We start from the raw sequence: 138,401 nt of genomic DNA, 5'->3' as shown, positions 1-138,401 counted from the left end.
CGTCTTTTTTGAGAACCTCGATGCGCTTTTTCATTGTCAAATTGTTACAATCATACGGAATAAAATTTAGTTTTTGAGATCCTCCTAAAAAGTATGAGAAGATTTGAGATGGTTGTAGTCTTGCAGAATGCATTTGATTTATCAATTTTTGCTTGAGAAGACTCTATTAATCATGTGACCTCAATAAATGGAATTTGATGCCGGGACAAGAACATGAATATGTTCAGCAACAAAGTTTGTCACAACAAACCTCCTTTCTAAATTAAGTTTGATTTCTAGCATTGTCTTGCAGCCACAACTTGTTTCTTCTCTTGTTTTTTTTTTTTTTTTTTGGAGTTCTCTCTTTTTTTTTTAATCTTTTTTTAATTTTTAATTTTTATAAAAACCTTCACAAGAACAACAAAATTGTTTTTTCTTTAGTACACTGACCTGTCTTTATTCTCTATTTTCTCACCCTAAATCCAACACTTATACTGTGACAACCCGTCCCTAACTTTACGATTTTATTAATTTTAAATGAGTGAATTGAAGAAAATGCTGTTATTTCATTGACTGTTATTTCATGACGCGTACGAGCTATTATTTTACCGTATTTTCAAAGTACTCAATGTTAGGAACACGTGGGCGCAGATAAAATTGAATTGGGAGCTACGACGGAGATTTTACGAACTTACGAAGTACTAGGGCATTTTGGTAAATTCATTATTCTAGATAAACTACTCCCTTTGTTATTATAATGTTTTGTATTGGTTTTGAGACATTTGGGGCCCACACCCTATTCCTTCACCTCTCCCGAGTCCCCCTCCTCCTCGGGTCATTCTCCCATTTGTCAATCACTCACATAATCTCTATCTCTCTTTCATCTCTCCTGCACCCTCATCTCTCTCGTCCTCCTTCCCATGAACCACCGAGACACCACCCCCACACAAACATCTCGCCGCTCCGACAAGCTCCATCACCATTGCTAACTGGTTTGCTCCGACGAGATATGCGAGTTCTCAGCCCAAAAACTAAGACTTACACTATTAGTGGCCACTGCCACTGTTTATCTTCATTCTCCAATGAGTTTTTTGGATTTTTGACGACGGTAAGTTCCAAAAACCACCTCAAATTGTTGTGGATCGCGATGTGGTGTGTAATTCTAGTAATTTTATGGACTTTTGGTAATGTTTTGGCACAGAAACAACTCGGGTGTACTTTTCCAGATTTTTCGGCCACCTACGACCATGGTTGAGGAAACCAAAGGTACAATTCGGTTCCTTGTTCTTTGAGCTTCGATTTGATATATTGGAAGGCTATGTTTAGTGAAGAAATTAGGTGGGTGGAGCTGGACTTTACCTAAAGGTTGCAGCGGCAACCGGCCGAAGAAGAAGAAGGAGAAAAAAAAAGGGCCTTAAGCCCAAAATCCGGCCCAAACCTTTGGGCTATTGGCCCATGACCTAAGCCTATATTCGTGGGCCAAATCCGACACAGACCTATTTCTGAGTTGGGTTTGGAATATTCTCAAGAATATATTCTTGGAATATTCCTTATGTTGGCTTTTTTCAGAAACCATGCTAGGCTAATTTCGACGCTTTGAGTCTGTTTTTGGCATGCATTTAGTGAAATTTCAAAGTTTTAAAGTAGTTGACCACCGGGACGGCTCGTTGACTTTTTAGGGTTGACCGTTGACTTTTGGTAAAATTTGTCGAGGACCCTTCTTACCGTATTTCGACGCCCTGATTCAAAATCCGCACTCCGTTCCCCAAATTTAATTTTCTTAGTGGAGTTTTACTAATAGGTCCTAATATTATGCTTAGGTGCGATTATTATCGGTGACTCTAGCTTTCTTAGTTCGAACGGTTTCGACCCAATGACATGATTTGTGAGTGGGTATTTTCTTTATATATATATATATATATATATTGGTTAGTTTCAATATATACAATTATTAATAAATTCTCTACGTGATTGCAATGATTAAATTAACATTTATAAGAAATGACTTATTGTTGGAAAGTATGAAATAATCCTACGGGATGCTAAGGTAAGCTTACTATAAGGGGATGCCTTAATTATATTTATGTTCATGAATAATGTGATGTTGACTAGAGTTGTCGAGTCACTGTGGCATGACTACATTTATGCTATCTGCTAATCGTTTGCTGCACTGGTGTTAGTACTCGCTCAGACTAGGGCCATGCTTTCACATGTATGTGCACATCGCACTGTACGCTCACTTTGGATCCATTGTAGGTGCCAATCTTGTTGTACAGGTTGCAATAGGCAACTTCGACTCGTATGTGCTACGCATAGCGTCAGTCTTCATGTGAATGTAATACTAGAGTGTATATCATTGTTACCCCCAATCATGTTCAAGTCAGAATACCTTTGCATGAACTCGTGTGTTAGCAATATGTCGATGAGCACTCGTTATGATATATTTGCTATTGGGAGATTATATGATTTACGGACGTCATGCACTTATTTATGAAATGTTGTGTTGTATTGAATTCTTGAGATTTTGCAGGCTACGGTAGGTATTTTATTACTATACGTAGTATGTATATTTTGGAAACTATACTTGTTTTACGGTAAGGGGTTATAAAATTTTCAGAAAGGTTTTTATAAAACTTTATTTTCAGGCCCCACTCACCCTTGTTTTTCGCCCCTCCAGGTTTTAGCAGCTGTACTTTCGTATCGACGAAGATTCTTGGCAAATCTTGGTATAAGTGGTTACCTTCGTTGGTACGATTCTTATCCTACCTTACTGTACTTTACTTATGCTCTGACATCACGTGTGAAATGGGTTCATTCCCACTCACAAGTGCACTCTTGCATTTAGGTGCTTTTAGGTTTAAATTTATCCATATTTTCCACATCACTACACTTTATGGCTTCGTCACCCTCTGGGTGTTGGCCAACACAGCTCGATTCGGAGTCCAAGTGGACATTCCGGGTCGGGGTGTGTCATCTATCATATGCATTGTAGTAATATATGCATCATTCTCATTATCAAAAGTCATCTCCAACGAAAATATCACCAACATTGCTTGTAAATTCTTCTTTTTCTTCATTTTGACCCAAGACTTCAAAGGTTTCGGAATCTGAATCCTAGTGTATACAATCAACTGGTTCTTTGGCATCACTGGAAGATGGAGTATGAAACTCATCATCTTGGTATTCCATCTGTATAAGCATCAAATTAGTTAATATTGAATTAAATTGAATAATAATCCTAAAAAGCATATATATTGACACCCTATAATAATCCTAAAAAGCAAATAAAAGGGAGCTGCATACCTTTTTGCGGTCGAGGAAAAATAGCAAGTCTATCAATCTGTTGGCGTAAGTTTCGATAAGAAGAATGAAAAACTCAAAAGATGCGTGCACAGTTGTAGATAATATCTTTTATTCAAAAAAAAAAAAAAAAAAAAAGAAGATGCATGCACAATTGTCTGTTTGTATTAAAAAATAATAGTTTTAAGTTTGGCAAAATATAAGAAGAAGAAAGAATAAATATGGAAGTAAATGAGTAAAAGTAGGATTATCTCTCCTATTAATTAAGGCAAAAAAAAAAAAAAATTAGAAAAAATAGGCTTACATGTGGTAAGCATTGGATGGGTTGGTGAGCAAAACCTATAGTTAGTGTGGGTGAGCAATAATATACCCAATATTGAAGGCATGGAGCATTTTCGCTCACCACCATAAACCTTGATGTATGCTCACCATACACCTGATCATTTGCCACGTGTCCTTTCACTTGACCTTGGTTAATTTTTTTTTTCAAAATTGAAAATATAATATTTAATGTGAAAGTTAATTGGAGTTAAGTGAAGAGACACATAACAAATGATTAAGTGTATAGTGACAAACATACACTATAATTATGATGATGAGCAAAAATACTCTCTTGAAGGCAACATCCAATAGGTGAATAGGGGATTGAGTGGTGGTGGTTGCTGGGTGAAGTCGTGGAGGTGAAAGGGTGGAGAGGTGGTTATGTTTTTAAAATAGGGATATTTTAGGAATAAGAATGGGTGGGAAGAGAGGATAATAGACAAAGATAGTAGACATTTGTAAATATATCGTTGCCTTAAAAAAACCTTTAAACTTTCTTACCGTCACGGCAGGCAACCGTACTCTTAACAGTGACTCCCTTCTCTTCTATTACAAGCCATTTTTGTAAGGTCAAGTTCCACGAACGAGCTCGTATTAATTTGTTATATAATTCTCTTATTTGGTTGTAACTAATAGACAAGATCACACCACATGCACATATCCCTTTTTTCCACTTAAATATTTGAAATACATGTCTCTAATGTAAGATAAATTTCGGTAAGATAGCCTATTAGGTCGTTTCCAACCGAATGAACTATGTGTAGCTCCCGTTCAGATTCAGACCATATTTATACACCATCTCCAACCGAAGTTAACTCTCTTAATAATTTATTATTTTAAATTTGTTCTTTAATTTTATTAGTTAATTAAATTAAACTATCATATTAAAATAAAATTTTCGAACATATTTTGAGTGTCACTTGAAGATGTGAAAAATTTATGGACCTAGCTTCTTTGCCCTCCCACTTCGCATACACTCCTATCCCCTCCTATTTGTGCGCTCACAGTTAAGTCACGTCAACATTTTATATTACTATTGCTTTTTGTCTTATTATCTCTATAAAAAAATCAATTTAAAATGTTGACGTGGCTTAACCGTGATAGCACAAAATAGGAAGGAATAAGAGTGTATGGAAAGTGGGATGGCAGAGAAGCCGGGTCCAAAAATTATACAATAGTACTGTATCACCACGTCATCCGTGATACTTCCCTCAAAATCTGACATCTGCACAATTTATTAACAGTTGGACTAAACATATATTTTACTCTTACAAAATAAAAAATAAAAAAAAAGGAAAAAAGCAAATAATTTTGCAGCGATGGCTGGCGCCCGTCGGCCTTCCCTTTCTTTCTCCGACCTATTTTTTTTCTCTCTACAACTCTCAACTACTATTAAATTCGTAAAAAGTAAGGTTAAATCTCAATCGATGAGAACTGTTGTGTTTGGCTCATATACTTATGAGTTGGCAACAATTTTGATAGTGTAACTTTCTGAGTGCTATAGGGAAATGGTAGTAGCTACTTTGTGTTTGGCTTTCGGTTGTGGCATGGAAGTCTTGTTTAAAGAGAAGACATGGTGACTGCCACAAGCAAAGTTGGAAGCAAGCAAGACTTGACTTTGTGGTTGCTTGCACACAATTGTGCATGTTTTATTTTATATGCATTAAATGAAAAATGGAGAAAAGTTGTACTTTATAGACTAGGTATAGACTTTGGTGCATGCTAGGTAGGCTAGGTGATAATTATGTCATGTGAACTTAAGACTTTTTGGTCTTATTTGTTGGCATAGTTGCTAGTGTATGCCTATAACTAGTTGCAATATTTGTGCATTTAGTAATGCATTGAGAGAGCATCCGGAGGAGAACACAAAGGAGAGAAAATAGAGTGAGAGTGAGAAACTCTTGGGGTAGAGTGAGGTTCTTGGTAAAATTTTGTGAGTGTACAAGGGATTGGGGTTTGGGTTATGTCGATTTAACTCAAGTGTATCTTGTACTAGTTATTCTCATAGTGAAGAGCAATATCTCTCCGAAGACGTAGGCAGGTTTTTGCCAAACCTCGTAAATTTCTCAATGTCTTTATTTCTTGTAATTTAAACTGTTCAACTGTGGGTCTGTAGTTTGGTGAGATAATTTGAATCTCACTTCCGCACCGACGAACGGCCAAGGCACAACAAGAACTGTATTGATGATTTTGTGGATTTTGCAATCTGCGTAAACAAATTGATAGCCGTAAATAGAAGAGTTCCAGAGGGGGAAGAAGGAAGGCTAGGTTTTGGAGAAGAAGGAAATCTGGGTAACATGGGTTTTGGAGAAGAAGGAAGGCGGGGTCACATGGGGTTTGGGGATCATTCTTTTTCTTTAATTAATTCTCTAAATTAATTAGACAAAGACATCTATGTTTGGGGTTTGGGGAAGAAGGAAGGCTGGGTATGGGGAAGAAGGAAGGCTGGGTATGGGGAAGAAGGAAGGTTGGGTTTTGGGGAAGAAGAATGGCATCGGAGAGGGAGGGGCGGGCTGGCTGGCTAAGGGCTGGTTTGGTATTGCTGTGCTTTGAAAAAAAGCTGCTGTGAGAATAAGCGGCTGTGCTGTGAGAATAAGCGGCTGTGAAATAAAGCCAGTAGAGTGTTTGGTAAACTTTTTTGTGAAAGTGCTTTTGGAAAAAAAAGCAGGATGATAGTGTGTCTTTTCATTAAAGGAGCACTGTAGCTCCGTGTGCTTTGAAAAAACTGGCTTTTTTTCAAAGCAGCAAATAGCAGCTTCAACTTTTCCTTTGATTTTCAGCTTATTCTCACAGCAGCTTCCAAAATAAGCCTTTTTTTTTCAGTTTACCAAACACAAAAATGACCCTCAGCTTTTTTTCACAGTGACTTTTTTTAAAATCACCTCAATCCCAAACGGGGCCTAAGTATGGCTGGATTTTAACCCGGTAGGTCCTATGTATTTTGATCCAGATCTCTATTAGAGATGGATTTTATGTAAAAAAAAAGTCATCTTTTAGCCTATAACCCTATATGACCGGCCTGATTTGGAGATGACTTTAGTGCAACCCTTACATAAGTTGAGACCTAAGGTTGAGTTGGACCAACACAGATATTCGATTCTTTTGCTACAAACCAAGACAATTATTCGATTCGATTTTGTTGGACTTCATCACTAGTTTTTTATTTTTTATTTTTTTATTTTAATTTTTATAGAATAATTTCGACGGTACAAGGATAATTTTATTGATAAATAAAAAAGAGGTACACCTAAGTAAGGGAATATAAACCAAACCCCTCATAATACAAGAAAGAATGATAAAAAAATATATAAAGAAGAAAAAAAGACATAAACCTTACTATTCTAGAAACAAAAACAACAAAAATACAAGGAAAAGATGGGGAGAGAGGGGTTAGGTTTCCTCACTAGCTTTGGGTCTGCAATTTTGCAATAAACTCGTCGATGTTTTTGTCAGAGCTTCCGCCTTCATCCACAGCTTTACGGGCCAATTCTTTCCATTTCGCAGCGTTCTTCTGTATTTCTTTCCCTCTCTCCCCCTCCATTACTTCACTTATACATTGTTTTACTAGTACTTGTCTTACAACCCCTTTCTCATCAGTTGGAGCTCTAACCCCTACTTCCCACACATCCATAATGTACTTGGCATTCGTATGCTGGTCACTCCACTGTGGCAATGCCACCATCGGAACCCCCAAACTCAAAGCCTCCAAAGTTGAGTTCCAACCGCAATGTGTGACGAAGCATCCAACCGCCTCGTGAGCCAAAACCTCCATTTGGGGGCACCACGAAACCACTAAACCCTTCTCGGATGTCTCCTCGATAAACCCTTTTGGGACCTTGGTTGCTTCTGATTCTCTAACCACCCACAAGAAACTACTTTTGCTCCTCCTCAAGCCCCAAGCCAGCTCCTCCATTTGTTCATCTTCGAGTTCTGCTAGGCTGCCAAACGATACATAAGCTACGGAACCTTTTGGCCTCTCGTTTAGCCATTTTATGCAAGCATCATTGTCTGATTTGAAGAGGTTGACACTGTATTCTTTGTCATCTTTGAGTCGCTTATTCAAGTAGTTGGACGGTATAGTTGGTCCAACGGTCCTCAATCGCCAAAGCTTAGCCATCCAATCGACCACCTAAGCAGAGAAATTAATAGCAATTAGTTTAATTTATACTTGAACTAATTAAAAATTAATCAAATCTATGGAACTGTGAGTCAAAATGAGTGAGAGAACTTCACAATGTACTCACTTGTTCTTCCAAGTCATAAAAGGTGTTGCACAGGGCCCAATCAGCTTTGTCGACATTCGACAACTGACCCACAAGCATTCTGTAGACAGCTGGGCAAGATCCACAATCGGAAACAAACGATGGCAAGTCCAAAGGATCAAGCGCTGGCAACCCGGGAAGCAAAATTTGAGACTGACCATCAGCAAGAGGAAGCTTCAACAGCCCTCTGTGGACATGGTAGTAGACATTGTCAACGGCACAAGACTGAGTGAAGAAAACTGCCCCTGCTATTCCAAGCTTCTTGGCAACATCCAAAGGCCAAGGCATGAATGCATCATAGACAACACAATCCACGGGGGACCCTGAATTCGAAAGCTTCTCAAGAAGCTTGGCCAAGGTTTTTGACCCCACTTGCCAGAACCTCTCCAAATAGATGTCTATGTTTGTGTCCCCTTTCCCAGTATCATCGAAGCCATCGGAGATGGTCTCCCAAGCTGCGCAACTCGATCCTGAACTGTGCATTGTCTTGTAGAGAAAGCGAGTCGTCACGAGTGTGACTCTCACTTCTTTGTGATCTAGAAGCTTGGCAAATTGGAGCATCGGATTAATGTGGCCTTGGCTCGGATAGGGTAAGATCAAGCAGTGAGCTTTGTAGGCTCTCAGCTGTCCTTTCTCCATTTTCTGCTCCAAACTTTGAAGCTTTGCACGGAAATGTGTTTGAATATTTAGGCGAAAATGTAGAAGCCAATTGTATAGGAGGAGGAAGATGTAGTGCACAATCGGTCCACGAAACTGCAGATGTTGTTTCCTTGGCAGGCAAGTCATACTTTATACATAGGATAATTTGGAAGGTTCTTGGTTTTGAACCAAAGTAATTTGGATACGTCTCTTTGATGCATATTTAAAAGGTCCAAAAAGAGAAATATGGTTCTTGAAAACCTATTCAAATCATGAAAAAGAAAACTTTTGTACTCATTGCCGTAATTAAAAAATGAAAAAAATAAAATAAAATAAGTTATTGTGAATACTATTTGTCATCGACTAGGCGACTTTTCTAGTTTTGATTTTCGGTTTTCTTTTGTTTTATCTTAATCTTAATCTGTTTCTTAGTTTTGCTTTGGTTTGTTTAATCTAATGATTAAAGAAAAGGGTGGCGTGCAGAGAGAGAGAAAAAAAAGTGTATTTAAACCATTTTTCAATTATAATTGTTTTAGTCTTTGGGGGTTAACGTTTTATATAGTGCCAAAAACATAAACCAAAAACATAAAGAATCGTTTCAAATTAAGCAAGTGAAGATGTTGATTGATCAATAAAGAAACAGGAATTTCTCCTAGGACTATGTTCATTGAACAAAAAACGTAAGCACGTAGACTTAAAAGAGAATAGTGGAGTAGCATGTAAGAGCATCTACTATTCAAGATGCAAAAGAGACGCAGAGCCAGTTTAAAATTGCTTTTGGAATGACTAAAAACGCTTTCATTTGCATTTGGCCAAAAAACAAAGAAGTGCTTTTGGCTCATAGAAGTGCTATTTCTAAAGAAGTACATTATAAAAAATATAGCATCATAAATATAAACACACACAAAATATCAAATCCAAAATTTACATCTCTAGTTAAGTTCATCTCACAGGAGCAATAACAACATTCATATTTTTCACATCAGGAGTAGGGAGATTGTCTCGCTGACTAAGAATTAGACACAAAACAATGTTGGATACACTTACAGCCACTTGGTTCGGCGTTCTTTAATTTTCGTGCTAAGGCTTCCTCACGAGTTACGATTGTAAGGAGCGAATTATTGAGGACATGAGATGGGGGATTTTCGAATGTTAAAGATGCGGAGACTTGAAGTTGGTAAGAGAGTGAGATTATTCTTTAACAACAGCAGACTACAAAACTAAAGATTAATGACAGACTTTAAACATTTGGTTCGATTCAGTCTAACGAGAATATTACCTAGAAGTTTATAACCGATCCAAAATAATTGAGTCAAACAACCCTATGTGCATGGTACTAATTGAAACATCGTATATGAAAACCATATCATTTTAGCACCAGCAGAAACCAGTAAGAAACTAAAACAATGCAGCAGAACAGCTTATATGCACATGAAGACCAAAAGGTCATCAACGTAACAACTGTGGATGCAAATTTCCGCATTCTTCTTTTTGGACGAAAATGCACCTGCAAAACAATTAACACCTTAGGTTAAGGCCAAGAGTCTACGCGCCCATGATGAATTGGGGGGGGGGGCTTTGGCCGAAGAACCTCCGATGCCAAAGTTAGAATTTGAGGGAAAAATGTTCAGAGAAATTTGGAGAATTTTGCAAGAGAGTTGGAATTAGGTTTTTGGAGAAATGAGGTGGTATTTATATGGGTGTGGCTGACCCCCTTTGGAGATGAGAACCGGCCACATATGGTGGTTTTTGGGTGTAATTGCAAGATAGTATGTCAAAATAATATCTTGCAATCAATTAGGAAATTAATTAGAAAATTAATTTTAATTAGGAAATTAATCAATTAATTTAGGTAATTAATCATATTTTGAATGAATAATTGAAGGTTACCTTGTGGAGAGGATTTGATGAGGATGGATGAAATAGGTTTTGAATAAAAATCTATTTTGATCACCTTTGACCTTGATTGTGCCATGATTGTTCGCTGCTTACACGTAGAAGTTCAGGCGTGCCTCGAGGGTAATATTGTCTTTTTTTCACCCAAAAGCACACGTGTCACCTTTATAATTTTCTTGATTATTTTTGACTCCACAACAACGATATCCACATTAACAAAAAGAAAATCGAAGACAGATATAACTGATGATAATCTTGTCTTTAATACAAGCTGGAGATTAAACAAGATGCATATTAGACTATGCTTACGAAATATGAGCCACTTCAGTTCCAGCAACTTCCAATTAAGCCACCAGATTAGATATCGAACCGTCCCAGATTACCAATGGGTGAAAAATTATGCCGCAGTTCCAAGGTTGTTGTAGAAGAGAGTGTGCTTATCCAGTAGGATCAACAGCACCAAAGTGTGGAAAGCGGTCACTACTGCTTTCATTTGTTACTTCCCAGTCGCAGTTCCCTGATAGGAGCATATTTATGCGACTTAGTGAGCTTGTTCTTGTGCATTTACGTTGTGTTTTCTTAGTTAAATTAGTCTTTTAAGCTAGTTTCATGTGTTTTCAGGTTTTAAGGGCAAAGTATGCAAAACAATGCATTTTGGAGCCTTTTGGAGCAAGATTGAGCTTGGAATGGATATCATGTGCTTGGAACGAAAGGAATGAACGAGAACGAAGGAGTCCTAATTGTAGAAGGATTCCTAATCAACGAAGGATTCCTAGTTGAACATGGATTCCTAGAAGAATGAAGATTCCTACTCAAACAAGGTTTCCTACTTGAAGTAGGAAAGTTAAGCCTAAAGTTTCATATTTTGGGTTGATCTTTCCTAAACCTAGATGGCCTTAAGTTTCAGTAACATTGGTGGTTTCTTAAGTGTTTTTGGACACAAAGAAAGGTTCTAGAACACTTCCTTATCCTTGCCGTGGGTTATGTCCTATTTCTCTTTGGTTTTGGGCTTTTAGAAGTCCTATCCTTTCCCCCCCATACCTGCCGCACCTATTTCAGCAAGGAAACCTCTTTTCCTTGCCTTGCAAGGCATTCTAGAAGCTTTATCCTTCTCATCCATACCTGCCGCACCTATTGGACTTTTCCCCTTAGAATTCTGATTGTTTAAGCCATTTTCCTGATGGATTTGGGTTCTCCAAGTCCACATCTGATTACCCTAGGGTTTTAGGTGCCTATATATACTCATATTTCAACCTTGGTCGAATTACCACCTCCCATATACATCAATTCACGCCAAAAACATAATCCCCTTCTCTGCCGCAGCTTTGCACCACCATTCTCCATAATTCTTGCCCTTAAACACCCCTTGCCGCACCACCCATCAATCCTAACCACTACCATACGATCCCCCATCCATTCTACGCCATTCATAACCCCAAAACCTGTCCCCAAACTTTGTGCCGCAGCAAGGAAGAAGGAGAAGTTCGTGGATGCACCTGCTGTCCAAGTTGGAGTGTCTAGGCGTTTTCTTTCTTTGGATTTCAATGTCTAAACTTATTTATCTTTTCTTTGTGCGTATGAGGAACTAAACCCCCCTTGGCTAGGGGGGATTCGAAACCATGTTTATGCTTGCTATATGATTTGATTACTTCTAATTGTGTTTCATAAGTTGTGAATTCAATTTGCTTATCTATATGAATTAAAACTGATTTGTGTGTGTTGGTTGAGAGTGCACGCTTAATTTTCATGCATAAATCTCATGCTAGGATATAAGGGAGTTTCACCTAATCGTTATGAACTTAAATTCGCAAGTAGTAAAGGTTGTTGATCACAATCGTGTTAAGTAAATTCTTGGCATAAGTTTCATGCAATTCATAATAACAAGTGCCTCATCAATGCTTATGGTTTTCATAGAACTTAATGATTCGTGCTTGTATCTCTATTATGCAATTCATGTAGGGAACTTGTGGGGAATGCTTTGGGTTGTCGTATGCAATCATCCAATTCACTAACTTTAGGAAAATCTGAGGGTTAATTAGTGCAATTCACGGTTAATCTGGGGCATTGAGAATTCATGGTTTATTGAACGCAATTGGAAATCATTTTGTATGCAAGTGTGACATGTGTGGAGAAGAACCCCTTAGCTAGCTTTCCATCCATTCACTTTAATCAAATTCGTTTTAAAATCTGTTTTAGTTTACAAGTTTTTGTTTTGTTTTCAATTTCGTCAAAACCAATTCCCCCTTTATTTTGAAGTGTTATATTAGTTAGAAATCAATTTAGTTGTGTTTTTAAGTGTCTTGAGTCAAGTTATAACCTATTTTCGTCCAAATTTGTGTTGGTGTTCAAAACTTCCCAGATTGTGTTTTTAAGGCAGTTTTGAGTGTTTATGTGCTGTTTTGAGTTTTTTGGTTTGTTTTAGTGTTTTAGAGTTTAGTTTGCATTCTTTGAGTCTAGTTTAGTGTTTTGAACTTTGTTTTTACGTTTTTGAGTCAGTTTTCAAGTGATTTCGCAATCCCTCCTAATCCCCGGCCTAGAACGATCCCTACTTACATACTTTGGTACAATTGATAAAAAGAGGGTTTAATTTGTGTGCTTATATATTTCGCATCATTCCCTCTCCTTTGCTACTCATTCCCAAACTCTTCAACATTCTTTTTCTTCAACAACGCATCATTATTAGCATGATTGAGCAACTCCTTACAAACACAAGTATTCGATTCGATTTGATTTTGTTGGAATTTAGCACTAGCTTTAACCCTTCAGTTATGCAATGAACTCGTCAATGTTTTTGTCAAAGCTTTCACCTTCATCAACCGCCTTTATGGCAAATTCTTTCCATTTTGCATGGTCCTTCTGTATTTCTTCCCCTCTCTCTCCATCCATTACTTCATTTATACATTGTTCTATTACTTCTTGTCTCACAACCATTTTCTCATTAGTTAAAGCTTTAACCCCTATTTTCCACACATCCATTATGCACTTGGCATTCGTACGCTGGTCGTCCAATTGCAGGCCACCATCGGAATCCCCAAACTCAATGCCTCCAAAGTTGAGTTCCAACCGCAATGTGTGATGAAGCATCCAACCGCCTCATAAGCCAAAACCTCCATTTTGGGGCACTATGAAACCATTAATCCTTCTCGGATGTCTCCTCCAAGAACCCTTTTGGGACGTTTACCACTTCTGATTCTTTAACCACCCACAATATATTACTATTGCTCCTATTCAATCCCCAAGCAAGCTCCTCCATTTGCTCAACTTCGAGTGTCGCTATGCTACTGAACGATACATAAGTAACATAAAAAAGTAAATTCTTTGGAACTTACAAATACTAAGTAAGAATCAATCTAATCCAACCCAACACAAACTAGGCTTCCCCATTTACTAATTCTTCTAAAATTATACAAATTGGTTCTATTATAAAATATATAAAACTAGTTCAATTTCGTGCTCCATGATACTCTCGATTCTTTCGTAACCTTCACCTCCCTCGCATGAGTAAGAAAGTTGCACATATTTTTTCAAAAAGTATTAAAGTCAATTAAGTTGCATATTTTTTTTAAAGTAAAAAATATACAAAACTGTTGCATTCCTATTAGATTAGGAATGCGATTGTGTAAATCCTAGTATATCTTGGAATATCTCTTATATTCCTAATAGGAGTTGATTACCTATTAAATGTTGTAATCCTAAAGGAAAAAGTTTTACCTATCCTACTACTATAAATAAAGACACAATGGGGTGGAGTAGAACACATCCACAATTACACATCTCTCTCTTCTCTCTCTATGCCGCACCTTCCCTCTCTCTATGGCCTCCATAATTGCTCAGTAAATTATGCTTACAACACGTTATCATCATGCTTTTGACGCTGCGCTAAAGAGAGTTTGATTTTCAATTAGGGGAGTATTATGTTTTAATCATTCTTTTTATGATTAATTTATTATTTTGAATTGATCTACATGCTATTGATTCAATTTAATTTTTCTTTGTTGAACGTGATACAATGCATTGGAGATGCAATTCCGGCTTTCCGAGATGGATCTTCTACAAATTCAAAGGCTTTTGTTGTTTTCTGCCAATCAGGTATGCTTAAAATAAAGTAAGATATTTGAAATGACAAGCATGAAAACATTCCCCATGATGCATGAACCCCTACGATTATATTTTCCTTTCGATATATATATATATATATATATATATATATAGTGTGTGTGTGTGTGTGTATGTTCATATATTTGTCAATACATATATTTGTTTCATGCATTGCACAATTACATTGTTATGTGGAGTTTGTGAGTCAAATTATATCAAATAAATTAGAAGCATATTTAGGGTTTCCTAAACCCTAAGGGATTTTGAAAAAAAAAAGGGAAATTGGGTATGGTGCAGCACACCCACCGCACTATCACTATGGACACAACACCTAGGCCACGACCTGGATTTCACCTCGGCATGGCCTTAAGCCCCGAGCCTATGCACGCTGACCTTGGCTCGCATCCATCTCACTAGCCCAGTTGGTTGGGCTTTCCTTCCCTGACCTACATGCCGCAATCCTTATGGTTGCTGGGCTTGTGCAGTAGCCACGAACCTGCAGCCCTGGCCTTTGGTTTACTACCAGCAAGCCTAGCTTGCTAGGCCATGTGTCATGACACATTGCTTGCCATGCATGACGCCAGCTCAATGCGGCTGGGGTGTACCTCGCAACCCGTAAGCTTTTAGGCTTGCTTCCGTGCCATCCCCACAATCCAAATTGAAACCCAGCTGCGGTTGGGGTTTCACCTCACCCCCATGACCTGCAGTCACTCTCGGGCCCTTTTTGGGCCCTGCCTTTTCTACTTAAAGCACCCAACCCATGCCCCTTACCCACGACACCTAGCCCAAATTATTTTGGGGCTATACTTTCGATCCAATAATATTTTTGTGCTTCTACAATCTACCCTGTTTGGTCCTGATTTATTGAATTAATTAAAAGTGACCTGTAGTCCATTAATTTGATAATGTATCTAAAATTATTGACTTGAATATCACTTTTGGACATTAACGATTCAATAATTTATTTTTATACTTTGAACCGTTGACATACTTTCGTAGTCCTGAAGCATTCACACTTGAGTTCCTGAAGAAACCCAAATCCACTACACTTAGTTGTATATTGCATTCTGTGTTCTTGCAGGAACCTCTCTTTTATGAACTAAACGTTCATAAACTAAATTAAACCTGTAGTTTCAAATTTAGTACCTTTGAAACCCGAAGCTTTCATAAAACAATACACCCATGAAAAACCCGACGTTTTTCATGAAAACCATGTCTTAGAACTCGAATGTTCTAACTTTGATGTTTATGGATGATTCCTTCTCATAGCAACAATCACAATCTTGTTCCCTTCAATTCAGTTGATTGTCGAACCGTCACAAGTTTGATTTTCCTGATTTGGAAGTTTCTAATAGAAACCACTTTATGTGAGGTACAAGACATGAATCTCCACTTGACTATCAAGAAGCTGAGAAACCATTGAAGCCAACAATGGCATGGAATAGCTGAATAAGCCTCCGCCATGATCTTCATTCGAAGACTTATGCTCAAAGCATTACAAATGAAAATATCTCCCGATCGAGGATTCCATGGCTCTTTAGCTCGCTCCTATGAACTGTCTAATCATGAAGGACATTGCCTGAAGCACACCATGATTATGTATATGAATGAGTACAATTCTGAAGTTTATAAATCCGATCGAATTTTGACTGGAGAATATTTTTCTCATCCTTCCTTGTTTTTAACTTGCCCCTGTAGCAGTAATGTAGATAGTTGAAGTTTACCAAAATTTCGGATTTGATTACTACCACAAACATGAGAAAAAGGTATGAACCCAGTTTGGCTGGAGTCTACCGAATAGCTCGACCCAGTTCGGTCAAAGCCTACCGAATGGTGATGCACTGCTTCGGCAAGGATACACTGAATGGCATGTTCTCTCACAATCCAATTTCGAGTTTGTTTTTACAACATATGGTAGAATCATGGCCTGCCAAGGTGTGGCATCATGCCCGAAGCATGATCCTTGGTACCTAAGACCTAAAACTTCAAGAATAAAGGAAAATATTCCTGAACCTTAACCTTGCAAAATCTATTTCTGTCTCGATGGAATAGACCATTGGTTATGCACCTGTTCGTGCCCCTACCAATGTTGTTAAGGAGTACCATTCTAGTAGTCAATACATGAGACCAATTTTGCTCCACTAAACATCGTTGGAAGAGCATAATTTTGACATGGATGGCCTTGTTGGCCGAATCCCCTTAGTAAACCATTTACGTTGTGAACATTTTTCCATTTTCTTGGATTCACATTTGGTGTATGTTTTACTTATGGATAATCTTATTGATATTGTCCTCGAATATGAGTTAAATGAATCATGTTTCTTAATACATGTGACCGATTCAATTAAACACGTGATTAGGTAGGAATGTGGGAAAGTTAGTTGTCTGGATGAATGTGTACTACGCACACTAACTTTACACCTAAATCACATCTCTAACAACGACTTCAGGCTAATCCAACCTGATTAAGAGCATTGGCATGATCCTCGTCGTATGAATGGTACTGAATCACCATTTAAGGGACCTTAAATTCTCCCTGACGTTGAGTTTTTAAGGATATTCGAGATGACAATGATCATAAATGAACCACTGAAGAAAATAGAGTGAAATATCTTTGCACCACCTCCAAAAATGAGCCTGAAGCTTTGATTGGGGGCCAATGGGTTGTCTCCCAACTAGGACCACGCCATATGTGGTTGGTCTGGAGCCAGGTGATTTAAGTAGTTTACTTGTTTTGGCATGACCTTTTGGGACACTTAGGTCGAACAATGATGCTACACCGCATCTCCTTACCTGAAGTAAGGATCTTGTGCCTACAAGCACACTTTGCCAAAACCCGCTCATTTTGGGAAATTTGTTTTCTAAATCATCCCTAGCAAAGATACAAAGCGACTCTTTTTTCACAGTGGGTTCAAGGGAATATATGTGGACTAATCCAACCAAAATGCGGACCATATAAATACTTATGGTTTTGGTTGATGAATCCATAAACTGGTCACATGTTTGTCCACAAACATTATTGCTAAACCTCATGGCCGATTAAGGATTCACCATCCTACTTATCCCTTAAGGTTCGGGAGACTGGATAATGCCGGAGAATTTATATCGACAGTTTTCGATAAAGTATTGCATGTATTTTGGGTTTATAATTGAACATTGAATTCTCATGTTCACCTCTAAGAGCCTCGCCTAGTGATCATAAAGCGCAATTTAAATGATTGCCCGAATTTTGGTAAATGTACCAAGTTTTTTGGTTTCTATCTAGGGCTATGCAATCCTTGTACGCAGTTATGTTGGTCCGCCTTGAGGCCCATTGCCACCAAACTTATATGATGTTACAGTTGGTTACTGGGTACGAACCTGATGATTTTAGTATTTCCGCATTTGGGTGTGCATTCCATGTGCTAAGTTGCGCTGCCATAACGTACCACCATGGGTCCTTAGAGAATGATATGTATCTTTTGTCGATCATGATTCTCCTTACACTAGCTCTCTTCGAGCCATTGCATATGATCTCTTTACCGCTTATTTACGGGTTGTCACTTTTGTTGATGCACAAAATAAGTAAGGACTTTGGTACAACAGAAAGTGTCAAGTTTGTGACCTTCGCTGGATTGCTCCGGTCACTAGTGTGGATAAGTATGTAAATGGATAAAGATAGGGAAGCTAACACAAGATGTACGTGGTTCACCCAGATTGGCTACGTCCACAGAGTAGAGGAGTTCTCATTAATTGTGAAGGGTTTACACAAGTACATAGGTTCAAGCTCTCATTTCGTGAGTACTAGTGAATGATTTAGTACAAATGACATTCAGGATTATTGTGGGAGAATGATCTCCTTTTATAGAAGAGAGTTTCTAGCTTTGTTCTGGCCTTGACACGTGTCATGCTGTGATTGGCCTTTGATGTTGACACATGTCGTCCTGTGATTGGCCTTTTGGTGTTGACACGTGTTGCGCTGTGATTGTCCTCCTAGATTGAAGGAAACTGTTCTGGGTCATTGAGGGTATAACATTGACCGATGCTTGGTAGTTTCGGGATTGGTCAAGTATGGTACAAACAACTTTAATGAGACAGTCTTCCCGCCGTTAGGGGGAGATAATAGCATCAACATTTCTGGAAAACAGCACGAATATGCGTGGATGTTGCCCCACTATATCTCATCTTGATCCCCGTACCGCACAAGTGTGATAAGCAAGTGCGACGAATTCTAGCTTTTAGAATGTTGCTCTAGACGCATTCCTCTGATCTAGCTAAGTGATGAGATCATATACCAGTTGCAAACATGCCTGCAAGGATAGACGTACTTAACAGACGTCGAGTCAACATCCCTGGAGGGTGTGCTGCCTCTGTTGGACGGTTTGGATGCCTCTGTTGGATGGTCTGGTACACTGATGGATAGCCAATCAATCTATCTTGGCCTAGAGCACGACAAATGATTCGGTTTGTAGGATTCACTTCCCTAGAAGAGGAAGGCACGACACAAAATGAATATACATTTGATCGATGTCTCAAATCATTTCCATCTAATGAGATTAATCTGGATTACTCCCAAGATTTGAAGTTCTTGGTCCAGTATACTAGTTTGGATGAGCTAAATGGAATTGAAATGAGATTACTATCGATGATGTTTTCACTTATATGGTAGCTACCGACATAAATGAAAAGGGACGATATCGAATCGTGTTTCGTTGATTAAGTGACAACGTAGAACTGATTGGACAATTAAAGTTACAATCTAGGTCAAATTGCTTACCAAAGTGTGTTTTGGACCTGTCGTTCCTACACTGCCCAAGGTAACCCTGTTGTGTTACAAGTGGGAAATGAAGCATTATGAGATGAATGAAATAGTACGATATAATGCATGCCTTATGGCGCAAGGTTTCTCTCAAACGTCCTGTGATTGATATCAGCATTATGAAATGTGGTTAGTGTTTTCTCCATAGGGATATAGATACAGAGATTTACATGTAAGTTCCTGAAGAATTACATGAACTGGTTCAAATAGTTCCAAGCCACGAAACACCCTCTTAACTCATTTTGAGGCGTTCACTTATGGATTGAAAAATCCGACAGATATGGTATACCAATCTATGTGATTATTTGATCAGTCAGGGATGAGTTATGCCTTTGCTTATTAAACTATGAAGTTTTATTCCGAATTGCTAGAGTTACAGTTTATGTCGTTAAACATGAATCTCACTAAGACTCTGGAAGAGCTTGAGAAAACTGACTCTCACCTAAAGATGGAATTTGAGATGAAGGATCTTGGGAAACTCAAATTATGCCTTGACTTGAAGTTAAAGCATTGTTCTGACGGTATTTTGGTCTACCAGTCGAACTACACCCCGAATGTGTCACTTTTGAGTATACCTTTGATCGTCCATATGTTATATGCAAATGAGACCCTTGAAGAGGTTATGGAATCCGAAATTCCATATCTAAGTTCAACTTTGCACTTTGTTGTACTTAGCTCATTGTATTTAGACAGGACATCTCTTTCGCTGTTGATCTTGGTAAAGATGCAACACTGCGCCTACATGCAACCACTGAAATGGTATTAAAGACGTACCCTGAAGGTACTACATAGGCAAATCCTGATGCATTTCGAGCAGATCCAACCCCTTGATCCTCGGAATGATGCTTGCCATGTTTGTTATGCTGACGCTAGTTACTTATCAAACCCGCACAAGGCAAAATCCCCAAATGGTTATGTCTTTACCATTAGGGATATTGCAATATCTTGGAAGGTCCACGATATGACCTTAGTTGCGAAACCTTTGAATCGTTCCAAGACTCACCTCACTTCACTATGCCACAAGTGAGACGTGGTTAAGAGTTCTTGTTAAGCATTTTTTGAAGTACTTGCTGTTTTCATCCATCGTTAAGTCCCAACAACGGTCCATGAAGATTATGCCGCATGTATCAACCAGACCAAGCCATGATACATCAACAAGTCAACACCAAGACATATTACGTCTACATCAGCAAAGCATCAGGAGATTGAAGTCATGCAAGCCGATCCTGACAACTTTGCCAACCTCTACATGACGTCACTGCCGAAGTCAACCTTCCAGAAGCTTTTTCAAGGAATTGGTATGCCTAACTATCATATGCAATGCTTGTAGTTCTCATTTGGAAGTTATGTCAAACTCAGGGGGAGTATCCAGAAGTATACTCACTTGATCTTAATGTACTATTTTCCCTACGATTAGGTTCATTTTTCCCACTTGGTTTTTGCTACCTAACTAGGTTTTAACGAGGCACCCATCCTAGGCTGATCATACCCTTATGAGTTCTTCCACTTGTGTCCAAAAGACGTATAGTTTTGACTTAATGCAACTTCTCACTTTTCTCCTTAGACTATGGGTTTTTCTCTCACCTTGGGTTTTACCATAGCGAGGTTTTGTGAGTTTTACTTTTTATGCATTCTTTCGTTGATCTGAGACTCGCATTCACTCATTGTGATGACGACTTCATCAACTATACTTGCTTCATCACTGAAGACCTGATGCACCATTTACTTGAGTATTTACACACTCAATGGGGAGTGTTGCAGTCCTATTAGATTAGGAATGTGATTGTGTAAATCCTAGTATATCTTGGAATATATCTTATTTTCCTATTAGGAGTTGATTACCTATTAAATGTTGTAATCCTAAAGGGAAAGGTTTTTACCTATCCTACTACTATAAATAAAGGCATAATGGGGTGGAATAGAACACACCCACAATTACACATCTATCTCTTCTCTTTCTATGTCGTACCTTCCCTCTCTCTTTGGCCTCCATAATTGTTCAGTAAATTATGCCTACAACAAAAACAGATTTTATATGTATTTGAAATTGATTCTGCAAAAAATGTCAAAGATGGTTTGAACTGATTTTGCAAAAATGGTCGAAGGCGGGCTGAACTGATTCTGCAAATGGTCGAGGATGGGTTGAACTGATTTTGCAAAAATTGTTGAAGACGGGTTGAACTGATTTTGTAAAAACAGTTGAGGACATATTAAACTGATTCTGTAAAAATGGTCGAAGATAGATTGAACTGATTCTGCAAATGATCAAGGAAAGGTTGAATTGATTCTGCAAAAATGGTTAAGGAGAGGTTGAACTGATTCAGCAAAAATGATCAAGGACGGGTTGAACTAATTATGCAAAAATGGTCGAAGACGGGTTAAACTGATTTTGCAAATGGTTGAGGATGGGTTGAACTGATTCTGCAAAAATGGTTGAATACGAGTTGAACTAATTCTGCAAAAATGGTCAAGGACGAGTTTAATTAATATAGCAAAAATGATCTAGGACGGGTTGAACTAATTCTACAAAAATGGTCGAAGACGGGTTGTATTGATTTTGCAAATGGTCAAGGATATGTTGAATTGATTCTGCCAAAATGGTCGATGACGGGTTGAACTAATTTTGCAAAAATGGTTGAAGATGAGTTGAACTGATTCTGCAAAAATAGTCAAGGGCTGATTGAACTGATTATAGTAATAAATGATACAAACTTATTCCACATATAATTAAAAACTGATTTTGCAGAAATAGTCGATGATAAGTTTAGCTTATGACACATTAATTTTGTTGGAGTTGTGAGAGATGAGTTCTATTAAAAGCCTAAATCTTAGGGGTATGGTTGGTATTTTAAAATATTGTTTTCATGTTTTTGGGCTGGGCTTTAACTGCTTTTATGCTTTTATCTCTCCTTAATATGTTTAAAAACTAGTGGAGTTCCTTGAAATATGGTAAAAGTTTTTGTCTCTACATATAAAGTCTCATTTTCCAAGTGTAAATATAATTGTTTTAGCTTTTGTACAAGTCAACCTCAACTAATGATGGGAAGCTCCTTCTTGTGGAAAAAGGTGTAGATGCCCAACCTGCACATGTTACATCATCTCTTTGAATCCCGAGAAATAAGGTGCCTAGGTGGCACAAACAACTCCAATGATGGAGAGAGAAAAGTGAAAAGATACCAAAAATAAAGGGTATTTTTATTTTCGTAAGTTCAACTCTAGAGAAAAGAAAAAATGATGTCACCTTTCACATTTATTATTGTTTATCTCTTCTTGAAATGTTTAAAAATTGTTGTCTCAAAATAAAATTAAGTATTAAAAAAGTATACTCTATGTGTAATTTTTCCTTGTAATTAATAGACAAGATCACATCACATGCACATATGCATTTTTTTGAAATACGTCTCTAATGTAAGAGAAAATTTCGTAAGATAACCTATTAGTGCAACTCTTACATGAGGTGAGACCTATAAGGTCGAGTTGGACCAACACAGATATTCGATTCTTTCGCTACAATCCAAGACAGTTATTTGATTCAATTTTGTTGGACTTTAGAACTAGCTTGGATTCTGCAGTTTTGCAATGAACTCGTCAATGTTTTTCTCAGAGCTTCAGCCTTCATCCACTACTTTTCGGGCCAACTCTTTCCATTTCGCGGCTTTCTTCTGTATTTCTACCCTTATATGTCCCTCCATTACTTCACTTATACATTGTTCTACTACTTCTTGTATGACAACCCCTTTCTCATCAGTTGGAGCTCTAATCCCTACTTTCCACACATCCATAATGTACTTGGCATTCATACGCTGGTCACTCCATAGTGGCAATGCCCCATCGGAACCCCCAAACTCAATGCCTTCAAAGTCGAGTTCCAACCGCAATGTGTGATGAAGCATCCAACCGTGTTGTGAGCCAAAACCTCCATTTGGGGGCACCACGAGACCACTAAACCCTTCTCGGATGTCTCCTCGATAAACCTTTTTGGGACATTGGCTGCTTTTGATTCTCTAACCACCCACAAGAAACTACTTTTGCTCTTCCTTAAGCCCCAAGCCAGCTCCACCATTTACTCATCTTCGAGTTTCGCAAGGCTGCCAAACGATGCATAAGCAACAGAACCTTTTGGCCTCTCGTTTAGCCATTTTATGCAGACATCATTGTCTGATTTAAAGAGGTTGACATTGTATTCTTTGTCATCTTTGAGTCGCTTATTCAAGTAGTTGGAAGGTATAGTTGGTCCAACGGTTCTCAATCAACAAAGCTTAGCCATCCAATCTACCACCTAGGCAGAAAAATTAATAGCAATTAGTTTAATTTACTAGAACTAACTAAAAATTAATCAAATCAAAGCTAAGGCAATGTGACTAAAAATGAGTGAGAAAACTTCATAATGTACTCACTTGTTCTTCCAACTCATAAAATGTGTTGCACATGACCCAATTAGCTCTGTCGACATTCGAGAACTGACCCACAAGCATTTTGTAGAAAGTCGGGTTAGATCCACAATCGTAAACAAAAGATGGAAAGTCCAAAGGATCAAGCGTTGGCAACCAGGGAAGTGAAATTTGAGACTGACCATCAGCAGGAGAAAGCTTCAACAGCCCTATGTGGACATAGTAGTGTTAGACCAAGTCAAACTTCCCATTTACATTCAAACTCTCAAGTCTGTTGTGTGCGTGATTCTTGTTTATCTCAAAGAGAGTCTGATAAGTCTAGGAATATTTTGAATGTTTCTTAGATAAGTTTATTATGTGTTGTAAAGTTTGAATTTCAAACTAGAGTGTAAATAAGGTATTTCAAACCCACTAATGTAATCTCTATGACCTTATAAATACAAGCAACCCTCGATTGAAAGGGTGTGCAAACACAACTGAAAACCTAGCCTACCAAAGTTTTACATGGTATTGAGCCTAATTGCCTAACGACAAGATCCTGCAATTTTTTTCCATGGCTGACAACAACAACGTAGCTTCTTCCCAGCCAGCCAACTCCACCCCCAACCACCCCATTCCTCAAATGAATTATATGTACCCTTTTTCATCCGATATGACAACTGTTGTGAACATCAAGCTTGTCAGAACCAACTAACAACTGTGGTTGGCTCAAATCCTACCAATACTGAGAAGTCGTGATCTGATGGGTTATGTGGATGGGTCCATTGTTTGTCCTCCTAAATACCTTCTTGGCACCATTGCTATCAATGTAGCCTAACTATGTGGATGCAGCAAGACCAAATGATCCTAAGTTGGATTAATTGCTCATTTACGGCGTTTGTCTTGTTAGCTGTGGCAAGTAAACGTACCTCTGGTGCTACATGGGAGGCTTTGGAACAACAATACGCTTCGTCTTCTCAAAATCGCATTTTGTGTCTTCGAAATGAATTGCTTCAAACCAAAAAAGGTGAGATGTCTGTTGCTGATTACCTTGATAGAATGAATTCAATTGCTAACAACTTTGCCCTAGCTGGCAAACCTATTGATGATGATGAACTTGTCTAAATTATCTTGAATAACCTTGGTCCTACATATGAGATGACTGTGAATGCTGCTCAAGTACGTGATACCCCTATCATGTATCTAACTCTCGAAGCTCTCTTGTTGACAACAGAGAGACGAATGGCGGATCAAATTGTTCATGTGGTGGAGTCTACTCTAGTGAATGCATTTGTGACTACTAGAGGACGTGGTGCATGTCTTCGAGGTTCCGGACGAGGTGGTTTTCCGTCCAACCGTAGAGGTTTTGCTAATGTGAACCAACAAGGCTTTATTCCTCGAAAAAAATAACCAGCGTAATCCTGCCATCAATGGAGAACGGTACAACTCTAGAGGTGAAATAATTACTTGTCAAATTTGCTGGAAATTTAGACATCCTGCCCTAGATTGCTATCAGCGCATGAATGTTGCATATAAGGGACGTATTCCAACCAAATGTCTCACTGCCATGGCGTCCTCACCCATCACCTTGAACTGTTAACAAAATGGGACTTGGTTGCTCGACACCGAAGCAAACGCGCATGTGACTCCGAACATTCAAAACTTAGTGAACGCGAAGGAGTATAATGGTAATGAAAATGTTGGTGGAGTAGGTAATGACACTGGACTCTCTATTTCTCATTTTGGTTCAAATCACATTTACACTGGCTCTTGCTCATTTAAACTCAATGATATACTTCACTGCCCGTTTGCCTTTATCAATATCATTTCAGCCCATAGGTTTACTAGTGATAATGATTGTTATTTACTAATTTTTCCTGACCATTTTATTGTTAAGAACCTTAAGACCCAAATGATGCTTTTTCCGAGGGAGATGTAAGAATGGGTTATACCTATTTCCAGGTAGCGGTGGACATCCTCATTTTTTCAACGTACGTAGGAATTCATGTGTTGGCTCAGAAGTGGCACTCTCATTTAGGTCACCCAGCGTCGTCAATAATTAAGTTGTTGATTTCCAATAAACAAGTACCAATTAATGGTACTTCACATGTAATGTTTTGTCACTCCTGTCCCTTGGGAAGAGTACCAAACTCCTTTTTAAGTTGTCTGATTCAGTTTCCCAGTTTCCTTTGCAACTTTTACATTCTGATGTGTGGTGTTCACCAGTAATTTCAATTAAAGGGTTTCGTTATTATTTATTATTTGTGGATGATTATTCTCGATATACTTGGATCTTTTCCATGAAAAACAAGTCTTAAGTTTTCCAAATTTTTGTTGAGTTTAAGACTAAAGTGGAAAATATGTTTAACATGTCCATTAAAACTCTTCAATGTGATAAAGGTGGAGAATATAAAAGTAATGCTTTTCAACGATTTTTTGTTGCACAGGGAATATCTCAACGTTTTTCATGTCCAAAATACCCTGAGCAAAATGGACTTGCGGAAAGAAAACACCATCACATAGTTGAAACAAGTATTGTCATGCTTTCTCATTCTCAAATCCTAAATAAATATTGGTTTGATGCTTGTTTAACAGCTACTTATTTAATTAATAGATTACTAGCAAGAGTTTTATTGAATGTTTCTCCATATGAGAAATTATTTTCTAGAAAACCTAATTATGAGAGTCTTAAGGTTTTTAGGTGTGGGTGCTTTCCATGGTTGACACCTTATACACAACACAAGCTTCAACCAAAATCCAAGTCGTGTGTTTTCTTAGGTTACTCGTTGAATCATCAAGAATACAAGTGTTTGGATTTGTCCATGAGACAAGTTTATTTGTCTCGCCATGTCCTATTCGATGATGACTCATTTCCTTTTAAGGAACTTACATCTCACAAGGAAACGAACTCCACACAAGGTAATTTATGTAACACTGACCTCTTATTTACTTTTGACCTTCACCATTCTCATCCATCTACCCAATCAACAAATAATCCTAGTCTACCCAAGCCTAGCATTATTCCTATTCCCCACCCAGAATCCCAATCACACTTGGTCTCTCCACTGCCTATATCCACAAATATAATCCTAAATATCTCTCCCATGCCTATCCCTTCACTGTTTCATATTGAACGAATCTCTAGTCTTCCCAGCCTTAGTGCGCCAAGTCCTAATCAACTATGCCTTAGTGAACCATGTCTTAGTGACCCAATCCCAAATGAGCAAGAATCTGTGCCTGTGAACCAAGAAACACAGCCTGTTTCCTAGTCATCTACATCCCAACAAAGTGCATTGGTGTCTCTCCTAGAACATCCTATGATGATGAGGTCCAAAGCAGGGATTCAAAAGCCTAATCCTAAGTATGCAGTACATGTTATTACTGACAAAACAATGGTTGAACCCACTTTTTTTAGCCAGGCAGTCAAGCACCAAGAATGGTGGAATGCAATGGCTTTGGAATTTAATGCTCTACAACAGTTTGGTACTTGGAGTCTTGTGCCTTATCATCCGAACATGAATCTCCTTCCCAACAAGTTGGTATTCAAGAAAAAAAAGGGTAGATGTTCGATAGAGAGGCATAAGGCCAGGTTAGTGGCTAATGGGTTCCATAAAAAACCAGAGATTGATTACAACGAGACCTTCAGTCCAGTTGTAAAGCATAACACAATTCGTCTCGTACTTAGCTTGGTAGTTTCGAAGAAATGTCATGTAAGGCAGTTGGATGTACAAATGCTTTCTTGCATGGATACCTCACGGAGGAGGTTTATATGAAGCAACCTATGGGGTTTATTGACAAACAGTTTCCACATCATGTTTGTAATTACAGCGGAGTTTGTATGGTTTAAAATAAGCGCCGAGAGCTTGGTTTCGGCGGTTCTTTGATTTTTTGCTTGAATTGGGTTTTCAAGAATCCAAGTGTGATTATTCCCTATTCATGTTTAATAAGAAGGGAGTTTATCTCATCTTACTTATCTATGTTGATGATATATTGCTCACAAGGAACAATACGCATCAAATGGCTCTGTTAGTAAAGAAGTTGGGCACTTTGTTTTCTATGAAGGACTTGGGCACTCTAAATTATTTTCTTGGTGTGGAAGTAACTCACTGTAGTGATAGTATGCATCTTACACAATCCAAGTACGCCCTCGATCTCCTCGAACGTACCAAGTTTACTAATGCCAAGCCAATCTCGATACCAGTTGCTTCCGAACAGAAACTAAGTGTGTTTGGGAGTGAACCATTTGGCAATCCTAAATTATATCAAAATGTTGTAGGTGCCCTTCAATATTTGACGATTACACGACCTGATCTCTCGTATGCTGTGAACCAGGTGTGCCAGTTTATGCATTCACCTAACACCGCTCATTGGATGGCAGTCAAGAGAATCCTGCGTTACTTGAAGGCTACATATGATCAAGGCTTGGTTTATAGACCTGGAGGTGTTCTTCTGACCGCATTTTCTGATGCGGATTATGCAGGGAATCTAGACACACGTCATTCAACTGGAGGATTCTGCATCTATTTGGGTAAAAATTTAATATCGTGGAGTTCAAAGAAACAGAAAATTGTTTCCAGGTCGAGTACCAAAGCTGAATAAAGACAGCTTGCGTACACGGCTGCTGAATTGTCTTGGTTACGTTCTTTGTTCAGAGACTTGCATTTGAATCTTTTACAACCTCAAATATGGTGTGATAATATTTCATCCATTGCACTAGCATCCAATCCGGTTTTTCATTCTCGAACCAAGCATTTAGAAGTGGATTATCATTATGTCAGGGACAAGGTCATTAGAAGAGAACTTCTGGTTAATTTTATTTGTTCCCAAGATCAAACCGCTGATTTATTCACGAAGGGGTTGTCTTCATCACGATTTAAATTGCTGGTATCCAAGCTTCCAGTTGTGCAAAGGCCTGTCAGCTTGCGGGGGGATGTTAGACCAAGTCAGACTTCCTATTTACATTCAAACTCTAAAGTCTCTTGTGTGCGTGATTTTTCTTTATCTCAAAGGGAGTCTGATAAGTCTAGGAATATTTTGAATGTTTCTAAGATAAGTTTATTATGCTGTTGTAAAGTTTGAATTTCAAACTAAAGTGTAAATAGGGTATTTCAAACCCACTGATGTAATCTTTATGACCTTATAAATACAAGCAACCCTCGATTGAAAGGGTGTGCAAACACAATTGAAAACCTAGCATACTAAAGTTTTATAGGTAGTAGACATTGTCAACAGCACAAGACTGAGTGAACAAAACTGCCCCCACAATTCCAAGCTTCTTGGCAACGTCCAAGGGCTAGGGCATGCTTGCATCATAGACAACACAATCCACGGGGGACCCTGAATTCGAATGCTTCTCAAGAAGCTCGACCAAAGTTTTTGACCCTACTTGCCAGAACCTCTCCAAATAGATGTCTATGTTTGTGTCCCCTTTCCCAGTATCATCAAAGCCATCGGAGATGGTCTCCCAAGCTGCGCAGCTCGATCCTGAGCTGTGCATTGTCTTGTAGAGAAAGCGAGTCATCACGAGTGTGACTCTCACTCCTTTGTGATCTAGAAGCTTGGCAAATTGGAGCATTGGATTAATATGGCCTTGGCTCGGATAGGGTAAGATCAAGCAGTGAGCCTTGTAGGCTTTCAGCTGTCCTTTCTCCATTTTCTGCTACAAAATTTAAAGCTTTGTTCGGAAATGCGTTTGAATATTTAGGCACAAAATGTAGAACCCAATTATATAGGAGGAAGATGTAGTGCACAATTAGTCCACGAAACTGCAGATGTTGATTCCTTGGCAGGCAAGTCTGGGTGAACCAAGGAATCAACATCTACAGTTTCGTGGTTCACCCAAAGACTTACAGATTTTACACATAGGATAATTTGGAAGGTTCTTAGTTTTGAACCAAAGTAATTTGGATACGTCTCTTGGATGCATATTAAAAGGTCCAAAAAGAGAAATATGGTTCTTGAAAACCTATTCAAATCAAGAAAAAGAAAACTTTGTCCTCATTACCCTTCTGTAATTGAAAAATGAAAAATGAAAAAAATAAAAGAAAATAAGTTATTTGTGAACACTATTTTCTATCTTCTACGCGGCTTTTTTGGTTTTTGGTTTTCGACTTTCTTTTGATTTATCTTAATTTTATCTCTTAGTTTTGCTTTGGTTTGTTCAATTCAATGGCTAAAGAAAATAGCGGCGTGCAAAGAGAGAGATAAATGGTGTACTGAGACCATTTTCAAATATAGTTGTTTAAGTCTTTGGGTGTTAACTTTTTATATAGTTGGGTGTTAACGTTTTATATAGTGCCAAAAACATAAACAAAAAACATAAGGAATCGTTTCTGTTTGTACCATACTTGACCAATCCCGAAACTAATGAGCACAGGTCAACGTTATACCATCAAGGACAGAGAAGAGTTTCCCTGCAACCAGGAGGCCAATTACAGCGTGACACGTGTCGACATCAGAAGCCAATCATAGCGCGACACGTGTCAACATCAGAAGCCAATTACAACATGACACGTGTCAATGTCAGAATGAAACTAGAAACTCTCTTCTATAAATAGAGATCATTCTCTCACAATATTTCCTAATGTCATTTGTACTAAATCATTCACTATTACTCACTAAAGAAGAGCTTGAACCTATGTACTTGTGTAAACCCTTCACAATTAATGAGAACTCATATACTCCATGGACGTAGCCAATCTGGGTGAACCACGTACATCTTGTGTTGCTTCCCTGTCCCTATCCATTTACATATTTATTCACACTAGTGACCGGAGCAATCTAGTGAAGGTCACAAACTTAACATTTTCTGTTGTACCAAAGTTCTCACCGATTTTGTGCATCAACAGTTTCAAATTAAGCAAGTGAATAAGTTGATTGATCAATAAAGAAACAAGAATTTCTCCTAGGACCATGTTCATTGACCAAAAAAAGTAAGCACGTAGACTTAAAAGAGAATAGTGGAGTAGCATGTAAGAGCATATACTATTCAAGATGCAAAAGCGATGCAAAGCAGGTTTAAAATTGCTATTGGACTGGCTAAAAACGTTTGTCATTTGCATTAGGTAGAAAAAAAAAAAGTGCTTTTGGCTCATGGATGCTTTTTCTAAAGAAGTACATACCCAATGGTTCTTCAAGAAGCACTTCCAAGTAGTTTCAACTAAGATGTGTAAATTTTTTTGTTATGAAAAATATAGTGTTGATGCACAAAATCAGTGAGGACTTTGGTACAACAGAAAGTGTTAAGTTTGTGACATTCGCTAGATTGCTTTGGTCATTAGTGTGGATAAGTATGTAAATGGATAGGGACAGGAAAGCAAACACAAGATTTACGTGGTTCACCCAGATTGGCTACGTCCATGGAGTAGAGGAGTTTTCATTAATTGTGAAGGGTTTACACAAGTACATAGGTTCAAGCTCTCCTTTAGTGAGTACTAGTGAATGATTTAGTACAAATGACATTAGAAAATATTGTGAGAGAATGATCTCTATTTATAGAAGAGAGTTTCTAGTTTCATTCTGACATTGACACGTGTCTTGTGATTGGCTTCTGATGTTAACACGTGTCGCGCTATAATTGGCTTCTGATGTCGACACGTATCGCACTGTGATTGGCTTCCTGGTTGGAGGGAAACTCTTCTGGGTCCTTGACGGTATAACGTTGATCGGTGCTCAGTAGTTTCGGGATTGGTCAAGTATGGTACAAACAGTGCTCCCCTAAGTTCCCGAGTGAGGGAAGCTCCTCAGTTGGGGACTTGCAAGATCCAAGCCATTGAGTAATCACGAAACTTTTAAGTACCGAAGTGTGGTATCATTTTCACTTGCCTTATCTGTCTCATATGTAGATGTGGCATCTTCTCTGGAAGTACTTTTACTCCATCTAGGGGTGGTATCTTTAACCGATGAAGATGCACAAGGTAATGTATCAATTTCACTTGAAGCTTACTTGTAGTTTCAGGCTTGGTGAAGTGCGATACAAACCCTATAGTAGGAGTCCCCCAAGTCGCCGAGCTAGGAGATTTGCCGAAGGAGGTAACAGACAAGGTAAGCAATCAGACTTCCAAGCAAGTAACTTGGATCGGAGGTTCGACTTCGGCTTCCGGTTAATTGTTCTCATTCTCTTTGTGTCGTAAATAGCACCAAGGATAAGGAGAAGAAAATGGAGAAGAGATGATATGAGATACTTTTGCTTTTGAAGAAGTAACTTTCCACAGGCTTATTCTTAAACTGGGCTGGAGGGTTTTCTAGTTTCCTTCAGAGTATAAGGCCGACTTAAGAATTTGAGGGTCAAAATAAGTCCATCAAATCTAAAGTACGTTCGACCCTGATGATATGGGATACTTTTGTTGTTGAAAAAGTAGTGGATGTATCAGCACGTGTTCTGTTACGCTTGTCTCCACATGCTTCCTTGTATCCTTTTCACTTGCCCTATCTGTTCCTCAGGCAGATGTGGTATCTTCTCTGGAAGCATAAGATGTTGAAGATGAGTACTCGAGAGCAATGCCAGGTAAGGGGTTTCAGGCAGTCAGTTCCTGACTAGAAGCTTGATTCCAAGTGCTGACTGATTGCTCTCTTTCTCCTTGTCTTGCAGGTAAGAACAAGGCCAAAGGCAAAGATAGGGAAAAAACATGATATGGGATACTCTTGCTGTTAACCTTGATGATATGAGATACTCTTGCTCTGGTGTGGCTTGTTTGCAGAGGTATTATCGGGAGGAAAAAAAGCTGAGTATTTCGAGAGACTCTGCTGAGAGTGCCCTCTTGGATGTGAAGAAAGGTTGAGCATTTTTTTTATATGCAGGTTTGCCTGGCTGTGGAGGATGGAGGTCGACATATATACAAGTCTCCTTAACAACAAGTAGTAGTGCTATTCATTTACCCTTCTTAGTCATAGCAATGTAGTGGGAGCTGCAAGCTTCACGTGTTTTAACTTTGTCAGAGCACTTTGAAAAAGTGGTATGTGGTATCTGGAAAGATGATGTTGCGTGTGAAGATTGCAGACAAGCTTTATCCAAGGAAATCTGGCTCTCGAAGTTCGGAGAGCGATGCCTCTTCAGTTTTCGAACAAGCAATCCTGTTGGGGATCTGGCTCTCGAGATTTAGAGAATGGTGCCTCTTCGATTTTTGAGAAAGCAATCCTGTTGGGAGTCTAACTCTTGAGATTCGAAGAGCAGTGTCTCTTCAATTTTTGAGAAAGTAATCCTGTTGAGAGTCTGGCTTTCGAGATTGGAGGGCAGTGCTTCTTCGATTTTTGAGCACGTAATCCTGTTGGGAGTCTGGCTCTTGAGATTCAGAGAGCGGTGCCTCTTCGATTTTTGAGAAAGCAATCCTATTGGGAGTCTGACTCTTGAGATTCGTAGAGCAGTGTCTCTTCGATTTTTGAGAAAGTAATCCTGTTGGGAGTCTGGCTCTCGAGATTCAGAGAGCAGTGTCTTTTTGATTTTTGATAAAGTAATCCTGTAGGAAGTCTGACTCTTGAGATTCGGAGAGCAGTGTCTCTTCGATTTTTTAGAAAGTAATCCTATTGGGAGTCTGGCTCTCGAGATTCGGAGAGTAGTGTCTATTCGATTTTTGATAAAGTAATCCTGTAGGGAGTTTGTCTCTTGATATTCGGAGAGCAGTGTCTCTTCTATTTTTAAGAAAGTAATCCTGTTAGGAGTCTGGCTCTCGAGATTCAGAGAGCAGTGTCTCTTCGATTTTTGATAAAGTAATCCTGTTGGGAGTCTGGCTCTCGAGATTCGGAGGGCGGTGCCTCTTTGATTTTTGAGCACGTAATCTTGTTGGGAGTCTGGCTTTCGAGATTCGGAGAGCTGTGCCTCTTCAATTTTTGAGCAAGTAATCTTGTTGTGAGTGTTTTCTCGAATGTGAGTAAAGGTTGGGCATTTTTGCCAGTCTGCCTTGCCACGGAGCACGGAGGTTGATACACGTTGAGACTTTCTAGTTATCAAGCAGTGGTGCTGTTCCTTTACCCTTGTGGGTAATAGTAGGGTAGCTGGACCTTCAAAATTTATGTGTCTAAACGTTGTCAGAGATCTTTGGCAAAGTTATCTGTGGTACTCGAGGAGCTAATGTTGCACGTGGAAAGTGGTGCCTCTTCGGAATCCGGAGAGTGGTGCCTCTTCGATGTTTGAACCAACGACCCTGTTGCCCTTTCTTTTATAAGGGCACCAATTGTGTGGAAGAAGTACATTCAGAGAGTTATTGCTTGTAGGAATTTTCCCCTTACTTCTGAGATTTATTGCACCTCATTTCTCCTTCACCATTTCTGAGAATGTCTGGCCCATTCGACCATCGTTTTGACTTAAACTTTGGTGAAGAGGTAGCCATGCCTTCTCAAGACAACATATGGCGCCCATCCTTCTTATCCCCTACTGGTCCTCTTATCGTTTGGGACTCTGTGATGAAGAATGATATGACCGCTGCGATGATGGCCATGAACCTTCTTACTCCCAAAGATAACATACTACTTTCTAAACGGTCTGATGAGTTGGCTGTTAAGGATTCTCTGGCTCTCAGTGTTCAGTGTGCAGGTTCTGTGTCTAATATGGCCCAACGCCTATTTGCTCAAACCCGCCAAGTTGAATCATTGGTGGCTGAAGTGATAAGTCTCAAACCGGAGATTAGAGGGCTCAAGGATGAGAATAAACAGTTGCATAGGCTCGCACATGACTATGCTACAAACATGAAAAGGAAGCTCGACCAGCTGCAGGAATCTGATGGTCAGATTTTACTTGATCATCAGAGGTTTGTGGGTGGGTTCCAATGGCATTTATTGCCTTCATCTTCTGGGGCTGTACTGCGTAATGAAGCTCCAAATGATCAACCTTCGGTGCCTCCTCCTTCTAGGGTTCTGCCTAGTATTAAGGCTCCGAATAATCACCCCGTGGTGCCTCCTCTTTTTGAGGCTCTGCCGACTGCTGAGACTTCTTCTGAGCAACCTTTGTGAAGGCTCCATCTTGTTTGTTTATTTTGATTCATGTATATGTACATATTTGTAACTTATCGGAGATATCAATAAACAAGCCTTGCTTCATTTCAACGTATTGTGTTAAATACACTAAGGCCTTCTTCACTAAGTTCTTTGAATTCTTCCTTTTGTTGAAGCTTGTATATTGAAGCTTTGTGAGTAAAGCATGTAGGTTGAGGTAGCGCTTCCTTAATTTCCCGAGTGAGGAAAACTTCTCGTTTGGAGACTTGAAAAATCCAAGTCACTGAGTGGTCGTGAGACTTCCGAGTATCAAGGTACAGTAGCATATGGTAGGAGTCCCCCAAGTCTCCGGTCAAGGGAGTTAACGAATGAGGCACTTCCTTTCTAAGTGATAGCCTAAAACTCCTTTATATATATTTGTTATGAAAGTTGTTAGGCCCAAAGAAGATGAGGCCTAGGTAAATTTTTTTTTCCAAATTTTTTTTCGTTTTTTTTTTTCGAAATTTTGAAATTTTGAATTTTTGAATTTTTGAATTTTCGAATTTCAGAATTTTTGAAATTTCGAATTTCAGAATTTTTGAAATTTCGAATTTATGAATATATATATATATATATATATATATATATTTTTTTTAAAGCTTTGTAGGTGAAGCTTTGAGGTTGAAGCTTTGTTGGGCACCATGAATTGATTTTGCTTTACACTATCTTGATCAAGATAGTGTGAAGCTTTTGTTGGTGAAGCTTTTGTGTTGAAGCTTTGTAGCTGAAGTTTTTATGGGTGAAGCTTTTGTGGGTCAAGCTTTTGTAGGTGAAGCTTTTGTGGGTCAAGCTTTTGTGGGTCAAGCTTTTGTAGGTCAAACTTTTGTGGGCCAAGTTTTTATGGGTCAAGCTTTTGTGGGTCAAGATTTTGTGGGTCAAGCTTTTGTGGGTGAAGCTTTTGTAGGTGAAGCTTTTATGGGTCAAGCTTTTGTGGGTCAAGCTTTTGTGGGTCAAGCTTTTGTAGGTCAAGCTTTTGTGGGTGAAGCTTTTGTGTTGAAGCTTTTGTAGGTGAAGCTTTGGAGTTGAAGCTTTGTAGGTGAAGCTTTTGTGGGTGGAGCTTTTGTGGGTTAAGCTTTGGAGTTGAACCTTTTGTTGGGCACCATGAATTGATTTTGCTTCACACTATCTTGATCAAGATAGTGTGAAACTTTTGAGAATTTGTAGTTGTCCTCCATTGATGAAGCTTTTGTTGGTAAAGCTTTAGAGTTGAAGTTTTTGTTGGTGAAGCTTTTATAGGTGAAGCTTTTGTTGGGTACCATGAATTGATTTTGCTTCACACTATCTTGATCAAGATAGTGTGAAGCTTTTGTTGGTGAAGCTTTTATGGGTGAAGCTTTTGTTGGGTACCATGAATTGATTTTGCTTCACACTATCTTGATCAAGATAGTGTGTAGCTTTTGAGAATTTGTAGTTGTCCTCCATTGATGAAGCTTTGGAGTTGAAGCTTTTGTTGAATTTCCCTTTTTTTTCTGTTTTTTTGTTTTTTCGGAAACTAGAAATTTGAAAATGTGGGAGAGACAACATATACAAATTTTCTTCCACACTGTTGAGCAAGAGATTGTGATGCAAGCCACACCTTGTAGTAGTCGAAGGTTTGGATGAACCATATAAATTGAATTTGCTTCGAACAGTCTTGAATTTGCTTCGAAGGTTTGAGAATTGTAGTTGCCCTCCATTGATGAAGCTTTTGTTGGCACCATAAATTGGTTTTGCTTCACACTATCTTGATCAAGAGTGTGTGAAGCTTTTGAGAATTGTGGTTGAACTCCTTTGATAAAGCTTTTGTTGGTACGATAAATTGGTTTTGCTTCACACTGTCTTGATCAAGAGTGTGTGAAGCTTTTGAGAATTGTGTTTACCCACCATTGATTAAGCTCTTGTTGGCACCATAAATTGGTTTTGCTTCACACTGTCTTGATCAAGAGTGTGTGAAGCTTTTGAGAATTGTCGTTGCCCTCCATTGATGAAGCTCTTGTTGGCACCATAAATTGGTTTTGCTTCACACTCTCTTGATCAAGAGTGTGTGAAGCTTTTGAGAATCATGGTTGCCCTCCTTTGATGAAGCTCTTGTTGGGACCATAAATTGGTTTTGCTTCACACTGTCTTGATCAAGAGTGTGTGAAGCTTTTAAGAATTGTGGTTGCCCTCCATTGATGAAGCTCTTGTTGGCACCATAAATTGATTTTGCTTCACACTGCCTTGATCAAGATTGTGTGAAGCTTTTGAGAATTGTGGTTGCCCTCCATTGATGAAGCTTTTGTTGGCACCATAAATTGATTTTGCTTCACACTATCTTGATCAAGAGTGTGTGAAGCTTTTGAGAATTGTGGTTGCCCTCCTTTGATGAAGCTCTTGTTGGGACCATAAATTGGTTTTGCTTCACACTGTCTTGATCAAGAGTGTGTGAAGCTTTTAAGAATTGTGGTTGCCCTCCATTGATGAAGCTCTTGTTGGCACCATAAATTGATTTTGCTTCACACTGCCTTGATCAAGATTGTGTGAAGCTTTTGAGAATTGTGGTTGCCCTCCATTGATGAAGCTTTTGTTGGCACCATAAATTGATTTTGCTTCACACTATCTTGATCAAGAGTGTGTGAAGCTTTTGAGAATTGTGGTTGCCCTCCTTTGATGAAGCTCTTGTTGGCACCATAAATTGGTTTTGCTTCACACTGTCCTGATCAAGAGTGTGTGAAGCTTTCTACGAGTTGTAGTGTTTGCATTGTTACAGTGGGGAAATGTTTGAAGCAGATGCAAGAGGGTTGAATAGCTTGATCTTCGTATGCCATGCACTGAAGTTGTTGTTGGCTTGCAATAAGGCTTTGTTGGTGACTATAACTCTTGTTGGGCATAAGTGCTCCCCTAGTTGAGTTGTCAAGCTTGAGGGTTTTTGATTATTTGTGAATGCTAGGAGTTCACATGTACAAGTTGTACCACTCGTCTTCTGGTAGGTGGAATGAATGGTGAGTTGCTTTCATCACTTGGTTGGTGGTACGAAGGTGAGTTCTTTCATCACCTTTCATCACATTTCATCACTTGGTTGGTGGCACAAGGATGAGTTCCTTCTTCCCCTGGTTGGTGGCATGAATGGCAAGTTACCAAATGATATTAGAGTACGAGTGGTACATTTCATCACTTGGTTGGTGGCATGAGGGAGAGTATGGGTTGTACATTTCATCACCTGGTTGGTGGCATGAGTGCCAAGTTGTCAAATGATATTAGAGTACGGGTTGTACATTTCATCACCTGGTTGGTGGCATAAAGATGAGTTCCTTCTTCACCTGGTTGGTGCCATGAGTGGCAAGTTGCCAAATGATATTAGAGTTCGGGTTGTACATTTCATCACCTGATTGGTGGCATGAAGGAGAGTACGGGTTGTACATTTCATCACCTGGTTGGTGGCATGAAGATAAGTTCTTTCTTCACCTGGTTGGTGGCATGAGTGGCAAGTTGCCATATGATATTATAGTACGGGTTGTACATTTCATCACCTAGTTGGTGGCATGAAGGAGAATACGGGTTGTACATTTCATCACCTAGTTGGTGGCATGAAGGAGAGTACGGGTTGTACATTTCATCACCTGGTTGATGGCATGAAGATGAGTTCCTTCTTCACCTGGTTGGTGGCATGAAGGAGAGTACGGGTTATACATTTCATCACCTGGTTGGTGGCATGAAGATGAGTTCCTTCTTCACATTTCATCACTTGGTTGGTGAGAATAAGGGCAAGGTGTCTAGGCACATTGTAGCAAGTGTTGAATGACACAAAGTATGTTGAACCCTTTCAAAGCACAGTTGGCTTATGTACGAATGTGTTGGATGTATGATTGAACGAATATACTGTGAAGCTGTTCGTTTATTTGTATAGTCTTGTTGACATATAATTAGAATTTGTTTCATGTTGGAAGCATTCATGTTGAAGCTTTGAACCTAAGTGTTTCATTGCTAGGAATGTAAGAGGATTAGGACCGAGTTGTCTAAATCACCTCTTTATTGAATTCATGCCAAATAGTCTTCGTTACATAGGATGCCGAACGACTGAAGCTTAACACTTGTACAATGTGAGTTTACTTGTAATAGTACTTCAAGTGATCAGCGTTCCATGGATGGCCAATGGTCTTGCCATCGGAGCTTCTAAGCTTGTAGGAGCCAGGGCGACTGATGCCAACAACTTCAAATGGTCCATCCTAGTTTCGACTAAGTGTTCCTTCACTCGGGGCTCTGTCGCAGAGTAATCTTTTCTTCAATACCCAGTCCCCTACTTTGAAAGAACGAGGTTTGACCCTGGAGTCATAGTAGTTGGATATGTGCTGCTTGTAGGCGACATTCCTCAAGTGAGCCTGGTTTCTGTGTTCCTCAACTAGATCTAAGTTGAGGGTTTCTGTGTTCCTCAAGTTTTGGACTCGGAACGTTGCTGGCTCAAGCTCAACTAGGACAACTGTCTCTGTACCAAAGGCAAATGAGAATGGGGTTTCTCTTGTTGATGTCCGATACGAAGTGTGGTATGACCAAAGAACTTGGGGTACAAATTCTGGCCAACAACCTTTAGCCTTGTCCAAGTTGGTTTTCAAAGTTCGCTTGATTATTTTGTTGATGGCTTCAACTTGTCTATTAGACTGGAGATGAGCTGGGGGGATAAAACATAAGTTGATGTTGAACTTAGAGCAGAACATCCTGAACTTATTGTTGTCGAACTGTCACCCGTTGTCAGTGACTATCGCATTGGGAATGCCGAATCTGCAAAGGATGTTCTTCCATACGAAGTCTTCTATTTTTGCCTCAATAATGGTTGCCAAGGGTTCTACTTCGGCCACTTTGTGAAGTAGTCAACTGCAACGATTGCATAGCGAACCTTGCCCTTCCCTGCAGGCATTGGGCCGATTAAATCAAGTCCTCATTGGGCGAAGGGCCAAGGGCAGATCATAAGAGTGAGCGGCTCGGGAGGGGAGTGAGGAATAGTTGCGTGGCGTTGACACTTATCACATGAGCGGGATATTTTGATGGCATCTTGGTGGAGTGTTGGCCAGTAATATCCATTTGTTTAACCCCAAGGTGTTTGGCCAAACGTAAGCCTACTAGGATGGCTTCATATTCGGCCTCATTGTTCGACGCCTTGAATTTGAAACGAAGAGCATACTCTATCGCCACTTTGTCAGGGGTCGTAAGGACTAGTCCTGCTCCACAACCCTGTTGGTTGGACGAGCCATCAACATATAGACTCCATGTTCTATTTTCTGAGCTCCCGAGGGTAATGAAACCACTTCTTTAGGTGTAGAAACAATGTCAACAGGATATGTGAAGTCGACGATGAAGTCTGCCACTGCTTGGCCCTTCTCAGTTGGCTTTGGTTGGTAGGAGATGTCAAACTCACCCAATGCTATCGCCTATTTGATCATTCGCCCAGAAGTGTCAGGACTTTGAAGTATCTGTTGAAAATGATGATTGGTAAGCACGATGATGTAGTGTGCTTGGAAGTAAAGGCGAAGTTTTCGAGCAGACATGACTAATGCTAGAGCTAATTTCTCGATGTTAGAGTATCGTGTCTCCGCATCTTGTAAGGCCTTGCTAGCGTAGTAGACAGGCCGTTCGACATTACCATCATTTCGAATGAGAATGGAACTTACTGTTGAAGCTGATACCGACAAATAGATAATGAGAGTGCCACCAACCTCAGGTTTGGAGAGCAAATGGGCTTTACTCATGCAGTCTTTGAGGTTCTTAAATGCCTCAGCACATTCATCAGTCCATGTAATGTACTTCTTATTTCCTTTAAGTGCTTTGAAGAAAGGAGCACATCTGTCTGTGGCCTTAGAGATGACCCTAGTTAAGGCTGCCACCTTGCCAATAAGGCTCTGGATGTCTTTTGAAGTTACCGATTCCTTCATGTCGAGGATTGCTTTGATCTTCTCGGGATTAGCCTCAATGCCTCATTGGCTTATCATGAAGCCTAAGAATTTACCAGAGCCTACACCAAAGGCACATTTGTTGGGGTTCAACCTCATTCGATACCTCTTCAGAATGGTGAAAGTTTCAGATAGGTTGGTGATGTGTTGGTCATCATGTTTGCTCTTGACCCATGCTCTTCCCAGTCTGTTCGGCGAACATTGAATTGACCAGTCTCTGATAAGTTGCTCCTGCATTCTTTAGGCCGAAGGGCATGACTTTATCGCAATATAGTCCACTGTCAGTAGTGAATGCTTTGTGTTCTTGGTCCGGAGGGTTCATGAGGATTTGGTTGTATCCTGAGTAAGCATCCATGAAGCTCAGAAGTTCACACCCTGCTGTAGAGTTTATAAGTCTGTCTATAAGAAGAAGAGGAAAGCTATCCTTCGGGCATCCTTTGTTTAGGTCGGTGTAATCGACACACATTCTCCACAAGACCTTTTGAAGCAGGAGACTTTCCTTGGTCGGATTCTTCTTAACAAGGACAACATTTGCTACCCACGTTAGATAATTGACTTCACGGATGAAGCATATGCCTTTGAGTTTTTTAACTTCTACCTTCATTGCCTTGTACCGTTCAGCGTCATAGGATCTTCGCTTCTGTCTCATTGGCTTGGTCTTGGGGTCAATACTTCAGCGATGATAGATGATATCGGGAGAGATGCTTGGCATGTCCTCATATGACCAAGCGAAGACCTTAGTGTTCTCTTGCAAAAAAGATATCAATGCCAACCGAATAGGTGGTGACAAGGTGGTGCCAATCTTCACCATGCGATCCAGATAATCTTTTGAGATAGAGACCTTCTCCAACTCTTCAGCGGGTTGTGCTTGCTAGGTGAAAGAGTCATCTCGAGGATCGTTGGGTTGACTGTTGCCACCGTGAAGATCCAAGTTAGCTTCGTCTGGGCTGGTCTTTATGACTTGGTCATGTATAGAAAGGGTTTCCTTAGGCACATGCAGGTGTTGTTTGATCACTCATATATTTCATGCATTTATACCATTCATTTCTAAAGTCTTTGGATGTTTTTGTGTTAAAATTGTGGCATTTTACCTTACCTTGTGTTAATGTACAGTTAATTTTGTTGTAGGATTAATTTCAAACAAAATGGGCAGAAAAGAATAGAGAAAAGACAGAGTGCAACACGGCATTAAACAAAGGAAGGAAGTGGACTATCAAGAAATTGAATAATAAAAAAGGAAAGGGAGAGACTTGCGGACTGTGTGGAGAAAGAAGAATAAGAAAATAAATAAGAGGGGAGACATGGAATGATGGAGGAATAAAAGAAAGAAGAAAAGAATGGCGGAAAGAAAAACAGAAAATGATAAAAGCAAAGAATGGCAGACAACAATAAAAGAAAGCATAAAATCATGATGAATGATTAACATACAGCAGCAAATGCATGAAGGAGGACACAGAATGAGTGGCAAGCAGAAAAGAAAAATAAAAGAATAAGAGGTGGGGGAAAGACCGAGAGAAACGAGAGGAGCAGAAAATAAAAGAAGAAAACTGACAGAGAGCAGAAGTCAGTGGACAGCAGGCGCAGAGAGAAAAGAAGAGAAGTGGGACACGGACTGGAAAGCAGAAAATAAAAGGAAGCCAGAGAGGCAGGGGAGTGGAGGTGAGAGAGATAGAGACACGGGGAGAGAGATAGAGACATGGAGAGAGATAGAGACACGGGGAGAGACTAAGAGAAACGGGGGAAGGCAGAAAATAAGGAGAGCAGGGAAGAAACTGACAGAAAAAGCAGCGAAGCAGCGCTTGCGGGGAGAAAAACAGAAGGAGCAAGCTGCCTTCTTTCTCGGTTAAATCTTTCCAAACTTATATTTTATTTCTGTTTTAATAATGTGTAACTAAATTTATTTTGGCTAGAGGTTAATTCAAAGCCATGAATATATTTGTAATATGAATTGATTACCTTCAGTTGTGATTTCTGAGTTGTGATTTAATTTGCTTAACTGCTTGATTGATAGCTTATTTTTGTATGTCGATTAAGAATGCATACTTAATTTACATGCATGAATTTGACGCTAGAATATAAGGGAGTTTCACCTAATCTTTATGAACTTATATTCACAAGTAGTGAAGGTTGCTAGTCACAATCACGTTAAGTAAATTCTTGGCATAAGTTTCATGCAAATCATAGTAACGAATGCCTCGTCAATGCTTATGTTTTTCATAGAACTTAATGATTCTTGCTTGTATCTCTATTATGCAATTCATGTAGGGAACTTGTAGGGAATGTTTTGGGTTGTCGTATGCAATCATCCAACCCAATAACTTGTGGAAAAACTGAGGGTTAATTAGTGCAATTCACGGTTAATTTGGGGCGTTGAGATTTACAATTTATTGAAAGAACAACTGAAAATCAATTTAGGTTGCATATGTGTCATGTGTGGAGAAGAACCCTCTAGCTAGTCCGTCACCTATCCTTTCACCTTAATTTCATGCTTTTGTCAATTCTGTAATTTATTTAAGTTTAATTTACTTCTCGTCAAAACCAAACCCCCCCCCATTATTAAATTATATTATTTAGTTAGTTTTCATTGTTGTTAGTCTTTTAATTCAATTTCCGTCCATTTCAATTCCTAGTGTCTAATTTGATTGTTTTCATTATTTTGAGTCATTCTAAGTGTGTTTCGAGTTATTAGAGTTTTTAGCCTAGTTTTGTGTCCTTGAGTCTTGTTTAATATTTTTAAATTAATTTAGAATAGATTAGCAATCCCTCCTAATCCCCGGCCTAGAACGATACCCTACTTACATCTATACTACAATTGTCAAAAAGAGGGTTAAATTTTGTGTGCTTATATTATTCGCATCATTGTTGCTTGACCGAAATGTTGTAACATGATCGTGCACTAAGTTGATCTCCTCTGATGTAACCATTGACATAGGGGGTTGGAAATTTCTTCAACAACATATGTGTGGATACCATGGCCTTGAGATCATTAATGCCTGTGCGTCCGAAGATGACATTGTATGTCGTTAGGCAATCAACCACCAGGAAGTTAGTGGTAATGGTAGCTGTGTAAAGGCCTGTACCAATGGTGAAAGGTAAGTGTATGCTCCCCAAAGGTTGCACGATATCACCGGAGAAGCTTATCAGAGGGGAAATCGAGCGATCGAGCAAGTGTTCAGCTACATTAAGTGCCTTGAAAGCTTCAGCAAACATGATGTTAACTGAAGCCCCCGTGTCTACCAGGATTCGTCGTACTTCAAAGTTGGCTATGTGAGCTTCCACAATCAGTGGGTCGTTGTGAGGGTAGATGGTACCTCTTTCTTCCTTAGGGTAGAAACATATTGGATCCCAATTAGGCTTTTGTTACTTACCTCCCCTGATGTCTTCCACCTGAAACACTTGGTGGACAGACCTTAAAGCTCGTTCATTATTTTTCATGGCCCTGTTGGAAGATTTAGATATGGGTGTGCCACCACTTATGGAATATATCACATTCACCTGGCGTTGGTTACGGTTACCCCTTAGAGGGTGAAGGAGGAATTGATCAATTTTTCCTTCGCGTGCCAAAGCTTCAACATGATCCTGAAGGGTGATACACTTCTCGCCGTCATAGCCGTTATGCTTGTGGTAGCAGCAAAACGTGCCCGTGTTCTTCGTGGGCTTGTAATCTGGGTGCCTCAGCTTTGGTTTCGATATCAAGTGTGCTATGTTGGGGTAAATGGCCACGCATGTGGCGTTCAAGGGTGTGTATGCCTCATACCTCAGGGTAGAAGCTATCCTGACACATGCTTGACCCACTGTGTTGACTGCCTAGGGTTGGGGATTATCATGGCGATACCCTTGGTTATCGCGGTAGTGTCCCTTACTCCTTTTACTAAAATGAGACTGGTGAGGATGGAAATCTTTCCTTTTGCCTTGAGATTGATATGTCTGTTGACTTGGCAAAGTATTAAGTAAGGCAGGGGGAGGCACAATTGCAGTTTTGAAGGTCGAGGTCTTCTCATTTGGTTGGATCTAGCTTCCACTCCCTACTTGCTGATAAAGGGTGGCTGTGGGGGGTTTCCCTTGATATGTCCTTGCCTCGGCGGAGGCATGGTTGTAAGCTTGTGCCATCACCTCAGAGTAAGTCTTCCAAGTGTTGGCATTTATCATGTACTTGAAGAAATAGTCATGTAGGCCTGCTGTAAAGGCTTTGAGGGCAGTCTTGTCGTCTGCCTCGGCACAACGGGAATACTCATGGCTGAAGCGGCCAATATACATATGTAATGACTCGTCTGGCTTTTGGCGAATAGTGTACAAGTCATCTGCAGAATGCAAGCGATCAGTTTGAAAGATATGTTGAGAGACAAACAGTTTCCTCAGTTCCTCAAATGAGTCTACTGTCTCAGGTAGAAGACGACAATACTAGTTTAGAGCTCCGCCAGAGAGGGTGGAGGGGAAGAGAAGACATCGCGCTTCGTCAGTGTGCATCCGATATGCCATGGTGGACTCAAAGAGGTTAAGGTGTTCAATTGGGTCATCCCTTCCAGTATAGAGTTGTAAACCAAGCTTTTGTTTTGTCTTCGCTTGAAGGGGGTGTCGAGGATCCTCCTTGTGAAAGGGCCAGGCCTGGGTTGGTTCCAGTTAGGTATCTCAGCCTGATGTTCGGCCTTCAACTTGTTTACTTCCTCAAGAAGCTGTAGGACAAGGGGGTCCTGAGTGGAGTCATGTACCATTGGGATTTTCTTTTGTAAGTCTCCATCGCCTCTTGGAAGTAGGAAAGTTTGAACAAAGGTATGTGATTTTTCCTTGGACTCGCCGTACTGACTTCTAGGGCGAGTTTGTCGAAATACCTCAAAGTCCCATGTACCTTCATGTTTCTTTGGGACCTATCGTTCCTTCCCTAGATTAGCAGCTGGCCTGGGTCGTGGGAGGGGATCGAGTCTTTCAGAAACCCTTGGGTCATTGATCTTCAAGCATATGTGGAAGGGATTCTCTTGACGTTGCTTTAAGAAGTCTCGACAGTCACGATAAACGACTTTCGATCCTTCCAACCCTTCTGCAAAGAGGTGTCTTCCTCCACTTCTCCTGCTTTGGGTCGAAGCAGCTGGGTTTAGAGAAGTCTCATGTTGATCAATGTTTTGATGATTAGCTCATTCCTCATCAGGATACCCATGTTGAAGGAAGGTGACCCTCTGTGTTGGGGGGCACCTAAGTGATGATTGATGTCCACAGGAGTAACAAGCTCGCATGTTTGAGTACGCCTAGTTTCGTGGAGCGTTTCAAAGAGCTTCTCATACTGCTTCTGAGGGACCTCATTCTTCATTGGTATCTTGTTGTTCTGAGCTTTTAGCTAATCGACTTTAACTTGAAGAGCAACCCTATTTCCTTCCTTCTTTTGTTGCTTCGCACTAGGTGCAAGAAGGGTGTCATTCTGTGTGCTGTGGCTTCCTTCGCTACCCATGTTGGAGAAGGATGCCTGGTCAAAAGAGAGTGTACGAATGGTAGAAACCAGCTTGACAAAGCTGAAGATAGTGGGAATAAGTGTCGTTCCCACATACGGCGCCAAATGTTGATGCACAAAATCAGTAAGGACTTTGGTACAACAGAAAGTGTTAAGTTTGTGACCTTCGCTAGATTGCTCTGGTCACTAGTATGGATAAGTATGTAAATGGATAAGGACAGGGAAGCAAACACAAGATGTATGTGGTTCACCCAGATTGGCTACGTCCACTGAGTAAAGGAGTTCTCATTAATTATGAAGGGTTTACAAAAGTACATAGGTTCAAGCTCTCCTTTAGTGAGTACTAGTGCATGATTTAGTACAAATGACATTAGGAAATATTGTGAGAGAATGATCTTTATTTATAGAAGAGAGTTTCTAGTTTCATTCTGACATTGACACGTATCGTGTTGTGATTGGCTTCTGATGTTAACACGTGTCGTGCTATGATTGGCTTCTGATGTTGACACATGTCGCGTTGTGATTGGCCTCCTGGTTTGAGGGAAACTCTTTTGGGCCCTTGACGGTATAACGTTGATCGATGCTCAGTAGTTTCGGGATTGGTTAAGTATGGTACAAACGTATAGCATCATAAATATAAACACACAAAATATCAAATCCAAAATTTACATCTCCAAGTAAGTTCATCACACTGGAGCAACAACAGCATTCATATTTTTCACATAAGGAGTAGGGAGATTGTCTTGCTGAAGAAAATTTAGACACAAAACAATGTTGGATGTCCTTAGAGCCACTTACTTGGCTTTCACGTTCTTTAATTTTCGTGTTAAGGGCTTCCTTACGGGTTACGATTCTAAGGGGAGAATGCTTGACGACAGGAGAGTAGAAAAGTATACCGGAAAAACATAGCTTTATTGATAGATAATCAGAAACAAAACAAAGAGGTCTTTATGAGAAAGACCAAAGCAAACCCTAGACTAAAACCCTAACCCAAATCCTAAACAACCTCAAATACTTAATGGGCAAGTAACTAATCCTTGGCCCGCAAGATAACAACCTAAATTTCAAACTAAATTCCAACACCCCCCGTCAAACTCATGGCGGAACACAATCATGAGTTTGCCAAAGTAGATGTGGATACAAGACTCCGAATTCTAGTGCTAATGCCAATGCGAAAAAAAAAAACACAACCATGCTAATGCCAATGCCAACTTCAAAACACAACCATGTCAATGTCGATGCCAACTTTAAAAACTACCATATCAATGCCGATGCCAACTTCAAACTACCATGTCCAATCATCCTTCCTAGATTCAGATTTTGAATCAGTTCCAATATGTAAAACAACAGCTGCTCCTCCTTTCTGTGGAAGTTCATGTTGCTGAGACAACTTAGGACATTGGGATTTCCAATGCCCTTTTCCTTTACAATAAGAACACTCATCCATAGCAACCCTACGAGACCTTGCCACAGTAAATGCTGAAGTATTTGACAACGATGAAGAGAGCCTATGCGACTGCACACGAACTTCTTTTGCTTGTAACTCATTAAGAACAAAATCAATAGATGGAAGAGGAGTTCGATGAAGGATGGAGCTACGGAGTGTCTCGAACTCATCCCGAAGAGGCATTAGAAACTGAAGAAGACGTTGTTCTTCTCTATATTTACAATAGAGCTTGACAATGCCGAGTTCTTCAGGCTCAATTAATGTAAGTTGATCTCAAAGATTGGTCAGTTCATTGTAAAACACTTGAATACTCTTATCACCTTGCTGGATTGTATGAATCTCCATTTCCAATTGATACCTCTTAGCAAAATTGGCCTTGGAATACAACTTTGCCAAGTGATCCCAAACTTCCTTAGATGTTGAGAACTTAGCCAGTTGCATTCCAATAGCCAAATCAATAGAATTATTAATCCAAGTTGTTTATACCATACTTAGGGCCTCTGTATTTAGATCTTGTATAAATACTCGAGGGACTTAAATGTAATTATGCAATAAAGGAAGGGGCAAATATGTAAAAAGGGGAGGAGCCCTTAGTTTATAAAAGGGCCTCCTCACCCTCACAATTCTCAAGCCCCCTCACTTTCTCAAAGCCTCTCATGTTCAGAGCTCTCATCCTCACAGAGAAGCTCTCTACCCCTTATAATACTCTCAGAGAAATACAATCAATGTGGATGTAGTCCAAACATTGGGATGAACCACGATACATCTTGTGTTCTTTACATTCTTCCGGATTCACTATCGAATTTACGTTGTTCCAAGACCCCTCCGATTTTGTGCATCAACATTTGGCGCCGTCTGTGGGAGTCGACACAAAAACCTATGTCGTTTCTCTTTCATTTTTTTCATCAAATTTCACCACTGTCCACCGAAGATCTGCAAAACCAAGAGATAGCCCATCTCTTTCTCCCTCCAACCCCACATTCATTGGGAAATTCTCTCCCACTGTGCAAGTAAAGCAGCTTTTTTTATTTTTTATTGTTCTCTTTTCTTTGGGCCTTTCTTTCTTTCTCTCTTTCTTTCTCTCTCTCTCTCTCTCTCTCTCTCTCTCTCTCTCTCTCTCACATTTCTGGGGTTGTGTGCTTTTTAGTCATTGAGATCTGCATCAAGATGGGTTGTCCTATTTTCGTCATTGGCTTGTCCTGTTTTCTCCCACCTCGCTAGAAAAAGAGCAACCAGTAGTGAAAGCTCGATACAGACGACACGGACTTCTGCGACCACATACAGACGGAGGGCTACAGACTTCTGCAATCACATACGAGATACTGAAGACAACCGAGGTGAGATTTGCATGCGCTGGATTGCAACCTCACAGCCCTTTGAGACCATATATAGACGGAGGGCTTCAATTCCGATGTCTTCTCCGATATGGTCGTCCATGCCATGGGCTCCACCTACCATTTCCACCGCCTCATTCTCTCCCACAGCCCCTACTTCAGGAACATGCTTCATAGACCTTGCAAAGAAGCCATCATTCACAGATGCCTTTATCCTATAACCTCTTCGCCATTTCCTCTAAGTCCCCCAAATCGAAATTGCAATGCATGCCTCCACTGCTCTCGGTTCCATTCATGGAGTTCATCATCCTCGCTGGATCTCGGCTGCAAAACCCCAAGTCCCAAAGAGCGCTCGGATCCACAATAAGAGAAGACTCATCCATTCTACAGAGGAACTGACTCTGAGGGCTTAGATAAGGCCATAACACAAGAAAGAAAGGACACGGATCAAAAACCAAAGGTTGCTCACGGATCTGTTGCCTGAAAGTAGAAAAAAAATTTATCTCAAACCCCACAGATCCGAGCATGAAAAAGGCAGCACGGATCAAGTTGATATCCGAGAGAAATGAACACTCAAGTTGCAAACCCAGCGGGCCAAAAAAGGAAAGAGGGACCGTCAAGCTCCGGTAACTGCAACAAGAAATACCCTAGATCCACAAAGGCAACTCAACATCGCCTTAAGGGCCCACATTAAAGATTGAACACTGTTGTGGTTGGCTTCGTGTTTTTGCAAGTTCCTCGTTCTGGGTTTTCTTCCTCTTCCTCTTTGGAATTATTGGGATGCTGAAGCTGGGATTCAATCTCTCGATCTAATGGGGTCCCACCTGTCACTGTCAGCAACCACATGTCCACCATGATTTATAATCCATCCACCAGGCATGTTCATGCAGATGACAATCTTCGAGAATGCTCTCGAACGTGATAGCTGGAGCCATTCAGAAAGGCATTAACTTCTGAAAAGATAAAGACTCTCATCATGAAGGAGTGCATGTTCCCACTCTTCACAGATGACACCATCATGTTAAAGAAAAAGAAAAAGGAAAAGGAAAAGAAAAGAAAAAGAAAAAGGGAGGCTCTCCTGAAGAGCACATGAGGACAACACAAAAGCCAAAGAAGATGCCCACACTTTCATCATGCATGTTCCTATTTTCTGAGAAAGCTACGGGAAGACCTAGGAGGAAGATAAGGGTTCCTTACTTTAAAGTGATGTGATTTATTTTTCTTATCTTTCAAAGACATCTGTATAAACCCCATCAGAGGGTAATTAATTTAAAAAAAAAAAAAAGAGGGCAAGCCCAAAATAATGGGCTGGAATGTTATGTGGAGGGCAAAGGCCATATGCCCAAAAGAGCCAGGCCTATGGCCCCAAAATTATTCAGCAACCTGCCGCTATTACCACCAACCAGGTGATCAAAAGTACGTCTAGTGCTACAAAAATTATTCGGCAGCCTGCTACTATTACCACCAACCAGGTGATCAAAAGTACGTCCAGTGCTACAAAAATTATTCGGCAGCCTGCTGCTATTACCACCAACCAGGTGATCAAAATTACGCCCAGTGCTACAAAAATTATTTCAGCAGCCTGCTACTATTACCACCAACCAGGTGATCAAAAGTACGTCCAATGCTACAAAAATTATTCGGCAGCCTTCCGCTATTATCACCCACTAGGTGATCAAAAGTACGCCCAGTACTTCAAAATTATACATGAGCACTACTCATGTCAATCATACATAAACATTCATGAGCATCACTCATGTTAACATTCATGAGCATCACTCATGTTAACATCCATGAGCATCACTCATGTCAATCAACATAAACATTCATAAGCATCACTCATGTCAATTAGCTTCGAAAGCTTCATTTACAGAGCTCCAGCTTTCAAAGCGTCATTTACCAAAGCTCCAGCTTCAAAAGCTTCACTTGCAAAGCTTCACCTACAAAGCTTCAGTGCAGGGTATACAAATATTGCCTCTGAACAACCGCCACTTCGGCCCATACATGAATTCAATTTGAAGTCTTCAGCCAACAGACCCTATTGACTAAAGACTTAGGGGACTACATTATGTACCATATATTGGGCCTCATGAAAAATACTTGGGGGACTTAGCCCATTATTTATGTACTGAGGAGCGAAACCTTATTCTATACAAGGGACTCCCTCACTTTCATTAGAAAACACCCATCACTTATGTATTAAGGAGTGAGCCCTTATTCTATAAAAGGGACTCCCTCACCATCATTATAGAGCAACAACTCTAGCCCATCATTTATGTATTGAGGAGGGAGCCCTTATTTTATAAAATGGACTCTCTCACTTTCATTAGATAGCATCGCTGCCAGCTGAGCAACTGCCTCGCCGCGAGCATCACTCATAACCCGTCACTTATGTATTGAGGAGCGAGCCCTTATTCTATAAAAGGGACTCATTCACCTCCAACGCCACAAGCCGAGCCAACCAAAGCAACATAAGCCACAAACCGAGCAGCCTCGCAACATGTGCTACTTCTAGTTGAGCATTATTTCAGATTGAGCACTGTCTCATATCGAGCATCAGTTCAAGACGACATCTAGTTACTTCGGCCCACACATGGACTGAGTTTCAAGTCTCCAGCCAAAAAACTCTCTTGATTGAAGACTTGGGGGACTATTGTTTATACCATAATTAGGGCCTCCGTATTTAGATCTCATATAAATACTCAGGGGACTTAAATGTAATTATGTAATAAAGGAAGGGGCAAATATGTAAGAATGGGATGAGCCCTTAGTCTATAAAAGGGCCTCCTCACCTTCATAATTCTCAAGCCCCCTCACCCTCTCAAAGCCTCTCATGTTCAGAGCTCTCATCCTCATAGAGAAGCTCTCTCTCCCTCACAATACTCTCAGAGAAATACAATCAGTGTGGACGTAGCTCAAACATTGGGGTGAACCACGATACATCTTGTGTTCTTTACATTCTTGCAGATTCACGGTCGGATTTACGTTGTTCCAAGACCCCTTCGGTTTTATGCATCAACACAAGTAATAATCTTTGAATTATTCATCTCCCATGCAGCAACCAATTCAACATGTTTCTCATCTTTAGGGTTATTTGGAATATCATTCCACAAACATAGCCCCACAAGCCTTTTCCAATCAAAAAATTCTTCATCACATATGCCCAATACACATAATTATTTCCATTCAATTTCACACCAATAGCTTGTAAGGAATCATCCTTTGCAGATGCCATGACAATACTGAGGAATAAGGAACATGATACCTGGTGCAAATGCAGATTAAAGGTGCAGTGCAGATGCAGATGCAGCAAGCAAATGGTGGTCCGACAATGGTGCAGATGCAGACTGATGCAAAATCAAGATGCGATTGAGGCAAACTGATGCAAACTGATTCGAGCAGTGACAACTTAAACCAGTGTATATAGGTTGCAGTCATAGGAGTCCATATAGGTGCAGCGATGCAGAGTGATCTGGTGCGATGGTGGCTAATCAGGCAGACGACACGGTGGTTCTCGAGATAGCAACCTTGCTCTTGATACCAAGTAGAAAAGTGTACCGGAAAAACATAGCTTTATTGATAGATAATCAGAAACAAAACAAAGAGGTCTTTATATAGAGAAAGACCAAAGCAAGCCCTAGACTAAAACCTTAACCCAAATCCTAAACAAACTCAAATACTTAATGGGCAAGTAACTAATCCTTGGCCCGCAAGATAACAACCTAAATTCCAAACTAAATTCCAACAAGGAGGTGGGGTATTTTCGCATGTTAAAGATGCTGAGACTTGAAGTTATGAATTTGGTAAGAGTATGAGATTATTCTTTAACAACGGCAGACTGCAAAACTAAAGATTAATGACAAACTGTTCGAACATTGAGTTCGATTCAGTTTAATGAGAATATTATTTAGAAGTTTATAACCGATCAAATGAATTGAATAAAAAACCCTATGTGCATAGTACTAATTGAAACATCGTATATGAAAACCAGATCATATTAGCACCAGCAGAAACCAGTAAGAAACTTGGAAACAATGCAGCAGAACAGTGATTGACGACCAAATTTGAAGTCTCGCCCTCTGCTTGCTTCCACCTAAAGGTGGGAATTTTGTTTATTTCTGTCTTTCTACATCAGTTTACGGAGGCAGAAGCCAGGTTTATGGTGGAGATGAACTGATGACGTCTTCTTTCTCGGCACGAAACATGGACTCATCGATCACTCCCTCGAAATTCATGGAGCCGACGACGACATTGAAGGGCGTCTGGCTATGGAGCTGTTGATATTTAAAGTATACTAACTCAATACCTGTTGATGCACAAAATTAGCGAGACTTTGGAACAACATAAAGTGTAAAGTTTGTGACCTTCGCTCGGTTGCTCCGGTCACCTAATGAGGATAATATGTAAAGAGATAGAGATAGGGAAGCAAACAAAAGATGTACGTGGTTCACCCTAAGTTTGGCTACGTCCACGGAGATGAGGAGTTCTTATTAATAGTGAAGGGTTTACACAAATACATAGGTTCAAGCATAACCATCATTAGTGGGTTCTAATGGCTAGTTTAAGTACAATAATGACATTAGAGATTAATTGTAGGAGAATGGTCTTCTTTTATAGTTGAGGATAGTCTTCGGCTTTCGTCCACAGTTGTGAGACTCTATGAGCTTTATTTTGATGTTAACACGTGTCGTGCTGTGATTGGCCTCGTGGTTGGAGGGAAACTCTTGTGTTTTGGCAGGGATGCCTCAACATGAACCCCTCAGTGGGTCCTTGAAGGTATGATGTTGACCTGTGCTTAAGAGTTTCGGGATTAGTCAAGTATGGTACAAACAGTACCAAAACATATGGGTGATAAGTTTACAAACTATCACAACTCTCACTTCACTCATTTTGAAACTGGACTGACAAAAAGAAATTAAAAAGTAGCAAGTCTTTGAAAAAGAACAAAATACTCTGATATATTAAAAGAGTTTACAACTCTTATTACTGGAATAGGAATAGAAGTACACACACCTCTTATAGAGATTTTGCAAAACATACTACAACGTAGCATTAAATGCTATCCATGTAAAGTCAAATATAGCTGTCATTTAAAATCAAACAAGGCAGCTACACATTCAAAGAGAAAAAACATGTTGAAAAAAGGAAAGTTGTGCAAACAACTATTTCACCAATATGTAACTATTGGCATTTATTTTGCCTTGAACTTCCACATGCCCCCTCAAATCAAAATGCCTTCATGCCTAGCATTTCACGCAGCAACTTGAATGGCTCAACTGGCAATGATTTAGTGAATATGTCAGCCACTTGTTCCTTGGTATGGCAGTAGACAAATTCAGTTATCCTTTGTTTCACATGGTCACTTAGAAAATGGAACGTGGTATCAATGTGCTTTCTCCTTCCAAGTTGAACATGATTCTTTGCAAGCTTGATTGCTGATTTGTTATGCACATGAATCACAGTCGATTCCACTTGTGAATGACACAATGACTTTAACAAATTTCTTAACTAAATTGCCTCACACACAGTTGAGGCTACAACAACATACTCGGTTTCATAAGATGACAAAGCAACAATTGATTGCTTCTTTGAAGTCCATGAGAAAGTTGTTGATCCTAGAAAAAAGCCAGTTGTGGTTTTCCTTTCACCTTGGTCACATCCCCAATCACTATCTGAATAACCAAATAATTTTGCATCTTCACCAAATTATAAAACAAATCATAGTTTAGAATACCTATCATGTACCTCAAAATTCTCTTGGTAGCCAGCCAATGAGACTCTCTTGGTGTTTCCATGTACCGACTCACGAGTCCAACACCATAAACTATATCCGGTTTTGTGATTATAAGGCACCTTAGGCTTCCAACGAGGCTTTTGTACACGGTTGAGTTTACAAACTCGCCTTCTCCTTCCTTGGACAACTTCAATCCATTTGCAACTAGAGTGTTAACAACATTGCACTTGTCCATATTGAACTTCTCCAATATGTCTCTCATGTACTTTTGTTAAGAGATGTAGATACCATCACTTTCTTGCTTCATCTCTATGCCAGAAAGTATGACATTAATCCATTGTCAGTCATCTTGAATTCATTGAACATGGATTGCTTGAACTCCCGGAACATAACGTCATAGTTTCTTGTAAATAACAAGTCATCTACATAGAGACAAAGAATTAAGAACTCTATTTTTGCACCATTCTTCATGTAAACTGAATGCTTGTATGGACATTTCTAAAATCCATTTTGGTAAAGGTAGTTGTTAATCCTTGAGTTCCAAGCTCGTGGTGCTTGCTTGAGGCCATACAAAGCCTTCTTCAAATGATACACCTTTTCTTCTTCTCTTTGTACTCGAAAGCCTTCCGATTGTTCCACGTACACTTCTTCGTCAAGAAATCCATTAAGGAAGGCTGACTTGATATCTAGTTGATAATTTTTTTTTCCATTTATGATGACTAGCAAGCGAGATTAGCAATCTTACCATGTTAAGTCTTGCAACTTGACACGCCCCAACCTCGATATCCCCACATACCAGGGTAGGCACGTGCTAGCCAATACCCAAGGGTGACGAAGCCATTTAAAACCACTGCAGAATCCTATTTAGAGCATACAACTACTCGAGTATAACGAGAAAGAATTATTATAGAAAGGTACAAACCAAGGAATGAGACTCACACAGAAGAGGCTCGAAGATGCCTAAGCCGAAGTGCCCTGACGCCGAGATCATATGCCTTGATTCTAACTCTTGAGGGGATGCAAAAACAGAAAAGGTGAGTAGACCAAAGTATATAATGATAATACTAGTAATAGGAAAACCACTTTCTTAATGAACATAATAACCCCTGTTTGGAAAACATATATAATACTACATAATAGGTTTTCTGAAAAATCGTAGCATGCCATGAAAAACGTTCGTAAAACATTTGTAAATCGTATCTGTGATGTACTCAACTAGGGGTATCATAGTCACCCGAAGGTAGTACATGTCCATCACCTAAAGGTGAAGTTGAATAACCTGTCCATCATCTGAAGGTGAAGCTGTATAAAATAGCATACATCCACATTGACACTAGCCGTGGCTAGTGAAGCTGGGGTATATCATATATCATATCTCACTCATCCTCATCAACTGTGTCTCATGGCCATAGACATTTATACTCATGGTGTACAGATGTACCATATGATAACCCACTAGGTAAGTACCAAAAACATACCTCAAAAATCTCACATCAAATCTGGAGCTCACAAACTCAAAATCTCATCTCATAGTCTAAGATAAATTGTAATCATGAAATCCATAAAATAATTCATGTTCCTAAAACTATATTATAAATCGTATTCGAAAAACATAGAAATCCGTATATGAAAATCCCATAATTCAATACCTTTAATAAAATGTAATTTCGATAAATCAACTATTTCGTAAACCATAATTATAAAAGTCCATAAAGCATATTATAAATCATATTCAAATCATGAAATATGGAATTCGCGTTAGGCTAATATTTTATAAAAACATATAAGTTAAAAATGGGTCCACTCACGGGTGATCCATTGCCCGAGAGTCACTCGAACTAGTGAAGATGGAGTCGCTTCCTATTAACGCACCTAAACACGTATAGAGGTCATTTAGTAAAACTACCTAAATGATAGAATTTAAGAAAACGGATAAAGGTTTTGGATTTGGCACGTCGAAAGACCTAGGGAGGGACCTCGAGTTCCCCCTACGCGTCGCCATAGGGACTCATGTGGCAGTTTTTGATGAACGGAAACCCAATTTTCCGACTAACTCTAAAAACTCCCAAATTTTACAGGCAAGTAGATCTCAATGAGGGGAACATCATACCTGGACCGAAGTCCAATTTGGCCAGGAAGTGGCCTAAAAACGCCAAGAACCACAAGAATCCCTAGAAATAGGTGTTCTCGATTTGACCTTAAAACGACCTCCGACACCTCAACCACTGCCTGGCCTTTCTTCATGAGGTTAGGGGGAGTATATTAGTGGTGGTAATCAAATAAAAATGTTTTAAAAATGGTGGATCGAAGGCATGGTACTGTTGTACCCACCGGTGCAGGTTTCATAATTTCAAGGCCAATTTTCATCAATTTTGGGGGTGGAAAAGGAAGAGGGAATGATGGGAAATGTTTTCCAGGTGGTGGCGAGCCTTAGATAGCCGTAAAAATGCCATAATCAGCGTCGAAAAGCATGAAACTCGACAAGTCGGGTAGTGGGTCACAACGGGTCCAATTTTTCCCCTATTTCTTTCTTCCTTCATTTCCCTCATTTCTTTCCTCTCCTATTGGTTCATTCCCTCACCTCACCCTCTAATTGGTCCCCACCCCTCATTTTATTTCCTTCCTTTTCCATCACAACCACACACGTGGCTTCACAGATCTTCGCTCCAGAAATCTGGAACCTTCCGGATGATGATCAAATGACCATTATGCCCTCAATTTTGTTCGCTTATAACATCTTCGTTATAACTCCAAATTACGTTTCGTTTGCATCCACATGTTCATAGTGATGAATACTACGAGGATACGCCAAGAAACGGATCTTACATGACACAACAAGGCGGTCAACAAAAGTCAACGTATTTACCTTAAGGGCATTTTCATAATTTCACATTTTAAAATTATAAAAACAGTAATTTTTAGGGACGGGTCGTTACACAACTAGAGCATAGACTTCATCATAGTCCTTCCATACTTGTGTTTGTAACCCTTCGCTACAAGCCTCGATTTGTACAGATCCACACTTCTATCTGCAATGTTTTGATATTGTACACCCACTTGACACCAATAGCCTTCTGATTTGGTGGGAGTTTTATCAACTCTTAAGTGTCATTCTTCTCGATGGCATGGATTTCTTCCTCCTTGGATGTTCTCCAACGATCTTCTTCCACAGCTTTATTGAATGAGAGAGACTTATGGTTTGCATACAAGCAGAAAAGGTTGGTTTCTTCTTTTTCTTCTTCTTGTCTATATATCTCGGTGAGACTTTTTAGCCTTATTGGAGTTGAGTAGCTGTTTTATTCACTAGATGTAGGACCACTCCTTGTAGTTCTGTGCAATGGAGTTGTTGTGATTGATTGAGCAGGTTGTTGCTTAACATGTGGTAGAACTTCAAGTTCTTCAAAACCAGTGGAAACAATCTTCTTTTACTGACTTCTTTGTTGTTCCACATCCATGTCTCTTCCTCACTAAATATGACATCTCTACTAACTACTAGTTTGCCAGTTAGTGAGTTGTAAAGCTTGTATGCCTTAGACTCTTCACTATAGCCCACAATCACACACTAATCACTTCGATCATCGAGTCTCTTACTGACTTCTTTGTTGTTCCACTTCCATGTCTCTTCCTTGCTAGAGATGACATATATACTAACTACTAGTTTGCCAGTTAGTAAGTTGTAGAGCTTGTATGCCTTGGACTCTTCACTATAGCCACAAACACACACTTATCACCTCGATCATCGAGCTTCCTCCTATTGACTTCTGGAACTTGAGCATATGCAACACACCCAAAAAACTCTTAGGTGTGCAACATTCAGTTTGTATCTACTTTAAGCCTCTTATGTTGTCATCTTCTTGACACTTTTTGTTGGACATAGATTCAACAAAGAAATTGAACAAGCTACAACATATGCCCACAATTCTTTTGGCAAACCTTTATCCTTAAGCATGTACCTTGTCATGTCAAGAATGGTTTGATTCTTTCTCTTGGCTGTCCCATTTTGTTGTGGGGTATAGGCAGCAATTAGTTGATGCCTAATTCCTTACTCCTTGTAGTATGCATGGAAAGCATTGAAGGTGTATTCTCCACCTCAATTTGATCTCACAACCATAAGCTTGTGGTTGCTCTCAGCCTCTGTGAGTGCCTTGAACTCCTTGAAAACTCCTAAGGGAGCCAACTTCTCCTTGAGAAAATAAACCCAAGTCTTTCTATTAAAATCATCAATGAAAGTAATAAAATACCTATTACCACTATAGGACATGGGATCCAACAGACCACATATATCCATATTCACCAACTGTAGTGGTGCATTTGCTCTACATGCATCACCAATATGAAATGAGAGTCGTGCTTGCTTGCCAAGCACACAACCTTCACATACTTGGCTTGTGGCTTCAATCTGGGGTAAACCACCAACCATTCCTCCACTTGACAATAACTTTACGCCCTTAAAATGAAGATGGCCAAACCGATGTTGCAACTTCCAATCTTTGTGTTCAAATTCAACGGGAACATTCGGTTATTTGACATTCAAACATGTCCAATAAGCTTTCTTCTTGTATTCTTAAGATTGAGAAGTATATTCTCCCTATGTATAATGTATCATTTCTGGAGCAGTTGACCAACGCTCAGAATGTTGCTCTTCATACCTAGTATGTAGTAGGTATCGGAAATGTATCATTTTCTACCATCCTTCTGGATGATCTTGATTTTCCCGCCTTCAATTGGTAGCTTTGAGGAGTCACTGAGACTCATAGATGCATAGGCCTCATCTTTGAGTTCGGTAAAGAACTCCTTATTCTGACACATGTGGTTACTTGCACCAAAATCCAAATACCAAATGTCTTGTTGGCTGCTGGATCATGGTGTGCTAGTAAGACTGTAAATTCCTCATCAGAATGTCCACTTGACTTTGCCATGTTAACATGCTCACCATTTTTATATGAACATTTATTGGCATAACATCCATATTCCTTGCAGTTGTGGCACTGGATATGTGCCTTTCCTCGAGCAGATCTCCACTCTTGAAACTAACCTCGATTTTGTGCATAGCCTTGACCTTTTCCTCGGCCTCGTCCTTGGCTACGATTGGATGAACACCCATGACGTGAGTTCCATTGTCCATGACCTCCATTTGGTTTGTCAATATTCAACTTTGACTCCAAAGCTTGCTCTAACATTGTGGTGCTTGCATTCTTCTCAATGCGTTACTCATGAACTAGGAGGGATCCTAGCAGTTCCTCTGCGCTCATCGGCTCCAAATCCTTGGATTCTTCGATGCCAGTCACCACATTTGTGTAAGGTCAACCCGAAACCTAGCTCATTCTTCTTGCCTCTCTTTGGACTTCCCTCTCTTCGAAATCAGAAACCCAGAGCTCACAGATCTCTGTCGACATCCCTCTCTTCCAAACGAGAATAATGGTGCAATGGACTGATGATTTTTAGTATTTATATGTGGGTATTTTAGTAATTTCGATTTTGTGCTTGGTGCACATGGCTGGTTTGTCCTATTTCTGTCTTAAGATTAAGAAGTTGTCCCATTTTTTGCTGTTTCCCAAAAATTTATTGGTTAATTTAATTAAAGTACCGTTGAATGTTTTCAAATCTAGTCATTGAATTTGAATCAATTATTGCAACTAAGGAGCCAAGCTCCAAAAAAGGGTTGGGAGGAGCTACATTTGGCCAGCCTGATGCCCCTTTGGCCAAATAATAGTCTAGTGAGCTCCATACAAATATAGCCTAGCCATTGGAGATGACCTGAGATAGAGCGTTTTTAATTCTACATTGTGGATAGCGACTTTGATATTAAATTAACGTAAATACATCGCTAAATTAAAAAAATATTTTAAACTTTCTTATGATCACGGCAGGCAACTGTACTCTTAACAGTAACTCCCTTCTCTTCTATTACAAGCCATTTTTGTAAGGTCAAGTTCTACGAACGAGCTCGTATTAATTTGTTATATAATTCTCTTATTTGGTTGCAATTAATAGACAAGATCACATGCACATATGCATATTTTTTCCACTAACATATTTGAAATACATGTCTCTAATGTAAGAGAAAATTCGGTAAGATAGGCTATTAGTGCAACTCTTACATGAGGTGGGACCTATAAGGTCGAGTTGGATCAACACAGATATTCGATTCTTTTGCTACAAACCAAGACAGTTATTCGATTCGATTTTGTTGGACTTTGGCACTAGCTTTGATTCTGCAGTTTTGCAATGAACTCGTCAATGTTTTTATCAGAGCTTCCGCCCTCATCCACTGCTTTTCGGGCCAATTCTTTCCATTTCACGGCGTTCTTCTGTATTTCTTCCCCTATCTCCCCCTCCATTACTTCACTTATACATTGTTCTAATACGTCTTGTCTCACAACCCCTTTCTCATCAGTTGGAGCTCTAACCCCTACTTTCCACACATCCATAATGTATTTGGCATTTGTACGCTGGTCACTCCACTGTGGCAATGCCACCATCGGAACCCCCAAACTCAATGCCTCCAAAGTTGAGTTCCAACCGCAATGTGTGACGAAGCATCCAACCGCCTTGTGAGCCAAAACCTCCATTTGGGGGCACCACGAAACCACTAAACCCTTCTCGGATGTCTCCTCGATAAACCCTTTAGGGACCTTGGCCGCTTCTGATTCTCTAACCACCCACAAGAAACTACTTTTGCTCCTCCTCAAGCCCCAAGCCAGCTCCTCCATTTGTTCATCTTCGAGTTTCGCTATGCTGCCAAATGATACATAAGCAATGGAACCTTTTGGCCTCTCGTTTAGCCATTTTATGCAGGCATCATTGTCTGATTTGAAGAAGTTGACATTGTATTCTTTGTCATCTTTGAGTCTCTTATTCAAGTAGTTGGACGGTATAGTTGGTCCAACGGTCCTCAATCGCCAAAGCTTTGCCATCCAATCCACCACCTAAGCAGAAAAATCAATAGCAATTAGTTTAATTTACTTGAACTAATTAAAAATTAATCAAATCAAAGCTAAAACTGTGAATAAAAATGATTGAGAGAACTTCACAATGTACTCACTTGTTCTTCCAACTCATAAAAGGTGTTGCACAGGACCCAATCAGCTTTGTCGACATTCGAGAACTGACCCACAAGCATGCTGTAGAAAGCCGGGTAAGATCTACAATCGTAAACAAACGATGGCAAGTCCAAAGGATCCAGCGCTGGCAACCCGGGAAGTGAAATTTGAGAATGACCATCAGCAAGAGGAAGCTTCAACAGCCCTCTGTGGACATGGTAGTAGACATTGTCAACAGCACAAGACTGAGTGAAGTAAACTGCCCCCGCTATTCCAAGCTTCCTGGCGACATCCAAAGGCCAAGGCATGAATGCATCATAGACAACACAATCCACGGGGGACCCTGAGTTCGAAAGCTTCTCAAGAAGCTCGGCCAAAGTTTTTGACCCCACTTGCCAGAACCTTCCCAAATATATGTCTGTGTTTGTGTCCCCTCTCCCAGCATCATCGAAGCCATCGGAGATGGTCTCCCAAGCTGCGCTGCTCGATCCTGAGCTGTGCATTGTCTTGTAGAGAAAGCGAGTCGTCACGAGAGTGGCTCTCACTCCTTTGTGATCTAGAAGCTTGGCAAATTGGAGCATCGGATTCATGTGGCCTTGGCTCGGATAGGGTAAGATCAAGCAGTGAGCTTTGTAGGCTTTCAGCTGTCCTTTCTCCATTTTCTGCTCTAAATTAGAAGCTTTGCTCGGAAATGTGTTTGAATATTTAGGAGAAAGTGTAGAAGCCAATTATATAAGAGGAAGATGAAGTGCACAATCAGTCCACGAAACTGCAGATGTTGATTCCTTGTCAGGCAAGTCACATCTTTACACACAGGACAAATTGGATGGTTCTTAGTTTTGACCAAGGTAATTTGGATACGTCTCTTTGATGTATATTAAAAGGTCCAAAAAAGAGAGTTAATGGTAGAGAGAAAAAATTTGTGGACAAAATTTTGGAAATTAAAATACGTGAAAGTTGATGATTGGTATAAACATGCTTATTCCTATTGGTGACAGTACATCATTTAGTTTGCAATTTTTTTCTCTATATGTAGTCTTCCTAACATTATCCAAAAGAGAAATATGGTTCTTGAAAACGGAAAGGGATCCGGTTCCACCAAATCCACCAATTCGGGCACTTGAAATTTGATCTAATGGCTAAAAACAAAGGCCCTTTTTAAGAGAGATTTTTCAATGTGACCGGCACACGGGGTAGTACACCACGTGTCATTATATAAATAGTAGGATATGTGTGTTAAAAAATTAATAACTTCAAAAATAAAATTGACCACCACTCGCATAAAAACAGATGATGTATCACTCGTGTCCCCATCACAATGAAAAATTTCTCTCCCTTTAAGAAGGGATCCACTCACCGATAATGCAACCAAGATCCATAATAGGTGCCACAATCGAAGTTTGTAACCCTAACATCGCACCCAGAGGCGGAGCCACAGTGGGGGCAATGGGGTCGCACGACCCCTTGGAAGCCATGGAAATAACCTTAGAGGTCCCTTGGAGCTGCTGGTGCGACCCCTTAAAGCTGCTGGTGCGACCCCTTAAAGCTGCTGGTGCGACCTCTTGGAGCTGCTGCATTTTTTTGGGTTTCTTCTGGTTTTCGTTCGGTTTGACGGAAGAGGAAGACGAAGACGAAGACGTTCTCTCTCTTCCTTTCACACCACGTGACCACACACTCTTCTTATTTAATTTTTTTTCTTAGTTTCTCTCCAATCAAATTTGTACAGCTAGCATCAAATTGCTTGCTTTGTGTAAAAAGCCATAGGCTGTCAATTCGGTTCGTGTGTCAAGTTGAAGATGTCACCATTAAGTCCTGGTGCAGATTGCAAAGTTCCCATGCGTCCACATCCACATATTTGACATAAATTAATGGTAATGATGTGTGTGCCATTTCCACATCCACATATTTAACAACTTTATTTCTCTTTATATTCAACATAAATTAATATAATCTCTAAAAAATATTATTATGAACCACCATATTGACATCAGAATTTTATATTTATTATGAACCATCCAACCCAATTTTATGTTTATTTTTGGTTGTCAGGGAAAGTGAAGGCACCTTTTAGTATGGTAACTATCGGCGAGAGGCTGATCACGCTATCCTACCAAGACCCGATGAAATGACGATATGCATGCCGTTTCTATGAAAAAAAAAATTCGCGCTGCGCGCACTATCTTTGTTGACCCCCCAAACATTATTTCCTGAATCCGCCACTGATCGCACCTATAAAATAACACTTAGCTTTACTAAGCATACTCTAACATTGTACAAATTCCAACACCTAATATGAGTAACGGAATATATACCTTTTCCGTTAATTAACAGGAACTACACAGAAATTAAAATGAGCTCATTTCCTACATGGATTTACATCCCAAATTCGTTCACAACACCAAATAAGGGTTTAGGATTTACCCAGTCACAGATTAAAGATGAAAGAGGGTAGATTTGTCTCAGATTTCACCGGAGTTGCACAGAGGTGAAACACCTCGGTTTCGCATGGGTTTGCACTAGAATATCACCAGAAATTCAGATAATTTCCTCAGGGAGTCGTAACAGATGAAATCGAGTCAAATTCACTTCGATGCGACAAGACTTCTCTGGATTTCCTTGCTGGTTTTCTGGGAATAATAACACCAATACATGCAGAGGCTTAATCCTTCAAATCTCTCTCATTGTCAGTAATTTTCCCTACTAAAAGCTTAGAAGCTTACCCAGAACACCTGATTCCAAGTCGATTCGAACATGCAGGGCTTGAGGATGATACCTGAGACATTATAGGGGAAATCTCGAGCCAAAACACAGACCGGAAGGCTGAGTTGCTCCCTGAATTCGGCGAGAATTATGAAGCTCCTTGTTCAGCTCCATTCCGTCATCAAACTGGACATGCAGCACCACCATTCGATTTCCCAGTCCGCGTATAAGCTTAATTTGAGGGTTTAGAGGTACGATTTAAACGGAGGTTTAGGATGGTATCATGGGGGTGGTCTGTGGCCTTCGGTGCAGAGAAGAGAAAGGATACAAGGTTTCAGATAATTGAGGGAATTGTAGCGATAGGGTGTTTGAGAGTATTGAGGGGAGGAAGACACGGGGAAGAAGGGGGAAGTGGGGTGTGGGCCCCACGGTTACACAAATAATAAAATAATATAAATATCTAAAATATCTAAAATAGTAATTTTGTAAAATTCCTTTCAGGACGAAAATCGTAATATTTAGGAACAGGTCGTTGCAAAACCGGTTTAAAATTGTTTTTGGAATGGCTAAATACATTTTCCATTTGCATTAGGCAGAAAAACGAAGAAGTTCTTTTGGCTCATAGAAGTGCTTTCTAAAGAATCGTTTCAAATTAAGCAAGTGAAGTTGTTGAATGATCAATAAGAAAAAGGAATCTCTCCTAGGACCATTGACCAAAAAACGTGACTTAAAAGAGAATAGTTGAGTAGCAATGTGGCATGTAAGAGCATCTACTATTCAAGAAGCAAAAGAGATGCAGAGTCAGTTTAAAATTGCTTTTGGAATGGGGCTAAAAACGTTTTCCATTTGCATTTAGCAGAAAAAACAAAAAAGTGCTTTTAGCTTGCATAGGCGTTACTTTTAAAGAAGTACACTACAAAAAATATAGCATCATAAATATAAACACACACAAAATATCAAATCCAAAATTTACATATCCAAGTAAGTTCATCTCACTGGAGCAACAACAGCATTCATATTTTTCACATCAGGAGTAGGGAGATTGTCTTGCTGAAGAAGAATTAGACACAAAACAATGTTGGATGTCCTTGGAGCCACTTACTTGGCTTTCGCGTTCTTTAATTTTCGTGCTAAGGCTTCCTTACGAGTTACGCTTCTAAGGAGAGAATTATTGAGGACAGGAGATGGGGGATTTTCGAATGTTAAAGATGCCGATACTTGAAGTTATGAATTTGGTAAGAGTATGAGATATTCTTTAACAACAGCACACTACAAAACTAAAGATTAATGACAGACTGTTCGAACATTGGGTTCGATTCAGTCTAACGAGAATATTATTTAGAAGTTTATAACCGATCCAAATGAATTGAATCAAAACCCTATGTGCATGGTAGTAATTGAAACATCATATATGAAAACCATATCATGTTAGCACCAGCAGAAACCAGTAAGACTAGGAGAACAATGCAGCAGAACAGCTTGTATGCACATCAGGACCAAAAGTTCATCAACATATGTAACAACGATATCCACAATAACAACAAAGCCTTATCCCACTAAGTGGGGTCGGCTACATGAATCCTAGAACGCCATTGCGCTTAGTTTTGTACCATGTCTTTTGTTTGATCCAAATAGTTCAAATCTTTTCTTAGAGGCTCTTTCCAATTCCTTGCCGATGTCTCCTCTGCGACCTTTTGGGACCTTTGCTGCTTCTGATTCTCTAACCACCCACAAGAAATTACTATTGCTCCTATTCAATCCCCAAGCAAGCTCCTCCATTTGCTCAACTTCGAGTGTCACTACAGTGCCAAACGATACGTAAGCGACATACCCTTTTAACCTTCCGTTTAGCCATTTTATGCCGGCATCATTGTCTTGTAAGAGATTCACACCATATTCTTTGTCGTCTTCAAGTCGCTTGTGCAAGTACTGGGACAGTGTAGTTGGTCCTACGGTCCTCAATTGCCAAAACTTAGCCATCCAATCCACCACCTAAGCAGAATATGTGTTGCAGAGAGAGAAAGAATATGTGTTGCAGAGAGAGAGAGAGAGAGAGAGAGACTTGTTCTTCCAACTATAAATGTGTTGCAGAGGACCCATTCAAGTTTGTCAACATTGGAGAACTGTCCCACAGCCAGTTCATAGAAAGCCGGGTAAGACCCCAAGTTGTAAACAAACGATGGGAAGTCCAAAGGATCAAGGGGTGGCAACCCACGAAGGTAATTTGAGAATGATCATCACCAAGAGGAAGCTTCGAAAGCCTTTCGTGGACATGGTACTGAGTGAAGAAACCGCCCCCGGCTATTCCAAAAGTTCTTGCCGACATCCAAAGGCCAAGGCATGAATGAATCATTAATAACACAATCAGCCGGAGACCCTGAGCTCAAAAGTTCCCAAGACGCTCACTAAAAGTTATCGACCCAACTTTCCAGAATGAATAACAAAATCTAAGCTTTTAGTAGGGAGTTTTTGGCCGATAAATCCTTGGTCAAAGATCAATAACAAAATCTAATAGCTAAAAGGCTGGAGTATAAGATACATCGAAGTATAATAAAATATTTCAAGAAAGAAGATGAAGTCTACAATCCGTCCTCCAAACAGTAGATGTTGGAGTCTTCTTACGCAAGTCATGATGTGGAGTTTGCCAGTTTAGAACCAAGTAATTTCGATAGAATCCGGATTTTTTTTGTGAGGATCTTGAGATCTGTGAATCATGTATGTTCATCGTACATCGTACGGTCAGAAATCATTTTAAATATTTTTATTTAAAATTAAACACAAACAGTACCTGATAAAAACTAGCCATACAATGTACCATGTATCATGAACAGACACAATTTACGAATCCCTAAGATCCTCATCAAAAGGATCCGGAGAGGATCCTATTGGATTTCGATACATCTCATTATTGCATAAGCTTCGGAAAGAGAAATGGTTCTTGGAAATAAAATAAAATAAAAATCTCAAATTAAATGATAAATAAAAAAAATAAGAATAAAACTCTGTTTTAACCTGGACTTGGGTCTCGGTGTGCTGCTAGTCTCCATTTTACTTGATCTGAATTGGGTTGCCAGACCCCCGTTTCTTTGTGAAGATTTTTCGTTCTCTTATAATGGTTTTGGGCGCTAGCACTCATGAAATTTTTTAATCCACCCAGGAAACACATCATCTGTACGCCCATGAAACACAATTACACAAGAACCAGAATGACGCGGTCCTCTTACAGGACACAAAAATTTCTCTAAGAGGACCCAAAAATTTCACCTAATAGGCTAGCACCCACTTCGCCCAGAGAATTGTCTTGCTGAAGAAGAATTAGATACCAAACAAAATGTTAGTTCACAAGAACCGCAAAGTCGATCATATGAAATTGGGATTGTCCCTGATGACGTGTGTCAAGGAGACCGATACAGTTGAGATTTCAATAGGAAGACCCAATCAAACTGAAGATGAGTTGATCTCCGTGTAAAGGAGTTGGTTCTTGCATTGCATGAACCACATGGATTGCCTTGTACATTGAATGATGATAAGGGTTGCAAGCAAGAAATAAACAGTTGGAGCTCTTTCTTCCAGAAACAGCTGAAGTTGCTCCAATTGCGGTTTTGAAGTTAAGAGTGGAGGAGATGAGGAATTTTTGAATCTTTAAGTGTACCAAGACTCGATCACTTAAGAAGACTAAAGCAGCACTAGGGGAATGTTCAACTTGTCTTTTGAATTTTTGATTTGTGGGCATCGTTACAACAACTATTCACAAATGTGGTTCTGTTCAGTCTAGACAGAATGTTAGCTCGAAGTTTATATCTAAGCAAATTAAACTAAACAAGAAGTTGCCTGTTGGCATACACAGTACTATCGTCTCAGCACCGGCAGAAATAAGTAAATATTCAGCAGAGCAGCTTATATGCACATCAAAAACAGACAGACCAACACCAAAACTACAAAACTTGACTTTAAATTATATCCAAAATCCAACGGTAATCAACATAAGTAACAACAAATGTACACATCAACAAGAAGAAAAAAATAACTAAAGTTTACTATAATTTAGTCTTAATACTAGCTGCAGATTAAACAATATGCTTATTATATATCCTATGCATATGAAACATGAACCTGCAGCTTCAGTTCCAGCAACCTTCAAACCACCATATTAGATATTGAACCCTCCCAGACTGCCCAGATTGCAGTTGGGTGAAAAATTACGCCGCATATCAGATATTCGGGGTTGTTGTAGAGGATGTGCTTGTCGAGTAGGATCAACAGCACCTAGGAGTGGAAAGCGGTCATAATCCCCACCAATTATTCCACCAATCCTTGAAGGTACAAATTGACACGCCCCGACCCTGATATTCCTCAAATACCAGAACCGACACGTGCTGGCCGACACCCGGGGGTGACGAAAGCCATTAATTGATACAAAAGCTAAAAATAAGAAATAAATAAGGGTTAGAAATTTGAAATACAATGAGTTAATAATTTAGGAACGTGTTCAGAACATACAACTAAACCTAATCACTAAAAAGAATTGAGATAAAATTGAATGAATAAAGAAGTGGGTCCTACATCGAGAGGACTCAAATATGCTGCTGCGGAAGTGTCTTGACGCCGGGATTATGTGCCTTGATTCTAAGTCCTGAATGGGGGCGCAAAATAAAGGTGAGTGGACCAAGTTCATATATATAATAATAATAACACAGTTATCAATGTATTAACCCCCAAAGTTTAATAATGAAAACTACTAGCATAATAAGTGATGGATTTAATAAAAATCCTAGCATGCCAAAAATATCTCAAAAGCCATATTGTGGAATCTCATCGCAGAAATCAAAACAGTAAACGTCTCATAAATCGTCTCGTAAGCGCGGTGTGCTGCTAGTAAGATCACCGAATAAATATAACTCCCGGCCCAATGCCTCTTCATTGTCTCTGCGCCCGTAGCCAGAGATTACCAACTCCCGGCCCAATGCCTCTTCATGTCCCTCAGCCCGTAGCTAGGGATTATTTCTCCCGGCCTAAATGCCAACACCAGATCCTCGCCCCAGACGGCATAGTGTCTACTAGGTACGCACAAATATTTACGCCTCTCATAAATAACCACTTCATAGTATAAAGTCATCCATCGTCTATACTATAAAGAGGGGTTTCTAAAACATGTTCTAGCATCCTATCGTCATCCATCGGATAGTCTATCAGTTCATGGTTTTTATAGAAAATACGATATATTAAAATATAGCTCAATATAGGCCAACAATTAATTCCTCACCAAAAACACGAGACGAAAATCAATATATTAAATCAACAGGCTTCACATAAATCACTTCATAAATTCGTAGGCATGCTAATCATTTATGCAATTAAACTATAAAATCATGTAATTTTAGAAAGGATCCACTCACAGTACTTAGTTGCCAAAAGCTGCGCCACTAGCGAAGACGGAAACGTCATAATAATTTCCCCTAAGCACATAAAGAGTCCAATAAATAAAACTATATAATAGAAATTGAATTTGGGAAAACGGACATTGGAAACGGATTCAGAACGTCGAATTACCCTAAGAAGGGTCCCGGACAAAAACCCGAAAAGTCAACCCTAAAGGTCAACGTTGACCGGGGGCCAACGGTCACATTAGGTCTAATGGGTTTTAGGCTTGAATCCGAATTAGGGTTTAGGTTAAATCGGATTAGGATATATTGGATTTTGGGTTTTCTAAGGTTTTTGTGTTAAAAGGGTTTAGGGTGAAGAAATGGGGTTTGGGCTTAAACCCCAACCACACACACACACACACGGGCTGCACAAGCAGTGCACAGCCCACACAACACACACACACACAGGCCCTAAGGCCTTATTAAAAGGGCTGGGCTTTGAGCCCCTTGACCAAAAAACGGCCCAAGGCCATTCTAAATAAGGCCCGAGGCCTTTGGGTTTTAAAAACACATAATTAAAAATAAAAATCAAACGGGCTAGGGTTTTGGGCTAAGGCAAAACGGGCTTAAGGCCCGAGGGGGTTCTAATGGCCTGAAAGGCCTGGTTTTGCCGAAGAAGAAGGCCGGAAATTCGGCCGGAAAACCACCTAATTTTAAACGGCTATAACGTTGTCACTACTCAACGAAATCAAGCGAGACAAAAACTAAAGTTGTAGCCCTTGAAGAGACGAAAAGAATGATACCTCACATGACGTCTAACTCACCATGGTTTGACCGGAAAATGCCTCGAAAGCCTCGGAGGTCGTCGGAAACTGGGTAAGATTCAAATGAGTATAACTTCTTCAATACTCAACGAAATTGGGTGAAACAAAAAGGAAAGTTATAGTACTCAGGGAGACGAAGAGATTGATACTTTGCACGCCTACCAAATTGCCGTGGTTTGGCCGGAAATTGCCTCGAAAGGGATGGTGCTCGCCGGAGCTCGTGTACGGGGCTTCGTGGTTCGACTTCCAAGATGCCAAGACTATGGTTGAGTTCGTAGCGACGAGATAAAGACGATAGTGATGTTTGTTGGTAAGAAAAACTCTCCGAGGGGTGGAGATAGAGAGAGCCGAGAGAGTGAGGGAGAAAGAGTTGTGGGAATGGTGAGGGAGAAGAGAGAATTGAGAGAAGAGAGAGGGAGACCAGAAAACATAAAATAAAACAAGGTGGGCCCCATGGGCTCACCAATTAAGGTTTTAAAACAATTTTTAAATAAAATGGGGTTGGGGTGTTTCCCAAATGGGTTATGGTCCCTCTTGATACGGTTGAAATAACGCGTCTCAATTGATCTCCACATCACTACTGCTTTCATTTGTTGCTTCCTAGTCTCCTAATTTCCAACAAACCTAAACTTCCAGTTAGTCACTGTTCCTTCACCTCCAGTTCCTTCTCCTCTGCTGCCATTACCGAACTCCTCAGCATACTTCTGCTTCCACAATTCATCATTATTAGCATGATTTTGCAGCTCCTTACAAACACAACCCACCTTGGAAATGTCGACACCAGGCAGTGGCTCCAGAATCTTCATTTTGAGCTCCGGTGGAAGGCGTATAAGGCTCGGTGGGGCGGGCAAACCCGCCATTGCGCAAAGATCAATCAGCAATGGAAATGTGATCCCATTTTTCACAATCTTCCAAAACTCTAAAACTTCTCTCTCTGGGGCTAACCCATCTCTCTCATTCACATTTTGGTTTTCCCAAATGGATTCGATCATTGGGGCAAATCTGTTTTTGTCCAAACATATCTGATGGGGCGAAGAACCTCCAAAGGCCAAAGACCCATAAACATTCACAAAATGCCCCAAATTCTGAAACTTCAACACAACCCCTTCAACCCCATTACGATCACTGCCCAGATTTTGCAAAAGCTCAGGCAAAGTATATGAAAGCGAAATTGTTGAACCCGTCTTTTGATTGGCCAACATACTCGAAAGTGAATCGAACCCAACGAAACCAAACTCTAATAGCACAACATGTACAGCAATCAACAATAGCTTGTGATGATTGCTATGATCCTCTCCCAACTCTTCCCTCAGTACCCGCTTTAAGAAAAATGGAACCAAGTACCTTTCCAACCCTAGCCCATCAGACGGATCATCAATTTCCATACTTTCGGCACCAGAAACTACCAGGGTTTTCGAATTCGAACCTCCAGACTTCGGATCTTCACCAATCGAATCGTCCATAACACCCCCTTTGTCAATTAGGGTTTCGGAGTTACGGAAATTCGAACATTGGGGCTCAATTCGATTTGGGGATTCTGCGGATGAGTGCAAATTTGGATGGGAAGGCAAAGCTAGGGTTTGGAAGGAAGGTTCGAGGGTGCAGAAGACAAGATCGCCGGAGGTGATGCCGAGGGAGCGGAGGGAGTTGTTAGGGGATGGCTCTTGGAGCTCGTCGCGGTGGTTGAGTGTTATGATCTGTAATTGCATTAGGAGTTAATAAAGGATTAGTTACGAATTAGTTAATTACTTTTGTCTGTTGTGAGTCATTCGGCCATCTGGCATCGAAATGTAAGGCTACATAGTGCCATTAGTGACTTGTGGTTCTCATGAATCATTTTATAAGAAAATATTATTTCCAAAAAATATCTCTCTCTGGAGCACCGCTCCATTTTCTTTCTCGTGTCACCTCCATAGCCCACTCATACCTGCAAGTTGAGTAAGGAATCTGAGTTAGGTGTTAACAATTGGTATCATCTTCTCGGTTCTGGTCTCCTTCCTTGTATACCATGCCCTTCGAACGATGCCTGCACCGTTTCAATGGATGCTCGTTTTGATGCTCTCGAAGCCTCTTTCAATGCTTGCTTTTCCGCCCTTGAAGCTACTATGAAGGCGACTTTACGGGCCCAATCAGAGGCTTTACAGGAACATACGACGGTTGTGGATACTAAAATGCTTTTGGGCTTTGAGCAATTTCACCTTGAATTGGCAATTGGCGATGTAGGGGGCTCCATTTCAGATCCACAGTGGGGTTCGCCACATCATTTTCCAGATCTGCCTCCTCCTACCGATGAGCCCTTACGACCCCCACATCGGGAGATCTATGACGGCGATGGTCCACCACCACGCCACTAATGGCAACCAATGATTGAGTTCCCTAAGTTCACTCCCGGGGATGATCCTCTCGCTTGAATTTATAAGGCGGAATAGTTCTTCGCCTACTATCCCACGGCTGATCCTTAGAAGGTTTTAACCGTTTCCTTCCATCTGGAGGGAGAGGCATTGCATTGGTTTCGTTGGATGAATTGTCTTCAGACCACACCACACTGGGAGGAGTTCACTAAGGCATTTTGCACTGAATTTAGTCTCTCTAAATTTGAAGATTGTGCACAATCTCTTTTCAAACTTCGCCAAACAGGTCATCTTAAGGATTACATTTCTGAGTTCCGTCATTTGGAAAACCGAACTTATGATGTTGGACCCATATTGCTTAAGAGTTGCTTCTTAGGCGGTTTAAAAAAGGAATTGCAATTTGATGTGAAGATTTTAAGGCTTACAACTGTACATGAGGCAATTGTACTTGCCGTGCAACTCGACACTAAGCTCTCTTAGCTCCGCGTTGGTAATTCGCGCCCTCTTCCCCAAATTAAATCTCAGGGAGTGGTTCCTTTTGTTCCTGCTTCCCCTACCACCAAATTTGGTAATATCCATGTGAAGAAACTTAGCCCCGAAGAAATTGCTAAGAAACGAGAACGTGGGGAATACTGGTTTTGTGTAGAAAAATGGAGTAAAGGTCATAAGTGTGGTCAGAAACAACTATTGATGCTGGATTTTGTTGAACCTGAGGAGGAATTTGAGGATGCACCCTCTGAGTTGCAACCTGAATTCCAAAACATGGAACTCAGTGAGTGTGCGTTTTATGGCACCAATTTACCACAGAAAACTCAAACTATGAAGGTGGAAGGTTTAGTTGGCAAACATTCTATGCGAATGTTGTTGGATTCGGGAAGCACTCATAGTTTCATCGACTTTGGACTGACCAAACACATGGGTTGGACCTTGCAGCCGACTCAACCTTTCAATGTGATTATTGCTAATGGAGGAAATGTGTGCAGTCAGGGTTGCCTAAAGGCTACATCACTCGTTCTTGGTGGATATCATTGGAGTCATGATTCATATGATTTACCCTTGGGAGGCTGTGACTTAGTTTTGGGGGTTGATTGGTTATCCATTATTAGTCATGTCCTATGGGATTTCCACCTCTTAACCATGGAGTTCTAAAAGCACCATACCACTTATAAGCTTTATCATACGCCTGCCACTACTCCTCCTCTACACGAAGTCTCTCTGCAACAATTGGACAATGCATTTCACATTTCCAACTAGGGCCTATTTCTCTATTCTATAGACATGCACAGGTTGGAAGCCTCTGAGCTTGATCCAACTCAACTCTAAGAATTGCAGTTGTTATTATGGACTTTCAACGAGTTATTTATGATTCCCACTACATTGCCCCCAGAGAGATCTTATGACCATCGCATTCCATTGCTTCCTGGTTAAAAAAACCCCAAGCATTCGGCCTTACCACTATGGCCCGATGTAAAAGACGGAAATTGAAAATGCAGTTAATGAGTTGTTGTTATCGGGGTTCATTCACCCTAGTCATAGCCCCTTCTCTTTTCCAGTGCTTTTGGTTAAGAAAAAGGAAGGTACTTGGCGCCTTTGCATGGATAACAGAGAGCTCAATTCCATCATAATTAAGGATAAGTTTCCTATTCCCTTGATTGATGATTTATTGGATGAATTATGTGGTGCTAAATTTTTCTCCAAACTTAACTTACGGTCTGGTTACCATCAAATCAAGATGCACCCTGGTAATATTGCTAAAACGACATTTCGCACTCATGAAGGGCATTATGAGTTTTTGGTTATGCCATTCGGGCTAACCCATGCACCTGCCACATTTCAAAACCTCATGAATGACATCTTTAAACCTCATCTTTGACACTTTATCTTGGTGTTCTTTGACGATATTCTCGTCTATAGCAAATTGTGGGAGGAGCATCTAGCTCATCTGAGCATTACTTTTCAGATTTTGAAGACTAATCAATTGTTTCTCAAGAAACAAAAATGTTCCTTCGGTCAGAGTAAGGTCGAGTACCTTGGCCACATTGTTTCTCGAGACGGGGTAGCTGTGGACCCTTCTAAATTGCAAGCCATTATTGATTGGCCAACTCCCACTACTAGGAAAAGCTTAAGATGATTTTTGGGATTGACGGGTTATTATCGGAAATTCATTCTGGGCTACGGCAAGATATGCCAACCTCTTTATCAGTTAACCAAGAAAGACGATTTCATTTGGTCTTTAAGTGCTCAGGAGGCCTTCACTCACTCGAAACAGGTCATGACTTCCCCACATGTTCTCGCCTTGCCAGATTTCTCAATTCCTTTTGAGATTAAATATGATGCTTCGAGGCAGGGAATTGGTGCCATTTTGCAGCAACAAGGCCGACCAATTGCCTTCTCTAGCCAAGCATTAGGTCATCGAAATCAATCTTTATCCACATACGAGCGGGAGCTTATTGCAATTGTACACACCGTCAAGAAATGGCACAACTATTTGCAGGGACGATACTTTGTGATTCGAACCGATCATCATAGCCTTAAGTATCTTCTTAGTAATAGGGCTCACACTCATTGTCAGCAGAAATGGGTAACCAAACTTTTGGGTTATGATTATGAAATACATTACAAAAATAGGGTTACCAATGTAGCTACTGATGTTCTCTCTCGGATTACGGGAGCTAACTCCTTAACTGAGGATGTTTTGTCCCATGATGATCACACGGGACAGTGCAAGGCCATTTCATATCCTTACGGGGGCTGGATGGACGAGTTACGACGATCTGATGAACAGGATGAATGGATTGTGCAGAAAGTACAACAATTGCTGCAAGAATTAGCTACCATGGCTACTCAGGGTTCGACATTAGAGTCCAAATATCACATTGATAATGGGTTGTTAAAATATAAATATAGAGTGGTCTTAAGTCCTACTTCTTCCTAGAGGCATAAAGTCATTGCCGAGCACCATACAACTCCCACCGCTGGTCATGAAAGGGTCCAAAAAACTTATCATCGGATCAAGCGGGGATTCTATTGGGTAGGGATGAAATTTGATATTAGAAAGTTTGTTTCTAAGTGCCACATTTGTCAGCAAAACAAATACGAAACAATCTCTCCTCTTGGTCTTTTTGCAGCCTTTACCTATTCCCCAAAACATTTGGCAAGACATTAGCATGGACTTCATTAGTGGGATGGTGGTTGTTGACAGGTTATCAAAGTATGCTCACTTTATTGGTGTAGCTCATCCTTATACAGCTGCTAGCGTAGCACAACTGTTTGTGGATCATGTCTTTAAATTACATGGAATGCCTGCATCCATAATCAATGACAGAGACCCTATATTTCTGAGATCATTCTAGATGGAGTTTTTTAAACTGCATGGGTCTAAACTGTGTCTCAACTCAGGCTATCACCCTCAAACCGATGGCCAGACCGAGATTGTAAACAAGTGTTTGGAGATATACCTTCGTTGTTTAACCAGTGCATAGCCCAGAAAATGGCTTAAGTGGCTCAGTTGGGCGGAATGGAGTTACAACACCTCCTACCACATCTTTTCCAAGTTTACCCCTTTTGAAGTGGTCTACGGCTATCCTCCTCCTTACCCTACTCCCTATGAATATGGCACTGCGAAGGTTTGAACTTGTTGAGTAGCAATTTGTGGCAAGAGATAGGTTCTCTCTATGCTCAAAACCAATCTGGAAAGGGCATAGAATAGGATGAAAGCGCAGGTTAATAAGCACATGACAGAGATAGAATTCGCAGTAGGGGATTTGGTTTACCTTAAACTAATTCCATACCAACTTCAGTCCTTGTCTTCTCACTCTCACCACAAGCTGCAACCATGATTTTATGGTCTTTATGTTGTTGAAGCTAGGGTGGGAAAGGTTGATTGCATCCGGTGTTCCATGTAAGTTGTTTGAAGAAACACTTGGGAGACAAAGTATTAACCACAACCACACTACCTCTCGTGACAAATGATGGACTCTCTCAGCCAATTCTTGTTGCTGTGTTGTAGAGGCGTATGTATAAGAAGGGTAATGGTGCTGGAGTGCAGTTACTGAAGTGCAGGGAGGACTTTACCTGGGAAGATTTTGAGGACTTCACTGCTAAGTTTCCTACATTTTTTTAGTTTTGATTTAACCTTAAGGACAAGGTTCTTTTACAAGGGGAGGGAAATGTTATGATCTGTAATTGCATTAGGAGTTGATAAAGGATTAGTTATAAAGTAGTTAATTACTTTTGTCTGTTATGAGTCATTTGGCCATCTAGCATCGAAATGTAAGGTTATATAGTGCCTTTAGTGACTTGTGGTTCTCATGAATCATTTTATAAGAAAATATTATTTCCAAAAAATATCTCTCTAGAGCACCTCTCCATTTCCTTTCTCGTGTCACCTCCATAGCCACTCATACCTACAAGTTGAGTAAGGAATCTGAGTTAGGTGTTAACATTGAGGGAGAGGCAGAAGGAGGAAGGAGCGGCGGAGATTAGTTGGGAGACAGTTTGTTTGAGGTGGTGGAGAGAGCAGAGATCGGGGACCTCCACTCGAATGGTTTCTTTGGTTTCTATCGATCACACTCTCAGTTTCATTCACGTTTGGTTTTTCGTTTCTAATTTTCTGTGCTCCCAAGTCCCATTTTTCTTTTCACTCTAAAGCATAGGTATTATTTTTTGCCCATATTTTTATTGTTTTTTGAAAAATTTTATTTGAACACATGTAACCTCTTTTTACTTTCATATTATTTTTTTATTAAGGAATTAATGTCTCTTTAAATCTGAATTACCTAAAGTACGCTCTCAAACTCAATTCAAAATATAAAGTTATCTTTATACTCATTCCCTTTATAAAATAACATCTCTAATCAAATGTTTTTTTTTTCAAAGAGGCATCATTTGCCCCTCTATAATTGCATAAGCCGTATAGGACTAGCATGTCCATGGCTATTTTTTTTTTCTTTCTGCTACCAAACTCATCCATATACTTGGGATCCAAGAGATCCTTCCATAGACTTGAATTTGCCAGAGAATGCAATGCAAGCTCCAGTCCATCACCTTGCCGGAAACATTTGACCCTGATGCTTTGGATTTGGATGGAGGCATGTTCGGTGAGGGGTAATATTCTCATTAAACCCTTTTCATTCATCTTTCTGTTCCACTTCTAAATGAATGTATGATGCAAATAACCTTGTTTCCTCAGGGCTTATGATAATCAAAGGACATCACACTACTAGGTTGTAGAAGTTAAATGTTGTTTGGAATTCTCATCTTTATTATTTGTTCTTGTTATGTTCATTCAATGAAAGTCTCAAAATATTTTAACTTCGTGTCACATATCAAATTCTTATTGCAACATACCGTTATGTCACTATAACTTTTGACGAGGTTCGCATCTTTTCTTTTCCAATGATAGAGTTTATTGTTTCCACTCATCTTTAATGATAGTGTTTTGGGGGCGTAGATAGCATAGAAAAAAACAAATACAATTTAATATTTAAAGTATGAAATACAAAACATTCATAAATCGAGTTATACCTTACTTGGAGCTTTCAAAACTTCAAAATCACCATCTATCAATAAAAAAAGCTTGTTTTTCTCTATCAAAGATATTAAGATTTTAGTGGAATGAACGTAGGATAAACAAAGGATGATGCTAGGGTTTAATTATAATGTGTGGGTTTATTGATAAGTTTGAGTTTTATTATTAATTTCCTTTTGTACTTAATATTAATTATGCAATAGGGTAAAATAGACAATTAACATTTAAAATTTAAGTTGGGTGTAGAAAGAGGTTACATGGGTTTAAATAATTTTTTTTTTCTCTTTTAAAAAAATTGGGAATTGCCGCTTAGTACTATGATTTAGTGATATTCCTCTTTAAGTGAGAGGTCTTAGGTTCAATTCTTGCCAAAAGCGAAGTTGAACAACATTATTATAGCAAATCCATTGTAAGACTTAATTCACTCCCTCTATCCCCTTAGTATAGATACTATCGTTTGTTAAAAAAAACAAAAAAAAGGAATCAACTGATCAAAATTGTAAATATCAAAAGTTTGAGTTCAAATTTTCACTCTTTTTATAAATAAAATAGAGAATTTAAATTTAAAATTAAACAACACAATAAAAAAATGTCATTTAAACTAACAAGTTTGGATTGGGTTTACTTGACCACAACGTGTTTCTTTAACGGGTCTTGTTAAGAAAATGGATCATCCGTCATGATATGGTAAACCTTCATCCAGTAACAAAAGATAAGTTTCCTTGATGCTCACTAAACTTTTATTATTTTGGCGGCACACGATAGTTGGGTTTTTATTTACACAAAGCCAAATTCATGATGTCATGGTCATGGGCAGATCTACTAAGGGACTTGGTTGGTCCTAGTTCCACCTGGAAGCTCGAATAAGCGGTTGTGAGGACCTCCAATGACCACCCAGCTTGAGAATGTGGTGGAGGAGAAGAGTAGCAATAGCTACATTGCAGGTTCTGCAAGCCAAAAGGAAAAGAAAAAAAAAGTCCTTTTTTAATTTTTTTTATTTTATAAATGACTTGGTCAAATGAATGTCGTCGTTTTGGTTTTATTTTATGTTTTTAAATGGTTTGGCTCAAAATGACATTTAAATCACATGAGGGCCTCATCGTTTTGGGTCAAGCCATTTAAAAACATAAAATAAAACTCAACCTTCTTATTAAGCCACGTAAGAGCCTCACCCTTTTTAATTAAAAAAAAGAACAAGAAAAAGAAAGAGAGGTTCGAACGATTGTTTCCTCTAACCCAGACCTCCTGACTTTACTTCACCCATCCCAGTTCATTCACTTTCCTAATTCTAGTTCCTAATTGGCTAATTGGCGACACTAGTACAAAAACATGTTTGCGCGACGGAAACTTGCGCGACGCAGAAAATTTCGTCGCGCAAAGTATGTTTGCGCGACGCTAAACACAAAACGTCGCGCAAACATACTTTGCGCGACAACACTTTGCACGACGAAGACTTGCGTCGTGCAAAGCTGTTTTGCGCGACGAAGGTGCACCTGCGTCGCGCAAAATATCTTTGCACGACGCAAGTCTTCGTCGTGCAAAGTGTCGTCGCGCAAAGTATGTTTGCGCGACGTTTTGTGGGTCACGCAAGAGTTTGGCGCCAAACCAATCATAATTTACCCTTTTTCCCAACTTTGCGCGACGTAGGCGCACCTACGTTGCGCAAAACAACTTTGCGCGACATCACCTACGTCGCGCAAAGTCGACAACTTTTTTTTCTAAAATAAGCACACACAAGAGCCTTTTTTCTTCACACTCAACCTCTCTCTAACTCTTTCTCTTTCACTCTCTTTCAGACTCTCCATCTCTCTCAACCCTCACCATTTTCACCTTCTCCTTTAAAACCCACTCACTTTGTTCTGCTCACGTTATGAGTTAGCAGGTTCTTGCGTCAGGTTGTTCAAACGGGGCCTTCAAGTAATGTATTTATTTGATTAATTAATTAACTATTTATTGATTACATTTATGTTTGGTTTCTTTTTTTTTGGTATATTTATGTTTTTCTTTAATTATTTTCTGGGCAATCTGAACATAACTTTTTTGGTTACATGTGAGACTAGCAAAGGAAAAATGGATGTAATATATGTAAACGACTCAAACCATAGGAAGCCTTTGTCCAATTCCATGGGAAACTCGTATGTTACTTTTATAATCGCTTAGTTACACTAATATACGTGTGTGTGTGTGTGTAAGTGGTTATGATTTGGAGACACAAATTTTGACACTCATACTATAAGGTCCATTTCATAACATATTTGTTTACTATGAATTGTAATAAATGAGTGTTTTATTTGTTTATTCCAAATATGGCAGTTTGTCTTTTAGGACACGGATAAGTACTATACCTACGTCGCACAAAGTTTTTTTTTTCTTTTCCCCTTTTGCTTTTCTTTTGGGGTTCTTGCATTGCCTTTTTTTTGTAGTATCCACTTGTGTAAATATTTTAAATTGACGATCGAATTAGTTCATTGTATTCATATAAAGTTAAAGAGTGTATCTATAAAAAATCATCAAAATCGGAGTTAAAATAACCGTTAAATCGTGATTTTTTGTTTATAGCCGTCGAAAAGGTTTGTCCCGTTATTTGATATCTGAATGTTTGTTTTTTGTGATTTTTGGCGTATGCAATCTCGAAGCATATGCAAACAAGTTTGACGGTTGGATCGTTGAAACTAGTTTCGTACAATACGTTTCCCATCAAAATGATACATTTACTAACACTTCGAGTTTTATTTATACTTTCATTAAGTATAACATAAGATTTTGTGGTATCCACTAGTGTAAATATTTTAAATTGATGATCGAATTAGTTTATTATGGTATATATATATTTACTAAGTAGATTTTAATTTATTTATTTTGTACTTATAAGCAAAAGGGAAGAAGGAAAAGGGGCAAAAAAACAAAAAAACACTTTGCGCAACGTAGGTACACCTGCGTCGCGCAAAACAGCTTTGCGCGACGAAGACCTACGTCGCGCAAAATGTTTTTTTTTTTTTTTTTTTTTTGCCCTTTTCCTTTTCTTTTGAGGTTCTTGCATTGCCTTTTCTTTTCTGGTATTCACTTGTGTAAATATTTTAAATTGACGATTGAATTAGTTCATTGTATTCATATAGGGTTAAAGAGTGTATCTATAAAAAATCATCAAAATCGGAGTTAAAATAACAGTTAAATCGTGATTTTTCGTTTATAGCCGTCGAAAAGGTTTGTCCCGTTACTTGATATCTGAATGTTTGTTTTTTGCAATTTTTGGCGTATGCAATCTCGAAGCATATGCAAACAAGTTTGACGGTTTGATTGTTGAAACTAGTTTCGTACAATACGTTTCCCATTAAAACGATACATTCACTCGAGTTTTATTTATACTTTCATTAAGTATAACATAAGATTTTGTGGTATCCACTAATATAAATATTTTAAATTGACGATTGAATTAGTTTATTATGGTATATATATATATATATATATATATATATATATATATATATATATATATATATATATATATATATTTACTAAGTAGATTTTAATTTATTTATTTTGTACTCATAAGCAAAAGGGAAGAAGAAGGAAAAGGGGCAAAAAAAAAAAAACACTTTGCGCAACGTAGGTACACTTGCGTCGCGCAAAACAGCTTTGCGCAACGAAGACCTACGTCGCGCAAAGTTTTTTTTTTTTGGCCCTTTTCCTTTTCTTTTGGGGTTCTTGCATTGCCTTTTCTTTTCTGGTATCCACTTGTGTAAATATTTTAAATTGACAATCGAATTAGTTCATTGAAAAGGTTTGTCCCGTTAAATCGTGATTTTTCGTTTATAGCCATCGAAAAGGTTTGTCCCGTTACTTGATATCTGAATGTTTGTTTTTTTTTTTTGGCATATGCAATCTCGAAGAATATACAAACAAGTTTGACGGTTGGATCGTTGAAACTAGTTTCGTACAATGTGTTTCTCATCAAAACCATAGATTCACTAACACTTGGAGTTTGTTTATACTTTTATTAAGTATAACATATGATTTTGTGATATCCACTTGTGTAAATGTTTTTAATTGACGATCGAATTAGTTCATTATATTCATATAGGGTCAAGGAGTGTAGCTATTAAAAATCATCAAAATCGGAGTTAAAACTACCGTTAAATCGTGATTTTTCGTTGATAACCGTCAAAAATATTTGTCCTGTTACTTGATATCTGAATGTTTGTTTTTTGCGGTTTTTGGCGTATGTGATCTCGAAACATATACAAACAAGTTTGACGGTTGGATCGTTGAAACTAGTTTCGTACAATGCATTTCCCATCAAAACAATAGATTCACTAATACTTGGAGTTTATTTATACTTTCATTAAGTATAACATAAGATTTTGTGGTATCAACTTGTGTGAACGTTTTAAATTGACGATCGAATTAGTTCATTATATTCATATAGGGTCAAGGAGTGTAGCTATTAAAAATCATCAAAATCGGAGTTAAAACTACCGTTAAATCATGATTTTTCGTTGATAACCGTCAACAATGTTTGTCCTGTTACTTGATATCTGAATGTTTGTTTTTTGCGATTTTTGGCGTATGTGATCTCGAAACATATACAAACAAGTTTGACGGTTGGATCGTTGAAACTAGTTTCGTACAATGCGTTTCCCATCAAAACAATAGATTCACTAATACTTGGAGTTTATTTATACTTTCATTAAGTATAACATAAGATTTTGTGGTATCAACTTGTGTGAACGTTTTAAATTGACGATCGAATTAGTTCATTATATTCATATAGGGTCAAGGAGTGTAGCTATTAAAAATCATCAAAATCGGAGTTAAAACTACCGTTAAATCGTGATTTTTCGTTGATAACCGTCAACAATGTTTGTCCTGTTACTTGATATCTGAATGTTTGTTTTTTGCGATTTTTGGCGTATGTGATCTCGAAACATATACAAACAAGTTTGACGGTTGGATCGTTGAAACTAGTTTCGTACAATGCGTTTCCCATCAAAACAATAGATTCACTAATACTTGGAGTTTATTTATACTTTCATTAAGTATAACATAAGATTTTGTGGTATCAACTTGTGTGAACGTTTTAAATTGACGATCGAATTAGTTCATTATATTCATATAGGGTCAAGGAGTGTAGCTATTAAAAATCATCAAAATCGGAGTTAAAACTACCGTTAAATCGTGATTTTTCGTTGATAACCGTCAACAATGTTTGTTCTGTTACTTGATATCTGAATGTTTGTTTTTTGCGATTTTTGGCGTATGTGATCTCGAAACATATACAAACAAGTTTGACGGTTGGATCGTTGAAACTAGTTTCGTACAATGCGTTTCCCATCAAAACAATAGATTCACTAATACTTGGAGTTTATTTATACTTTCATTAAGTATAACATAAGATTTTGTGGTATCAACTTGTGTGAACGTTTTAAATTGACAATCGAATTAGTTCATTATATTCATATAGGGTCAATGAGTGTAGCTGTGAAAAAATCATCAAAATCGGAGTTAAAATAGTCGTTAAATCGAGATTTTTTATGTATAATCATTGAAAGGGTTTGCCCGTTATTTTGTACGTATAACACTTAAGAAATTGAATGGTAAGTATATTTGTTAAGTAGCTTTAAATTTATTATTATAATTCGGATCGGATTTTTGTTAGAAAAATATATTATTGTGGGCTTTATGTTAAAAAAATTGAATTTAAAAGGAATAAAGTCACATTTTCAGTATTTAAAAAAAAATATATATATAACTTGCGCGACGCCACAATTAGGTCGTCGGGCAAAAACACTTTGCGCGACGTCATGATGTATACCTACGTCGCGCAATCTATCAAAATTTTGGCGGCATTATTTTCGTTAATAGGCGCTTTTTTTTTAAAATTATTCCAATTTTTCCGGTCTCTCTTCCCTCTCTTACTCGATCTCTCTCGTGCCTCTCTCTCACTCTGTCTCTCTCTTCCTTCCTCCGACTGCACCCAGCCTCCTCCTCATCCTTCCTTCCTCCCGTCTGCACCCACCCAGCCAGCATCCTCATCATCCTTCCTTCCTTCCGACTGCACCCAGCCAGTACTTATCTTTGCTTAATTCTGTATTTTGCCTGTCTCTCTTCCCTCTCTTACTCGGTCTCACTCGTCTCTCTCTCTCTCACTCCGTCTCTCTCTCTTCCTTCCTCCGACTGCACCCACCCACCCAGCCTCCTCCTCATCCTTCCTTCCTCCCGTCTGCACCCACCCAGCCAACATCCTCTTCATCCTTCCTTCCTTCCTTTCGATTGCACCGAGCCAATACCTATCTTTGCTTAATTCTGTATTTTTCTTCTTTCTAATGTCTTAATTTGAAGATTTTGGTATTGTAATTAGATTCAATTAGGAAAATTAAAATAGAAATTGTGGGTTTTAGTGTTAAATCGAATTTTAGGGTTAAATTGGGGGTTTTAGTGTTGAATCGAATTTGAGTTATTTTTGTATGTTTTTGTTGGAATTATTTTAGTTTAGCTCACATGTACTGCTTTCTTTCGTTCTTGCAGCTGATTAGTATTGTGTTAAAGCTTGTATAATTACTAGCTCTGGGAAATTAATGGTTATTAGGTGATGGATTTTTCTCATATGATCACAACTAACTAGTTGCATTGCATAGAACAACTTTCCATGAAATTAATGATTATTAGGTGTGGACTATACTATAGTCCACAGGCATCCTTCTGTTTCAATCCACAGTTGCTTCTGTTTGTAGCTAGGACCCTGTCCTGAAACCAAAATAGAAATTGTTCAGAATTTACATGTTCTTTAAGTTGTTTAGATGACTTTATTTGCAGATAATTTGATGCAAACAAGGTTTTTGTATTCTTTGCAGAACATATCATTCAGTGATCAGAACATATAATTCAAAATTTGAAACCCCTGATTTTGCACTTAATGGCAATGCTATCATTATCACAAGCTAACTTCATATCAGTTACATGTCATATATAATTTTGGCTACATTCTTAGGTTTTCCTTTTGTCTTCCCTTGTATTAGATTACGTGCATGCAGATTTTGATACCTATGTTCTAGGTTCTGATACGCTATTGTCTTTTCTGAACGAGTAACTGCCAAATGAAAGTATATTGAACTATTCATGAAGAACCATGTAGTTTAGTTCAATCTTTCGAGTTGATCTAGCTGATAGGGAGGGGTCTTACGCTGCTAATGTTGAATATTTGATTTTAATTACGAATTACGATTGAAGTTTGTGTTCTGAACAGCTAACCAAAGTTCTTCCAATTTTGACCTTCCCAATTTACCAGGCTGCTGCATATTACTATCATGGTTTGATCCTTGATGAGGGTAACACTGAAAAATTTCATGGGATGGCTGTAGCTGCTTTGCAAGCAGCAGATGAGTATTTCAAAGAAAGTAAGAAGGCATGCGAAGCATTTAACGCTGCTCCCCCTTTGTCAAGGTAGGTAGAGGCTGTATTTGCGTATTCATTTTGCTGATTTCATTGGCTGACATCTAGCAGATTATCTGCCTGTTTTTTCTAGGGGCAATAAAGTATATGTTGTAGCCGTAATATCTTTATCCTCTCTCCCTATCTCCAAGAACGTCAAACACAAACACGTACAAGGAACGAACATAAAATTGTCTTTAGTATGAGATTTGCAACCTTAGGCCATTAAGATGGAGTTCAGTTTCTACGAGAACTCTTCCTAAGAAAACTGTCTCCTAAATTATCTACTCTAGAGTCTAGTCCAATCTCTAGATATTAGCAAAGATTATTCTACAGGCCCTTCTTGAAATTTGTGTCGTGTTGTGAAGATCTACCGTCTCGTATGTAGCATTGGATGTTTCATGATTGAAATGTCCATTAGCTGATCAGTTTTCTTCTTCTTGTCAATCTTTCTTCTTTTAATGGTTAAGTGCTTTTTTATACACATTATGCAGAAATCCACCGCTCTGGGGAACCATGAAGTATCTATCTGAGAAAATTCCAAAAGATGCTTCAAGCAAAGTGCGGATAAAACGTGATCTGTACTCACACGAAAAGTATGTCCTACCTGAGAGAACTATTACCAATAGTATTTTGTTTATGCCTAAATGCAATCTCCTTTTCACTCTTGGCACCCCTAATTGCAATCTCAATGTTCTTGGTTGATGATACATAGAACAAATCCTCGGGAATGATTAACGTGTGTTTTTGGATATTTCAACTGCAGAATCATGGAGATAGCACCAACATTGCCCAATTTCGCATTGGCCTTGAAACCAGAGAAATTCCAACGTCCTCCAGTAGACCCCTCTTGGAACATGGAGCACATGAATAAGGGCACCAACCAGCTTAGGAATGACAAAATATAAGCAATACATGAGTGTAGTTTTCTGCATTCGATTAGGCCCCATGTTGTAGTTTTTTCTTTTTTGTTTGGACATCTTGTATGTACATTTTCATATATTTCATAATTAAATACTTTTTTTTGGTTTATTAATTATTGTTTAGAATTTAATTACAATATTTATTAAAAAAAAAACAAATATTTTTACAAAAAAAAAAAAAGGGTTTGCGCGACGAAGAAGTTACCTGCGTCGTGCAAAGTGGGTTTGCGTGACGCAGAACCTGCGTCGTGCAAACCCACTTTGCGCGACGAAAGACCTGCGTTGCGCAAACCCACTTTGCGTGACTCAGGTAACTTCTTCGTCGCGCAAAGTGGGTTTGCGCGACGTAGGTAACTTCTTTGTCGCGCAAACCCTTCTGTCGCTGCCTTGGCGCGACGGTTGGTGCGCGACGAAGGTTCGTTGCGCTAATTTTTGCGCAACGTTTTTTTGACTTTGCGCGACGAAGCACCTGCGTCGCGCAAAGTGTTTTTTTTACTAGTGCGATCCCCATCCACCACCAGTCTCCTCTCCACGATCAACACATGTCCCCTCTCCAGGACCACCACCTGGTTTACTTCTCTCCACCACCACTTAATCCCCTAAGTTCTAAATTTATGTAAGTTTTCTATTTTCGTCTAAATTAATCATATAGGATATTAAATTCCTAATAAATTATAGTTATTGTTAATTTGTAATGATTTTTTTATGGAAAAATTAGTATCCGGTCCCTAGTTTTTATTGTTCATTGACTAAGACCTTATTAGTTCTCAAATTTTGATTCAAGTCCCTAGCATTAATGTGATAATGAATTTACTTGTTTATTATATAATTTTTTAATATAAAAATTAGTAATTAATTTAGGGTTTAATACTCACACCTCTATTAAACTTTTAATTAATTTTCAATTCAAACATTTCCAAAATAATAAAAAATTAAATTAAATTAAGTTTGTACCTATTAGTTTTTTTTTTATATATAAAAAGATTCTCAATTTTTTAATCTTAAATGTACCCATTCTCAAATATATCAATTTGTTATATGTAAAATGTACCCTTTTTTTAATATAAAATCCATTCAAATTTTTTAATCCATGTTTAAACTTATATGGGTACATTCTTTTTCGTTGATTTGAGAATGTATCCATGTTTTGGTACAATAACTTTTTTTGTTAATTTTGGTTAATGTACCCATACATATATGTATATATACACACACACAATGTAATAAAGAGTATAATTTATATTTTATTATTTTTAATCCCATAAATTATGGGTTTTATTTAAAATCTCATTAATATAAACAATTACAAATTTCAATTTTTAATTTTTAATTAAAAAAATATAGTAACTTACATTATTACATTAATGTTAGGGACCTCAATCAAAAACTAAAAACTAATAAGGTTTCAATAAAAGAATATTGATAGCTAGGGACCGCATCCATATATGTATATATGTATATATATATATATATATATATATATATATATATATATATATATATATATGTACCCATACATATATGTATATATATATACACACACACACAATATAATAGAGAGTATAATTTATATTTTATTATTTTTAATCCCTTAAATTATGGGTTTTATTTAAAATCTCATTAATATAAACAATTACAAATTTCAATTTTTAATTTTTAATTAAAAAAATATAGTAACTTACACTATTACATTAATATCAGAGACCTCAATCAAAAACTAAAAACTAACAAGGTTTCAATCAAAAAATATTGATAGCTAGGGACCGCATCCAAAGTGTCCCCTTTTTTATATTGTTTAGGTCATATGTTGGTTAGTTCATATATATATATATATATATATATATATATATATATATAATCAATTGATATGGTTTTTTGTTTTGATTAATTGATATGTGTAGAAATTAGAAATATGGAACGACATTACAAGAGAAAATTATTATCAATTAGTTTAGGCAATCCTATTCCAAACACTTCAACTCCAATTTCGAATAGTTATTCTTCGTTTGTTCCTGATAAGTCTACTCTAATTCCAAATAGCTCCAATAGGATTCCACATAGTTCCACTCGACGACAAAATGAGTTAGAAATTGATTTGGATAATCTTGAAAGAAACCTTAGAAAGAGAATTCCAATGAAGGATTATCCTCCAAATATTCGAGATGTGGTTCGAAGAACATATATATATTGATGAGCCTTGTAGACCTAAAAATCATGATTTTCCCATTCACTTTGCATTGGTTGGAATATAATATATCTAAATATGCCACATTTTTCTTTTATTGCTATATATTCAAAATCAAATTTTGAACAATCAGGTTGTGATGTCTTTACTAAGGTAGGCTTTGAAAATTGGAAGCACACAAGAGCATGTTTTGAAAAAATGTTGAACCGGTTGGTAGTTTTCACAATAAAGCTATATAAGTCGCTGATAATCTAATAAATCAAAAGATACGTATAGAAACAATTGTGGTCAAACAATTAAACGAATCTCGTATGACTTATCGGATTTGCTTGAATGTGTCAATCAATTTCACTAAGTTTTTGTTGCAAGGAGGTCTTTCCTTTTGGGGTCATGATGAAAGTGACACTTCAAGTAATAGAGGAAACTATTTGGAGCTCTTACAATTCATTGCGGCTCATGATGATAAAGTAAAGGTCATTGTGCCAAAAAAAGTTTCGGGAATTCTCAAGGTAATAGCTTCTTCAATTCAAATATTTAGGTCTTATTGAAACTATATCAAGGTTATCATAAGTGATACAAAGAATGCTAGGTTCTTTTCTTTATTGGTGGATGAGGCACGTGATGTATCTACAAAGGAGCAAATGGCTGGTAATTTTGCGTTATGTGGACAAAAAATGGCCATGTCATTGAAGGGTTTGTAGGAGTTACTTACACCACTTCAAATACACTAAACGAATCTATTGATGCATTCTTTAATTTCAATGAGTTGAGCTTCTCTAGTAATATGAAAAGCGAGTTCAATTGCCTTAAGACAGAGATTTTGAATGAACAACCTGGAGCTCTTTTTGGTTGTCACTTATTCCCAACTTATTGAGTTAAATGATCGTTTCAATGAGACAAGCACCAAATTGTTCATTTATTTGGCTAGTTTGAGTCCAAATGATTTTTTTTGTAGATATTGACAAAGAAAAACTACTTCGTCTTGCTCAATTGTATCCACAAATGTTTACGGAACAAGACCTAACAGCACTTGAAGGTCAACTTGACATTTATATTCATTTTATGCGTTCAAGAAGTGACTTTTCTCGATCTTGCTAAAAAATGGTGGGAAAAAGGGTTGCATCGAGTACTTTAATATGTTTATTTACTTGTTGCATTAGCTTTGGTTTTACCAGTTACAATTGCTTCAATAGAGAGAGCATTTTTTGCCATGAATAACATTAAATGTCCACCTTTGCAACAAAATGATGAATCAATGGTTAAATGATAGCTTAATTGTTTATATTGAGAAAAAAAAAATCTCTTATATTGACAATGAAACTATCATGACACGTTTTAAGAGTATGAAACCTTGTCGTAGACAACTTTAGTCTTTGTAGCTTGTAATGTTGTTTGTACAAAGATTATGGATGAAAAGTTGGTAGTTTATCAGTTAATTTTTTTAATGTTATTTTCTTCTATTTTTTATTTTTGAAACTTTTATATTAGAATCATCTGATGTTTAAATCCTGGATTTGTCACTAGGTCTTCCCCAATTCTGACCACTTATTTCAATTCTCTCTCTTACTTTTCAACCACATGACCCCTTGTGTATCTGAACTCTAGATGTCGGTTTGGAACCAGGATCCTCTCCTGAGCATTTCCCTAGGGATCCTGCAATCATGTCCGTTCATCGTATATCGTACGGTCAGAAATAATTTAAAATTTAAATTTTAAAATTCAAATATGAATAGTATCTAACGAAAACTGACCGCACGATATAAAATGAACGGACAAGATTGTGGGATCCCTAGGGAACTGCTCAAGAGAGGATCCTGGTTCGTCGGTTTGGCCTTTAAAATATCTTTCTAGACCCCTAGCTTCAATCACCAAAACCATATAGCAAAAGATAATACTAAGGAGATCAAATTTGTAAATAAAATTTGCAAACCAAATGATGTGCCATCAATAATAAATAATCACGGTAGTCGACACTTAAGTAATAATTCAATTATCAACAATCGCATCATTTGATTTACAAAATTTAGTTTAAAAATTAGGTTTCTCTAGCATTATCCTATAACAAGATCTACTTTGGTTTCACACCACATATTTGCTTTGTATGGGTTTTGGGAGCTCACTTTAAGCTCATTTCTTGGAAATATCCGCTTAGAAAGAAAGAAACAAAGAGAAAGCCTTCAAGAGAGTTGGACTAAGATATCTGCTTTAGAGCGCATGCTAGCTTATTTCATCTAGTTTCGGATCCATGACATCTCTCCACCACAAATATTCATTTCATAAGGTTGGGTTGTTATGAACGTAATAACTTGTAAAAATTGAGTCCCATTGTAATATTGCTTCTTGCTAGGGGTGCATGTATTCCGAAGGTTTCCAAATCCAAATATTTATGAAAAGTTTGGATAAAAATTGGAATGCAACTAAATACTTCGAAAATTCTGAATTTCGAAAACTTTCTATATACATTTAGTTGTTACTAATTATATGAACCTTATAACCAGTTTTTATATTTTTATAGTGTTAATTGTTAGTTCATATGTTTTATTTCTTGTTTTATATAGTCAGTCATACTATTATATACTAAAAATAATGAGTGCAAATCATACATGGTATTTTATTTTGTCTAAATGATTTTATTTAGAGTAAATTGTCTTATGGTCCTTGAAATTTACTCAGTTATAGCTTTGTCCCCGAATTAAAATTTTATTAGATTTGGCATTTTATTGAATTCAATTGTAGATTTTATACAGTGGTAAACTTATTTATATACTATTGAGTAATTAGATGTAATGTATACACAAATAAATAGTAAAAATCCAAAAAATAAAAATAAAAATCATTCCCCTGTAGGTACAAAAAGCTTCAAAATTTCTAAAATCTTATAAATGTAGGAAATCTAAATTATATTCCAAACATTCCGAGATAAACTGATTCCAAAAATTTCGATATATCTGATATTCTGAATGTTCCCAAATTGTATATTTCGTGATACGAACTCTTTGGGTTGGAATTGGAATTCTTTTACGAGTAACAAAATTCTTGTTTTAAGTTGCTTGATCTTTTTTTAATTTTATTTTTTATTTTAGTCAAAAGTTGCTTGAACTTTGGTATTACTATAACTTGATTACTTGAAATGTATTCACATAGTTGTTGCTAGAACCACCAAGTCCTCGATTGATAGATTGGCTTGTGTTCGTAGGTCGCCTTATGCAGAAACTGTACTGCACTTACTTGCAGTTTGTGTGAACGTTTTAGTGATCAAAGTGGTTATCTTAGATTTTTTTTTTTAAGTGAATCTATTCATCCTTTAGGCATTACTAGATAACGAAATTTGAAAGACCTAACCATCAAGACAATCTACTACGTACGATATCATCTTTAATGTTCCTATATATATTCTTTAATTTTCTAAGTGGTGTTTCCTAGCTATGTTTTCTTTCAATTTTCTTTCGTATGAATGGGAACAAGCTTTGGAATGACTTCAGAGAGAAATAAATTGTTTTTTCTTTTATTTGTTATATGATATTGAAACTGTGAAATAACATAATTTAGAACATGAATGAATCACAACTTTGAAATATTGAGGTGTGTGTAGAAAATTCTTTCCAATTTTATTTTAATATATAATTCACATACCAACCCATATAGTTATTCCAGTTCAATAATTCACATATAGAGGTTGATCATGTGTTTAATGTTAGCACTACGAGGAAGAAAATAAATACAATTATGCATATAATTGGTATCTAACTTGTGGATGCGAATTTCGATCAAGATTGAATTGACGAAACTTCACTTTACAAAACAAGAAACATTGTTAGCCTAATTAACGAACCTCGAGAAAAAGGGGATAGTGTCTACCAAAGGGCTTCTGATGTCTAAGAGAATAATTTGAGAGAAACTAGAACATAGAGTTTTCAGAGTAATAAGTGGTGATTACCAATTTTCCTGTTAGACTTGCCTATTTACAGGAGATATCACTCACAAATAGCTGGGAAGGGAGGTCGCAGGCAGACCAGTCTATGTGTGAGAAGTCCCTAGGAGGCCTCTAGCAAGTTACGATATACCCTAGACCTAATAACACAAATTACGAGGCCGTGATGTGCTAGTCAACACTAAATTGACTATATGACCCCATATTGAGATGATGTCACAAGCTAACTTAATGACAAAGTCATCGTAAGATATTTATGATGTGCAAGAATTTGAATAAAAATGTTCATTTATAATAAACCAAAGCTGTTGCAAAGTTCAGTTATCAACCTCCCGACTTGGGGACACAAATTTTGAGATTAAATCCCGTTATTATTACATCACATCAGAGCAGCTAGAAGTTTCACACAAAAGTAAACACATAAAAGTGCAGTCCTGTGCATAATCCAAAAGTGCTTTCATGCAATTATTACAGTAGAGATAAATCTGCAATAAATGAACCATCACCCTAAAGCCAAAGGATGAAAGCCTCACTGCCAAACCCCACTCGTCACCACCAGTGTTCTCTTTATTCTCGTTATGTCCTGAAGGGGTCAACAAAACAAAATGTGAATTGACTAGTATTATCACGTCAAAATCATTCAAACATAATAACCCCTGTCTTGAAAACATATATAGTGAAAACTACACACATTGTAATACTACAATAATAGTAGTCAAGATCAACTCAATCTTGCTCGTCATATCAAAGAAAGTGAATGAATCACAAATAAAGTAATGCATAGCAAGCAGGTAAAGCGGCGTCTACCTGATCAATATCTAGTGTCTACTAGCAAATTCTAGCCTCTACTAGAATAGAATGTACCTACAATTAATTCTACGGTTGTAACTAGCTATACGAAATGTATGATAACCACGTGGTGAAAATAAATCACCAATTATCTTAAGATATCATCTAATATAAGTTAAATATAAGTCTCGTCAAAGACTATCGTAAATAATATGCATCCGCATATAAAAGCATATATATGGGATTCAGGATACCCATATTTGGGATCGATCTTTCGCTTCCATCGGAAGCTAGACATGCTTTTATTTTTTATTGTATCGGACTTGGTTGTACTCGGGTTCGTCCCTTTAATTAAGTGTTTTTTTTTTCCAATAAAAAAAATTTATGCCCTCACCAAAATTACACACACTGATTTCCAATTGTTACACTTTCATTGTCTTTTTGCCAAAAGTATGCATGCATGTCAACTCAAGCAGACTGTAAAACTCTCAACACAAGCATTTAACATCAAGCTAAGACAATGAATTACTCACTGTAAACAAGATAATTTGCTATGTGAACTTTACCATCTTTAATTGCAGTATTTCCTCCTTTTAATTATGTCTTCAGCTCTGCTTCCGTCTCCCGCAGCAGGAGCCGGCAGCGCCGCAATACCTACAAAACAGATAAATCAAATAATTAAATAGTCTCAAGTAACCGATTATAATTACGCGAAAATTAAAACAAATGATGGATTGATTCAAACTAAAATTCACATGTAAAGAGTAAGCAACAGAAAGCCCCTGCAAATTACGTTTATGGTGGTGGTTTTGGTTACCTAGAGGTGGTTCGCCAATTTCGTCTGCATTCGTTCATCAACATAGGTCCTTTTATCATTGTTTATTTATTTATATTTAGGGTTTCTAGATGTATGGGACTTCGGATGTCTTATCTGACCTCCATTGTTTTCTAGCTTTTTGTTACTTTGTGGCTGGTCCATTTTGTAAGTCTGGACTTACAGTTATCTTCTTTCCATCAACGAAAGTTTCATCATTGACCAAAAAAACAGACAAAAACTCATGGTAAAAAGGGTTTGGAAATCACTATGTAAAGGCACTACGACACCAAATCCATCACTAGAATAACAAAAACCTACTCCTACAAAGTATGGAAAAATCTCCTAAAACGAAACAAAGACCTTAACAATTAAGAACACAAACTAGGTAAGAATCCTTGATGACTTGGGAAAGTAGCCATCTGATTAGGCATTGCTTTAAACTACCAACGAGAGTTAAACAAGTAACATCCAATCTGTACAGTGAAGAACTCTTCAAAAATGAAAACCATATTATCCAAGCGCCAACAGTTACCAGTAATAATTTTGACCAAAAAAAATGCAGACCATCTTATATGCGCATCACACACTAACACCAAACAAAACTTTTTTTTTTTTTTTCTTTTTGTGGATCCAAGCGATGGATGGTCAATAAATACCCATTTAGTTAAATGGAGGTCCATTTAAGTGTAGATATGTGTTAATTGTGGTGATGAGTGGTGGTATTTGTACTTGTGATGGATGATGATGATGGTAATATATGGAGTATCCATGGGCACCATTGACCATCCCTTGGTAGCAATCTATGTGAAGTGCAAAGCCATTAAATTATATCCAAAAGTTATAAGGCAACTCATATACCTGTTGGAATTTATATATTATAATATTAATATTTATAATATTTAATTCAATATTTGAATGAAAAATACTTTAACCATTTGTATCAAACCGTATTTGTCATTAAGTGGGTGCCATCTTATACAAAGTGGCGCCACATTGAGTATGGACCTTTTAAATGGTGCCATCTAAAAGATGTATGTATGCATCTCTTCGTCAATCAATGCCTTCGGTTTTATTTAACCTCATGAAACCATGGCATTAAGTGATAGAAAATTAGAGTTAATTTTTACTCTTGAGAAATAGGGTTTCCCCACTTTGTTTCTCTCATGCTTCGTGTGTCAAATTCCGAGTCGTGTCTTGAGAGTACGGAATATATGAAGTTCAGTCCGAAGATTGAAGTGCTTTGACTTCGGATTATAGATTGTTGAATCCTGGGAGATGGACACCTACCGAACTACAAGCACAAGAGTAGGGGCGAAATTCTATCTTTAGGACATTGCATTTATGCAAGTCTCAATCTCCAAGTTTGTTAGTATTTCTAACTTTCTCCCTAGTTGTTTATATTAATCTCATATATAATTGATGTTGTGAATTTCTTTATGATTATTATCATTGGAATTCTTTTATATTTTTCATATTTTCTAATATTGCTCCAACAATACCCACCTCTTGGAAGATCTTAGTTGATTGTTAGGCCTGTTTTCTAATTTTCACGCTAGTAGCAAATCTGCACTTCCAGCTAATCATTGTTCCTTCTCCTCCCTTACAGTCCCCAAACTCCTCAGCATACTTCTTCTTCCACAACTCATCATTACTAGCAAGATTTCGCAGCTCCTTACAAACACGACCCACTTTGGCAATAGCAACACCACGCAGTGATTCTAGAATCTTCATTGGAAGGCACATGAGGCTCGATGGGGCGCTCAAACCCACCTTCGTGCAAAGATCAATCAGCAATGGCATTGCGATCCCATCTTTCACAATCCTCCAAAACTCCAAAACTTCCTTTTCTAAAACTAACTCATCTCTCTCATTCATATTTCTGTTTTCCCAAACAGATTCAATCACCGGAGCAAATCTTTTGTTGTCCATACGTAGCCGATAACACGTAGAACCACCACTGGCGAATGACCCATAAACATTCATGAATTGACGCCATTTACGAAACTCCAATACAACTGCTTCAACCCTATTACCGTTATTGCCCTGATGTTGCAGAATCTGAGGCACCGTGTACGAAACCTGATTGGCCCGCATACCCTGAACTAAATCCAACCGAACGAAACCGGAGTCTAAGAGCACAGCGTGTACAGAAATCTCCAAGAGCTTGTGATTGCTACGGTCTTCTCCCAACTCCTCCCTTAGTACCCTCTTCAAGAAAAACGGCACTGAGTACTTCTCCCAAGTTCTCCCACCACTACCAGCAGCAGGCTCATTATTATTTTCCATGCTTTCTGCACCCGAAACCACTAGGGTATGCCTTGGAGATCCGAACCACTGGTGGTGGTTGCCACGATTTGATTGGGGAACTGTGCGGATAAACGTGTAATTGGATGTGAAGGTGAAGCTAGGGTTTGGGAAGATGAACCAAATTCTTATTCGTTATTTGGAACCAAGCCTCTGTTTATAGGATAAGATCATAAACCGCGTCGGCTAAACCCTTGCAGAAGTAGAATTCTATATAATGATTGAAACCCTAACCGACTTTTTTGTTGTTGTTGGCATAAACCCTACCTCCAACCCTAGGGCCTTATTAATCCCTAGGTGGGCCGTGCCTATTGCGAAGTGAATGGCTTTCTCAATCAAGTCTTGGCTCAATTCACACTAGCATATGGCACACACTTTCAATGTGAAATTTTTTATTTTTATTTTTTTTAACAAATAATATTATCGACACTAAGGGATAGAGTGATGGGCTTAGTCTCACAATAGGCTAGTAATAATGTGGTTTAAATTCGCATTTGATAAGAATTGAACCTAAGATCTCTCACTCACAATGAAAAGGAAAGAGAATGGAAAAGAGAGAGAGAATGTGGGAGTGGGGAGACAGGGGAGAGGGCTTCAATATTTTTTTTATTTTAAAATTAGAGATATGTTAGAATCACATGTATGTGAGGTTTTGAAAAAAGCAACAAAATTTAGTTGTGTGAAATTATATGTCTGCCCATATTTCCTATTCATAGTTAGTTTTAATTAGAGGATTAAAATAGTAGTTTCATAAAGTTTTGGTTGACAATGAGGGTTCTATTAATAATGTAGCTTAGATATCGTCATTCCATCTTCACGTAAGAACCAAAATAATTCATGATGGACAAAATTAGAAACCACTTTTATTCATTTTCATTGTCAGAGACCAAAGTAAGTGATTATATCAATCTCAATGATCATTTTGGCTAAAATCGAAGGGTTGGTTTGACAAAAATACCTTAAAAATGTGACCATGTGGTCCTCAAGTGATAATTTAACAATTATGTTGACACGTTTTTCACAAAATGACCAAAAATAATTTACGGTGAACAAACTTAAGAATGACTTCTATCGATTTTCAATCTCAAAAACCAAATTGATGAGTTATGTAAATTTCACAGATCATTGACTATAATATTCTACCTAGTTCATGTCAAATTTGAATAAAAAATTCGAACTACATGTGTGATGGCCCTTCATTGGCATCAAATCGTGCGAGCCGGCAAAGCGAGCAATATCTTGTTGGGGGTGGGTTGTGACAAGATGTTAATTCGCAACATATGATGACGAACATTGATGCAAAAATTAAGAGACCATTGAAAATGTTATGTACTAGATGCATGATAATGTAGTCATTAGTACAAAAACATGTTTGCGCGACGGAAACTTGTGCGACGCAGACAATTTCGTCGTGCAAAGTATGTTTGCGCGACGCGACGCACAAGACGTTGCGCAAGTAGTCTTTGCACGACGGAACTTTGCGCGACGCACTCCTTCGTCGCTCAAAGTTCCGTCGTGCAAAGACTACTTGCGCAACGTCTTGTACGTCGCGCAAGAGTTTGGCGCCAGACCACGCTTGTTTTACCGCTTTTTTCCAACTTTGCGCGACGCTTGGCTTCGTCGGGCAAAGTCAACACGAAAATCTACATTTTTATCTTTCTTTCCAGTGTTCTAATACAAGTCAAAAGCTCCATAGATGCCTTCCCCTCTTCCTCACCTGCAAACCTCCATAGTCGCCTGATCACACATTCCTTGGAATTATCTTATTCAGTTTTGTAAGGTAAAGGTCCTATCCAGCTGTCCTCACATTCCTTGGAATTATCTTATTCAGTTTTGTGTGTGCTAATTGTGTTCAATTGTAATATTTTTACAGTTTTTATATTCACAATTCTATTTTTAAGGAAGGTGACCACTCGGCATGGAGGCTAGATGTTTCCCCTGTCATTGATACTTCATTGTATCCTCTCCTCACTTTGTTCAAATTGCTGAAAATTCGGCCATATCAAAAGGTAGTACCTACTTATCTTGTGGTAATGTTAGCATTCGACATATACAAGTCCACGCATTAGAAACTCTGTTCTTTGTTTGTATGTGATGTACTGATATGTGCTTTTGTATTTTGCTTCATTCAGGCTGAATTCACCCCAGAAGATCTTGATTCCCGAAAACGTCTATTGAACATTGAAGTATGTTTAACCATTCTTTTGTTCATTTCCATTGTTCTCACGTGTTTGAAAATTGGATTTGCTGAATCTCCACTTGTCCATATAATCTTTTCATGTGTGTTTATTACTAAATGTTTTTGGGAGTTGTGACCAAGAAACTATTGTACCAACTACCAGATGAAAGTTTAGATTGTGCTTTGATTATACTTGAACTCATTAACTGAGTGAGGTGATTTAAAAACCTCTATGTTATTCATCCATTTTTATATATGATTGTATTGAAATTTTGGTTGATATTACCCAATATATTGAAAAATTTGATCTTTTTTGTTCTTATCATGCATATATGATTGAGGGTAAATACTCAGTTTGGTAAATACCCAATATATTGAAAAATTTGGTCTCCTATTGATGATGGCAGTGTAGCACAAAGGGACTCTTTCTCTAACGTGAGGGTAAATACACGAAAATCTACATTTCACTATCACTTGAACAAAAAAAATGAACTAAAAAGAGATAAAAAATGATAATTTAGAAAAAATAACCTTGATTAAGTGAATATATAGTCCAAACTAAAAGGGATTATAAAAGATATTTAGAAAGAAAAGAAAAAATTGATAAGTTTCTATCTATAAATATCAAAAAGTTCAGCCACATATTTGCTATAAATATTGGAATGGCACACTATTACAACCAGTCTTGTAACTAGTTTAGTTCGATATATGAAACAAGAAGGGTAGACAAACAGGACACTCTTTGGAAATTTATGAACAATCCTTTCATCTTTACAGTTTATAACATATCATATCATGCCCTCTATGAAGATTTACTGAATCTATTAATGGTGCAAAGGAGCTTTTAATCCTCATGGATAGGAAATTTTTAAAATTAGCATAAAAAAATAAAAGCAAAATTTTAAGGAAGATTGTAAAGATCTAAAATTTCGGTCAAGAGTTTGGTTTTCATTTTAACCTATTTTCTATAGCTATATTATTTCCCCTGATCACATATGAACACCAATTTTTGAGCAACTTCAAATTCCTTATACTTGTTATTGTGTACCTTTGTCTGCGTGCTATGCCCTTTTTTGGTCATGTTGGAGTTTTTTGGGATTGAATTTGTAATTGATCTTTATTAATTTTATCTATTTTATTTAGCTTTAGTAATTATTGTGATTTAATACTACTTAACTTTGTACACTTTTTTCAAGAAAAAGCTTAGTTTCCCGTTTGAGAATTAGTTGGATTTCGTGTATGGATGCGAAAGCATGACTGCGGTCCAATTAAATCTTGAATTGTCCCATTTTATGGACAGTTTGGGAATGCATAGTTATGTGTTGTAGTTTGTGGTTCACGATTAGGTTTCAATAGTGGAAATTTTGGTAACATTTCCTGTTGTTCTTCGAGTACACGGTGGATATTATGTATCTACGGCGTGCACTTGAAGAACTGTAAGGAGATGCTGCCGAAATTAGCCCACGTCGAAATTTAATCCATTGAAATCGTAAATTACGACACATAAATGTGCATTCCTGAATGGGATAGGGCCCTTACTGGAGGAATAAGGTGACAATACAGTAGTTGAAGTTGTTGTAACTCTTGTACTTTTATTGGGATTGCAGACAAAATGGACAGACAGTGGATACATAATCATAATAGATGTGATGTTCAGTACTTGGATGGAATAGATAAGTTCACTGAATTCGCAACTAGACATAACCCAGGTTCAACTCATATCTGATGTCTATGTAGAAGGTGTAACAACTCAATGTGGGAGACATTCGAAAATGTTCGATTTCATTTAGTAAGAAATGGGATGATGGAGACCTATACTACTTGATATCATCATGGAGAACGATTAGACCAAGCTTCGTCTTCATACGTGACACAAGTGGAGACTGTTGAATCTAATGTGGATCCTAGTGAACAAGTTACGAATATTGTAAATGACGTTTATCCATACACCTCAAGCAACACCAATGAGGAAGGGGGAGATGATGGTCGTCCAACCATGGACAGTGAGGAATTTAAAAACTATGAAAAACTATTGAAAAATGCCAAGCAAGAATTATATCCGGGTTGCGAGAACTTTTCGGCGCTCTCAGCAATTGTGGAGTTGATGCATGGCAAGATCAAGTTTCGTTTGTCAAACAAGTGTTTTGATTACTTTTTGGGAGTTATCAAGAGGATGCTTCCAAAGGAGAATTGTTTACCTGAAGATCAAAAAAATGCCCAAAAAGTGTTGAAGGGTCTCGGATTGGGGTATGAAAAAATTCACGCATGTGTAAATAATTGTATATTGTTTTATAAGGAGAACAAACAGTTGGATAAATGCCCTATCTGCAATGAGCCGAGGTTTAAAATGACATCACAGAATAGAAAGACCAAGATTCCACAAAAAGTAATGCGTTATCTTCCATTGAAGCCTAGGTTGCAACGATTGTACATGTCGATGCATACGGCAACCGACATGAGATGGCATAAAGAAGGATGGGTAAATGACGATATTATGAGGCATCCTGCAGATGGAGAGGCATGTAAAGAATTCGATCGGATGTACCCTGATTTTGCAGCTGATCTGCGCAACGTCAGATTGGGACTTGCTACCGACGGATTTAATCCGTTTGGGGTTTTAAACCAAAACCACAGCACATGGCCGGTCGTCCTGTTTCCTTATAATCTGCCGCCTTGGAAGTACATGAAAAAAGAATACATGATGTTGACTCTATTAATAAGCGAAGATCTAGGAAAGTCCATTGATGTTTATTTGCGGCCGTTGGTTGATGAGCTAAAAGATTTATGGGAAAACGGTGTTCGTACATACGATAAGTATATTGGGCAGATGTTCACCATGCGAGCGGCAGTGATGTGGATAGTAAATGATTTTCCCGCGTATGCAATGGTTTCTGCGTGGATGACTAAGGGTTATTTGGCATGTCCAATATGCAAGGAGAACGTAAAATCGTCTTGGCATGCGAGAAAAGTTTGTTATCTTGGTCATCGTAGATGGCTCCCTTGGGACAACGAGTGGCGTCAAAATGATAAAGCCTTCCACGGCACAAAAGAGACTCGGCTAAGACCAAGAGAATGGTCTGGAGATGAGATTTTGGATCAGTTAAATCGTTTGGAATTTGGTCATTTCGGCAAAGGGGTCAGTAAGCCCAGACCAACTACACATCTGAACTGGACGCACAAGAGTATGTTATTTGAGCTCCCATATTGGTCAAAGTTTAAAGTGAGACACAACTTAGATGTTATGCATATTGAGAAAAATGTGTTTGATACTTTGGTCGGGAAAATTCTAGACATTAAAGGAAAAACGAAGGACACAATCGAAGCTCGCCTCAATTTGGAACGAATGGGCATTAGGTCATCCTTGTGGATGCAGAGTGTCGGTGGTACATTGAAGAAAGGCCATCCTTTTTTTATAGTTAAGCTGAATGGGAAGAAAGAGTTTTTCAACTTTATTTCTTCTGTAAAGTTTCCAGATGGGTACGCTTCCAATATCTCGCATTGCGTGAATGTGAAGGGGTGTAAATTTTCAAACATCAAGAGTCATGATTGTCATGTGATACTCCAACGCCTTCTTCCGGTTGGTATTCGACACTTATTGCCTCTTGATGTGGTGAAACCAATTGTGTTGTTGTCGAGATTTTTTTCGCAGTTAACTGCAAGGTGTTTGCGAAAGTCGGATGTTAAATAATTGCAAGACGACATTGTGAACGTCTTATGCAAATTCGAACAGATATTTCCCCCAGCTTTCTTTACAAGTATGATTCACGTGATGATTCACTTGCCAGATGAGGCATTGCTTGCCGGACCAGTGAACTGTCGATGGATGTATCCAATAGAAAGGTACTTAATTAAGCGTGTATATATATATATATATATATAATAGATTCATGATCAACAAACACTTTGAATAATTTGTAGCATACCTTTTATTTGTGTAGATATATTTGTGAGTTGAAAAAATGTGTTCGAAACAGGGCAAAGCTCGAAGGATCACTGGTGGAGGCATGGGTCGCATATGAGTCACTAACTTTTTGTGCAATGTATCTTAAAGATGTTGAGACAACTTTCAATCGTCCTCAACGCAATGTATCTTAATGATGGTGGTGTCAGAAAAGAGAAACTGTCTGTTTTTGCCCAAATTGCGGGACCATTTGGCGATCCTGTAAAAGGCGAATCGTTTACCAAAAATGACATGGAGGTAGCGTATTGATTCATACTCAACAATTGTGAGGAGGCTTTGCCATACCTTGAAGAGCATGAACAGTTCATGAAGCGGGAACATCCTTCACATTTATATGCCAAGAAGCACCGTGACTTGTTTCCTTCGTGGTTTCATGCACATGTAAGTTGTATGTGGTTTGAATTGAGCATATTTTCCAACTTGTTCATGCCTTTCTTTAAATTCGGTTGCACTAACATGTTAACTTTTTGTATATGTCATATTAGATGAACAAATTGAAGGAATTGAATTCACCCTCTTACGATGAAGAATTATATAACTTGGCGAGAGGACCGCTTCACGTTGAATTGTTCTCGGGTTGTCATGTAAACGGGATCAAGTTCTTGGGGGCAACACGTGATGACAAGTTGTCTACTCCAAATAGTGGTGTTCATGTCCCGGGTGCAGGCGACAGTGAAGACATTAATTTTTATGGCAAACTAACTAGTGTAGTACAATTGCTTTACAAAGATAGGTGTCAAGTGATACTGTTTAAGTGCCTTTGGTTTGATACAAACCCACATAACCGAACAAGTGTTAAGCGAGATCATGGTTTACTATCAGTAAACAGTACGAGACATTGGTACGATGAAGACCCATACATTTTGGCAACTATGGCGAAACAAATATTCTATCTAGACGACCCTAAAGCCGGCAATGGTTGGAAAGTTGTTCAGAAGATTGAGCGAAGAGGGCTATATGATATTCCAGAACTAGATCATGATGACAACGACAACGTCGCTGACCAACAGTTATCATCTTCGATAGAAATTGGTGAAGACACACTCCGAGATACTAATATTGTCCAAGAACCGTTTGACATACCTGGAGTACCCGAATTCGAAATATCAATTGACCTTGGTGATTTGCCTCAATACAATGCACCAAAAGAGGCAAACGAAGATGAGGACGAATGAGAATCCGGAAATGATAGTAGTGAGGATAGCGAGAGTTATTATTGTAGTTCGGATGAGGATTAATATAAACTTGTAAAGGCAAAAGCAGGAGGCTGAGGGTTTAACACCGCTTCTCATCTACCCACACTAATATTCCCAACAAATCGTCTGATCGTCTCCATTCTATAAAGATAAAGATATCATGTAAGTTTTATGTTTTATGTTAGTCTCACGGAAGGTTGTGATCTCTTTTCATTTGAGTTGTTTTTATTACATCTTTGATTACCTACTACCAAAGGTCCGTTTACCTCTCTGTTGGAATTATTGAAATTTATGGATGACCTCTTTGCAGGTTGTGGCCCAAACCATCTGATCATGCTTTGAAGGTATGTGTTTTCTGTTATCACGCTTAAGTGTTAACATAATTTGTTATTTTCTTTTTTTTTTGTCCGACTACCAACATTTGTGCTGAGATCCTGTGAGTTTTATGTGCATTCATCTTTGACTCAGCCTCAAATGATGGTGGTCTCAGATCTGGATGATGTATTTGTTCCATTGCCAGATGATCTTCTTGTTAATCTATCTGAATCAAGAAGCGTAGTGTAGTCTATGTTTCAAGACAACGTGAATGTGGAGTCTGCTTTTGGTCGAGCTCTTAAAGCCTCGCTTATGCTTATGGAGTGTGAGCTTCTTCACAAATAGCAATTTTAATTTTACCTTTGGATAAAATTTATCACCAATTATAAAAGCAGTGTGTTAAGTTATGTATTCCTTGAGTAATTGACTATTTAGTACTTCATTATGCAGTTCCAAGAGTCTGGTTGTGCATTTACTTTGCATTAACTTATGTCCACGTGTGTGCTTTTGCAGACCAACCTTGGGGGAAAATTGTTAACATTTCCGGAACCCGCAGAGGTGTGAGATGTTGTCTTCTGTCGGATAATTAGTTGCTGAGAGAAGCCATGACCGGAGGTTGCAGCATCAGAGCCATCTGGATCCTCAACAGTCTCGACGCCGTCGTTTTCTCCAGGTCATCTCCGAACACATTCTCACGCTACCCTCTCTCCATATCTATAATGGTCTGATGGAAAAATTGGGGGAAAATGTTACAGAATTTGTGTTGTTTTTGAGATGCTGTTTTTTAGAAAATGTTTGTTCATCGTTGATAGAATTGCTATTGCCCTCATTCTTTGAGATGTCTTTCCCCTCTAATGTAGGGTTGCTTTTCTTTACATGGTCTTGCTGGTTCAGTCTTCTTCTTCACATTTTTTGTTTTTTTTTTATTTAAATTTGGTTAACCGCTTTGTAACAAAAGTATTATCGTGAAGCAACAGACGTTTTTAGATTTTTAATGTTAGATGTCGTGCCTTTTTGTGCCCGTGTCGATTATTTTGTGCATTTTACCATATATGTGGTGAATTGCGTATATTTCATAATTAGTTAAACAATGTCATATTCTATGGAGAAAATTAACCATCGTGTTTGGACAGGGAGTGCAACCGTGTACATTCTACCTGCAAAATGGTCAATGCAAGTTTGGATTTTCATGCAAATTTGACCATCGAGTGCAGACCATGAGGTACAACCTCTCAACTTCATCTCTCGTTGATATGCCTGTTGTTCAATATCCGGTTGGGTTTCTGCTGGCCACCCTGGCTCCATCATCCTCATCATTGGATCTCCGGCCTCGAAGGTATTCCTTTACTTGCTCGGTGTTTTAATTTCGCTTCGTTTGAGCTCGATTTGTGCTAATTTCGTAATCTGGGGTTTCTAGGGTTTTGTGTTTGGTTTGGTAATGTGGGGTTATGATTGGGGTTTTGTTCTGGTTTGCGGGGGAATTGTAGAGCAAATGTGGCAATTGGGGCTGACGAGCAGCGAATCGTACCCGGAGAGACCCGGCATGCCCAACTGTGTCTACTACATGCGAACCGGGTTCTGTGGATATGATGGTCGATGCCAGTACAACCATCCTCATGATCGTGGTGCGGTAAGTCCTTGTTCGTTGTAAACTTGCATTGCAATCAGTTAATTAGCTTTTTTCAATACTGCTTAATTGTGGGTTTTGATATGTAAACTAGGATTCAAGCTTTCAGTGATAGGTGACTGCAACAGGATATATGGGTTGTTTTGAATTTTCGTAAGTTTGAGTGTTTTGTTGCAGGTAGTTTTTTTGTCCCTTTACCTGAAACTAGATGATTGTTTGTTTGCTGAGAAGGCTGGGGAAAAGAATGGGACTTTTTTGGAATTTATTCGACATAGTTAAACTAGTCTATATTTAATGAAAATATTAGGCCTAATATTTGTGTTTTGGGCTCGGTGCAGTGGGAAATGTTGCCTTAGTTACAACTGCTTGGATTTTATTGGTAACTGAAATCGTCTTTGCATGTGAATTTTGTTATCTTTTGTTTATGATTTCGGTTTGATGCTGCACGTAGGTCGTGGCAGCTGTAAGAGCTACAGGGGATTACCCAGGGAGAGTGGGGGGAACCTGTATGCCAGGTATGCAATAGTTTTCTGATCTGTAGTAGAATACCCAGTATTATAGTAAAAACTAGAAAGTCCTTTGGTTTTTAGTTACGACTCTGTCAATGGCGGTAGTTGCAACGAGGACCAAAATTTAATGCTGTTTAGTGCAAACACTCATGGTGCTAAATGAGACACATCATTCCTCTTTTTTCTCTTGTATAGTTCTTGTTCAATTATCATGCTAGTTGCGTAATGCGATAGTTGATGTGTACTTGTTACATTCCAAAGATGATTACGATCGTGTGTTAATTGGCTTGTAATGTGATTAGAAATGTTGGTTACCCGGCACTGCTCCAGCTATTCGTAGTCTCTCTCATTTGTCATAGACCCCATAGCTTTCCCTCCATTTTTTGAGAGGGTTCACAGAGAATCTACCCTAGGGTTTTTACAAATTATACTCCCTTGTGAGTTGTGACCGCCAACTTGGCTATTCCCCCATTTGGAGTTGCTCAACTCTTTCCCTCGCGCTAGCAGTCTTCCACATTTGATCTTTAGCATCTTTTGATCCCCTTATCAACACATAATTGACCGCATATTTTGACCTAGAAGCAATTACAAATCAAGATTTTTCTTTGAGCAATTGGTGTATGTTGAGAAATAAGTCTGAGATGGGAATGAGAAATCACATTATACAAGACTTCATCGGGCGGTTATCTTTCCATATTGTAATTGTTTATCTTTGTTTATCTATTTGCTTAACCATATGTTTGATGATGCATTACAACAGGTTGACATTAAAGTATCTCCAGGATCTCATGCAGATGAAGAATCAGGTAATCTCGTTTCCCCTGTTCGAATCAAATAATGACTAAGAAATCTTATCACGATATCGTCTTCTGGAAACGGCTGTTGTGAAGTACCTAAGGAATTGTTGGAATGATTGTAACTTTGTTATGTAGATCTGGAAACTTTTCGGCAACTTTGTTATGTTGTCCATTTATTTGTTTGAGCTTTGAACTTCATATGTGATTGTGGCATTTGTTTGTCTTTTCAAGATGGGAAAATGTTTTTGAGATTTTTGGATGACTGATATCTCTAAATCAGGGATGGGAGGCTTTTGAAGATAGATAGCTTATTGCCTTTGTGCTGTTTGCTGGAGTAATGTCAAAATTTAAACTTTTATGTTGATTATGTGTTTGTGAAATTTCTGCTCCAATTAAAGTTGCCTACTTTTGTCATTGCTTTCACTATACGAGAACATTTCGGTGTGAATTTCATCTGTACTTGCAAACTTATTGATAAGATGTTTGTTATGAAGTATGTGCAATGAAGAGTGCGGTGCCTTGCTTTTCCAAATCTTGTGGGGTTTAAGTAATTCGTTATGTGCACTTGAAGAATAAAAAACTAGTAGCTAGAGTAGAGAGCCGGAGTAGAAAGAATTGCTTTTCTATCCAAGATATTTATAATGTGAGATATTTATAATGGTCTGATGTAAAATTGCAGTTACGAATTGCTTTTCTATCCAAGATATCATCTTGATCAGAGCTCGCTACTTTGTCAAAAACCATTGCTGGCTAAACCAATGGTGATGGATGTCTATCAAGAATATATACTTGTCACATATCGCCCATTTGATGTACACATATTCCATGTCAAGTTATTTGGTGAATTCACTACTCCAAATTTACAGGTAATGGAATGTTTGCTAGCTTTTTTGTAATGATTCTAATTTTATAGAATATGGTACTATTTACAGATAGTTGAGCACTTGTGATTTCATTTGCACGCTAAATGAGAATAATTTAGTGAAAAATATTCTTCATACGTTTTAAGTGATAAAATGACAAATAGCTTTCTACAGTACGAGAACTCTCAATTGTGACTGCAAAGAGCCATGTTGCAGCAATGAGTTTTGTACCTGATCAGCTTCCAAGAGAGGGCATTTCAAACAATCACATTTCTTATTTATCAGGGTGTAATGAATTTACATATTTTTGAATTGCTTTTTAATTATATGAGTCGAGCTTGAAAGAGCTTAAAATGTACAAGCTTGGTAGATAACTTGAGTCGTTTTGAGTATACAATAAATAGCTTAAGTTAACTTGGTAGATAACTTGAGCTATTTTGCGTGACGCACGTGTACCTACGTCGCGCAAGTATTTTTTTTTCTGTTCTTTCATTACCTTTTTCTTTTTTAAGTAAGATGTGTTAAGCTCGACTATTGTAGATGACCAATTGGAACTTTTTCACGTCATTGAAATGTTAATCTTTCAAGTAGCGTCATCTCAAATCTTAGCATCTCCTCCCTGAAGAGGTTCTTATTCCATACCTTTGTTTGATCGGCCTTCACAAACCTCCTGACATTCCACTCCAATCACCAAACAGTATTACTGTAATAACGAAAACTTTAATCGGATACACTACTAATTAAGGCAATCTCCAACTATGGAGGGCTGCATAGGCCTCAAAAAAATATAATTTTTTAAGGAATAATAACAAACTAAATTTATATATTTTCAAACACAAAATATATTCAACATAAAGTATATAACACAAAATCTTCAAAAAAAAAAAATAAAGTATTTATTTTGTACTCATAAGCCCAAAAAAATAAAATAAAATAAAACTTTGCGCGACGTAGGTACATGCGTCGCGCGAAGCTATTTTGCGCAACGCAGGTGCATCTACGTCGCGCAAAGATATTTTGGATCGTTGAAACTAGTTTCGTACAATGCGTATCACATCAAAACATTAGATTCACTAAATTTGAAGTTTATTTATATTGTCATTAAGTATAACATAAGATATTGTGGTATCCACTTGTGTCAATATTTTAAATTGACGATCGAATTAGTTTATTGTATTCATATAGGATTAAGGAGTGTATCTGTAAAAAATCATCAAAATCGGAGTTAAATTAACCGTTAAATTGTGCTTTTTCGTTTATAATCGTCGAAAAATTTTGTCCCGTTACTTGATCTCTATATGTTTGTTTTTTGCGATTTTTGGCTGATGCGATCTCAAAGCATATACAAACAAGTTTGACGGTTGGATCTTTGAAACTAGTTAATTTCATATGATGCTTTTCCCATGAAGTTCAACGGTATATATATTTACTAAGTATATTTTAATTTATTTATTTCGATCTTATAATACTTAAGAAATTGACTGATATATATGAAAAAAAAAATTTATTGTGGGTTTTTGTTAGAAAAATATATTATTGTGGGGGATGTTAAAAAAAATTGAATTTGAAAGGAGGAAAGTCACATTTTCGGTAATTTTTATAATAATTGTTTTTTCCAAATAAATACTTTGCGTGACGCCTTAGTATGATCGTCGTGCAAAACCACTTTGCGCGACGTCTAATTATACACCTACGTCGCGCAAGGTCTGATAATTTTGGCAGTACAATAATGAAAAATAGACGCTTTTTTTTCAATTTTTCCAAATTTTTTCACTTTGCCCTTCTTTATCTCCCTCTTGAACACAGAAACCTCCTACTTCTATTCGAACCTAACCCAACCGTCCCTCTTTATCTCCCTATCTCCTCTTCACAAATCTTGAACCCCAAATCTTTCCTCTTCACAATCTCGAACCCAAACGACATACCTTCACGCAAATCTCGAAGCCGACGCGAATCAAGTCCCAAAATCAAGGTAAGGGTTTCTAATTTTCGATGGGTTTTTGTTATTTAGGGTTTAGGCTCAAATTGCATGTTGATTTCTGAGTATTTTGTTGATGTATGTGTGTTTTGTGATTCTCTTCCTCCGCTGAGAAGTTTGTGAAATCGCACGGGTTGGAACGCCGCTATTGGTTTGGGTATGCTCTCTGTGACTCCACTTTTGCTTGATTCTATTTTCCTTTCTTATTTGGATCAATGGAATTTTGGGTTTTCTTTTTTATGTTTAATTTTCTGTAATTTTATTTGGCTCTGTTTGCGGTTGACGGTAGTTGGAAGAAAAGCATGTAGTTTGTAATCCATTGCAAACCCAGATGGACCGAGGATGTAGAGGAGATTCGGTTCCCTTTTTTTTTATTCTAAAAGCATATTTACTTTTGGTTGTATTGGACTCTCTGAGATTCTTAGGAGAAGAATGTTTGCTTTCAGAATTAGAATTCTGTGATTTATTACAACACTGCCTAGAGCAAGGATGTAAAGCAGATTCACTTTCGTTCTTTTCATAGGCAACACCAAGCTAACTTTTGGTTCTATTGGACTCCCTGGGACCCCTAGGAGAAAAACATTTAGTTTCTGATTGAGTGTTGCTCAATCCATTAGAACACCACCTATAGCGAGGTGTGTCAAATTCAAGCACTTTTGGTCATTTGTTTACAAGAAAATTGTTAGAAAATAAATCTAAATTCAATCTTTTAGACAAGCTTTTGAGTTTGGAGTGCAGGCTAGGTAGCTCAGTGTTTTGCTTTTTGAATTGTTTCGTCCAATGTAGTCCATTTATAAAGTGCAAAATCTCAAGCACAGTTTCTATTTTTTTAAAGAATTATTCTCTGTGGTGTTTCGTTTGTGAGGACACATGCTTATTCTCAGTGGTATTCTAATTTGTTTAGTTGGCTATAGAATAAGTTCTTTTTTAATCAACTATCCTGAAATTAACTGTCCAACAAGTGATGTATGAAATGAATTGGTGTATTATTTTATATGGAATGACATGAAGACTGAATTGGAGTTATGTAATTTGTGATTTTTGTTGTTCGTCTTGCTGAGATTTTTGTTAATTTTGTACCACTCTGTGTCGCAGCGGTATCACCATTGCCACCCAACAGACCTAATTGGCTGTAGTTCAATTATTGTTCTTGGAAGGAGGTAAAGCTATTATCTTTTTGTACAAAGTGTTGGTTTTTTTTATTTGACTGATATATTTTGTGTTTTTTTATCTGTTGGTTTAGCCTATGTCGAATTCCGCTATGTCTTAATGTTCACTTATGCCTTATAAGTGGTGATTTTTTCAGTGTGACTGTCTATAACATTACATGGTGTTCACACGCCATCGTTTTGTTATTGGTATTGTGTATTCGTTGTTGGGTTTCATTCCGCTTTGATAGTGTTTAATAGATAACACTAAAATTCTGCCAATTATGTTGGTTCACCATAAGTTCTATGCTTTACAATAAACTGAACACTTGCAGTAAAAATGTTGATTATCTTAATTGCAGTGGATTCATGGGTATGCATCGTGTGTGTTCAATACAGAGAGTTTGTTTCTTTTTTGTTTTTCTTTGAGGCACAAAAAAGGCAATCTGCTTTGCCTTTTTTTTTCTTTTTTCTTTTTTCTTTCACTTTTTATTGGTTCAAATAATAAAGTTACGATTGAAAATACCTTATTTTGATTATTCTTCATCAAACTTAACCATGTCAACCCCTCTATTGCTTTTACAATATAAGGTACGTTAGTAGAAGGAATTTTGCCCTCTTTTCTCATTTTTAAACACGTAAAAAGATAATGTCTTTGTGTTTTTTCTTTTTTTTCATTAGCTTTGCACTGAATGGTGTTTTTTCTTTTTTTTTTCCCTTGTTTTGCACTCAAAGGAAAAGAGTGGCTCAGTGATTTGGTTAGCGTTTGAACGCTTATAGGGATCAAATATAGAGTCAAGGGATTTCAATGCAGTGTTTTGGTTTGCTATTAGGTTTAGTTGAAATAGTATTTCTCTTTATCACTGCTGTTTTCTCATTTAGCTACCAGTCTGTTTCTGTGTATCCCAATTTTAATATGTATTTAGAATTGTTGGATTAAAAGGGGTTTCTGATTTGTTAAAAAACATGAATCAAATGACTCCAATTTGTTAAAGTTTTTTGGTTTTGGTTTCTATTGAAAACATGAAAAACTGAGAGGGAAATTTCGATATAAAGTATTAAGTTTAATTGTGATTTAAATTTTTTTTATGCTGTTGGTGGATGAACCCATGTGTTGGTCGAATTGATGGATGTAAAAAATAAATATGGCAAGGTGTAAATAGTTGAGGTTTATGGTATTTTGCAACTTTTCAGTTGGTTTGTTAATGTATGTGCTGTTGTAATCTGTTTCTTCATTTCTTTTAGATTATTAATCTGTTTCTACATTTCTTTGTTGATGATTTCTATTATTACCAATTGTCCATCTTTGCCAAGTAGGTTTTTGTGAAGAGTTATTATGATTAACTTCCTTTCTACAATTTTTGTCTTCTATTATTTTCTATTATGTAATTAAAATATCATGTCCTGCTGAAAAAATGATGTCACTGTTGATGACCCGCAACATCGTGCGGGCATTACTGCTAGTGTGTTTCTGTACATTTGGTTTTCCTGTGTCTTTACTTCATGGCACAAGAATATATTCACTTTTATTAGTCCAAGTGGTGATTCGTTTCAAATGCAAGAAAGGATTAGTTTCTAATGTTATATTTTTATGGTTCAAAAAGTGTATAGATGTCGCAGTTGATCACTCGTCGTCGGAGTGTGACCAATGCGTCTCCTGCATTATCAGCATCTACTGCTTCACCCGTGAGTGCTCCATTGATTCAAGAGCCTACACCCCTTGCTGAGGCTACTTCTACGGCGTCTCAGGTGCCCGTCTCATCGACATCATCAGTGTCAGTTCAGCCGCTCAGTGCACGGCGGCCTCACCGGCGCCGCCGTGAGCCGGAGCCTTCTGATCACACTTCCTCGGCATCCAGAGTCGAGGGTGAGGCCTCCCAACCAGGTACATTTTTTTCTAATTCTCACTACGTTGTATTTTTTTTTCATTTTAAAACTATTATTTTTAAGGAAAACTAATGAAAAGGGTTTGAAAACTTTGAGTTTTAATGATAAGGACAAAATAAAAGGTAAAGTGAATAGTACCAGGTTTGACTTTTTAGTGTAAAAATGTGGTTTTTCGTTAAAATGAACAGTACTATGAGCTTTTCGTTAAAACTCCCTTTTTTTTATGATGGTAAAAATATGCTGGATTGTGAAAATGTGTTGTAAGTTGTGAATTACTGTTATTTTATTGTTTTAAGGTTTTGGGAAATGCTATACTATTATGGGAGGTTGTGTCGAATTTTTTGTACAAATATAAGCTTAGGGTTTTCACCATTTAAGTATTTTTGGCCAGCTAAAAAAAACACCAGGGGGCCTAGTCGAATGTTGAAGCAGAAACAGAACGTACATCAGACCGGCTCCAAGATCAAGATTGTGTATGACCCGCGACATCGTGGAGCGTCTACCTCACAGCAGCATAGCTTCATCATTAGTAGCTGTGGTGTTGTTATTCGAGACAATTGTCCTTTTCAGTGGCAGTCTTAGGCAGAAATTCCCGAGGACAAGAAGGAACTGGTGCGACACGAGTTGTCAGTTAGTATATTAATTTTTAGCCTTTATCATTTTTTTTAATTTTGTTTACATATATTAAAAACCAAAATATATTATCTTTAATATTATTAAATTTCTTACTATTATTTTATTATTTTTCATATTCGTAGTTCATTTTTGATCTTGATGACGCATCCCCCGAGGTCATGGCCTACTTAGAGGGGACCTTAGCAAGCCGGTACAAAAGTTGGAAGAACAATTTTCACAATCATTTTAAGAAATGGGATAATCTAGAGATTGCTCGCTTACATGTTCCAAGCGAATTGAATGACCGGCCAGAGGATTGGGAGTGGCTCTGCAAGCATTTTACGGACCCAAACTTTGTGGTATGTGCATAATATTTTAATAATAATTTATTATTGTTTTAGTTATTTTTTAAAGCTTTTTTTATTAATTTATTTCAAATAGTCGCACTAACATGTATATTGTGTGTTTAACAGAAGAAATCTGTTGCTGGCCAGATAGCTCGGGAGTCAAAGACACTTCTCCACCATTCTGGTTCGAAGCCCTTTTCGTATAGGCTTGATGAACGACGTCAGGTAATACTATATTAACTTTGAAATTTTATACAATTTATTTATTATTATTAATAAAATTTTCTTAATGTTTTTTTTCTTCAGGAGGGTTCTAAGTTCCCATAGATCGACATGTTCAAGGATGTTTACGTTCGACCTGGTAATGAAATCGCTGAGCAGTTTTATGTAAGTATATGTAATTATTATTATTCTTATATGTATGAATCGTTCAAATATTATTTATATTTCAAAGTTAAACATTATATGTTTTTTCTTTATTATTACACGATACTATGGTGGAAAAGAGCACTGTTGTTCTCTAAGAAGCAGCATCGCAGCTTCCCCCGGAGACTTCGATCGAGGACGTCTGGTACCAGAGGATGTAGGTTTTTAGATCATGACTGAAGTCCTAGATCAGAACCTTGGTCGTCGTCATGGTCAGGTTGTTCGGGGTATGGGGAAATCATGGGTTCATGAGACGGGTGCCTCTTCGTCCAGATTGAACACATCATTGATGGATGAAGTGACAACCTTAAGGGGTAAGCTTGCGATGGATGAAGTGACAACCTTAAGGGGTAAGCTTGCGATCCAGGAAGAGCAGATGAGGGCCCAGGCCGAGCAGATGAAGGAGCAGATGAGGGCCCAGGACGAGCAGATGAAAGCGCAGCTAAGGGTCCAGAGCGAGAAGGTGAGAACCTATGCTGAGACGGTGAGAGACCTTGTACGAGCCATACAGACGGTCGGCCTACAAGTCTCGCTACCAGGATCTCATCTTGATCCACCTTCGACCTCAGAGCCACCTCACCCTCCCGATACTCAATAGTTTGATGTTTTAAACCTAGTTCACTTGTAGTTTTTTCTTTTTTTGTTTGGACATCTTGTATGTATACATTTTTATATATTTTATAATTAAATACTTTTGCTTGGTTAATTAATTATTCTTTACAATTTAATTACAATATTTATCAAAAATTAAAAAAAAAATTAGTTTTGACCAAAACATTTAGAAAAAAAAAAAACAGGGTTTGCGCAACGTAGGTCGCGTCACGCAACACAACTTTGCACGACGTAGGCCCTGAGTTGCGCAAGGCCACTTTGCTCGACGTAGGTGCTACGTCGCGCAAAGCCACCTTTGCACGACGCAGGTCCTACGTCGAGCAAAGTTGCCTTGCGCAACCCAGGGCCTACGTCGTGCAAAGTTGCCTTGCGCGACGCAGGACCTACGTCGAGCAAAGTGGCCTTGCGCGACGCAGGACCTACGTCGAGCAAAGTGGCCTTGCGCAACTCAAGGCCTACGTCGTGCAAAGTTGCCTTACGTGACGCAGGACCTACTTCGAGCAAAGTGGCCTTGCACAACGCAGGTTATACCTTCGTCAAGCAAACTCTAGTGTCACTGACTTGGCGCGACGGGTTTTGCGCGACGAAGGTACGTCGCGCAAACCCTTGGGCAACGATTGTGGACTTTGCACGACGAAGGTACCTACGTCGCACAAAGTGTTTTTTCTACTAGTGAGTGGTGGCGGAGTCAATATTTCGTGTTTGGAAGGGTATTTGCAAACTTGGTCTCAAATATTAGGATGATAATTCAAAATTAATCTACGCAATCCAAGATTGTTGGAGAGTTTCCAAGTTAACTTCCATAGAATCCACACAAGTTTGTTTTGAACTACTCTTATTGTTTTGAAATCTTTTGAGATTACAACTCTAGTATTTTAGGCTGTAATTTTATTTTGAAATATCTTTACATGATTGGAAATTGAAAAACATAGATCGATTAATTTTAAATTATAAGAAATACGAACATATAAACTGAATTTCACAAACTAAAACAATTTAGACAGTCAATTAAAAGAAATTGCTAAAACGAATCGAAATTTAGAAATAGAAATTGCAAGAGAAATTGAGAGTAAAATGCATATTTTGGGTTGTATGCCAATTAACTAAACTTAAATGTCTTTCGATTGTGCCGTGAAAAGAGACCAAAGAAAAAGGCTTTTTTTTTTTTTTTTAATTAGGAGGCTAAACGGTGGGTGGGTTTAATCTCATATAAAAGAAATGTTAAGGAAGTAGAGGTTAAACTGTGAGGCGGGAGAGAGTGTATGAAAAGTCTCATATTGAGGGAGAGCATCTACAAACTAGATTTCAAATATCCAAATTAGCAATAATGGTAAAAAAAAAAAAAAACAACAGTAATGTTTTCCAATCGAGAAGCCAAATATGATATAGCATGACATGGAATGACATATCTTCCATCTGTTGCCAAATTTGACAATACCTTCAAATTTTTTTAGTTAATTATAATACTTTTTATTAATTTATTTATTGGTTTAAAATATGGGAGTTTTAACAAAAGGGCCTAGCACTATTCATTTTTAACCAAAAGGACATTTTGTGTATGAAAAGTCCATAATAGGCCAATCTCTTTTCTTTATTTACTCTTATGCCATTATGTCATTATTGTAGCAGGGTCCACAATGATATTGACATTTCTGTTTGGAAATACATTAATTTACATGATGATATTCAACTTATGTTAATTTACTGCCAACTCTTCATGCTTCCATCATGTTGTCGATGTTATACAGCTCTTCTTCTGTCAAATTATTCTAGTACTGTTCATCGCCTTCAATTAGTTCTGCATCTTTCTCTCTCTATCTTTTTTTACTTTGCAGTACATTTCTGTTGTTTCTTCTTTGAAATTTTGAGGCTTCCAGTATGGCTGATGACGGGCTTTTGACTTGCTGTAAATATACATTTCTTCCTCTTTTGCTACTAATATCATATCATACCTAAAATCTTCAAACTCATCTAAGGTAAACATTTGCATCCCTCTAAATTTTAAAATATCTTTGTATGAAGGAGTCCACCTATGCGGGAAGATAAATGATAGTCTAAAGGACTCTTCATTAATCATGGCTATATGCCTAACTTTCTCCTTATGCATATGTGAATACCAAACTGGAGGACTACTAATAAAACTTATGCAAATCTCCTTCCACTTTTATAGATAATCTTCTGCTACTTTTATAAGTTTTTCAAGAAATAATTTTAGTTGGGAAATGTGGTTAATAAAGATTTTCTCAAGATAACCAAACTCTAATAGTAAGGCTGGGACAACTTCTACTATATTATGCTTTTTTTTATGCTCATAACTAAAATGCCATGGTCTAAAATATTTCACATGAATCCTGGCTACAGCTATGCTAACCTTTGGTTTACAAATACAACTCTTTGTACTATCACAAAGACATGGTGGATAAATCTTTGTAATAATATACATCCTCGGTTTTGGATCAACGATGAACTAATACAAAACACATTGTAATTGTAATTGTAACTTTTTCATGGACTATGATGCTCTGCTCAGGATCTCATTTTGCATATCTGGTGGCATTATCCTTAATTTTTCTTTTGAAATTTCTTCTAATAAAATATCATCTAATATTAAGTCTAAAGATATGTTCCTAAGATAACTTTCATATCTTTCTTGTTTTCCTTTGTCATTCAAATGCTGATGCTGCTTGTTATTTTGATGGTGCTCCATTTCAATGTCTTCTAAGATCTCAATCTTAATTTCTTCTATGGACTCATTAGCCTCTTGTTCTATGGGTTAAATAACCTATTTTTCTTTATTTTTATGCTGATCAATTTCCAAACCTATTTTCAAATCTCTTTTCAGGATGTCACTTGTCTTCCGTTGTATTATAAGAGATTAGAGTTATTGGTTCATTTTGCTAAACTTACTAAGTAATGACTCATGGTCCCTAGAGATGAATTGAAGATTGTGCTCAAGAGAATGAATATGTTGTTGGCTTTGATGGAAATTAAAATTAAAACTATCAAACTCTTGCTCTAAGGCTCTAATTAAATTTTCATGACCTAGCCTCATGCTTGGCTATTTGATTTGAATATTCCAAAAATGATCTAGGAGAACCTGCTGCCTATCAGAAAGTCCTGGTACTCTTGGCCTATATCTCAAAGTTGGATTTCTGATTCCTTCAACAATATTGCCATTAAAGTTGAAAGTTGGTATTTGTGGTGATGCTAGTCTACTTATATTATTTTGGAATCCATTGAATGGTGGAGGTCCATGGTACATCATTATGCTATTAAAAGATGCTCTTCTGCCTTGTGGTCTTGTGCTATTTGAGAATGATGGTCCACGATATTTCATTCCTGTTCAACAAATTAATCTTGACAAGATATCGGCTAATGTATTGTCTTACCTTTTATATGTTCAAAAATTGGTTTAAAACCATTTCCTGTAATTGAATCAACAAAATTAACCCATCTTCGGGTTGCCTGTTTATTAGCATATATCTTGCTATAATAAGAAATTATATTTTGACAATTTGTTCTAATCGTAAATACTTCATTATGTAAAAATAAAGAAAATGCTTCAAGTGAGTTAATTATTCCTAAAATTTCTAAATCTGTTGATAGTAATTTTGACTGTACATCACTAAATTTTCCTGATGAATATCTACAAATTTGTTTGTCAGACTTTAATGGCTTAAGTTTAGTAATTTCTTCTTTTATATTTTGAACTAATTTAATATCTTCACTATTAAAATATTTTTGTCCTGTTTTGCTAGTTTTACTATGTAATACTGCTATTTTTCTTCCTAATTTGGGATAAAATTTATTGCATAAATCTACAATCCTAAAAATGCTTGTAGCTGTTTTTTATCTTCTAATTTGTCTGGAAATTCTAAAACCTTTTTAGCTATATGATTTTATAATTGTATTGTACCTGACTTGATATACATTCCTAAAAATTCTATATCTTGCTTTTCTAATGCTATTTTATTTTTGCTAATCACAATTCCATTATTGATAAATTCTTGTAAAACTATCTCTAAGTGCTTTCTATGTTCATTTCTATTTTTACTATGTACTAAAATATCATCTATATAAACACTACAAAAATTATCATATTTCTTGAAAATTTGATCCATCTTTCTTTGAAAAATCGAATGAGCATTTTTAAGTCCAAATGACATAACAAGCCACTCAAAATTTCCTTCTAGACAAGTAAAAGTTGTCCACTCAATTGATTCTTCTGCTAATCGTATTTGCCAAAATCTTGATTTACAATCAAATTTGCTAAAATATTTACTCTCTTGAATTTTATTTATAAGCTCATCCTTAATTGGTAACTTATAACTATCTTCATATATATGTATTATTATTTAATCTCTTGTAATTATAAACTATTCTAGCCTTACCCCTTTTTAATTCTGAATGTTTTCTCACAATAAATGTTGTTGATCTATGTCTAGACTAAGAAGGTTTAATTACTTTTAAATTTAACAACTCTTTAATTTGTTGCTCAAACTCTTGTTTATCTAATAAACTACAAGGCATATTGACTGTCTTAATGGTTAAATCTGGATTAATTATATCTAATTTTGCTAGTATTTTATTTTTACTCCAATGTAATTGTGGGTCTTCTCTTATAATTCTAATTTGTTCTGCTAATTGTAATAATTCTTCTAAACTCCTTGGTTTACTTAACTGTAATATTTCTATACGGTTTCCTTCTTCTAAAATCGGATATTCATGTTCAAATGTTTCTTCATCCAATTCTTATATGTTATTATGCTCATCATTTTCTTTTGAGTTTTCCAAATAATAACTATCTTGACTACTAGATTCTTCTATACTTATACTTTTGTATACTTCTACAGTATTACTTTGATCAATTATTATAATGCCTCTTTTGAAAAAAGTTATGTTAGGGTTCATAAATAAAAAAAAACCTTTCAAAAGTTTCAAAAAATTCAAACCTAAAATGAATGGGTATGATCCTACTGGTTAATAAATGTTAATGGTAAATTAAATTGTTGTTTTTCTACTTTAATAGACTCATTATTAATGCAGTGTGTTAAGTAAACTGGTCTCTCATCAAATTGTGTTATTCTTACTAGTTTTGCTAATGTTTGTCTATATTTTTCTGGTACTAATTCTTCTCTTATGACACTCTTTGTACTCCCTGTATCTATCATAACTATTGTTTGTATCTTATGTTCTTTTGCTAATTCTATTTCACAATTTATAATAATTAAAGAACTATTTTTTGACTTCTCCATACTATAAACATTATTCCTAATATTTCAGTACTTTTTTGTGATTTTGCTGAATTAACTTCTAATAACCTATGACTATAACACTTTTCACATAATATTGAATATGTATTATAGTATTTATTTGCAACTAATTTACTACACTTATGATATTTTTCTGGCAAACCTAGATTAATGTATTTATATTCTTCTTCATGTTGCTCTTCTATGAATACACACATATACTCTTCTAAATCACTATTTGTGCTACTTGAATCTTTAGAATCTAAATCTATCATGTTAATACTCTCTATGCTATAAATACTCTCATTATCACTTAAAACTGTATATTGATTGAATATCCTCATCTTCTTCTAACTTAAACAGCTCCATCAAATGTACTTTTTCTCTCGGCTATTTACCTAATTTTGGATATTTAGATCTAATATGTCCAGTCTCTCCACATGAATAACATTTACAACTACTCTTATCTTTTGGTGCTTTATATTTTCTAATCCAAGGTGTACCACTTCTTTTTCTAAATTGTTTTGGAATATATTTTCTCTTCTTATATCTTAAAGGTCTTATGCTGAAATTCTTGTGTTGTTTGTATGGTTTATATGACTTATATTTCTTTTTGTATATTTTCTTATGCTTATTTTTCTTATGACAACCATATTATTGTGGTAAGTCTATATATTTTACAACTTATGTAAAATTGCTTCCTAATTTGTCTCTTAACTTTTATTTGACTACACTCTGGTCTAAGTATATCATATACATGTTGAATTCTAGGTCGTATTGCAATATCATTTTTCTTTGGATGCTTTTGTCATTCATTGCAAATTTTTTCTCCTATTGGTCCTTTTATTTTTGTCATATAAGTTTCTAATACATTAATATCACCAATTCTACATGTTCTTCCTAAATATTTAAAGAAATATGTAGTATACTCAGTTATATATTGTAAATCACAAATTTGTAATTGTTCTAAATTTCTAATTGCTTTTATTTGTTCTTGTTCACTTTTGTCATCTAATCTATTGTGATCTAAAAATTCTTGTTTAATTAAAGTAACAAAACCATCAATATTAAAATGTGTTTTAGCTGCCTGATGTTGTTCTGGATTTTGGACTTTCCATGACTGAAAATAATAAAAAACTAAACCATCTAAAGTATGCTCAAAGTAATCTAACATATTTTGTGAATTACTAAAATCTAACATTAAAGTTGCATGTACGAAACATTTTTCCCATCTTTCAATCGTTCTTTTCCAATCTTGTGGATCTACATTATCTAAATTTAATATATTACCAGCTATATTAATTTTGTTCTAACCCTCTCAAATATGGAATCCTATTTTTTCTAGGTGGTTTTATCATACTTTCTTTTATGTAATATACTTTTGCTTTTTCTTTATTTTGTTCATTTGTTGGTCTCAAAAATTGTTGATCAGTTCTACTTGCATGTCCTGAATTTTCTACTCCTGATGTACTAATTTCTTCTGCTGGATTACATTATTCTTTCAATTCTAATAAATTATTATAGTCTTTTGATCTTAAAATATGTTCTACTCCTATTTCTAAAATTAATTTTTTCATCATTTCATTTGAAATTCTATGTAGTTCTAAATCATGTCATGTCCTATATTTTTCTAAGTATTCTTCTTCATCTAAATGAACAATATTTTCTATAAGTTTATCTACAATATGAATAAAAAATTTCTCAACTAGATTAATTTATAAAGTATCAAAAGCCATATGTATACTCTCATTTTCAATCTCACTTTCAACCTCTTCTATTTTTTCTAGCTGCTTGTAATTACTAAACCGAATTGTTGCTTGACTTGTCCTAGTTTCATATATTTGTACTTTATCTGGTTGTCTATTTCTTGCTACTTGTAAATTAGGTAATGTCCATTGAGTTCCTTTTAAAAAGCTATTATCTACGGTTTTACTTCTATCATATTTACATGTTTACTACCAAATATTTGAACTAAATTTTGAAATTCTAAATTAAACTTATAATTATATTTATCAGACACTTTTCCAATATACATTAAGCTAATACACAAATTTTTATACTCTCCTTTCATATTGTAATTTTTTGTTCTTATGCTCACTTTAATATATTTACTAAATTCATTAATTGTCATAATATAATTTGGAATACATCCTATGACTGCTAAGTTTGAACTTAAATCTATTTCAGTTGTTGCTATTGCTGCTTGTTGGTGATTATCTCATCTATCATCATATATGTATACTAATGTTTTTGTCTCTACTTATGCTTTGGTTAATCATGCTATTCCAAATAATATTGTTCTTATATGAATCTGACTGAAATGTGATTTTCTCAAATGCATAACTGCTTCCTTACTAATTAAATTAAGTACTTCTTTATCAATACAGCTAGCTTCATGTTGACTGATATTACTTACAATTCTGCTTTTATTTTCAAATAAACCTAATTGATACAAATTATATTTATTTTTTTGTGTTCTCTCAAAACCTCTTCTAATAAATTCTTGTGCTTCTTCTTTATTAGGATAAATATCTTCAACTCAAAGTACTTCTTTTCCCTTTTTCCTAAAGAGTTCCATTTTCTATTATCAAAAGGATTTAGCTTAGGTCTTAAAGTTAAATTTTCTAATTTATCTAGCAAAGATGGTGGAAGTGATGAAGATGAGTTATGTAAAACTTGGTTTATTTCTGCTATTTGTTCTTTAACTTGATCTAATTTTTCAACCAAACTTAAAACTAATTGAATAATTAAATTATTTTGCCTAATAGGAATATTACTACTAGATACTTGTGTTGAAAAATCTATTAAACCTACTAGTTCTTTATCTAACTTACTAATTTCTTTCAAAGTTTGGATATATTTTCTGCTAGTTCTAGAATCGGTCATTAAACTAATAATTTATCTATTTTATTATGCAACTTATCTATTTGTTCACTCAACTCTTTTTGCACTAATTGAATTTTTTGAACTTCTAATTTTAACTGCTCAACTATTTCTAGTGATCTAAATTCTACTTGCTTCAGCTTACTATCTATGAGGTCAACAAGCTTTTTTATCTCTCTTTTGCTAGGAAACTTTTGAATATTTTTATTATTATCTTCTAACTGGTTTAACAAATGATTATACTTATTATTTTATAATTTTATATTTTCTACTTGACTAATAATAAGATCTACAATACTATTGGTTTGTGGATTTTCTTCACTATGCAAAATATGATTATGCTTTCTCAATGGAAAATAACAAACCAAACTATTTTGGTCTAAGGTTATTTTTCTTTTTTGAGGTTCACTAATTTCTAAATTAAGATAATCTATCATAAACTACAATATACCTTTCTCTAAAGTTACAACTAATTGGTTTCTTAGAAACTCTCTTTCTTCTCTTAGGGTCTTTAAAACTTGATATGTTGCTCTTTTTGCTTCTAAAACTTTATGCTGCACTTCTGAGTTATTATATTTACGAATAAATAAGGGAAGTTCAAGATAACCAAGATAAAACTTCTGCTTCTTCAAAGTATTGCTAATTCTTTAGGATATATATGCTAATCTTCTCTTTATGTTATTTATAATTGGATGTATGGGACAATAAATACATGGTGGTTATGCTTGACAAGGTTTACAAGGACAATAATATTTGTTGTTCATACAAAATAAACAAGTGTGATATCAGTTGTGTTAATGACTTCCGTCCACAAGGTACTTTACTATTATAATTATACTATTAAAATGTTAAACTTGGCTCTAATACCAGATTCGTGAAGAAGGCCCGATTAAATAGTCGGATGACCATTATAACAACTACACATGAAACTTGACATGTTTCAACATGACGGCCACTCTCAGTACAAGTATAAGGCCTTAATAGCTGAACTCAGAGGCACCCTGGTTAATGTCCAGTTATTTGTATGGCAAGCATTCAACTATAACAGAGTGCTCGAACAAAGTATGATCGTCAGTTTAGCAGGTTAATAATATAACTACAATAGTGTTTCCCTGTTTTGGACTAGAAGTCTAATTAAACAAATGCACTAAAGAAAGAAAAGAAAGCTTACTTAAGACTTGAAGATTGCTTGAATATGTACACTTGAACTTTCATTGATATATGAATTGTTTACAAAGAAAGTGTTTACAAGGAAGTGTTTACAATGATGCTATGAAGACTACAGGTGCTTGAGAGTATGAAGATGGTGTGAGTATACGGTGAGAGTAGGGTGTTCAGGTGTTGGGATGTTGAGAGGTATTGAAAGGTTGTGAGGTGTGTCTTTACAATGAATGGAACTCCTCTTATATAGACTGAGTGAAAGTGCTCTAAAATAAAAATCTTTACAGATGTATGGTATGGACATCTCTTTGGTACTTGTCATCTTCTACTATTGCTGAAATTATCATCACTGTTTCTGAAACATGGTCTGACTTATTTGTCCTTTTTCTGTTTTGCATGTGAACTTGCTTGTCTTGATAAATACATGTGAGCTTACTACATAGCTGTCTCCTAGAGCCCAATTTTTGTTTTTGCATGTGATATCTCTGAGATCACCTTTTCCTTGTCTTCTTTTCCATGCCCATTTGGGGTATTATTAAAAAAATTTGTCCTTATGATTAAAATGAAAGTTTTTGGGGGGTTTTGGTTAGTTTTCCATTAAAATATTGCCTTTTGTTTCTTTAATTGCCAATGCAATATTTAAATATTTTAATACCTTTTTATTCATTTTCTTTCTTCTCCAATGTAAATATGAATTTTTATTTTATGTTTAAAATTTGGCATATCAGATGGAAAACAAAACTTTAAAAGATGTCAAAATGCCATATAACCCTTCAAATTTAAATTTTGATATAGATAAAATGTTAATCTTTATGTGGGATGTGATGGAAATATGATCTGTTTGTAGTTAAAATGGAGCCAATTGGGGTATGACAGATATGATTTGACTTTTCTTTGGGATGTGCTAGAGAACAATTTTTTCCCTCTTATTATCATCTCATTTCCTCCTATTCTCTCACACTTTCATTTTTGTCTTTTTTCTTTATGCTATCCACACACCTCTTGTTGATTTTTATTTCTTGATCTTTTTTAATTAATCTGATTTGACGGCAAAAAATTATAATGATGTGTGAGAAGTAAAAAGAGATATGTGAATATCACATCCCTATTGGAGAAAGTTTTCATTGTGATCGGAATACAAGTGGTACACCACGTGTTTTTATATAAGTAGTGGGAAATTTATATTTTTAAGTCATTAAATTTTTAACACACATATTCTATCATTTGTATAGTGTCATATAGTGTATTACCCTGTGTTGCAATCACACAGAAAAATATCTACTGCTGCTTAGGTAACTTTTTTTTTTGTTGGAAATTTGAGTAGTTTGAGTAGAAATTTCTTTGTCCCACATTGGCCATTCCCAAAAGATTTTATCACTTTATAAGGTTTTGTTTTTTATAGAAAGTGATTGGAGTAATAGGCCTGGAGACTAAAATTGGGCTCACCCTTGGGGTTGGGATTTGGGGTGTACTAATTAATTGGTAATTAATATATAATTAATATATATTCTAATAATTAAATTAATTAATTATTTTTGGAATTAATTATTTATTTTTAATTTTGAATTTAAATTAATTAATTATTTTTACCAATAGACTCATCTTTTCAGATGAAGTCTGAAGCGTGAGAACGCAGAAACAAAAACACCCTTCTCAGCAGATGTCTCCCAATAGATGCATCCCTTCCTCATACCTGTTGCGAACAGGTATAATCACATTATATATACATCCATCTGCATGACATTTAGAACATAGAAAAAATCATAAATCTTCTCCTGCAATCATAAACATCATTTCTGAGAGAACCACATTAATATTCGTCAGAAGTCAATTTTCCGGTGCTGGAATTTCTAACTTAGATCGTTGAATCCTGGTGAAGCAGACGTCCGTAGAACTACAAGCACTGAGTAGGGGCGAAATTTCTGTTTCAAGGACATTGCGGTACGCAAGCCTCGATCTTTTATTACTCTGCTTAATTAATATTTCATCTTGTTGAGTCTCTGGAATATATTTATTCGTATTTATTATTAGCATATTTATTTTATTACGAATTGTTGACATATATCCAACATTTTTTTCCTATTTCAATTAGTGTGTGACATGGTACAGCCCATGGCATGTGTCACAATAATCTATTGGACAATCCACGACTGTAATCGGTGTTTGCTTTAGCAGAGTTCATAGAACTAAGCAAAATTTTGATGAGAATTTATTCATTTTATTCAAAATTTTCATATAATTTCTCACAATTTATTTGTAAAAAACTTCACCATGCATTATTGAAAACTGATATTGCTTTAGGTTTGATCAGAAGAAACTCAGCAGTAAACTCATCAAAAACCTTCTGCTTCCACAGTTCTTCATCGTTAGCAAGATCCCTCAATTCCTTACACACACAACTCACCAAGGCAATATCCACACCGGGCAACAACCTCAAAATCTTCATTTGAAGCTCCGACGGAAGCTGCATGAACCTCGGCGGAGCCGGCACACAAGCGTTCGCATAAAGATCGATCGCCAACGGCAGCACAATCTCATCCTTCACAGTTTTCCACAGTTCCAAAACTTCTCCTTTAGCGACAAGTCCTTTTGTGTCGTTCAACATTCGGATCATGGGCCCAAACCTCTCCGGGGTTCAAAATTACCCAGTAAGAACCCGACCCGCTTCCAATTAAAGACCCGAAAACGTAGACACAGTTACGCACCTTCTGAAATCTTATTAGGATGCCATCTATTCCAATTAAAGACCCGAAAACGTAGGCACAGTTACTCCGATTTTTCAGAATTTCGGGCATAGTGTAGGTAAACGACAACGTGAAAGGTGTCGTTGGCCACTTGTCTAAGAGATGAAAGCGATTGACTTGGGCACCCGAAAATGAATCGAATTGGATGAAACCGAACTCTAGAAACACTGCATGCACTGCAGTCACCAATAACTTGTGAAAGCTACGGTCTTCTAACAGCACCTCCCTCAATACCTTCCTCAAGAAAAAGAGTATTGAGTAGTCCTTCTTGTTCCCCACAAGCCTACCAGATCCACCATGGATATCCATAATTTTTCTTTGGGTGATAAAAAAAAAAAAAAAGGACGAGAAAGAAATGGAACAATTAGAAAAAATATTGAGTGATTTTATTTACTCTTCAAACCATATATATAGTCTCAAGAGTTCATGTGCGGGCTGGTCGAATTTATGACATTCGTGACAATTGTGAACAATTGGTTGGTGTGTGATAATGATATATGACGACTGAGAAAGATTGATAGGTGTGTCGGACGCGGTAGGATCCACTTGACATGAGACAAATGTAAACAATTTGTTGGTGTGATGTGGTATTACTTAACATGTTATGCAATTTGACGACTGTAAGTTGCTGATTGGTTCGTCGCTTTGTAGAAATAGAATGAAATCCACCATGTTCACACATTAATAAAATACATACGTGTATAATATTTCCGCTTTTGTAATGGTGTGTTTACCAATCCGGGTTGGGATGAAATTAGGGCCGGCTCAGGCCCAGTGCAGGTAGGGCAACTGTCCAAGGCCCAAAAAAATTAGGGGCACCAAAATTATTAGGATGATATATTTATATATATTTTTATGAGAGTATAAATTTATAAAATTTGGTTCAAAGACACAGAAATTTAACTAGAAGTGATGGTTTGTCATTTGAAAATAATAATGAGGTCTTGGGTTCAAAACATCATGTGTTCTTATTTGCTTTCCATTTTTTACAAATTTCTTTTTATAAGAGTATAAGTTTATAAAATTTGGTTAAAGGATCAAGAAGTTTAATTAGAAACAATGATTTTTGTTGTTTAAAATTAACAAGAGGTCCTAAGTTCGAAATGCTAAGTGCATGTTTATTTTTTTCAATTTTTAAAAATTTTTGTTTGGCTGTTAATTTATTTTTAGTTACTATCTAGTAGCTATGTGGGTTGTTATTTTTAAATATTCGTTTTAATTAAAGTCCAATCTTCAACAAAGAATAATACGTAGACTAAATTTGCAAATTATATGATGTGTCATCAAAATGTTTAATTTAGTGCCCATTCATTAATAATGCATATCAATTAAAAACTCGAAAACATCATTATTTTTTAGTCCCATATTGATAAGGTTAGTAAATAAGAAAAAAACATCTCACGATTTATTCAAAAACACATTCAAAGTTCAGATAGAAAACAAAACTCATCATCTATCTACTTGTAAGCCCGAAGTCTTTTTGTTTCCCTCTCTCAATACAAAATAAATTAGTCTTTTTATGTTTCTAAATTATTGAGTTTGAAGTGTTTTTCTAAGTATAATTTTTTAGATGTCTTATGTGTGAAAATAAATAATTTTCTTACATGAAGTTAGGGCACTTTTTTTTATGTCGCCCTGGGCCTCAAAAATCTCTGGACCGGCCCTGGATGAAATGAAAGGGAATCACTCCCCATTTAAAAAGATTCCAGTGTTTACTCATCATTTTGAGAATAAAAAACAAGGTGGGATCCAGTAAAAAATAGGAATTCAATTCCATAATTTGGAGGAATTAGAGTACTGAGATGGAGGTGTAATCCCACTATGGGTGAAAGCCTCAATCCAGAGTCATTATTTTAATGGATTTATAAATCCATGGATTTTTATGGAGTTTAACTAATTTGTAGAGATTCTATGTAAAATTTTGATTCAATTCCTTCGAAATCTCATAGGGAGATGTGAGATTTGTGGATACTTAAAATAAACTACAAAATCTCTCCAATTCCCTCTAATTCCTCAACTTTTCCAAATTCTTTAAATTCTAATTCTAATTCTAATTGAATACACTTGTAATGTTATAAACTTCTTTAAAATTCTAATTGAATACACTTGGATTTCTAAAGATTTTAATAAACTATCTTAAAATCCTGATTGAATACATATTGAATTTCAAAGAATCACTTAAAATCTTGATTAAATACTTCTAGATTCATTAAAAGAATTAAAATCCCTCAAAATCTCAATTGAATACATCCCCTAAAACTTGAAGATGTAAAATATAAGGGCTTATTTGGTATCCTACTTAAGTTCAACTTTTTAAACTGAAAAATAATTTTTGAGTTTTAGGCGTTGAATTCTTGTTTGGTATGACTTTTTTAAAAATTGGATTCAAAACTAACTTAAAAATATAGGCTATTTCTTAAAAACAAATAAAAGTGAGGTTTTAGAGTTTCTTTCTGCTTTCTCCTCAACATCTTTTTTTTTGCTCTCTCTTTAGCCCTTTCTTTTTTCTCTCCTAACCCTCTATTTCCTCTCTTCCCACGCCACACCCTGTATTCTCTCTCTCTCCTCAGCCTTTGTCCCATCACCCTCTCTTTCTTCTCACTCCTCACCTTCTCACCGTAATTGTTTGCTCTCTCCCCACCTCCTTGCCCTCTCCATGTCTTTCTCTCTCCTCGCCAACTATTTCCTCTCTCCTCTTTCCCAATTGTCTCTCTCCTCCAATTTCTGCTCAAGGTAGTTTGAATTCAAACCAAAAAAATTATTTTTAAAAACTCAACCAAACAGATTTTTGAAAATTTGAGATTTAAAAGACAATAATTGGGTAAATTACATAGTAGCCCCTCAGGTTTGAAGTCTATTACAACCCTATACAATATCTTTAAAACATTTCACTTTCATACCTCAAGTACTATTTTATTTCAAAATAATACATCTGTTACATTTTCCATCCATTGATCCGTTAAGTGCTGACGTGGCTGCCAAATGTGTGCCACGTGGCAAAAATAATAATTTTTTTTTTTGAAAAATCTGAATCTTCTTTAAAAAAAAAAAAAACCAAAACTTAGAAAATGCAGAACCACCCCCGCAACCTCTCCCTACCCTTCTTCTCCCTCCCAACCACCTCCCTCTCCTCCACTCTCTTCACCTCCCCTCCCATCTAAAAACCCACCCCACCCCCACCTTCCCCGAGCCCTTTCTCCTTTTCACCCCCACCCCCTTTCTCCCTTCTCTCATCTGTAACCTCACCCACAACATTCCAAGATATTCAAATCATGAAATTAAACAACAATTTTCTCAATTCATACACAGAAATCCAAGAGTTTGACCTTAGGGACAGCAACCACCATTCTTTGAAGCTCTGGAGTGAGGACGACAGAGACTACGACAAACATCGCAGTCGTGATGCCGATGAAAAGCGATCGTCAAAGGACTTCGATTACCACCACCACCACCACCACCACCGATTGGACCGTAATTCCAAGCGCGAGATCTCTTGCGAGCCCTGCGACCACAAATCACGCCGCGAACAGTCAAGCGAGCCGAGTAACAACGGTCGGGATGTCTCACGCGACCACTGTGAACTGTCCTACAAGCCGAAGGAAGAGAGGGAAGGGAGCAGAGAGAGGTCCAGGCATCGAGAAGCGAAGCGCGAGAGGTCAAAGGAGCGAGAAGAATCGAAGTTTAGACGGGATTGGGGTTTTTTTTTCTCTAGGTTGCAGGTACGGGGGTCGGGGGAAGAGGATGAAGATAGGGGAGATGAGAGGGGGGCGGAGGGGGCGACGGGAAGGGCCTCTGAGAGGTGGGTCGTCTGGGAAAGGGGGTGTGTAAGTTTCTAGGTTTTTGTGTGTGGGTGTGGGGGGAGGGGAAGGGGGTTTAGCTTTTGCTTTGTTTTTTTTAAGAAGATTCAGATTTTTCAAGAAAAAAAAATAAAAAATTATTATTTTTGCCATGTGGCATACATTTGGCAGCCAAGTGGCACACATTTGGAAGCCACGTTAGCACTTAACAGATCAATGGATGGAAAATGTAACGGATGTATTATTTTGAAATAAAATAGTACTTGAGGTATGAAAGTAAAATGTTATATGGGTTGTAATAGACCTCAAACCTGAGGGCTACTATGTAATTTACCCAAAATAATTTTGAAGTAATGTTATTTGAAAATTATTTTTAGGAACAATCAAAGTTTTTTGGTAGGATGTGCCTAATTTACTCTTTGACTTTTCTTTGGGATGTGCCCCATTTTCTTTTACTAGCAACAAGAAAAGAACAATGAGTAGTGCACTAATTTTTTTTTTCAAAAGTCAGGATGGGCTGGTACCCCTTCATCCCGCAGTTGCTGGGCTAACACATTTTTTTTTATTTGGTCATTTAGTGTCTGACGTGGTACAGCCCATGGAATGTGTCACAATAATCTATTGAACAATCCACAACTGTAATTGATGTTTGATTTAGCAGAATTCACAGAACTTGGCATAATTTTGATACGAATTTATTCCTTTTATTCAAAATTTTCATATAATTTCTCACAATTTATTTGTAAAACATTTCACCATTATCCAAAACTGATAATGCTTGAGGTTTGATCAAGAAGAAACTCAACAGTAAACTCATCAAAAACCTTCTGCTTCCACAGTTCGTCATCGTTAGCAAGATCCCTCAATTCCTTACACACACAACCCACCATGGCAATATCCACACCGGGCAACAACCTCAAAATCTTCATTTGAATCTCCGACGGAAGCTGCATGAAGCTCGGCGGAGCTGGCAAACCAGCATTCGCACAAAGATCGATCGCCAACGGCAGCACAATCTCGTCCTTCACAATTTTCCACAGTTCCAAAACTTCTTCTTTAGCGACAAGTCCTTTTGTGTCGTTCAGCATTCGGATCATGGGCCCAAACCTCTCGGGGTTCAATTGTACCCAGTAAGAACCCGACCCGCTTCCAATTAAAGACCCGAAAACGTAGACAGAGTTGCACACCTTCTGAAATCTTATTAGGACGCCGTCTATTCCAATTAAAGACCCGAAAACGTAAACACAATTATTTCGATTTTTTAGAATTTCGGGCATAGTGTAGGTAAACGACAACGTGAAAGGTGTCGTTGGCCACTCGTCTGAGAGATGAAAGCGATCGACTTGGGCACCCGAAAATGAGTCGAATTGGACGAAACCGAACTCTAGAAACACTGCATGCACTGCAATCACCAACAACTTGTGAAAGCTACGGTCTTCTAACAACAGCTCCCTCAACACCTTCATCAAGAAAAAGAGTATTGAGTACTTCTTGTTGTTCCCCACAAGCCCACTAGATCCATCATGGATTTCCATAGTTTTTCTTTTGGGTGATAAAAAGGAGAAATTTTGAGAAAGAAATGTAACAATTAGAAGAAATATTGAGTGATTTTATTTAACTCTTCAAACCATATATAGTAGTCTCAAGAGTTCATGTGTGGGTTGGTGGTATTTATGACATTCATGACAACTATGAACAGTTGGCTGGTGTGGGATAAGGATATATGACGATTGTGAATGATTGATAGGTGTGCATGATGTGGTAGGATCCACCTGACATGAGTCGATTATAAATAATTTGGTGGTGTGATGTGGTATACTTAATATGATATTCAATTTGACGACTGTAAATTGTTGATTGGTGCGTGACTTGGTAAAAATATAATGAAATCCACAATGTTCACAAGTTAATAAATAAAATACATACCGTATATAATATTTTCGCTCTTCTAATGACGTGTTTACTAGGTTAGGGTTGGGATGAAATGAAAGGGAAGCACTATGCATTTAAAAGGATTCTAGTGTTTACTCATCATTTTGGCAATAAAAATATGGTGAGATCCAGTAAAAAAATTCATATTCATAGAATTTGGAGGAATTGGATTACTGAGATGGAGGTGATAATCCCACGATTTTTTAGCCAAAATAGTTCATGAGATTTGCATAACTCCTCATTTTGGTCCCTGAGATTGTCCATAATCAATCATTTTGGTCATTCCATAAAAAATCTCAATTAAATAAGAATAAAATGATAAAAGTACCCTCAATTTTTTTGTCAAATCATTTTGGCCTATTGTTTTAAATTGAGGGTATTTTTGTCATTTTGATCCTTATTTAACATAATTTTTCACGGAACGACTAAAATGATTGATGGTGGACAATCTCAGGGATCATTTCTATTGATTTCAAATCTCAGGGACCAAAATGAGGACTTATGCAAACCTCAAGGACCATTTTGGCTAAAAAGCCTAATCCCACTATGGGTGAAGGCCTCAATCCATAATCATTCTTTTCTACCCAATGTACCTTTAAAGGTCTTTATCACCTAGCCCCACCATGTGTTTCTCTTTTTTTTCGACTCCCACTTCAGCATCCAGCCTTTCCATCTGCACATGCACCCTGTCAGAGTAAAGCACTTGCACCGTTTTATGACTCTGAGGTTCTGACAAACCATCCAAATCGGCCAGTTACGTAGCCGCGCTTATGTGAATTTCCAAATTTATCGATCCATTGCCCTAAAATCTAACTTACATCGACGAAGGAGTAAGTAAAAGAGAGAGACAGATGAAGGATGAGAGGAAGTAATGGGAAAAAAACAAAGGAAGGAGGAGAGAAATGGTTTTTCTATCTAATTTTATGGAATGATCTTTCGACTGAGGAATAGGTGACAAAGAGAGGTAGGAAGAAAGGAAAAAAGGGAAAACAACAGAGAAGATATGGTTGATGATGGAAGACGATGCAGCATTAGACCCAATTTTATGGAATGATCCTCCTCACCATCTCATCTTCTTCATTGTTTTCTCCCTCTTCTCTTCCTCACTCCCCTTCACGCTCTTCAATTTTAAACGCTCACTGCAATTCATAGAAGAATTCTCCATCAACCCTTGTTTGCAGATAGCTCATGATGGAAGACAATGCAGCATTCAACCTAAATTCGTTTCAGTAATTTGATCACAATGTTCTTCCCAATGCTCATGCAGGCAACCTAGTTTTGTGCTGAGATCATCAATCTCCATCATGCCTTCTTTGAATTTCCTTCTACTCCAGTTCAATAGTCTGCTCTGCACACATCAAGTTTCCTCTGCCAATTCCTAAGGGCGCTACCCCCGTAGTGGATTCGCCAACATTTTTCAATTATCTCACGACAACCTTCTTCCTCCAGCCAAAAGATTCAAATCGAAAGATCTTCTTTCCTCGCAGAGGTGCTGGATCAAAATTGATAACTATCGAGCAATGATCAGATGCTCAAATTGTTTCATGAAACACAATGGTGTTTGGCCACCTCTCTTGCCAGCTCTCATTCATAAGCCCTATGTTTAAGCATTCCTGAATGAGGCTATTATTTCTCGTCCCACGCTAGGTAAACTTCGGTCCATTAAATATGAGATCAAAGAGTTTCATTCACGACGTGAACTCCTGAAGATATCTAGGGTAAGAATGAGGAATTTCATGTCCTCCAGACTTCTCATGATCCCATGAGAAATCATTAAAGATCCTCATTCCCTGCAGAACCATGGGTCATTCGAAGGCCCTAAGACATGCAAAAGACAATCCCAGAACCCTCGTTTCTCCGTTCTGTAAAGGTTGCCATAAACCCAAGTGGCATGGCCCCATGAGTTGTTGCACCCATCCCTAATTCTTGTATGAATAATATTTTTTGAAGAGAACAATACTTGGACTTCAATTGGGTCGTTCCACCACAAACATAAACCACCTGCTACCCTAATAGGAAGGACTTCACATCCAAGATTAAACCCAATTCTTTTTCTAACACCAATTAATCTGTGGTTTTTCATTCTTGTTTCTAATAAAAAAAACCACAGAGGTTTTTTACTTCCTAAAGAGCCCATGGAAACCTCGTGTTTAACCCTAGACCCCGACAATTCCAAAAAAGGTAGCTCATGGCAATTTTGCGGCTGTTTCAGGCCAACCGCCACCACCCCGGGACTTCTCCCCCGCTATTTGCGCCATTAGTGTCTTAGTTTCGACTTTTGAGATAATCTCAAGGTAATCCCAAATATTTTCCTCTTCAGTTACTGAGACTTCGTGCAGATCCTCCTCAGCAAAATTAGCCTTTTCCTTGCAAACCAGAGTTATTTCAATAACATCTCAATAAACCTTTTTTTTTCCCTCATCTAGTTTCAGAACTACTCTGCCCTTTCTTTACTTTCTTAGATGGTGATTAAGAGCCAAAAGCCACCTTGTCCCCAAATTTCTTCTTTAAACCCAGGTCTTCAAAGAGGTTCATTTATGGTTGGTTTGAGGTGGAGGCTCTGCCATGTAGGTTGGTCGTTGTGATTGTAAGGGCTGAAAGTCCATGGCGTTGCCCCCTTAACCTATGGGCATCTTATCCATCACGGTTGGGCCGCAAGGTTCTCACAGGTCGACCCAGGCTAGTATTTTCCTCAATTTCTTGGATAATTACTCCACTTCTATGAGCTTTAGGAAGTGGCCCAAGAAACTCCAAGTGGCCTTAAGCTGGTTAACATCAATAAAGCTCGGCCCAAAGGATCTAGGCCCATCAATATTGACATGGAACACACCATTCTGCTCATCCCTACTTTTGCTGCCAAAAAAAAAAAATGTAGGTTCAAACATCCTAGTGCAAAGTGTCACCCCGCTTCCCCCAACATCTGTGTCAAGCTTTCTAAACTCACTCCTGCATCTCTCACGCTCATTTACACGCGTTTGTGTTGTGATTTCCATGGGTTTAACCCTTCAGTGGTCCCTTATCGCGCCGGCTTGCTTGCACTCCCCAAATAAGGCCATCAGTGGTGGACGGTTATCCTCCACGATTTCCTTGGGTTTCTTCGCCTTAGTCTACTCCCCATAGTCAGCAGAACCCCCTCGATTCTGTGTAAATTAACACTCATTATTGACATGCCCAATCTACCCACATTTGTAACAAAAGTCCTGGAGTCTTTCATATCGAAACTCAATCAATGACTATGCATCCCCATATCTCTATAACCAGCACCGAGTAACCATGGGATTTATGGTGTCTACCAAAATCCTAGCTTTGAAGAGCCCTCTAGCGTGCACCAGACTTTCCACCTCCAAAATCTCTCATACCTCCGTAGCTAGCCTTCTAGCACTTGTCTCCATGTTTAGGTTCAGATGGATACCTTTCATTTAAACCTAAAATGGAACAAGGTGTAGCTTTATTTCCTCTAGTGAAAGATCCAACGACCACTTCTTGACCAAAAAATACTTGTTTATGATCGTCCATGAGACTTGATCTACAATCCGGTCAACCGTACCTTCATCATTCACAATGATGATGAACCTGTTATCTTGGACCCAATTGATGTTGATCTCCCCATACTCCTTCCAGGCCCTTCTTCAAAATGTTCCTTATTCCCCACTTGTTTAGGTGTTTCAAATTCAGAGTCTCCCTCACTAGTTTAACACCTTATTCCATGTTGGACAGTTCCAAAGATTCTTCTAGTTAGACCACCAAATCTTCGACCTCCACCTAGGCCATTACATAAATCTCTGGTTTGGTTGAGACGTAGAGAATGGTCCTATTGGCACTTCCAAATTCGTCATCCCTTTTCCTTTCTCCAGATGGCTAAAGCACTTAAACTCGTATATCACCCAAATCCAAAAACAAAAACAAAAAACAAAAAAACTGATGCAAAAACCGCCAAGTTTCCAGATACAGCATGTGCATGATGTATTTGATTTAATTTATGTTTTCAGTATAGATTCTTTTTTTGATCCGTATAAACCTCCATAAATGTATAGCTGCTGGTAGGTGTATATTCCTCCTAGTGAGCCTTCATTTCAAGTGGGTAAGGGTTGCGCTTTGCCTTAACTCCCCATAAATGCAATAGGATCCCCATAAATCCAACAGGATCCAAGCGATCCTGTGGCTGTGGGTGGTTTTTTGAAAGAGTATTAATCAATTAAAGTGAGGCAGATTGGATGTGTGGGAAGCGAAGTAGGTGGGAGAGAGATGAGGGAATTAATGAAAACGCTTTAACTCGCACAAACGGAGAGGAAGATCTCACAACGAAGAGAAAAGGTGTTAAGTTACATCCTACTTTTTTCTTTCCCTTTTTCCTAGGCCTTTTTTAATCTCTTGGTAAGTCCCTTTTTGGGCTTAAATTATTGTATTCGTACTAACATTTTTACCTCATAGTGCCAATCCGGATCCTCTTTGTGAGGATCTTGGGGATCCGTGAATTGTGTCCGTTCATCGTATATCGTGCCGTCAGTTTTCATTAGGTGCTGTTTGTGTTCAATTTTAAATAAAAAATTTTAAAATTATTTTTTACCGCTCAATGTACGATAAACAGACACGATTCACGGATCCCCGAGATCCTTACAAAGAGGATCCGGTTCTTCATAGTAGATATATTTGTAGTGTGGATGTATATTTGTATTATGAATGTATATGTACATTTGAATTGTGTTTGTTTTTCCGTTTGCTTGGTGTTAAGGACATTTACATTTTGTTTTGGTATTGAAAAAAATATGTTTTGTTTGCAACTTTATATAACCATTTTAGAAGTCATATTTGAATGCAAGGATTTAAAAAAAACATAAAAATAAAAAATAAAAAAATGAAAACAAGTAAACTTTAAATACCATTTTGATTTGGTATTAAGATGATTTAGTATTCAGAACTGTAAACCGGCATCAACCAAACTGGAATTAGTGTGAACCGAACCGTACAGTTTTAGTAATAAATTTAAGTAGAACCGCACTGAACCAGACCATCGATATTTCCTAGTTTCGGTTTCGATTTAAGGGTGAAACTACACCGTACACACCCCTACAAGTAAAACACAATTTAGGAAAACCTAACCTTCAAAATATGCATGTATAAGTCGTAAATAATTGGAAGAACTAAGTAGAATTGTTAAGGTGACGATGAAACCCTAGTGCTTTTACAATTTCATTTAAAAAATTGTTCTCTTATTTTATTTTACATTTATTGAATCTTTTAATTGTTTTTAATTTTAACTTCGCTTTTATTATTTTAGGTCATAAAATCAACCTTTTACAAAACTTTGTTTTAAATAGTTAATTAAGAATTGCTTTTAAATATTCTATCCCTTAGGAGAACGATCTTGAATGAGTATTTTTACTACAGCTACCTTGTTCTCTAGTAAGTGTTTTTAAGTGTTTTCATCTTTACTTTTGCTAGTGGTAAAATCGTATGTCTCATTCTATTAAAGAGGCAGTACAAATAGATTGTAAGAATAA

General features: G+C 37.6%; 9 protein-coding genes, 2 long non-coding RNA genes and 2 pseudogenes across 12 annotated transcripts; 3 read left to right on the top strand and 10 right to left on the bottom strand.

Annotated features, from left to right (window-relative positions):
- Window positions 1-6,798: 6,798 nt before the first annotated feature.
- On the bottom strand, window positions 6,799-8,626 carry LOC114827404 (mogroside I-E synthase-like). Its single transcript, XM_070807163.1, has 2 exons — window positions 7,845-8,626; window positions 6,799-7,729 (listed from the first exon to the last, which is right to left on the bottom strand). The coding sequence occupies exons 1-2, from the start codon at window positions 8,499-8,501 to the stop codon at window positions 7,004-7,006; spliced, it is 1,383 nt and encodes a 460-aa protein (XP_070663264.1). The 5' UTR covers window positions 8,502-8,626; the 3' UTR covers window positions 6,799-7,003.
- Window positions 8,627-23,089: 14,463 nt separating this feature from the next.
- LOC114827402 (mogroside I-E synthase-like) lies at window positions 23,090-45,830 on the bottom strand (annotated as a pseudogene).
- Window positions 45,831-60,470: 14,640 nt separating this feature from the next.
- Window positions 60,471-62,929, bottom strand: LOC114827601 (mogroside I-E synthase-like). Its single transcript, XM_029109694.2, has 2 exons — window positions 61,529-62,929; window positions 60,471-61,412 (listed from the first exon to the last, which is right to left on the bottom strand). Exons 1-2 carry the CDS (start codon window positions 62,183-62,185, stop codon window positions 60,687-60,689), a joined length of 1,383 nt encoding a protein of 460 aa, XP_028965527.1. The 5' UTR covers window positions 62,186-62,929; the 3' UTR covers window positions 60,471-60,686.
- An 829-nt stretch (window positions 62,930-63,758) lies between these two features.
- On the bottom strand, window positions 63,759-64,774 carry LOC114827603 (uncharacterized). Its single transcript, XR_003776700.2, has 2 exons — window positions 64,247-64,774; window positions 63,759-64,153 (listed from the first exon to the last, which is right to left on the bottom strand). It is a non-coding gene; the product is annotated as an uncharacterized lncRNA (long non-coding RNA).
- A 1,033-nt stretch (window positions 64,775-65,807) lies between these two features.
- Window positions 65,808-67,273, bottom strand: LOC114827401 (UDP-glycosyltransferase 74G1-like; annotated as a pseudogene).
- Window positions 67,274-68,162: 889 nt separating this feature from the next.
- Window positions 68,163-70,777, bottom strand: LOC139188877 (uncharacterized). Of its 2 annotated transcripts, XR_011572254.1 has the most exons (4): window positions 70,393-70,777; window positions 69,623-69,682; window positions 68,790-68,859; window positions 68,163-68,648 (listed from the first exon to the last, which is right to left on the bottom strand). It is a non-coding gene; the product is annotated as an uncharacterized lncRNA (long non-coding RNA). The 2 variants fall into 2 exon arrangements; XR_011572253.1 differs by lacking the exon at window positions 68,163-68,648 and having other exon boundaries at window positions 68,673-68,859.
- A 156-nt stretch (window positions 70,778-70,933) lies between these two features.
- LOC103436313 (F-box protein SKIP22-like) lies at window positions 70,934-72,137 on the bottom strand. The gene has a single exon (XM_029109693.2). The coding sequence runs from the start codon at window positions 72,120-72,122 to the stop codon at window positions 71,022-71,024; it is 1,101 nt and encodes a 366-aa protein (XP_028965526.2). The 5' UTR covers window positions 72,123-72,137; the 3' UTR covers window positions 70,934-71,021.
- Window positions 72,138-85,517: 13,380 nt separating this feature from the next.
- LOC114827286 (uncharacterized) lies at window positions 85,518-86,699 on the top strand. The gene is made up of 3 exons (XM_029108932.2): window positions 85,518-85,734; window positions 86,217-86,318; window positions 86,489-86,699. The coding sequence occupies exons 1-3, from the start codon at window positions 85,643-85,645 to the stop codon at window positions 86,628-86,630; spliced, it is 336 nt and encodes a 111-aa protein (XP_028964765.1). The 5' UTR covers window positions 85,518-85,642; the 3' UTR covers window positions 86,631-86,699.
- A 7,422-nt stretch (window positions 86,700-94,121) lies between these two features.
- Window positions 94,122-96,653, bottom strand: LOC114827400 (F-box protein SKIP22-like). The gene is made up of 2 exons (XM_029109187.1): window positions 95,972-96,653; window positions 94,122-94,204 (listed from the first exon to the last, which is right to left on the bottom strand). Exons 1-2 carry the CDS (start codon window positions 96,651-96,653, stop codon window positions 94,122-94,124), a joined length of 765 nt encoding a protein of 254 aa, XP_028965020.1.
- A 3,704-nt stretch (window positions 96,654-100,357) lies between these two features.
- On the top strand, window positions 100,358-103,986 carry LOC114827399 (uncharacterized). Its single transcript, XM_029109186.1, has 6 exons — window positions 100,358-100,401; window positions 100,759-102,427; window positions 102,581-102,690; window positions 102,789-102,852; window positions 102,902-103,048; window positions 103,297-103,986. Exons 1-6 carry the CDS (start codon window positions 100,358-100,360, stop codon window positions 103,984-103,986), a joined length of 2,724 nt encoding a protein of 907 aa, XP_028965019.1.
- Window positions 103,987-126,693: 22,707 nt separating this feature from the next.
- LOC114827398 (putative F-box protein At1g23770) lies at window positions 126,694-127,480 on the bottom strand. Its single transcript, XM_029109184.1, has 2 exons — window positions 127,073-127,480; window positions 126,694-126,966 (listed from the first exon to the last, which is right to left on the bottom strand). Exons 1-2 carry the CDS (start codon window positions 127,478-127,480, stop codon window positions 126,694-126,696), a joined length of 681 nt encoding a protein of 226 aa, XP_028965017.1.
- A 2,963-nt stretch (window positions 127,481-130,443) lies between these two features.
- LOC139188599 (splicing factor U2af large subunit A-like) lies at window positions 130,444-131,007 on the top strand. Its single transcript, XM_070806212.1, has one exon. The coding sequence runs from the start codon at window positions 130,444-130,446 to the stop codon at window positions 131,005-131,007; it is 564 nt and encodes a 187-aa protein (XP_070662313.1).
- A 643-nt stretch (window positions 131,008-131,650) lies between these two features.
- On the bottom strand, window positions 131,651-132,608 carry LOC114827600 (putative F-box protein At1g23770). The gene has a single exon (XM_029109692.2). The coding sequence runs from the start codon at window positions 132,501-132,503 to the stop codon at window positions 131,727-131,729; it is 777 nt and encodes a 258-aa protein (XP_028965525.1). The 5' UTR covers window positions 132,504-132,608; the 3' UTR covers window positions 131,651-131,726.
- Between the last annotated feature and the right edge of the window lie 5,793 nt (window positions 132,609-138,401).

The sequence above is a fragment of the Malus domestica genome, chromosome 10 (genome assembly GCF_042453785.1).
Source record: "Malus domestica chromosome 10, GDT2T_hap1".
In the NCBI taxonomy this organism is placed as follows: Eukaryota; Viridiplantae; Streptophyta; class Magnoliopsida; order Rosales; family Rosaceae; genus Malus; species Malus domestica.
The sequence above is the reverse complement of the archived record's forward strand: the minus strand, read 5'-3'. Positions and strand labels throughout refer to the sequence as shown.

Coding starts and splice junctions, on each gene's coding strand:
- LOC114827404 (XM_070807163.1), bottom strand. CDS start 8,501: ATGGAGAAAGGACAGCTGAGAGCCTACAAAGCTCACTGCTTGATCTTA. Junction 7,730..7,844: donor TTTATGACTTGGAAGAACAA/GTGAGTACATTG, acceptor TTCTCTGCTTAG/GTGGTCGATTGGATGGCTAA.
- LOC114827601 (XM_029109694.2), bottom strand. CDS start 62,185: ATGGAGAAAGGACAGCTGAAAGCCTACAAAGCTCACTGCTTGATCTTA. Junction 61,413..61,528: donor TTTATGAGTTGGAAGAACAA/GTGAGTACATTG, acceptor TTTTCTGCTTAG/GTGGTGGATTGGATGGCAAA.
- LOC103436313 (XM_029109693.2), bottom strand. CDS start 72,122: ATGCAATTACAGATCATAACACTCAACCACCGCGACGAGCTCCAAGAG.
- LOC114827286 (XM_029108932.2), top strand. CDS start 85,643: ATGGCTGTAGCTGCTTTGCAAGCAGCAGATGAGTATTTCAAAGAAAGT. Junction 85,735..86,216: donor GCTGCTCCCCCTTTGTCAAG/GTAGGTAGAGGC, acceptor CACATTATGCAG/AAATCCACCGCTCTGGGGAA. Junction 86,319..86,488: donor GATCTGTACTCACACGAAAA/GTATGTCCTACC, acceptor TTTCAACTGCAG/AATCATGGAGATAGCACCAA.
- LOC114827400 (XM_029109187.1), bottom strand. CDS start 96,653: ATGGAAAATAATAATGAGCCTGCTGCTGGTAGTGGTGGGAGAACTTGG. Junction 94,205..95,971: donor TGCTGAGGAGTTTGGGGACT/GTAAGGGAGGAG, acceptor TCTGTTTTGTAG/GTATTGCGGCGCTGCCGGCT.
- LOC114827399 (XM_029109186.1), top strand. CDS start 100,358: ATGTGCATTCCTGAATGGGATAGGGCCCTTACTGGAGGAATAAG. Junction 102,428..102,580: donor TACTCCAACGCCTTCTTCCG/GTTGGTATTCGA, acceptor AAATTCGAACAG/ATATTTCCCCCAGCTTTCTT. Junction 103,049..103,296: donor TTACCAAAAATGACATGGAG/GTAGCGTATTGA, acceptor ATGTCATATTAG/ATGAACAAATTGAAGGAATT.
- LOC114827398 (XM_029109184.1), bottom strand. CDS start 127,480: ATGGATATCCATGGTGGATCTGGTAGGCTTGTGGGGAACAAGAAGGAC. Junction 126,967..127,072: donor GCGGGTCGGGTTCTTACTGG/GTAATTTTGAAC, acceptor AAAACTGTGAAG/GATGAGATTGTGCTGCCGTT.
- LOC139188599 (XM_070806212.1), top strand. CDS start 130,444: ATGAAATTAAACAACAATTTTCTCAATTCATACACAGAAATCCAAGAG.
- LOC114827600 (XM_029109692.2), bottom strand. CDS start 132,503: ATGGAAATCCATGATGGATCTAGTGGGCTTGTGGGGAACAACAAGAAG.